Source organism: Phalacrocorax aristotelis, chromosome 2, assembly GCF_949628215.1.
Source record: "Phalacrocorax aristotelis chromosome 2, bGulAri2.1, whole genome shotgun sequence".
NCBI lineage: Eukaryota > Metazoa > Chordata > Aves > Suliformes > Phalacrocoracidae > Phalacrocorax > Phalacrocorax aristotelis.
Window position 1 is genome coordinate 105,007,805 of NC_134277.1, and position 144,179 is coordinate 105,151,983.

The window sequence follows — 144,179 nt, forward strand, 5'->3', positions numbered from 1 at the left end:
TAACTATTTTAAGGAATGGGATGATTGATCATTATTAACTAACCCTTTACATAGTGAAAAATATGAATCTTAGTATTTTTGCTGAGAACTCTTGTTATTCTTGAATAGTAAAGCAAGGATATTTATTGCATATAGCTATCTTGTTACTTGCTTTTGCTAAATTATACCTTTTCTTTTTTGTACTAGTATACTAAGATGTTTGAATTACAAGTGATGCTGTTTATGGTGTGAATACCAGCTCTTACATTCTTTAAAGCCTCAAGGCCACTGTAGGCCATTTGTTTTGCCTAACAAATAAAGTGTCCATTCTTCTTCCCTCTCTTCACTGCCTAATCCCTAGGTCCTACCAGAGTGCCCCTGAGAAGAAAGCAAGGACTGGCTTTTATATGGATCTTGCAAAAGGCACATTAAATCATGCACAGTCCTTATGTGTGACACTAGCAGTCAGAAGAAACAATTTAGCCATCGTGAAATTTTTTGAAATGTAACTAACATCTCTTCATCTTCTCTATAATTTCAGTCTCATTTGAAACATGTCTTGTTAATAGAAGCAAAGAGTATCCTTAAACCAATCTTAAATTGTTTTCAACTCTCACTGAACCAAGAATTCCCATGTCAATTCAGAGCATCTTTTTCTATTCTGCATGCTTTTTTTCCTTACTATTGTATAGTTGCAAGTACAGCCGTTCAGAAGTTGGCCATAGAGTTTGCATACGGAGAGACAATGCTAGACAATCACTTGCAGTTAAATAATTTTTCCTCTTGGCAACAGTCTGTCCACCTGTGTTTAAAAGCAGTTTCACTGTGCAAAAAACCCCCAGAATTTCTGATGCCAATGACAAATTCTGTGTATTTATGAACACACACACACACTAATATAAATTAACAGTAAATATAAATCTTAGATTGAAGGAAAAATTATGAATTTATCAACTATAAAAGAATATGATCTTTATGGCAAGTTAAACAATTTACCTTTAAAACATATTGTACGACGATTGGAAAGAAAGGTAGACAGCATAATCATGTTTTTCCTACTATTCCAGTATAATTTTTTAATCAAGCCATGCACTTTTATCATTTCATTTGTCACAGTATATGTATACAGCCATCCTCACTGTAGACAGAGGAGCTTCCAGGGATCTGCTGTGTAACATAACAGCAATTGTCTGAGGTTAAGATCTCTCTTGATCATTTGATCAAGATGATAGGAAATATTGCAAAGGCTGAAGAATTTTAGGATTCCAGAGGGTAGTAAGTAGTAACAGCAACCTGAGGGAATAAATCAAGAAGAACCCATTGTTAATAACAGCAATCTTAAAAAAGAAAATTATTGTATTTAACTTTTCTACTCACTTTTTATATTCATGTTTCCTTTTTCTAAAGCTTCTAGGTTTCTTTTTTGTCTGATTTAAAAAGGGCAAATCTCTCATACCCCATATATCTGCTGTAGCTCTAGCAAAGTGCTGTTGCAGCTCATCTAAGAGCAGGAAAATATTGAAAAGGAAAGCCTGTATTTAAAAAAGAGCACTTTGCTGCCTGATATTGTGGAGAACTTATACTGCATATCATGTGATTATACTACCAAAAAATCTTTCTTTACATGTGCAACAATCTGAAAAGATAATTATCAAAATGTTATTTGAAAAAAAAAAAGCAAATCTTTTTTGTAAATAAAAACCAGAGATATCTAAATTTTAGTTTGATTTTCCTGTAATAATCAAGGCACAGAAAATGTCATTGTAAGTTTACACTTGTTGCCAAAGAGCTGAAAAGAAACAAGATCAACAACAGCTGAAACAGTCTCTGCCAGTATGTCTCTTTGTTAGATTTAGATTTGATTGGTTTGGTAAATACCTTTCCTGAAATCAGATTATGGCAAGATGTGGTGAGATCTTTGTGGCAAAAGGCCACCACTTCACACCAAAATAGCTTAATGATCTAAAACCCAAAAGTCATAGAATCCTTGAGGCAAACTCCTCACTTACTATCAGTATGAACTGTGCCACTACTTTAGTCATGAAAGAGGAGGACATTTAGATGGCAAAACTACTATACAGTAGTTCATGAACAACAGAAGTTAAAGGAGTTCTGGTGTATTTCACCTCATCCTGTACAATATAATGAAATTATTTTTGCAGTTACTGCAATGCGGCTAGAAATGTGGTACTGAATTTTTACTGACTGAAAATCTGCTGAAATAAAATGCATTGAAAATGCAATGAAATAAAGCAATAAATTCAATGCATATTTGGGTAATTGAACTTTGAATGTGCATGGCAGATGATTTCTATAGACATTAGAAACCTGTGACACATAGCACCAAGACAAGTTTTCTCATTCCTCTTTCCAGTCAATAAGTTTCTGTCTGCCTACAATTTAAGGAATTGATTTGCCTGGTTTGTCTGTTTAATCAAGCTCTTTGGCAAATCTTAACATATGGTTTATTCTTTCTGTAATGTTTGATAGTTTGTGACTTATTTTTCAGGTGGCCAATCTACAGGATTTGTTAATGGGAAGATACTACTTCTGCTATTCTAAAACCATTCAGGGATATGTTGGTTATCCCTAACTGGGATACAGTAAGGTCACTAAATATTTGTAATTTTGAAGAAAATGTTAGGACGCTTACACTACATAAGCTGTAAAAATCAGGATAACAAGGTGAAGAAAAGACTTTTTTGTTAGTGCATTTTTGTATTTTTCTCATGTATTTTTTTTGCTCACGTAAGCACTTCATTGATTCATATCTTCTTACTTGTGCTGTTTAGACCTGTTGATAAGGTCAGAAATCTGCTTTATTTGTCACTGAAAAATTACTGGGCATTGTCCTGGCCCATTCATTCTTTCTGACTGTCATTAGACAGAGAAAGTAACATGGCACAGAAATTTCTATTAGTGCCTTAAAACAAGTACCTGCAGAACCTTGTACCCTTCTGAAACTGGCAAAACTGCCGTAAGATTTTAAACAATTTCCATTGATGCATTTCTTTAATAGGATAAACATCTTCATCTGCCTTGATTTAATGTTGATTTTCACTTAAGACTGCAATTATCCAGCTGGTAAACACAAAATGGTCTCTTTAGTTATTCTTCAGTTTAAATTTTATAGAGATTCATCCAAACTGAGTCTAGCAACTGAAAACATGAAGCTGCTTTGGAAGATCAGGGAGAAGATAACACTTCCACCTGTCTTTTCTCAATCTGTTTCAAAGTAGAACTGCATGCATGAGTACTAATTCACATATGAGTGAAATGCAAGTTATGGTGCATGTAGTAATGCAAGCTCTGTGTGTTGATATTGCTTGGTAGCTTGAGCTCCTGAGGAGAACTTTTGAGATCAAAGTTTTTGTGCCATCATCTGCACATGCAGGATACTTTCCTGGTCATAAGCGCATATGATCATAAATGTTTCCAAAAGTATTTGAAAACATTAGTAGAAGCAGATTATGTAGCTCTTTCCTAGTTACTAACAAATCTCATTTATGTACTTTCACAATTCAGTGTCTTGATTAACTAAAATTGAAATGAATGGAAGTATAATTCCCTACTGGCAGTAGATATGATCAGACTTGTTTCTCTCTGGACTGTTAAACCATATGATAGAGACGGCTTGCTTTACTGCATTCGAAAGAAAAAAGTTCTTGCCAGGAAACATGTACTGGTTGTAACTTTTAGAGGTCTTCTGAAAGTGTTTTGATAAAAAGAGATCAGAGTGGAGACTGAGACAAAAGTGTACTCAGAAAGAAGTAATCGTGACCTCAGGTTATGTCAGGAAATTTTTTGTTGTATTCCATTGTTTACCTATGTTGGTGAAGATATTATTTCAGGCCGATTGCTCAAGGTCCTGACCTGTAGATTTAAGATATTTGAGTGGGATGTATCAGTGTAGACCAAAAAGTGTTTTGAATCTTATCATCCAAGTGAATACCCTAACCTTTATATTTAAAAGGCACACACTTAAAACATTCAAAGGTTTCTATTTCATTTTGAATCAAAAAATGAAAATAAATCATAAGAAGAATGTAATTATTATCTTCTGCTGTGTTCTATTCACAGGTCTTGCAACTTAAGTCAATGAGCTGTATCAGCATTACAGAGGATTACAGCAGTCACTCGGTAGTTCGTAAGACACTGGAAATTCAAGTGGTCACTGATTTTCAACTTGTGACAAAAAAAAGGCCCAAGCACCTGCTATTAATATCACTTTATCATTCATGTCACCATTATTAGGCTGCCTTTAACAACATTCCAAGTGGTACTTACCTATGAACTGGTACTTGAACAGCTGGTATAATATGTGCCTTCCTCAAAAATAAATCACTATCAAAACTTCCATATCCCCAGACATGTGAATATACCATTAGCAACGTCTGCTTTGCTGCATGACCTTTGTCAATATATTCAGAACTGTCACATTATTCTTGACATCACCAGCATTTGACACCATGTGAAAGACTTCAAAATGAGAGTCTGCAGGTGTAATTGCTAAATGGAATCTTGTCTGACGTTTCATTACCTCCTGGAAGAGCTACATTCTCTTTTTGCAGTGGCTATCCTGGAGAAATTTCAGAATATACTGCTCAAGGGTATTTTTCAGGCAGAAAGGCATTTTCTGCACAGTGTTTTTACATGATGGAATACCCTGATGATTTTGAAACTCTAACATTATGATAATGTATCTGACAAGGTAAGACACTCTTGCGATGACATGAACATTAGTCGCAAACCTAGATACATCTTATCATCTCATTTTTCAAGCTACTAAAGAATGCAGAGATAAACTGCCACACATTGCTTGCCCCGAGGACAGTGAACTGTAGGTGTCAAAGCAGAGAAGACTAATTAGTCACCTTTCACTACCTCAAGGTCAGAGGAACAGTGTTTTTGTAGCTCACACAAAGTGATCGTCTATGCTGTCCTATGGTTAGAATGTCCCTCGCCATTTTTCCCCTCCCTGTACCATGAGTATGGGCAGCCATGAGGAAAAAACTGTGATGCTGAAGTCATATTTTTGCAAAGTGCTTTGGCCATCATCAAGTCTTTGTATAATAATTTCTTTTCTTCATGGAGTCAATTGATCACGCAGTCATCTTGGCTGCATTTTGGTAAGTGGGTAGTCTGCTACTGAAGTCTGTTTATCTTCACGTGCATTGTCATGTGTTTTGGATCTTTTTGATGTACGTCAGAATTCTGCAACTTTGAAGGCTAAAGCCATCTTGTACTTCTATGTGTTTAATGTGCATGTGTGGTAAATGATTGTCCATTCTCATTCAAGGTTTATTCTTATGATGTCTTTGAAATAGCTTAATGCTACATTAATGCTGAAAATAAGTTCATAGTTTCTAAAGCACTCTGTGCTGTCTGTTCATTCACAGCTGTTTAAAATTTCACCCAGTGTTAGTCTTTTCCCAGCCAAAATTATTTTCTTTAAAGCATCCTGTAACAGTAACATTTTGCACTATTCAGTATTTGTCTAGCCACAACTATTGTTCAAATAAATCTTTCACAATTTAATAATTAAAAAAAAATCACCATACTCCTGTAATTGATAACACACAACTACAATGCAGAGGCACATATTCTTTTTTAAATTCTTTTTAACTGTGAAGGTATGACAACTCTTCAAGCTTGGCCATGTGATTCCAATCTCATAGTCCACAATGATATTGTACTTTAAAAAGGGTGGATGGGATGGGTATGTCAGATTTTCAAGAGAGAATGGGCTTCCTCTTGTGCTGTAGGAGAAAACACACAGACTGGCAGACACTTTAGGAAAAATTCTGCTTATTATGGAATATGGCCAAACCTTATTAAGGCAGTTCTCAAAAATGTCATGTTTGCCATGAAGCAAACATTCTCTTTCATCTATGACATCTGCAAGGCACATAACAAAATAAATATACTAGCTGGCATCTTCATCATGCTTTTATTTTTGTTTTGATTCTGTTCTCTCTTAATTTTGTTAGTCATACAAATAGAACATTTGCTCACATCCAAACTGCAGCGTCCAAACCTAAATTAGTTTAAAAGAAGAATCCATTAATTCTGTAATTAAGCACAAAGGAAAATATGAATATCAGGTTTTGGTACATGCTAAATCAAGAAAAGAAAGGAAATTCAAGCTGTGGTTAAGGATGAGAGACTGGCTTTGAAACCAAGAATTTAAATAACTATTTTCCTAATATATAGTTAAGAGTATTGCATTGTATATTGTGGTTACAGCAAGATTATGGGAATATCATTCATTCAATGCATTCAAAACACACATAAATGCAGAGAACATTGTGGACTAAGTAACAACAAAACTTCTGAATGAATTGCGTTTCTTTCCTTTTGCACTTTGAGTTATACAATGAAAGTGAATTTCATTCTTTCTCTTGTAAATATGGCCTTTTAATGTGGCATTATGAAAAAAAGACAAAAATTAAACCAGCTCTATTTTACTCAGGATTGTGAAACAGAGAAAAGGTTTTACTCAAAACACAGCTTTTATTTAGCCAAACTTCTAAATTTTATGTCAATTTCTGTAAAATAATAGTTTATCTTTTGAGTTTGGGGTTTCTTGTTCTGTTGGGTAAGGTTTCTCTGCACACTTCATAGGAACCTGTAGCAGACCTGAGTTGTAGGATTAACAGTTGGATTCTTACATTGATTAAATATAAGATGAAGTTTTGCCTCTGAGAATGTTAGTGAATCAGGTCAAATAATCGAGTATATATTCCAAGCACTAAAGCTGTGTAATCAGCTACAGGTTTTGGCCCAAATTGCAGAATAAGCACAGGCTCTGAGACATTACTGGTGCACTGACAGTGAGCCTGCAAGCCAGGATCTCTGGACTCTGTAGCTTCTCAGTGGTAAATCAGGGACCCCAGAAAGCCCAGGAAGGATGTTTGGCCAAAAGAGAACCTTTCTCTGGAGTGGAAAGAACCTGAAAACTCCAGACTCTCAATCTCATTCAAGGACACTTAGGAAGACTAAGAGCCCTTGGGACTTCCAAGTACCTCAGGGAGCCTTGAATATTGCAAGAGCTCTGTGGTCACCAAGACAGAGGAAGATTAGTTGTCAGGACTCCCTTGGAGCTTGATAATCTGAATATCTTCAAGTCCTTGTGACCTGCTTGACAATACACAGGGGAAAAAGAAAAAATCTTTCAGGGCTTTTGTAGCAGTCAGTTTAACTAGATGCCTGCTGGGGAGCCAGCTAGCTTTGAAAGAACCAGTATCACCCAATGGAAGTCTGTACCAGCACGTACTAGTACTTGGTCAGCAATTCATGTGATATGACCAAGTCTAGGCAAAAATTTCCTTCTTTTTAGTTTTATTATACAGATTGCATGTAAATAATACTTTGACAAGCATTTTTTTTTAAACAGAGCCTGAAAAGCATGCTAATAAGAATAGTTTTTAAAATTATGCATTGCAACAAACCAAACTGTTGTTCAATGTCCTGTCCCTCACAATCAACAAAAACAGATTCTTAAAGGAAAAAAAGAAATAAAGTGTTTGTCCTCCAGATTTCCCAATTCACACACTTCATGTCACTAATAATTCTGTGGGGCTCCCACCATATCTGTTGTCAGTAGACTCTTTCCAAATCTATAGAAGCTACTCCATTTCTCTCAACACAATTCCTATCTTTCAATCCATATCTTTTTCATAATAATGGAAGTTTTTTGTGATGGGATGAACAGGACTGTAGGTAGCATGTAAGAATGTGCGTTCTAACGAAGTTTATTTTGTTCTTTTTTTCTATTCCTGATCATGGCTAACACTCATTTTGCCTTTTTGCCTGCTGAAAATTCTGATATTTTCAAAGAGCTATCCACAAAAACTTCAAGAGCTCTTTCATTCATCATAATAAAGCAGAGTCCGTTATTGCGAGTATGTCACTGGGTGACTTTTTTAAAAATTAATTACCTTGTATTGTCTCATTTGAGTTAATCTGCCACTTTATCATCCAGTTTCTTGAGGCTTCATCCAAATATTATAAGGTCCTTTTGTGATACTTCAAATTCAGCTTTGACTCTTCTGCATGATTTTGTATTCTTGTCTATATCACATTGTTGCCCTTAAAATTTTCATATTTATTTGTTAACATATTTAACAACAAAATCCCAAAAAGGTTCCTCTGAGAAGTCCCTGTAATTGTGAAAACTAACCACTTATTCCCATGTTTTGTTTCTTACCATGGGAAAATCTTACCTGGTATCTCTGACATCTTAGTTTATTTAGGAATCTTTGTGTAAAATATACTGAAAAGCCAAGAATGGTCAATTAACCAATTTGCCTTTTATTTTCTCACAAGTTTGTTGCTGTCTTGGAGAACTCTGGTGGATGTATCAGACGTCTTTCTTCTACATAAGCTGTGCTGATTCTTTGTAGCATGCAGTATCATCAGTTCACCTTTTCCTCTTGTTTCTGCCATTTAGCCCACTGTGGAGCTCAGGCTGATCTCTAGTTATCCAGACCATAATCCAGCTTCTTTCACAAGCTGGCATTGCTACTGTCACCTTGTATTCCTCTAACACCAGTTCCATTTTTAGCAGTACTTTAAATTCACCCATATAGAAGGGTTCCAGGGAGGGAACATCCTCATCTTCTCTGTGATGAAAACCAATACCTAGAATTTATCTACTTCTTTTTCTGATAAAGCTTTAGTTTCCTTGCATATTCTCTACATATTGTCTGTATCTGCTATGTAAATGCCTTATATATCTGCCCTGTATGGCAGGTGAGTTTCTAAATGTTTTGAAAGTGAACTGGTATGATTTATGAGGATTATTGTTTTATTATTTTCACAAATGCCATCATTTGACTGTTCCTGAGATTTATGAGAAAATTCAGGGATTATCTGGGAATTATTTCGATTCCAGCAAGCATGTTCTGATCACAGGCCCTTGTGCTAGACTGTGCTGTAATATTATATGCTGTGGATAAAGCATAAAGACTTTTGTGCTTACTTCATAATTTTTCTTTTTTCTTGCTTATTAAAGCTTTATGCAGAAGTGGGCTATGAGAACCAAACTCTGATTAGAAGCAACAATCAAAACAGGAAAGGTGATGAATAGTGAGGGGCATTGTCTCATGTGCTCTACTAGGCAGCCAGGAGGGAAATGACAAAGGAATACTTGGCACTGCAAATGTCTCAGGTATGTGGTATTATATTATATCCTATGCCACAAAAAGCATAAGTGATGTAACTGAACTAAAACTGCAATGCTTTCCATAAACCACTGAGTAATCACTTAAAGTATCACCTATATAAGCTTGCAGGGGCAGTAGTTTGGCAAAGAGTTCCTCTGCAGGTCGTTAGGAGGGAGGCACTCTGAATGTTAAGGTCACAGTTTATGTTTCAGGATATGTCTTTTTTGTACTCTTCTTTTGTGATCTCTGTTTGAGCCAAAGATTAGACTGATCATAATATTTAAGTGCAATATCTATTTCCCTTAATGGGGCAGTAAGCTTCAACTGAGCAGCACCACTGCACCCAGAGCAGTGGAAGCCCAGAGTGTTGTGATGCTTAAACATGCTCAGCTGGCCCATGGCTTTTTGTCAGTATATGGTGGATTTGCATCCAGAAAGATTCAGGTTGGATATTAGCATAACTGTTTGTAATAATAGGGTTGCTGAAGCATGGAAAGAAATTGCCCGTTGAGACTTTGTTATCTCCCTCACTCAAGATTTTTAAGGACTGGCTACACAAACGTGTCAGGAACGACAAAGATATAGTTCATCTTGCCTTGTGCCAGAGAATTCAGTGACCTGTTAAAGTCCCTTTCAGCTTTATTTTCCTATGATTCTATGAAGATTTGAAAATAAATATAATAAAAGCTTTGAGATGCTCACAAACTGCAGTAATGGAGCCATATAATGTTTTCAATAGATGACACCATTGCTGTCTTCCTGGGACTTTTGCCAGGTAAGTGATTTTGAACTACAGCTTCTGTGAACACTTATACTACTGAATCCCTCAATTTATTCCCAGTGTAATTATATGGATTTATTTTTAAATCCATATAAATAAATTAGGCAGAACAGGAGGGAACACATTCTGATTGTTAGGAATTTATTAGTATGCTATAAAAGCTAATGAATGTAAATACTTCTATAAAGAACCTTTCTCTGATTCAGCCCATTTCCTTTTTGACCTTTGGAGAACTCTTTCAATTCTGGTTGCTGTGCAGGTAACATGTACATGCAGATCTCAGAGGGCTGTATGAGTTTTTTCTGGCTTTCAAACCATTTAATATCATAAATGGGAAAAGGCAAGTTTTCTGTGGTCAAAGGCTCATTTTGGTATAAATTTTAAAGATGTATTCATTACTACAATGTAATTTAGTTACGGCACTATGTATAAAATTGAAAATTACCTTAAAAAGTACCTGAAAACATAAATATCATGTATATTCAGAAGTTAGGTATGCTATATGAGAGATTATTTAATAACCTAATAATAACCCTTGTTTTATAACAATAGTATAGACCTTAATTAATTTATCACAATCTATTTTTTTCTAAAAAGATTTTTTTTCCACAATAGCGAAGCAATAGCACCATCTAGAAGAAGTATACTTTCAGTTATGTGTTAGTCTTTTCACATCTATCTTTTTTCTCTTTCCCTCCTACAGGGCGGAAGATAGCCCTAATGTGCTTCTCAGTCTCCTAATCGGGTCAATTTGGATAGACTTTTATTACTTTTATGATTTGTATGAGGCATTAGAAATTTAACTTGAATTCATATCCCTCTATTTAAAATAAGGTCTCTATAAATTTTTTCAGTGAAATAATTGTTATAAAGACAAAGAATTAATTAACAGAAATTTTTTTACTTTACATCAGACTGTGAAAAGGCTGAACCATTCTTGGCATTTTTCTGAAGTATGAAGACAGAATCATTTACTTGGCAGAAAAAGCCTACACAAATGGATAAACCTTATAAAAGTATAAGAAACTAAGAATGGACCTTAAAATTGAAAATTCTGAAAATCTTGACACAAGCCTTGTTACACCATCCAGGATATGTGCTCGTATCGGTAACATTGGGCCAATATTAACATGCCATATGCCAATAGCGTAGCTTGCAAAAATGTTTGTCTCATATAGTACAACGATAATCCTGATAAAATTTTCTCCCATAAAAAAGATTATGACATAAAATTTTATGTGTAGGCAAAGAATAGTTAATCAAGTGTGCAGTACATCAAAAGCGAGTTTCGCTGATCCTGGATCAGTGAATGGCCGACTTACTGAATGGTAATCCCATTCTCTGAGCAGAGAATGGATGATTGAACATCCCTGTCTGGGTATCCCTGTTGGCAGTGTAAATTCAGGAGCCAAATTCATTAATGCTCTTGGTATGGATATTTATGCCTTACATTTGGAGTTTCAGTCTCTAATTCTGCAGTTGATCCTACCTGACACCTGAGCTGAAGAAGCTTCATGGACACAGTTTTTGTGTTGTGCCAATTAGTATGACTAACACCATTTTACTATTTAGTATCTCATTGTCTTGAGTATGCAGTAGAATGCTTTGATTTGGTTCTTCTAGCTTGCAAATATCTTCTATTCTGGACAGACTAGGATTTTTTCAGTGCAGCAGTCTGACAGAAGAGGGTTATTTGTGTTTTGTTTTTTTTTATATTAAAACACAATGACTTGTTGAAGTGAAACCTATTGTGGCAATGAGCTAATTTCAAGAACACGTATTTTGGGAAAAGTTTCTTCTGTCCAGCATTGGATTTTCCAAATAAATAAGTAAACCAAAAAGCCATGGTCAACATCTTGATAATTACTTAGGATGCAACACCCCTAGATTAAATCTGTAGTCTGAATCAGGAAAAAAAATACTTGAACAAAGATTTCTCAGATTCCAGGTGCAGGTTTCCTGTCCAGCTCTTTAAAAGTGTGTTAGAGAGTGCAAGGTCGAAGAGATAAACCTTGTAGCTGGGAAGAAAGGGGAGTATTTTTCTGTCCTTTGCTTCATAGTGATGACAGAACCTTGCATCAGTTTCTTAAAATTTATCTGATGCTCTTACAGGCTAGACCTATAATCTACAACAAACTTTTGATTTTTGTTTTGTTTTGTTTTGTTTTTACTGTTGTCTGTGTCTTCCTCCCCAAAATCTGAATTGATCTTTTAGTTTCCCTGAGCCCTGACCATAAAGTAGCAATTGAATTAAAAATTATAGGGAAAGTCAAGTATCATGGAGAGGGAAGGACAAGCGTAGTCTGACGTTCTTGTCAAAAATATATGCCTTTTAAATCTTGCACAAGCTGGAATTTTCTCCACATGGTAAGTTTTGTGGTGACACTTATTACATTACTGCAGTTCAAATACAAGGTGAGATAAGCATGTCAGGCATAAGTTAGTAAGGCATACGTTCTGCAAAGGAGCTTTATATATAGATACCTGTGCTAGCCCCAAGCAGTGCTGCTACAGTCAGGTGGCTCACAGAGTGTCCTGTTCAAGAAAATAAACCATGTTTCCCATGGGTGCATTGTAGCTCAAGTTTCTTCAGGTCATGGTGATTACCCTGTTGGAGATTCCTGTTTGGCAGTGAGTGGGATCAGTGTTAGTTTGGGAGCAGCCATGCTACACTCCATGGCATACTGCAGACATACCTGCTGAGACTTTCACGGCTCTATGGGGAGACAGAATCGCCAAATGGGAGACTGTAAAATTGTAGTAGAAACCAAACTGCCTAAAACTCGTATTTCTTCAAATGTAGAGTGCCCTCCTTGTGTATAACTTAAATTTTGGACAACATAGAGAAGTAGTAAATTTACGAAGCATAGAAAGCACTACTCCACAACTTCACATGAGAAATGTTTTGGACCTTACGTCTTCTGTGGACCTATAGGTGGCAACTGTAATAACTGCACACCTGAGGTCTGGCATCTTATGCAATATAAATATGGTGAAAAGACCAGTTGATTTTCCTACTCAGCATAACTTGAAAGAGAATCAATAAGAAAAATGGCACAGCATAACCAAGAAATATGGTATATGATCTCCCTAACTTTTGATTTTTTTTCTTTTGAGACAGTTTATAAATAGCAGGAACTGAACTTATGCTTTTAATATATTTCAACTTACATTGAAAATGTATGAAATGTAACTGATTTAGATTTTTTTATTTCATGTTCTAAGTACAAAGAAGCAGGACATTAGTATTTAATGCTCTTTTAATTAAAATAGCAGTTTACTCTAAGCCCTGGGATTAATTACTTTTTGAACTGCTTCTTCGTTTTACTAATAGTATTTGGCAGTTTTAAAATAGAATAGCTAAACTTGAGGCTATTCATTTTAGAAAGCTGATGCAGAATACACTAAGTTGAACTGTAATTTAAAAAACTGTCATGTGCAAGTGCATACTATTCGTTTAACTGTTAAGACCTCTGAGAAAATTTGCATATGTGTGCTGTGAAAGAAAGGCCATTCAAAAGATGGAAATCAGAGCTAATTTTAACATTATTTCCCTAATGATACTAAATTTTGCACTAGCTATGACTTTAAAGACAGGTCATTATTTTTCGATGAGGCCAGCCCTTGGAAAGATATATTTTGCATTTTACAGCAAATGTGTACTAAAAATGCTGTGTTTTAACACACTTTTTCTTAACTATGAAGAAGTGCTATAGGACTTAAATGAGAGGACACGCATTTTAAACTAGAAATTGAGAAAAGTTTTCACCTGGTAACAACTTCCTGATGTAAATAATAGTCAGGGAAGGACTCTGTAATTGTAGTTATCTCCTTGGGGAAATTACAACGTTACACCTACTCACACTTTGTCCTAAAGCCTGATACAATGATTTTGCTTCATTTAGAGTATTTTGATGCCAGTCTCGTAAAAGTAAAACCCCCCATGTATGCAGTACAAGAAAAGCCCTCCAGATAACTTCAGGCATTAGTAAAGTAGGCTCCTACATAAGGCAACTGACTTCTGGAAGCAGTAAAAAGACCTCAGTAAGGACAGACAAGGCATTAGTGTGTCCTGTGCCATTACAGACAGGGACTGGCTGTGTGAACCACAGGTGATACTGTACTGGTTTAACCCCAGAAGGCAACTCAGCCCCACACAGCAGCTCACTCACTCTCCCGGCAGTGAGATGAGGGAGACAACTGGAAAGGTAAAAGTGAGAAAACTCAGGGGCTGAGATAAAGACAGTTTAACAGGTAAAGCAAAAGCCAGACATGCAAGCAAAGTAAAACAAGGAATTAGTTCACTACTTCCCATGGGCAGGCAGGGGTTCAGCCATCTCCAGGAAAGCAGGGCTCCATCACTTTTAATGGTTACCTGGGAAGACAAATGCCATCACTCTGAACGTCCCCCTTTTCCTTCCTTCTTCTTCCCCACAGGTTTTATGGCTGAGCATGATGCCATATGGTATGAAATATCTCTCTGGTCAGTTGGGATCAGCTGTCCCAGCTGTGTCTCCTTCCAGCTTCTTTTGCACCCAGCCTGTTTGCTGGTGGAGTGGGGTGAGAAGTGGAAAAGGCTTTGATGCTGTGTAAGCCCTGCTCAGCAATAATGAAAACATCCCTGTGTTATTAACAGTTTTCAGCACAAATCCAAAACATAGCCTTATACACGCTATTTGAAGAAAATTAACTCTATTCCGCCCAAACCCAGTACAGATACCCAGACAACAATCTCTTCCAGACATCTGGGATGCTAACAAACACTCCCTGCAGCAGCAGTCGCCAGTCCCACTTGTGTAGGTGCTGCTGGGGCGGTGACTCTTTGGAGTGCTTTTCATGTTCTGCCGAGGTCAACTGTCCCTATTTTAGTGATGCTACCACCTGAATTTACTTGTGTTGTTGGGAACCTCAGTGTGAGTCTCTTCATTCATGGTCCATGTGTTTAAAATTCAAACACCTCCTGGAGGGTGTAAACTGGGTGGTATGATCCCGAATGAATCCTACCCTGGTGGAGGTTGTCTCCAAGTACTTCTGTCACATGAATTCAGGTCCTCAGAGTTACTTAGATTTCTACTGCCAGGTGTTGATCTGATATTTAACAGTGGAGTTTCCTGGATTTGTAAGTATTTATAGTGAAGCGGTTTTAACCGAAAACAGTCACGTCTGCAATGTTATCCATTAATATCCTAGTATCTCCATTAGGGGTATATCACACTTCCCTTCATGTATGTACTCTTTCCAAGCCCTGCCAGCCTCCTTCCTTTTCCTCCCCACCTCAAGATTAAGAACAGAACAATACAGTGAAATTCTAAACTATGTGTTAATCTCGAAGGTAGTAATTAAAATAGAACTTCATTTGGACTGATAAATGTGTATCCAACACCTTCAGTGAAATTTAGTTGATTTACACCTGCTGACCAAGCTAGGCTTCTGCTTTTAATTCAGTGTTCCCGTATAACTCTTCCTCTTTTACTGTCATCTCAATCTTATTTTCAGTACATCATTTATTTACTTGTAACTTTGCTGTATATACTACGTATATAACTCATGTGCTACATATAGCAAATATGCTGACTTGGCAGTTGGAAAATTGCATGCAGCGTTCAAATTCCTTTTCTCTAAGAGGTTATAAATAAGTGCCCTTTTTGAACAAGGTCTATAGTAATTAATATTTTCATGGTATCTAACAATAACTAATTTGCGTCCAAAATGTGTGACCTGCCACTGGCTCTGTTACTCTCTCACAAGGATGAAAAGTTTGGTAAGACAGTACGATTCATGCTCTTCTTTCTACGGCATGATATTACAAACATTCAATTTAAATAATAAAGATGACCTACCCTTCCTTCTTAGTGTAATAAAGAGTATTTATTTTAAAACGTAAATTGAGTCCTATTAACAATCCCCTGGAAAAATGCATTTAATCACTGTTCCAGTGTTCACTGGAACACTAATGAAATAAAAATAAGCTAAACTTTCCAACTAATCCTTTTAAGGTTCCATACTATTAGGTAGGAGAAACGGTGTTGTTTTGTCTTAATAAGGAGATCATTTCTTTTGTCAAAGCCAAAGAAAATATTTAATGAGCTTCAGGAAAACATGCAAGTATCTTTACAACTAAATTAAACTGTGCCTTAAAATGCAACGAAGAACAGGTACGTGCAGTCCCTACGTGTCACATTATTTTTAAATACAGTTTTTGAGTGGGACCCCCATTTGGTATTTGGATATATTTACCTTAAACACGGTAATAGGAAAAAGAGTGCAAGGAAAGTTGCAACGGGATGGCTCAGAGGTAAGCACAGATGAAACAGCTGATAGTTAATGTCACCAGAACATGGCTATAGTCAACTTTATCTGCACGTTGTGCTGAGGTCCCAATGGCATCAGTCATTAGGCTTTAATTTATTACAATAGTTATCTGCCTTATTTCCAGAAATTTTCTATTCACGCGTGGCAGACCAATAGGCAAATGAATACTCTGTTATTGTATTTGCATATAACTAGTTAACGATGATACAGGAAGAATTTTCTATTCCCCCCCTACTCAAAAGGGAAAGTTCCCCTTCAGAAGAGCAACAGGAGCAAGGCCCAGAACTGTCTTACATGTGTGAGTAGAAAGTTTCTGCAGTTCATCAGCAGCTTCTGTTGGCTATCTACAGGTACTGGGGTCCTCCTGTGGAGTATGCAGTCACTCAGTTTTATTGAAAAATCCAATTTACCTTTCACTCCACTTTGGAGCCTTGCAGTTTTATGAGATGCTTTCATTTTGGGTTAACATTTTCTACAGCTGGCATCTTATGGGGAGGATTCTTTTTTACACCTTTTTTAGGATTGAGCAAAATCTCTACAAGGACTCCTTTTAATTCCAGTAAATATGGAAATGAATGCTCTGACTTGTATGAATATTCATACTTGAATTGGCATAGTTCAAAAAAGGTGAAGTTAGGAACCTCAAAGTTGGCTTGTTTCTAGTCTTTATTGCACAAGATAAAGCAGTGCTATTATGAATACCTAATTCCAAAATTATGCATAAGCATCTTTATGCATATATAGCATTTGATTTTAGGAAGATTTAAAAATGTGGAATGTAGTGTAGGATATAAAAATGAAACATAGCCTAGATGTTTTGTGCATTTGAAAAACTGACAAATTTTTGTTTGTGTAAATATGAATCACGAGGAGCATATTTTCCCATTCAAGGGATTACTTTCAGGACTTAAAAAAAGATAGGTATATCAGCATTTTGAACTATCCTTAATAATTTTTTTAATCCTTTAATATCATGTTGTTCTTGAATCTAACATAGTCTTTCTTAGTATCCAATAGCAGGGTGGAAAATAAAGTAATTACAGAGGGACTCTTAAAATATTTACCGTTAATATATATTGATATATTTGTAATTTATTACTTCATAATAAATATCAGATAGTTTAAATTCTTTAATGCATTTGCCCAATATAACATTCTACTGAAAATAGTGTTGCATTTGATTTTGCAATAGATCTTAATTTGTTATACTAATTATTGATTTTATGGTGGTTATAAGGTTTAAGGATTGCCTTTAACTGTGATATAAAGATCCAAGTCTTCCATCTCAAACATCAGCTTAGTCAATGTTGTGTGGTATCCAAATTAAGTAACACTTTCTTGCTGTAATATCAGTGATTTGGATTAGACTGGTCTATGTAAAAGAGATTTTGACTTTCACAAAACATGCCTATTGTGCTGAAACTAGCTGGAAGTTATTCTTTAGAAAAAATACAAACAGCAATTTTTTAAAAAGTTTTAATTGAGTGGTAAGTTATAGAAGGTTTGCAAGGAGTAAGTTATCTTTTTTAAAATTAATTTTAGCTTCTTCCATTTCAGTTTTCAATTTTCCGTTAAGCATATTCCCATGGTTTATCTTCCACAGTTATCTTTAAATCCTTAGCCTGTGATTGATGATTCAGAATATAATCTTGGGAAAAGCTTACCATGAGATTCATGTACTTTTACAGTTGTTTCTTTGAAAACTGTTTTGTTTTGGTTTGGTTTAGCTATTATGGCCAGAGAAGACTAATCACAAAATTCCTACCAGATAAGTTGGAAAGGAGAAAATATTTTCATATATTCCTGTTTAACAGCTTTCTTCCAGACTTTGCCAATAATAAGCATGGAATTTCTTGAGCTCTATCACATAGCAATGTGTCTATGTTTACTTCATAAAGTAACTCACCAACATGTGAATTACAAAAAAAAAAATAAATCCCATATTCCGTAGTAAGAAATTCCATTAGGAATGACCGTTATTCTTGAAATGGTAAAATCAAAGGTTCTTGAAACACTTAATTTAAGCACCAAATATATCTCAGCCTGAAAATTGGAAACCTGGCTAACACTTTTGCAAGTATCACTTGATGCAGAGAAGACAGTTGGCAGTGGCTTTCTAGGTCAGTGGTCTCCAAACTTTTTTGATCGCAAACCCCCATCAGTAAAAGATTTATGAGCATGCACCCACAACACATGTACATGTCTTTATTTATTAATTATATTAATGTACTACTGTACTAATGTATTTTGTACATTATAAACCATGCAAAAATAGAAAAGAAAAAGGATGAGATAAAGATGAAATAAATGCTATTTAAAAATATTTTTATTTTGTTTATTAATGGTGTAAAAAATATTTTATTCCACACCCCAATGGCTTGTATTGTGCACCTTGTGAGTGCACAATCTCCCCCCATTTTGGAGACCACTGCTCTAGATAAAGCAAAGAAAACTGAGTACAGCAGGCAACCTTGCCAATTGCTGTATCGCACAACAAATAGTTTTTAATTAATTTCATTTCAGTGTGAGACTAATCAAAAGAGAAGGAAAAGTAAGCATCCTGTAGAAGAGAATTCTATTATCTCATTGAAATCATGGGGTATAATGTAAATCCAAATTGCACTTTGTAAATCCTAGGCAAATTATGGGTACCTCTGCAGATAAAAGTATCAGACTTTTCTTCTTTCCTGGTTTAAACTGCTTTCTTCTCATATTTAAGTACTGTCACCCACACTGGATTGTAGAAGGGAAACACTTCAATTTCCAAGAAAAGTTTGTGAGAAGAGGTATTCTACACCTATTGTGTTCAGGAAAGCCTTTGCTGCAAGAGTGCATACCCAGAGTCCTCCTGCACTTACAGGAGAGAGGTCTGTGAATGACCAGAAAATTAAAATAAGAGAATAAGCTTTATCTTAAGGGACCAAACGCTGCCATTATCCTGATATCAAACAGGAATATATTTATTATGCCTCTAGGTGGGTGTTTCATCACAAAAAATGATGGAATGGATTTCAGTTTTTCTTGTTTCAGCTTCTATCCCAGTTGAAAGCAATATTGGACAAGTCTACATTAATAAGTGACTCCATGCAAAAGGAGCTTATCTGAGAGGTGAAATGGCTGGTAGTGAGATCTCCACACCTTCTCTGTACCTGTTTTAAGAGGTATTTCTTTAGCATTAGTTTTACTCTACTCTTGTGGACTGCATGCCCTTTAGAAGTTGGAAAACAGACTGCTCCTGGAACACATCTCTCAGCTTAGTTTAATCCGTAAGTAAAACAGCTCACACAAAGACTGCTCCAATTTGCAATCCAAAATGCAGTAAGTGGGGGCAATTGGGAAATTCACTTCAAAACCACACTCCTAATCTGAACTAAAACACGAATGTAGATGTGCTGATCGGCTTGGTGATTCATTTTAGCTTTTCCAAATGTCACACTGTGTATAGCTGTATTATTCTGAGCCTGTAGTTTGGATTTGCTACATTCTGGCAACAAAAAACATACACAAAGAGATCGTTACAAAAAGTGCATCTGCGATTACATACGTCAGCACAGAATCCACACTGTTTTTAACGAAATTGTACAGAAGTGAAATATCACTCTCTCATTTGTCCTTTCCCACCCTCAGGTGGGTAGATTCCTCTCCATAAATCAGGAAACCAATGTCTCCTCCATATCATAACTTCATAGTTTCTTGCAGTTCAAGGAGTCTTTTGGTAAAAATGTGGGAGTAACTTGTGGTTACTTTGAATCCTTTAAGTCTTTTCTCTACACCAAAAGCAATTAATTCATTCAGTTATTAAGGGGCGTAATTGAAACAGCAGTTAATGGCAGAGCAGGGATAGGACAAGACTATCTGAAACGGCCAGGAAAAAGTACGAATGATGGACAGATTCTGGTTTCACAAGGAAGATTTTAATGGAGAAAGGTACAGGGGCGATCTGCCTAGGATGCCTCCATGTTAGGGAATTTTTAATTGAGGCTGAATAATTTTCCATTTTAACTGAGACTGAAAAGTCTCTAGTTCAAGGAGAAAATAATCCAGATATATTGACTAATTCTATTATATGTTACAAATGAATGCAAGCTAATTCAGTCCTGACTATTAAGGGTTTGTTTTTCTCACTAACCATAAAAATGAAACTGTTCACCTCCTTTATGCTCTGTTGTCCCCCATTGCTTAAGGGATCACAGAATCACATAATGGTTGAGGTGGGAAGGGACCTCTGGAGGTCGTCTGGTCCAACAGCCCTGCTCAGGCAGGGCCAGCTACAGCCAGTTGTCCAGGACTCATTTCTGCTATTTGTCATATAAACACATAGATTAACCACAGAAGGGGGAAAGCAAGGCAGAATTTTTTTTTCTTTTCTCAGGATTGAAATGCCAGCATAACACAGTTCAGAGGCAAAAGCTTTTCTTCTGTCCCTGAAAGAAAATTGTCCAGTCCTTCACTGAGCTCTCAACAGGAGACTGTACACTACTGTTATTGACAAAACTGTTAGAAATATTTTTATACTTGTCTTTTTTTCATTTTGTAACCTCAATCTAAAAATGTTCCATAGTGCTTAAACTGGTCTCCAAATGGTTGATCTCCTTTCTGCCATGCTACCTATCCTCAGGCTGGTTGGTGCCTTAGATTAGCCTAGAGATATTAGACCACAGGAAGGAAGTGCTTCATATCTTGCTGAATAAAATATTCTAGGTTCAAAAAAACTCCCATAAAAATCAATAGAAAAACTCAGCTGTGAAAGTGAGAGAATGACAGAAGGTGCTATATGAAGAGATTACCATGTAATGGATGGTTTAAAACTACAAAGAATAACATTGTATGTACTGAATCAAGAGGCATAATTGTGTTTGGTAGTCTTGCTTATTTTAAAAAATAAGACTTCAGCTGACATCCAATAAAGAACTAATAAAAGTACATTTCTAATTTAAAAGTGTAGCTGTCATTCCATGTAATAAAATAAGACAATGTTCTTACTGTAAGGAAAATGCAAACCTTCAAACTTTGAAAAAACTTAAACCCATTTAAAAATCAATAAGACTCTTGCCAAGTAAAATCCAAAGGATTCCAAACAATACTAAGATGTCATTAGAGACAATTGTTTATGGTTACTATTTTTTCCCATTTTTTTTTAACATTTCATGTTTTATTAAATGTGAATCCCTTTCTCCCTTTTTTAGTTTACTGCCTAGTAAAAGTGTAGCCAGTGGTTTTGGGGTAATGAAGGATGCAAAAAGTACATACTAAGTATATAAATATTTACCCATACAAAACCAGGATAGTGAAAGGTGCATGCTGGCTGGTGAGCTGCTACCTCTTTAGAAAGAGTATTTACCAAAACTCCCATAAGCAGGTTTTGCAACAAAATGAGACATGAAACAAAAAAGGCGGTGGTGAAGACCTCAGTAGCTGTATGAAATTCAAAATTTCAAGCTCTCTACACAAGGGAGATCTATTGAGGCAGAAAGTGATTTTGACCAGTCTGACTTAGAAACCCTGTGTGCTTGCTTATAAACGCATTTGAACAAGCTCTCAACATCCAGCTATGTAGGCCCTGAGTTATCCCCTGAAGATCTCATCAGCAAAACATGCAATGGCCACTGTGCAGATTCCTCAGCTATTTTGTGGATGGTCTCACTCCGTAACGATGGTGACTGATTACATTTTGGCATATTTTAAACATAACTGGGATATACCATAGGTTATTTGTCAATACTACTGCAATGGTGTCCTTACGAGTGCCAATCAAAAGAGATCGAAGATCTCTGAAGATGAAAACACCCAATTTCAGAAAAGGAAAAATGTTGAAGCTTGCTGTTATATGATGTGACACAGCACATTTTCCCAGAACAGCAAAATCAGCTGTTTTGTGCCTACTTGTTCTATAACCCTTTTTTTATTTTTTTTTTAAGTAACTATAACTTGAAACTTAGCCATATGGATGTCTGCATCATCCTGCAGAAGAAACATCTGACTGTCTATAAACACTCCTATGACTGTTTTCAACACTATCCTTTTTCAGTTACTCTACTGTTGCTTGACTAAGGCAGACTGCACATCTGTATTGTACAAGTTTATCCTATGGATAAATCGGGTGACTTTCAATTACTGCACAAATAAAGTTCTTTAACTTGAGGCGGGAGAGAATAGGGAAGGTCAGAGAAAGTGCTGAGAGGGTTAGAAAGCAGAGTAGGACATTTTATTAAGATTAACAGCTGCAGGCTGGATGTTGCTAATGGCAAGACAGATTACACAAAACATAAGTGAATCCTTTCATAAAGTCTTATATGTTCTATATTCCTTATAAGCAGCTTACTGCAGAGCCCTGTAGCTGAATCCTGTGCCATTCTCACCCAGCAGGATTTTTAAATGCTTGGTGTCAGGCTGGCTGGGGTGATGGCTGGCTGGGTGGTTGAACGGATGAATTCTGCTAGCCAAGATCACGTCAGACTTATCCTAATGTGCATGCCGCTATTGCTGACTGTCTGCATTTGTAAGCATCGATGGCCGATATATTCTTGATTTCAGAGTAGAGAGCACATATTCCACAGGCTGAAAAAAGTCCTGAGGTTCTTAAAACACAGCTATTTACTGGGGGGGGTGGGGGGAAATCGAGGCTTCCTCATCATTCACCTGCTGGAAGAGCAGTTGTGCTCTTCGCTGCTGTCCCGAAGGGAGTAAATGTACCTCCCTCGTTAAAAAGCTGCCTGAAAGAACACAGGTCGCCCGACCGCCTTATGTCCACCCACCAGGTAGACCACCGGGCAGACCTCGGGCTGGGGGCCCCGGCAGGCTCCGCGGGCGCGCACCGCCCCTCCGCGCCCTGCCGCGGAAAACCGCCGCCGTCTGACCTGCGCTCGCCTCCCCTTTGCCTTTCCTCATCCGCGCAAAGGCGGATCCCGGACTGTATTTCGTTTTCAGATGATTTACAGCCTCCTCCCCAGCATCCCCCCGCCCCCCGCCCCGGCCGCGCGCTTCCAGGCACACTTTTCTCCTTGCAAACGGTGTGAGCATCAGGTGCGGGCAAGGAGGAGCGGGGGCGCCCCTGCCTCCCAGGTGCTGGCTGCGGCGTGGCGACCCCGGGGAAGGGGCTGGGTGTGCCCCGGGGCCCCCGGGTCTGCCCCCCACCCCCTCTGCTCTCCCGCCGCGGCTCTGCCCCAGCCCAGCCTCGCCGCTGCAGCAGGGTGCGGAGCGGCCGGGGGATCCCATCCTGCTCCCCTCGCACTTCTGCGGCACAAATCTTCCCCTCACCTCGGCTTTCCCCGCCGCCTCAGCCGTCTGCCTCGCCCCCTGCCCACCCCCGTCGTCCTCCCCTTGTCCGGGCCGGGGGTGCCGGGGGTGCCACGGCCGCGGGGCTGCGGAGGGCAGCTGCCGACAGCCGCGGCTTTGCAGGGCCGACTCCCGGGGCCAGGAGGGGACACTGCCGTTTCGGTCCATCAACTCCTCCTCCTCCTCCTCTCTTGTTTTTCGCTGAGATCATTTCAGCTTCTCTCAGTACGCGTATTATTAATAATGTTTTCCCTACTCTACTCTCTCCCTCCCTTCCCGCCCTGGCCACGAGCCTTCCGCAACCTCGTCAAAGGGATGGATGTTTGGGGTGGGATGCAGTTCGGGAGGAAGATAAGCCTAAGAAAGGGCGGGGGGGGGGGAGGGGGGAGCGAAAGGGAGAGATTTTGCTGTCTTCTCTGGGCTGATTGGAAGAGGCAATCATTGTATCTGCGGCTGGAGGATTAGCAGCTAAACTTTTATTGCTCCCTTTTGTGAGTGCGTGTGCGTGTCCGTGTGCGTGTGCGTGGGGGTGTAAATGGAGACGTCGCCTCTCAAGAGCGAAAACATTTTCAATTTCCCTTTGGCAGGTGCAGGTCAAGGAGGCACTCATGAGCATTTTGTCTGATCCATGAACTGATTAGGGGAGGGGAAACGATCACTTTCCTCTTACTCTTCCTTTCCCAGTTTTGAAATCGTTCTTTCCCCACCACCGCCACCCTCCCGCCCTTTCCCTCCCCTTCCCCTTCCCCTGCACTGAATGAATGGAAGAGCCTCCAGGGTTTTCTTCTGCTTCTCGCCCTGGACTGGAGAAGTGAAGGGACATCTCTCTATGTTCATCCATCCCTATTTCGCTCCATCCATCCCCGAGAGGATTTCAGACGGTGCAATGTGTTTTCAGCCTCTTGCCGCTGCTACCACTTGATACTATGCTACGCGCAGGGAGAGGGCTTTGCAAAAATGGATTTGTTCGATTTTAAAGGATTTCTTCTCTAATAAGGATTGCATTGCACAGAAATATGACTAAATCCCCTATTTGGTAAATCTTTCTTCCCCCCACCCCTCCTCTTTGGGTTCCCTCCCGCCCGCCCCCACCCCTTCAGAGCAGCAAGCACAGGGAGCTGATGACGGACCCATTAATCCCTTCTTCAATGCATCAAAAGAAGCCGAAGGGCTGGAAGTCGCTGGGCTCGGAGTCCTGCAGGAAATGCTTCGATCTCCTTTTGGTTTTGTATGAAACTGGTGACTAGGGGCTCGGCTCGCCCCGCCGCCGCCGCCCGCCGGCACCTGGATGCGCGGGCCGCCGCCGCCGCCGCCTTGCCCGCCGCCGCCGCGATGCAGCGCCGATGGTGGTGCTGATGATAGCTCGGGTGTGATGGGATTGAGCCGGCGGTGATTATTTGAAGGCGGTGAGGGAGAGCGAGTGAGAGGAAGGGCTGCTCCGCTCTGCTGTGTGTGGGCTTCGGGATTTTTTTTTTTCCTTCTTCTTTTCCTACTTCCATCCTCTCCCCGCCACTGGAAGTCCTCCCGTATCTAAATGGAATTAGTGGAGACCGGAGCCCCTTGTGTAAGGATCAGACATGACCCATGGGCGCAGCTTCTTTCACAGTGAGTATCCCCCCTTCCCGCCTTCTCCCCCCCCCCCCCCCCCCCCCCGCGGCTGAGCTCCGCCACCGCGCACGGGCTCCTGCCCTCCGCCGCCTCCACAACTAGCGTAACGGGACACCCAGACCTCGGCGGCGTGGGTATAAACTCCCCCCACGCAGACACAGCACCCCCTTCCCCACCGCTCTGCGGTGCAGCGGAGGGGAGCGGGTGTCTGCCAGCGCTGTGGGGCGATGAGGGGCGGGGGGGCACGCTCCTGCAGGCTGGAGGTTTTCACCTGGGCGAGACGCGTCTGATGATGGCTTTCGGGGTGACGGGGGCGAAAGCGGGGAACGACCCCCACCGCCGGGGCTCGAACCGGCGGCCAAGGGGCGCGGGGCAGCGCCCAGCGCCGCGGCGGGGGCGGCCACAGCGGGCGCGGATGGCGGAGGGCCGCGGGGCGGGGGCGGCCCCCTCGGGCGAAATCCTCCAGGAGCGGCAGCGAGGCACCGAAATGTAACAGTTATTTGTGGAAGACCCTCGGGGTCTCAGGCTGCGTGGATGGGACCCCCTCTCCCGCCTCAGTTTGGCAAAGCAGGCGGCCGAACTACGGAGGGGGCTTGAGTGGCCACAGTTCCTTCCAGCACCTCTCTCTATGCCCACACCTGTAAAATAGCATGCTATGGCCAGGTATTGCTTGTCCAAGAACTCTTCGCTAGGCTAAGCCATGTCTAAGCCAAATCACAGCCTCCAAAATGCTGCCTGGCCAAGAGAGAAATCTGTTAATGCACAGCTCGTAATGGAAAAATGCACAGATCTAAAAGGGTGCAAAGATGTGTAATCGGAGTGGCACTAGAAAGCATGATTATAATTACACCTGTGATTACGAGGGAAAGAGGAGGGAGGAGGAAGACATGTAACAAGAAATTTTGCGGAAACTTCTTTAAAATAATTCCCAAACCTAGATAATCACAATATTGTTGCTGTACTGTCAAAGCTTCCCAAGCGACAGTTTTCAATGAGGGAAGATTGCATGATTCGTCTCTTTGGGTCTCTTTTTTTTTTTTTTTTCTCTGTAAGAAGCAGTGTTCTTTTCCTGTGGCTTGGGAAAGAAAAAGGCAAGTGGTCATAGAATAAAATGGACTGCCTTGATGGCTTAAGTAAAAAATATTGTGTTATTTTTTCTAGTAAAGTCTGTAATTTTAATTACTTTCTGGCAATATACAAATTTTGGTGATGGTGGTGTTAATGCCACTAAACCAAGAGGCTTTCTTTTTTTTTTTTTTTTAAAATATGGGTAGAGTATTTCATCAATCTGAATGTTAGATGTGATATGTCCAGAAAAAACTGAGTGTCTTAGACTGCTTCTGTCTATTACATATTATTACCAGGATTATTTTGACTCCTTATTAATAATCAATACTGACATAATGATATGTAGGTATAGCTCCCTGTTTTAGAATAACAGCTCTGTGACTTGGAAACATCCTTTTTAGTGATTACAGCTGGAATTGAAAAGACCTGTGTTTTTTCTGCCATCTTGTTAATAATATCGCTGTGACTTGGACCAACTCTCTTTACTTTTCTGAACTTCAATTTTTTCCATATAGAAAAGGAGGGGAGAGCTATTAGATAAAGGTGCTTGAAATGAACCTGTAAGAATCAGATATGAATTGTTATTAATCGCCTAAGAAGAAACATTTCTCACATGGTGTTTGTTTGGCTGTTGAGTCCTATTCTAGCTTCCATAAATTGGTGGGCAGAAGGAATGCCAGCAGCTGGCTCCATATTCTACCACCAATCCACCTTACACTACTGAGAAATTAGGTTTTGACTGGTGAGGATTACAGCCATAAATGCAGTATGTTCACTGCATGAAACACAGCTAAAGTAAATGAGCAACTCAGTAAATGGGCGAATCCTGCATTGCCTTCAGATTCTGACACAGCCGACAGGCAGAGTCCCAGCTAGCATGTATTTCCAGAATCTATCCCTGAGGAGTGTAAAGGCATGAATGGTTGGGTAGCGTTCAGATCTGAGCAGAAGATGTAATGTTCTCACTGAATGCCCACGACATGGAAGAGTTTTTAACTACCAGCTCTGCCAACGTTCGTCTCTGTTAGCTGAGGGATTCAAAAAAACACAGGGGCTCTGCGCCTGATCAAGAAACAGTGAATATGTTGCCAAGCCTTTATTTTCCCAGAACTTCAGCCTTTCCCTGCTTGATAAGGTAGGCATCATCCATGCCTCAAACCTTCTGTCCCACGGGAAGGGTCAAAGACATAGAAATAGTGATCCCAGTGTCATCAGAATACTGGAAATATGGGGACTGGCTTCCTTTGGGGTAAAAATTGCACACAATTTGCAGTATAAAGCTGAAAATTATGAAAACACTATCTTTGAAAGGATCATTTAAGAAGCTAATTACTAGCCCATGATGACTTCTGGTGTCTCTTGGGGATAAGAAAAGGAAAGTATGCCATTCAATTACATTTGTTAAAGACCACAGGTCCATCAATTACTCATCGTAGTCAACAGTACAAACGGCAGCTGATCGATCCAAAATACTCAGAGTAAACATCCAACTTCATCTCCACTTCAACTTCAGCACAGTCTGGGCATTGTGTCCAGGCTTAACGCCAAACTAGCTAGGGTCAAAACCCCGAGTACTCCAAGAACTTATGGATCTGTTGTTTTATGCTCTTGCTATCCCACTCTCTTCAATAGCCAAAGAGGATACGGGCGGTGACAAGAAAATGCTATCATCGGTGCATTATTTCTTCATCAGGTAGCTAGCTAGTCGCTTTGATATTCCAAAGCAGTCTCATTATGACTGGCCTAAGTGTTTGCGTCTTAGCCTTTTCTAGATAAAATGTTACATTCAGAAACACCCAGAAACTCAGGAATTATCTCCAGGTTGAAGTCCATCTCAGAAAGGTCACATTTGTTCCCAAGAGACATAGCTGTCCTGTCGTGGTTGGAGATACGAGACTTCTATTTGTAATATGGGCTGCAGATTCACTGCAGCACAAAGCAACACCCTCTCTACAAGTCAAACAAACTAGATTAATGAGACTGTTAAGCACACACAATAATTTACTTCACTGGGGGTTTGCAAATGCTTTGATGCATGTGAAGAACCCAACCCCTCACTTCTTTCATACTCCCAATACTCATTTTCAAATTTTATTATGTGATAGCGAGAGACAGTAGTGAGTCCACTGGCACTGCAACTTAACAGGCCTTTGCCTCCCTCTGTTAAAAGCAACCACTTTTCTATTACTGGCCCAAGCTATGATTATATAAATAAATATTGGTAAAATGTTTTCTTCTAATATTAAAAAAAATAAAAGGAAAAAAATAGGAGGGAAACATCAGTGCCTGGGGATTTTGTTTTAAACCCAAAAGTTCTCCTCTTTATTTGGATACATTTACAAAGATAAATACTTATAAGGGCAGATCACAAAGAAACTTGCTTATACAAAATGTGCAATTCAAAGACGCAAGCAAACATGAAACTTTTTTACAGTAATTCTATTTAATTTGTATTCTTCTAAGATAGATGTGTAGAATTTATTTGATTGCAGGCACTATCACACTGTGATGTCTAATGCATATTTCTCTTTCAGTTGTAGCAAGTCTAATCATCCTACATTTGTCTGGGGCAACCAAAAAAGGAACAGGTACGTTAACTTCAGACATTTTTTTCAGACATTATATTAGAGTCCAAAGTATGGATTTGAGTTGTTAGTTTAGTTCTTGAAAATTTTAGTAGTTCATCTACTTCTAGTGTCAGTCCTTTGTTAATTTGTTTTGAGTATTGTTGTGCCCACACAAACACAAAAATCCAGTGGTACTTTTTTTAACAGGTTGGTGACCTGATCCACAGCTAGATCTAACTAAAGACTCAGCCTGACTCTAAAGACTGCAAAGTGCCCCTACTTTCAAACTGGGAAGTCCAGTTTGGGCACTAAGCTATCTACACTTAAGACCTTTTTGCTTGTTGAAGTAGAATTTAAAATCTGAAATTGTGTATCATGGGTGCATTTGTGCAGGGTGGGGATAGAAATAGGTTCTTAGAAGCCCTGGACGCTAAGTGCTGTGACAGTGAAGCAAGGAGAGTTGCTAAGCACAGTGTGTGTCCGAACTTGCATCTGAATGCTCAGTCCCTGCAGGCCTGAATTAATTTCAGGAAATTAGGATCTGTGTCGTACTCGGCCTGGATACAGGTCAAGAAGAAAAAGAAATGCTTGCAGATCTCAGGTGGCTAAAATAATCCTTGGAATATGCCTGTCTCCGTTGATTATAGGAGGGAGCCTGAAACAACTCGGCTGTACACATCAGAGGCTTAAGTTAGATGTGACACTCATGAGATATAGATACCTCATTCAGAGAAAAACACAGGAGTCCTCTTCAGAACTGTAGGATAGAACCTACTACCCTTCCTTTTAATACCAGCCTAGGTATTTTTCTCTCCGAAGAATCCGTCTTATTTTAGCCTACTTGTTAAACTTGATGCCCAGGAAGTGATTCTTCATCTTCTTCAGCCTGAACAGCCTAAACCCTTTGTCTCCAGGCTTTCTGCCAATGTGCAGAAAGGAGTGCAAGAGTTTCAGGGCTAGGAAGAAAGCAAACAAGGTCTGACTCTGCTCCCTGATGATTCACATAAGCAGAGGAAAGTTCTGGGCTGTGATTCCTGGCCTCAGAGCTATTTATTAATTTTACAGCAAACAGCAAGATAAAAATAATCTATGAACCAGAATCCAGGAATTCCCCTGTCTATCTCTGTCTCGTGAACATAGAGTCAAGCTGCTATGAATTTAAAACAACTTGTATATTCTATCATCATTCTGTGGGGTTTTAATGTCTTGATTTTGTGACTGATGTATTCCTGTGTTACAGTACATGGCTTGCTGATACACCACATGCTTGAGCCTTTTGAAATATATGACTGGGAAACATGTGTCTCCCATTTCTTGAGCACATGCTTTCCCTACAAGGTTGTTATGTAAAAAGCAATATAAATATGTCTTCCCCTAGATACCCTGAGCCCTGAAGAACAGCCTCGTTTTCCCCCAGGTCAACGATCACACTCTTAGTCTCAATAGAAGAAAGCTGAGGTCACTGACAAAAGGGAATGTTTCATTCTGTAAGAGAGTTCTGAGTGTCATAGGGCCAGCATAACTTGTGAGCTTATATAATACTTAATGTGATTGTTTTACAGAAAAGCAAACTACTTCCGAAGGACAGAAACCAGTGCAGTGTGGAACTTGGACAAAATATGCAGAAGGAGGCATCTTCACTTCTCCCAATTACCCCAACAAGTATCCTCCTGACAGAGAGTGCATCTACATTATAGAAGGTGACAAGCCGAAGAATCTTATATTCTATCAACTGTATTAAAAAAAAAAGTCTTTTACTTGATTGTATGTGAAGAGTAGGTAAAGCCTATAAGATCATGATAAATCTTTTCAAGACACAAGATTTAGAGAAGCTCTGTCTCTGTACTTTTTTTTTTTTTTTAATTTAAAGAATTTGTAGATCATACCAAGAAATACTGGAAAATACTTGATTTATTTCCTGCCATCTCTCATTAATTAGTTCAGGTGGTAAGTATGCATGAGTCACTTGGTAATAAACACAGTATAATTTATTTCAGTATATTCAGAGAATGAAAAGAACCTAAAATGCTGTAACTTGACAGAAGAAATAATATTTTAAAAATAGTAAAGAAGTGAACACAGGAAGCAAAAATGCTTTTGACTTTCATGAAGGTATTTTAAATTTATCATAACTAAATCACGGGTGACAACCATAGCTAGGCAAAGTACAGTAAAGGAAGTCATACAGAAATTAGACACAGTGAGTGTAAAAATTATTTTCCATCCAATTGTTCATGAGAAATTAAAATAAATGAAAAAAACCCCAAACCAAACCAAAACCAGGAAAAAACAAACATTAACAACAAACAGCTGTAAGACAGTTTTTAAAAAGTAGACAGCTGCAGGCATGGAGGAGATGTAAGAAAGGCTAGAGATGTATTACAAGCAAGTTACATGGTTTCTTTTCATCAGTCTTAGCACAACGGTTGTTGAAGGGATTGTCGTAGAAATGAGTCTGTGGAAAGTAATAGAGTTTAGATACTGTCAGAGCTTAGTAGCAGAAAAGAAGAATCGGGTACAGAATGGTAAGTCTTTGGAACCAAGAAGATTCACTCGTGAGTTGTGAATACATGCAGAATACAACACTGATGCTTGTTCTATCCATGCTCGGTTGGACATATTTATTAACTACAAATGATGGAGCCAGGAAATATAGAAATATTTACTTTACTAAAGATGCCAGTAGCTCCAAGAGAGATTTCCAAATGTGTATAGCTGATTCAAATTGAATTAGCTGCTTTAGAACCTCCCACTAGGACCTTTTAGAAACCAGTCTGCCTTTCCAAATCTAGTGCTGAGTTACTAAAAGAAATATATTTCATAAAAACCTTCCAGGGAAATGATGGATAGTAAACGTTGTATGTATTGTTTAGGAAAAAAAATCACAGCAAAATGACCAAGATCTCTGAATTCCACTTTAGTGCTAGGTAACCTGACTGAAGTCAGAAGTAAAGAGGTGATTATAAATCATGGAGTCAAACAAGCCCTTTAGAGAAAATTTATGCTTGTCCAGGCTTCCCACTTGAGTCCGAAAATTAAGCAGATGTATGGTAAGCATTTAAGTTCTTTCATAGTTTAGTAATTGATTGAAAACAAAAATAAAATTTTAAAAAATATAAATTTATATGTTCAATATTTACTACTTAGCGTTATCTTTTTCATTACACTTATGTTGCTAGATCCAGGTCTTTTTGCGTATATTGATCAAATTATCTTTCTAACATTCCTGAGAGGCTGGGAAGAAGTAAGCCTATTTTATCTTTGAAATACATGTTTTATCATTAAACAGAAAGGGTGTGGAAAAAAACAAAGCATGACTATTTTTGTAAACCCTAGTCCAGTATTTCAGGCCATAAGGTGTTCCTCCTCTTAGTAAGCAGATACCTGAAAGCCCTTTGTTGTAAAGACCTTTGTCTTTGTTGTAGTAATTGAGTACTTATAAAAATATAGTTAATAATCTGAAAGATGGCAGCATATGCTGCTGCAGTAACCTGATTTAGAATAGCCAAATTGTAAATGTCCAAGAACAATTTAGGAAAGAAAGATTTAATCAACCAACTTCTATGATGAAGATGAAAGTCCGCAATGACAAGTTTGGAGTGATGTGTAGTAAAAAGAGTAATCTGAACTCAACAGACATATTGTTATATTTTACGAGAAAAGTCAATCTGGCAAAAACCAGTTACACATAATTTCTTATGACACTGATATTTTCTTCTTCCTGTCCAGCCATAATCAAAAGTTTGGATTGCAACTGGGTGTTTTAAAACCCATGATAGCAGCTCTATCAAGTATATAATTTGATGAGAACAATGCGTATTGGACAACATTTTCCCATGTCTATTTCTATCTTCCAAAAAGATTAAGAATAGTCATGTCTGAAAAATGTCACAAAAATAGAGACACATGTAGTAAGATATCTGAGCAATGATATTTTTAAAAGTGGCAGTTTTCAAAAAAGGCAAAAGGAGAAAAACTGAAGGACAACAAAAATTAGTCAAAAAAAAAACATTGACAACAGTCAATTATTTGTCTATATTTATTCTTTTTACAACACATAAAAATGGCAGAAAATTATAAAGAAGGCTAGCAAGTGAAAAGTTTTCCCCATATCTTTTATATTCTGTGGAACTCATTGGCATCAGATATTGAAATTAAAGGATTGCTAAAAAAGGATTAATTATTTCACTAATAACAATATCTTTGAGGTCAGATAACAATCTATGGAGTGGATAAGCCTTGCTAATCCAAGACATAAATGTCCATTCAGTTTTAGAGTAAGACAGAAACATCTCCATATACATCCTATTCCTATATTTATTATTGAGATTCCAATACGCTTCAGATAGCTTCTGGCTGCTGTTGAATACCAAGTATCAAACTAGGGGGACTGTCAATACAATCCATAATAGCATTCCCACGTTGCAACCTCCCCTTTGTATGTCTTAGAGAGTTCAGCATACCAGGACTGTATATACCATACTGACAGCAGTACAATGTCAGTTTAAATACATACATGAATCACCAGGTTCCTTCCTGCCTGCTTGCTTTCGTTCCTTCATTATTTGCTATCAAACATAATCGAGAGCAAATTCTGATGACATCACTCAGACACAATTCCTACTGACTAGTGGACTTGAGTGAGGACTCCAGCATGTAGTGTGTTATAATAAAATAGAATTTAATCTCATTATTTTCCCCAGATTGTAGCTCATCTTAAATGATTGTAAGCCTTTTATAACTTCAAAAATACTTTGGTGAAGTACAGGAGCTGGCAAAAATTGCCATGATCATAGACTGAGTTTCTGAAAGAGAAGAGGATTTCTATCCTAGCAGTCAAAGGCATAAGCAGATCAAACAGCTAAAAGTTTCTTTTTCTTTTTTTTTTTTTCTATTTTAGTAGTAGTGATAATTAACTGTTGGAACAACTAGGAATTTTAAAGTCCATATTGGATGCCTTTCTAAAAGAAATCCTTTAGGTCATCCAGAAGTCATGGACTCAGTACAAAAATTAAAGAATTATTTTGCTATAGAGGAACTTCTGGTGAATCCCATCTGCCTTTCAAAATCCATCGAGAATTTGTTCTTTCTTTTATTTTCAGTGTCATTGGGCATATAGAAAATGTAGGAAATAGCTGAGTGTACATGTTAAATTCCCTGTTTAGGCCCAATTTCACCCTTGTTTCGCATATTGAAGACTCTAACCTGGCAAAACTCACAGCTTCTGGGAACAACCGCAACAGTGGCAGCATTAGCCTTTGCCAGACTGCAGAAAATTTGGCATGTGTGCTCTAAAGGGAAATTTGCATAGGAGATTTTGCAGGAGCAAAGGCTTTTGTGTGTGTTAAAAATATTTGGGGAGTGGGGTAGTCATACTTTACACAACATATCTTACGAATTGTTTTAGAAACCCTGTAAGTGAAATACTTGTAAGATTTTAGCCATTCTTCAGTTTTTAATAATTAAATGCTTATTTATAAATATATATATACAGACTACAATTGCTTTACAGAGATATGAAATAAATCTTCCACTTTATATGTTTGTGGACATTTAGAGTTAGCTTTCTTGATGGTCTTCCATGTTTTCACTAAAGACCATTAAACTCTTTAATCCTAGGTATTTCACAGGTGTTAAAAAATGGTCACGTATCACTGTACAAAAAATCTCTGCTCAAAGTCCTTTTGTATTTCACAGTGATTTTTGTGTTCAAAAAGTTTCATCAAAACAAGGAAAGAATCCTCATTTAAAAGGAGGATATAGGTGGCTTTCTTATCAATAATAGCTGGACAACCAGAAAGACCAAGGAATATTGAAAACTATTAGTACTGTAGCAGCTCAGATAGGTGGGGGTAGGTGTTGAGTTCAATGTCTCATTTCCGTGCAGTCTGGTAAACTGAAACAGATTTTTTGCTTAACTTCAGCTGTCAGTTACACAGACTTAGAGGATGATCAGAATTAAAATCCTAATTTTGTGTTTTTGCTGCAACTGTTCTACACAAGTTGGAACCCAATGCTTTTATTTTTTCATTGAATGTAAAATCTCAAGTGTGAAAGCACTTGTGTAAGATAATTAGACAAAAAATATGACAAGACATGCAAGCATTAAGTAGTCTTTCCATGGTATTAAACATTTTTGAAGAAAGATAATTGGAAGCTAAATATGGAAGATTTTTAAGAATTGAACTAAAATAATTTTATGAGACAGCTTCAATATATTTCATTTGGACATGACTACATCTTTTCATAGAATCGTAGAATCGTAGAATCATAGAATGCCCTGAGTTGGAAGGCACCCACAAGTTTCATCAAGCCCATCTCCTGTCCCTGCATAGGACAACCCCAAATTCACACCATGTGGGTGAGGGCATTGTCCAAGTGCTTTCTGAATAGCATCAGGCTTGGTGCCATGACTGCCTCCCTGGGGAGCCTGTTCCAGTGCTCCACCACCCTCTGGGTGAAGAACTTTTTCCTAATATCCAGCCTACACCTCCCCTGGCACATCTTCCTGCCATTCCCTTGGGTCCTATTGCTGGTTACCAGAGAGGAGAGATCAGTGCCTGCCCCTCCTCATCCCTTTGTGAGGAAGCTGCAGACCACGATGAGGTCTCCCCTCAGTCTCATCTTCTCCAGGCTGAACAAACCAAGTGACTTTAGCCGCTCCTCGTATGGTTTCTCCTCTAAAGCCTTCAGCAACTTTGTGGCCCTCCTCTGGACGCTCTCTAGTAGCTTTATGTCCTTAATGTACTGTGGTGCCCAAAACTGCTCACGGTACTCGAGGTGAGGCTGCACCAGCGCAGGGTAGAGAGGGCAGAGTAGGGTGGGACACTGTAGCCACAGAGAAAGTTCTGAAGATGCGAATGGGCTTTACCTGTGAATAAGGATACCAGAAATGACCACTTTATCCCTCCTTTTCTGATAAGATGGCTAGATTCCAATCCAGTTTGGAAGAATTGCATATTCTGGGTTTTTTGTTTGGTTGGTTTGTTTTGGCTTTCTGTAGCTATACAGACATTATTACTAGTCATTATTCTGGACTTGTTCTCACTGTATTTCTGCAAGTTTTATGGTGACCATATTTGCACACACTTTGTTGCAAAAGCTATAACACAAGGTGTGTATTTATACAATAGCTGCTTGTTTTAGCTTGTGTTTGGCAAGGAAATCCTTTGCTGAAGCCAGAGTATAAGTCCAAAATGACACATTTTTCACTAAAAGGAAGTTAAAGTCGGGAGTTTGAATTATGTGTTTTCATCCCTTATAGTAATTTCCAGGAAGATTTGAATAATTGTGTTTCTTAGGTAGATTATTGAAAAAAAAAACACAATTTAACCTTTAGATATCATACAAGATGAAGCACAGAGGTGCATTTAAAAGCACATGATGAAAAGGTGCATGGATGTGTGTATAGCACCACTTCCTCCCTTTGCCCAATTTTTAGCGATCACCACAGTCCTCACAGTTACAGAAACACAAAGTGTTGCACAACCTGGGAGAGTTAGGAGAAAGGCTTTTATCCTGTTTGGACTGGCTTGCAGGGCAGGCTGGGAGACAGGCAATACCTATACTAATACCTACAATAGATATATTCCTCTCACCTTCCCAGTCAAGAGTAGGGATACAATGGTCCTTGACTAGTGCGACCTGCCACATCATGCCTAAGAACAGATTTTGGCAGTTCTGACTGGCATGGCCAAAATGATGCCAGGAGGTGATTTTAACATTTAAGGAGCATGAATGGTCAGTGGTCCAGCCCCCAAAATAATTCCCCAGCCTTGTTTTATTTAGCAGTGGAGAAATGGTGCTAATGAATAGCCAATGACCGATTCTTAAAGCAGAGCAGCCTCTACACATGGGAGCTTTCGGGGAAAGTAGAGGCTCTTGAGTGCTCCTTGAGCTGATGTGATTCTCTCTGATCCTCTAGCAAGATCTGAGCTTCACTAAGAAAAGCCTCGTCTTGACTTTGTTGAAAAATAAATAAAAGCAGGGAAAAGTAAACTATAGCAATATTCTGATTGTAGAACTAGTTTGCAATGTGAGATTCAGAGAACTACATGGAGGTTGTGGAAATTGTGCAGTGTTTTCTCAGGCCATGCTTTTACCGAGCCAATAGATCTCATGCGTAACACTGTAGGCCTGATTCCCTTTTACCCCCAGAGACTCCTGTTATATTTTACTGAGGCTATAATTGGCTTTAGGGCTCCTTTTCAACACCAAAAATCATCTAAAATGACTGACCTATAGCTCAGAAGGGGCCTTATGCCCATTTTTATTATATGTGTCTTGGATTCACAGAAGACCTGTTAAGGGCTTAACTATGGACCAGCCCTTGTAAGCCTCCTCTTGGTATGAAATAGAGTCGTGGAGGCCTAACACAGGAAGTTTTTAAAGGACAAATAGTGTAAGCCAAATTATGTTAATAGTGTAAGGCATTTCTGAAGCAGGAATCTGTTGCCGTGGAAAGCAGAGCAGCCATACACTGTGGTACAATGCTGTCCGACACTAACAGTACGAGCAGAATTAATCTTCATATCTAGTTTGCAACATTAAAATGTTATAATAAAGCTTTAGGTAAGTTAATAGCATATTTGAATAGTCAGTATATAAAGTTTTCAAGCCTTAATGAGCATTCTTAAGATTATCTAAAGCGTTGTCAGGATGGAGTTTCTGATACCTGACTCTATAGGCCCTAGGTGAATGATGAGTAGTTCTCAACAAATCTTCTTAAATGGAAAAAGAGCATACAAAATATAATCCCAGAGTGAAAGGTGCTGATTGCTCTCTTCTATCCTAGTATTGCTTAGTTAAATTTAAATCAATAGTTGTTATAAATGTGTGAAGTCAAGGGTAGAAACAGCTGATTAAAATTAATCAATGATGTCTTCCAGTTATTCAGTCTTTTACTATAATCTGAAAGCTCTACTTTTGTCTTCAAACCTTGCTAAGGTAGCATTAATGAGATTTTCTTTACAAGCTTTATTATCTGATTTTATATTTTTAAGGTTTTTTTTATACTTTCAAAGTAGATTCATTTCCATGGACTATGAATTTGATGCAACTATATGTAAAGTTATAGGTTTTGATTTTGCTATTGAACTTGTATCGGCACAAAAATCACAAATTTCCTGTAAATTGGTATGAATAACAAGCCAATAGTAAGTACTTCCCTAAATGAGAAATTATTCAAATAGAGAACAGTAGATAAGGTTTCTTTCTTATGTTGAATTAAATATTTCAATAAATAACAGTCACCCAATTATATTAACGTTGAAAGTAAAGCTATTAAAATAATCTTTCTTCTCAAATAATGTTTTATTAACTTACTTCTTCAATGCTTATAAAATGAGGCTGTGTTTATTCACATGACATAGTTGTAAATGGGGTCTGACTGTGTGCTCTTATGTAAAGATTATAAGATTTTTCTAATGTCTTCTTATTTAGTTCATTTTAAATAGTGTCCCTTCTTATACGAGTAATGAGCTCATCCCGAAATCTTCAATTTAAAACATTTCAAAATACATACAAGATCTAGGTTCTGGTCACACTGATAGTTTTCCTATTATTCCTGAGAAAAGAAATGGAAGGATACTGACTGCTGGAGTGGCAGCAGTTTCCATATTAAGCTTATGCACTTGGCTTGGGGTTTGATCTTGCATGTTTTCATGTGAAAAGAATGGTAACTCAGGCGAAGTTCATAACAATTTCAACCTCCTCTAATATGTGTAAAGTACAGGACATGATCCCATGAGAGGCATAGCAGGCAGTGACCTAGCAAAGCCTTGTCTTAGCAGAAGGCATTGTCAGCAAAAGGTTATGTCGCATCATGATCTAGACACTGAAGGCATACAGTTTTTACTATGGACAGGATTAAGTGTAGGAACAGCGCACCCCAGGGGTGCTGGATCTGTTAAAACTTGTAGACAAAACCATGATTTTTTTTTCTCCTTTTAAGAAAATACTATGGTTCAACCAGTATTTTGCTTTATAGAGCAGATGACAGGGAATATTTATTTTACATATCATTCTGACTGCTACTAGCCTTAGTATGTATGAATAAAGATGTCTTATTAAGTGACCATTATAAAGTTTCTTCAAGGTTTTCAGTAGAATATTGTTTTGTCTTTAGTTAGATGTTAATTTTGTCTCATCCTTGTCTAGTTTTACAAGTGAAAATTTGTCCTTATATTTCAAATGAGATGATAAGTAATTTTGAGTATAAGCAATTACACTCAAGCTTGTCATTGACTGCAATACATATAGGAACAGAATTTGTCCTTCTTACTGTAGCACAGTTCTGATCAGTTTTTTCTTTACCTTTGTGAGCATTAAGGAAAAAGGTGTTCTGATTAACATTCCCTCCACCCCAAAGATAAGAAACACTGTTTTTCCAGATGCATAAGTTTCTTAGAAAAATCTTGTATTTGAACCAATTGTTCCTAAACTGTATTTTGCGTTACATCATAGATATATCTCTTAGCTTTGCTAAGAGCTGCTGTCATGAGCACTTTTTTTAATAGACAGAAATAGACAAGTAAACTGATAGTGTAAAATCTATAAAAATATAGATGTATTAATTCTCAAACAAGTTTTTAGGCAAAATGTTAAGATGCATACAAAATGGATATATTTGATTTTCTTTAATCTTGTTTACGTTTGAAGGGTCTTGGTTTAAAAAATAATAAAATAATTTTCTTTTCATCCCTAGCTGCCCCTAGACAATGCATTGAACTACACTTTGATGAAAAATATTCCATAGAGCCTTCTTGGGAGTGTAAATTTGACCATATTGAAGTACGAGATGGACCTTTTGGCTTTTCCCCAATCATTGGACGTTTCTGTGGACAACAAAATCCACCTATGATAAAATCCAGTGGCAGATTTCTATGGATTAAATTTTTTGCTGATGGTGAGCTGGAATCTATCGGGTTTTCTGCTCGGTATAATTTTACACCTGGTAAGTACAAACCACACTTTTTGATAGAAAAAGCTTAGCATAGTAACTTTGCTAGTGATGTATAATTGTGCTGTTGAATAATCTCTTTAACTGGGGCTGTTTATTGTCAAGGAAAGTATTAGCAGATAGAAAAAGCATAGAAGGTATACATATCTTCTGCATACGAAGTAAGGCTTATTCAAGGAAGAAATTTTCAATACATTTTTGTCCAAGAGGCATACATCCAGCCTCTGCAGTTTTTAAAATATTGCTTTCAATCATATTCTATTATAGAAAATCATTCAAAATATTTCATGGGATGTTATGTGTTTTATGCTTTATTGTTACACTGTGCAGCTTTTCTTTCAAAATGATCATTGATAAAGTATTCTAATAAAAAAATGTAATTCTCTCAGAAAATTCCATCATTGCTTTTCCACTTCACCAATCATTTGCCCAACTGAGGAGTGGAATAGATCTCCATTTTCAATAAAGCAAACTATTAAAAGTATTGCCAGAGGAAATGTGAGGTTCAAATAGTAAAATGTAATAAATATTTTTCTAAAAAAGGTATAAATCTTAATTGTAATTGTACAATTATTTCTTGTCACTTTTTAAATTTATTTTATTAAATTCAAACAAAATTCATAGTCATACTTTCCATTAATTCCCCGCATCCCCCCAAGTATTAACAAAAGATTGCTGATTTAAAATTTCATTTTTTGGCTGCAACTACACTATACTGCACTGCACTGCTGGATTTGACGTAGTTCTGTACCTTCTTATGTATTGAGTGATGAGTCATATCTTAATATAGCTCACTCTAAAGCACTGTAATTATTATGTAATTTTGTCAATTATGTCAGTATTGTTTCAGCTAAATTGTTGTATTAGGTGGAACAATAGTCTTTAGAATATCTGCTAAAATTAAAAGGCCCCACATCCTACTTGCTTAATTATTCTAGTAGCATCATAGAATATAGCAGGACTAGTTAATGTTCCTCTATGCAGTTTTCTCTCCTTAATGCAAGAAAAATAGTTATAAAATTACCCAGCAAAGTTCCATTTTCTTTTAAGTCAAAGGCACTGTCTTCCAGAGGGCAAACATATTTAGAAGATTCAAACAGCAACAGAACACAAAATTTCTGTAGCCAATAACCTGACAGCCAGATATATGTATCTATTGTAAATGCAAAGACAAAGGATGAAATTTCACTATATCCAGACATACTTCTCTCTGAAAAGTGAGTTAAATTTTGATCTCTCATTTGCTATGGCTCTCTGGGCTTTTGCAATTTTCCTCCCCACCTCCACCAAATGTTCTTTGCTTTAGATTTCATGTCCTTCTTGTTTCAAAGGGTTTTTCATTACATATGAAAAGATGTTCATAGAACAATCTGCAGCTTAGCCTGTCTAAAAAACTCTCAAGTGAAAAACAATTTCATGAACCATGTTTTATCCTCGTTCCCTTTCTACTGATATAAGGTGGCTTTCTACACAGAGATCAATGCTGGTAAATTGCTATAGCAGCATAAATTATACCAGACTTCAGATGGAACAGCTTTTTTCTTTTTCTTTCCTTTTTTCTTTTTGTTTTTTTTTTTTTCCTCCATAGATTTCAGTAGGGAGCTCTGCAAATGATAGGAATGTTGGCCAAAATGAGAACGTGATTAATCTGACAAGTGCAAAATAACACTGCCTCCTTGATCACCAGTAACAGGAAGCAGCTCTCATTCCTCATGATTACTTGACCTGTCCTTTATTATATAGGCTTGGATAAGGCTTGACGTTTTGAGATTTGTTGTCCAAATGTTTGCAGTGGGAGGGGTTACTGTCAACTCATCAAAAAGACTGATGGATTTCAAAAGTGTATAAAAGAGTAGCATAGAGAGGAATTGCCTCCAGAATTTATCACCTAAACCATCTAGGTCCATCTAGGGTAGTGACAACTTATGAAATTAAACTACAAACAAAAGAGAGATCAGAAGAAAGTTTTCAGCTAACCTCTCTTTAAAGAACATCAAGAAAATGATTTCCAAATAAAATACTCATTTGGAAACTGTTGGTGTCCAGAGCAGCTAAACACTCAGGGGACATAGAGTTTGTTGCACCCATCTCACTGGGAGCAAGCAGCACACTCTGCCTAACTACAGCCTGCATAGGAGGCTTTCTCCAACCCAGTGACAAGTGCAACAGAGCTACTTCTTTAGTACCAGCAATCTTTGATGTTTCCCATCTGTGTGGTCCCCGCTCACCCTTGAAACGTTCCTTGGCTGCCACTTTTGCATTTGTTATCTTGATGGAGGCTCTAGTTTGCTGATAAAGACAAGAAACATGATGTTGACTGTGTGGCTGAGTGGCAAGATTTAAAATAATTAAGTAAATTTGACTAAATTGAAGCTGCAACGATTTATTATTACTAGAATGGTACCTGGAGAAGCAGGGAAAGAAATTATTTACTATGTCTCCAGGGTGTACAAAACCAGCTAACTGGATGAAGTTGAAAAAAAGATCAATTAAGGTATCAGGAAAAATGTTCCAATGAGGATCTATTAGTCAATGCAAATGGAAAGAGCCCTGTCACCTGAGGCATTTTAAAACTAGTTTGGAGTAAGTCCAAAAAAAAAAGGAAATTATATAAAGCAATCTTAAGGAATAAACTAATACTTCGCAATTACTCTAACTTCTCTTTTTAATAATTTATTTGGCTCCTTGGTATTGAAATGGTTGGAACTCCATCCACTGATGCAAAAGTCCAGTGGAGTTTCAACAGCCTCTCAACAGGCTGGGGTTTCAGGCATCTTGAAACAAACATAATTCTTTGCCATAAATTCTGTTCCATTTAAATAGATATTTTTTTTCAGAGCACTTTTCAGCACTCTTAAAAGTGACATCTAGCAGAAGAAACAACTTTAATGGCAAATCCAGAACTGCACACAAAACCAACAAAAACACACCTACATACCAGTAGGTAAAACTACTGAAAATTTTGCAAAGAAGTTCCTTATTAAGAGGATAATTTAGGTGTTCTTTTTTGATTTTATAAATTATAGGGTTAAGCAAGATGTGGTTGAATGAAGCCATATACATGGTATAAGGATCAACTATTAAATGTCAAAACTCTGGGTTAAGGGAAGAAGTTGTTGTTTTATATTATTACAGCTGAATACCAGTAAGAACCAGAAGCAATTGGGATGTAAATTAAATTTTCAACCATTTTGTATACATGAGAGTTTATAAGCAAAACAAAACATATTTACCCTTTATGTACTATTTTAATTTTAATTTTATTGTTAAATGCTGATTAACGGTAATAATTTCTAAACGGAACTATCTGAACCTATGAAACCTTCGTAAATGTATACAAGCATTTTGTTGTTTTTTTTTCTGCAAATCTCATGTATAAAAGAAATAGCATGTCAAACTAGAATATTTTCAGGTTGCTCTGGTTCATTTTGAATGCAAATATGATTGATTAGGAAAAGACACACAAGACAAGTCACATGATAATTCTTTCTATCTCTTGTTTTGTTATTTCTTGGGCCACTGAAAGCCCTACACCTGAAATTTCATTTTACATCTCTACATCCTTGGACTCAATCTGTTACCCTCATTTTTCCTAAAAAGTTTTGTCTCAAGAACATTTTCTGAAATGGTGTTCAATCAGTGTTTTGTGTAGCAAAATTCAAGTATTACTTCAAGGTGACTTATTCTTGACAACAGTTCTTTAAAATTGGTCATTTTTTTAGTGTAGACAAGGATTCATACAGAGACAGGATATGTTTATTTGAGCTTTCTTACTCATCTAGAATAATCAGATTTCTGTTTATCCTAGTCCCTGATTTTGCAGGACAGTGGCTTAAGATAGCACATCATTACTTTCAGTTCCTTCACTTAGTAGAAGCCATCTGTGTTTTTATTTAGCCTCATTAACATAAAGGTCAGTCAGTACCGTTTTCTGTTCAACTGCCTGATAATGGAAAAAAGAAAAAAAGCTTGGTACTTTTATGTCCCAAAAAGTGGAGTATAAAACACTGTCTAATGAGAATAACAGTAATTTTACATCCTCATTGCAGTGGTACAAGTAGCTGTAGAATGTCAGAGTAATAGAATAATGACATCATCTATCTTGAGGAAAAAAAAAACAACCCAAATTCTTTCTGATTGGGAAATTTCCATATTTTAGGACTGATGAAAACTTTAATGTGATTTTATTAAATTAAAACACAGTTCTAAAGAACTTAGATAAGATATTGTCGAATCATTTTGTCATTTAATGTCCTGCCTTGTGTGTATTTAAGGAAGGGGTATTTCCCAGGCATCTGGGATGGCTGAACACTTGTGGGAGCTTGCTTACTTGCTTTTATTTATTTGTTTATTTATTTTCTTCTTCACTTCTGAACTTCCGCTGGGTGCTTCTAGGTTAACATCAGCAGTGACAACAACTTTTAACCAACTTGTAATCCAGTTCAATTTTTAAAGAAACAATAAACAATGTCAGAACCAAGTGACTTTGAATGAGTCAATCTTTTTCCTTTGGGATCAGAGCTGGTTTGTAATTATGAGAAATTACTTATTATAACTCTTCATTTAACCTTTTGAGCCAGAACCTCATGATGTTTAAAAAAAAATAAAAAAAAGGAATCATGAATTTGTTTCATTTATTGAGCTTTCCAGCCCTCAGCACTCCTACCTGTTATAAGCAGCTTCCTTGAGTTACGAACTTTTAGTGTGTTCATACAAGTGCACGACAGTCAGGCACTTCATTGCTGTTTACAAGGTGTTAGGGTATCTGGTCTTGTGAACGATAAGGAATTTCACTGTAACATCTAGGATGATGCATTTGCATGTTACATTGAAAATCCTGATCAGCTATATAAATTTTATGTTTTCAAGGGAATTTGATTTGTGTTGTGTTGTTAACTTACAGGAACTGTAGGAATAGGCCCAGAGTATTTCAGTACTATAAATGTGAGATTGTAATGAGACAATATGTTTATTTTAAATTTCAAGTGAAAAATAAATCCTTATGTGGAGCAAATGAGTATCTAAAAGATCTCATGGGATTCTCAGGTCACATATTACCTCTTGTTATCACATACTTACAGTTTTCTTTCTACAGTACCCAAAAGGCAACTACAGAACTTCCTGATTTAGAAATCCCTGCATGCTTGGTGTATCTTAATACAGATAGAACGAAGTTGAACACTTAAGCTACTGCCCTGTTGAGCTTTGCTGTAAAAATAAGAGTAATAGAAATATAAGTTATAGTTTTAAGTATTCTAACATTGGAAGAATGAAAAAACCCAAAAGCTGCATTAACTAGGGATATTAGAGTTGCATTTGTATTGACTGCGTATGAATACCGGAGTGAAGGGGCTTTCCAAGTCATGTAGTATTGTCTCCCACAGGGGAACTGCAAGCAGTAAGTTTCCAGCTCATGTCATAAACATTTAAATTCATATCCCTCTATTGATAGATCTTTATAGACTTGTAGTGTTAATTTTATTTTGGTATTTTCTGCTTCAGACATTTTAATGGAAGACCTGTTCCAAGATCCAAATTATTAGGCATGTTCTTTTGATTTCTTGCTGAAAATTATTCATAGTCAGCTTATGTCTGTCTTCTTATACTGATGTTACTTGTTAGCTCTGAAACTTCTTTTCTCACTAGGACTATATGCCACTGCATCATGAGCTTAGAGATGGCAGTCATCTCTTTTTTAAGATGTTAGTCTGCTTGTCTACACAAGCCAAATCCTTGTACTGTCTTTTTATGCCATAGGCTCTTTGTTCCCTCTGCTATCAGTACCACCCCTCCTCTAACAAACTCTGCTCTGTATCCATTCCACAACAAGCTGAACACAGATTTCTAGAGGAGCTTTACTAGGATATAGTAATGCAATGCAGGTACAAATAATTATTTTCTACCTCCACAGGAAATACCTTTCTTGATACATAGGTGATCTCACCTATAAAGGTGATTATGGTGTTGCACTGCGAAACATTATTTACAGAGGAACCACATTTGTCTGACAAAGAGTCTGTCTTTTCAGAAGCATCTGGGAGAAACCTTTAGCAAGCTTAGATGTGCATTCAAAAATAATTCTAGAAAACCAACATTTTTAGATTAAACTGTATTTTTACAAAACCATTGTCATCATTCTTAGAATAGTTTATATTATTACTTGTTACAGAACAATTGAAACTAAATCTTAGAGGCAGGAGAGGATTCTCCTTAAATATGGTCCTCTTCTTGTGCTCTTTCCCCTAAGGATATGGTTTTGGCTTTATGGAAATACTATACTGAGTTAGCTTAACCTTAGGCCTGATATAGAGTGATTACCCTTTGCTTTAAATGCTTGAAAAATGTGGAAATAACCAGTAAGCCCTGGGTGTTACCTTTCCCTATTAACTCTTGATTTTGCTAATGTTTGTGAAGCACTTGGATCAGGGAAGATAATATGGAATTTGTACCGACCAGAAAACCTGGGTAGTCATCTTTCACAAGTGTTTAGAAACAGTTTGTTTACAATGAGAATTTTCACTGCTAATAAGCATATTCAGAATAGCACCTCCAAAACCTGTTGTTAGGTATCTTACTTAGTAGTTCTCATTCAAACATTTTAACGCCTATTTCTTCAGAGAAAAAATTAGAAACTTCATGCCTCATGTGTAATGAGTAAGGAATTTTTGAATACTCTTCAAAGTTGTTCCAGATCATCTGACTTCCTTATCTGGCAGATTTTCTAATAGCTCTTACTGGGATGCACTTCTGGCTGATTGTGTTGTGGCCTCATCCTGGCAACACTGTTGTCTGTAATAGTTTCTCTTAGTGACCTTGGCCGCTGTGGATGTCTGCAGGGATTCTGCTGACATTGAAGTTATTCTTTTTCTTTACTTATCCATTCCTTAAGCCGTTGAATTTTTATCTTTATGTATTGTATCTACAGGTTTCTGAGGTGTTACGGGTGTAGCTAATAAATCTTGACAATCACCTCAGTGCTTTTGTCTAATCAGCATGACTGTGGCCCTTCTGTTAGGCAGAGAGACTATTTTTTATTCTAGCCAGAGTTGCAAAGTGGTCTGATTCTTTAACTGTCTGTATAGAAAATAATGCTTTTATGTTAGATACAAAATCATATTTATATCGCTTGTTTTCAGTCATATTTGTTAATTTGGTATTTGCAAAAGTTCAGGTAACTCTGGTTATTGATTTTTTGTTATCGTCTGTTCATTTAATTAAGTATTTCTCAATTCTAACAGCAATAAGGAAGGATCTTTATTGTCATATTTAGCTTTCTTTAAAAGAGTTTGTACTCTTTGAATACTGCTTCTAGCTAATTCTCCTTAAAGTAATGCATGCAAACCCTTGTTAGAAAGCTCACAGTCCTCTGTAACTAATAAAAAGAGTTCTAGCCCAATAATTAGTAGCTCTGATCCCGCACACTGTAATCTTTGGAAAAGTCAGTCACGTTTCTGTTTCTAGAACTAAGTATTTTTGCAGTATGCAATGGTTAGTAAATTAGTAAATGTGTCAAATTCAAAATATATCCTCTCTCAGCCTTTGTTGTGTATACTGATCAGCTCTTTAGCATTGGTTCATTTCCTGAGCGTAATATTCATATTTTTTTGTGAAGAGGTCAGTCTAGAGAGTCTCTTTTGCTTACCAGTACTGAGGTGAATGTTAGTGAATATTGTTTTTTTTGTATATTTGTAGTTCTAGTAGGTGTATGTTGTCATCTTAATATATCTTTTGATATTGATGGCTATGACCAATGTTGACTTGATTACTGTCTGCTGAGAAATGCAGACTGTGTAATTCTTTAACCTCAGCTATCATATCTGAGCTTCTTTGCTGCTCAGGTCCAAAAGTAAGATCACATTTCCTTCAACTTTGATAGAAATTTTGTTCCAACTATTTTGTAAATAAACTTTTAGCTGGCCCATTACAGTATCCATGCCTTTGATCTGTCTTCTCTTTCTCTCTTATGTAATATCAAAGAGCCTGAAATCTTTAACATCATACTGCTCTCATGGAGTAGAGAAATACTATCATGCATAGTCCTTTCCATGTGAGGAGCAGAAATAAAAAGATTTCTGTGAGAGGTAGATGTCATCTCTATGCCTAATTCTAGCCAATATATGTATTGTTAGACACAAACCTGGCGGAAAAGCAAGAGCTTGAATCAAGCCTCTGAACACCCAGATTTACTCTTATCTGTTTTTTCCCTTTCTCTGTTTCACCCTCTCTCTGTACAATTATAACCTACCTCAAGCTACTGACAAGTTCTTTTTAACATATATACCTTTACCTTATATGTACACTAGGGAGTTATGAACGAACCTCATATCAGTAAGGTTAACAGATGTTATGTAAAGAATGAATGCGGGTATGTTATCCCAAAAATGATCATGACAAATTGAGGAAGTGAGAAGCTGAATGTTTTAAGTCCAATCTTAAAAGAATCCAAACTTTAAAATATGAAAATCTATAGTGAAGAGGTATATAAAGGTAATAATGGGTTCATGCAAGTGTCACCTGCTTATTGTGAGTGTTGTATAATGTTTGTGAACGCTGAGTAGATTGAAGGGTTTTTTTTCCTTATAATATTTATTCACAGTATGTGGAGATATACCTTTAAAATCTCATAAGCAGAACATTCTTCTGGTCAATGGGGTAAAGCTGACAAAATTTTCAGTCACCAAATACAGGATGCCACAGTGTCTAACATCCCTATTTAAAGATTCAGAATTTGCTAGCCTCCTGTGGTCTGCTTCTATAACGTCAAATAATGTAATTTACACTGTATCTTTAGGCATTTTATTAGTTAGCTTTGAAATATAAAAAAGTTGTCACATAATTTTAATTCCCATGAATCTTTGAAATCATCTTTTCATGCAGAATGCCACTAGCACAGCTAATGTTTTTCTTTTGTTTGGGAAAGCCAATAAATCATTTTTGTTCAGTTTATGTTCAATGTGTAGATATTTTCAATTTGCACACATCTTTTATTGTGGCAAGTCCAAATGCTAGGTGTCTTATTTTTTTCTCTGCAAAACCTGTTCATTTCACAAAAGCTTTCAGGCCAAATAAGAATAACAGCTACTATAATTTAACACTGTAATCCATCAAAAATCTCTGAAATTACTTTCTGATATGCCCAAGGATAATTCCAAAGAAGAGTTGCTTAAGCTTACTCTACTCAAATGTTGCACTGACTAGCCACTAAATTTAGTACCAAATTAGCAGAGAACTTCAGGAAGTCTACATTTAAGCATGTGCCTAGATCTGGGCAATCTCTAGGCTTAGGTACTTACTTAAAGGTAAGTACATTTAATTACTGTCCTCTACCTTTTCATCTATTGAACCAAGTCAAAATGAAATATTTGTTTATTTTGGGGGACTGAACTATTATTTCTTCATCTCTTCTCAGGAATTAAAAACTAGTTTTCTACCTTTACACAAATTATGTGTTAGATATATATCAGTTCAGTGTTTGTCTATTTGATCAATATCACACTAGTATAGCTTTAGGTAGGCTCAACTTGTTCAGTAACTCCCAGTTCTCACTTGTTTTCATATTCTGTTACAGTAGGTTGAGTTTTTGTTGGAGTTAGAACATCATGATTAGTGATGTCTTCCTGTGCTACTCTTCCAGTAGATAACCTTGTCCCTAAAAAAACTCCTTGGAATCATCTGAAAATAAATTATTTTCTGTATGCAAACACGCATCATTTTCTTCAGCCATGCTTAGAATTTAATTCATTCAGATAAGTTTTTAGGTCCAACTCAGTTTGTCAATCAGGTTTACAGTTTGTAAAATGAAGTGATATTAGTTCCGCAAACATTTGCAACGAGTACCTGTTCCACTCCTTGGATTTTGAACTTTAAACATAAAATAAAGTTTCCAGTAGACTTTTTACTACATTCTCACTACATAAACTTGTGGTAGTGCATCTGTTGCCAAATGAACTTTTTAAAATAAAAATTGAGCAGTACATAAGGATAATTTTTTTGAAAGAGAAAATTATTTATTGTTAGGAAGAGAGGCCTGTGATTTTTTGTGTTATCACGTGTTAATTTCTCTGAAATTGGAAGTTAAGCTCCTAGACAAAATCTCCACAAACAAGAGGTATCTAGGGAAAGCCAAGATGATCTTCAGTATCTTCCTCTTTCTGCAAAATCCCATCTCCTCACTCTAGCTGATTTTAGAACTTGGTAGAAGTCAGGACAGAGTAGTTGCCTTTATCACGTGCCTTTCCAATAATGAAGAAACTCAGATCTCTCGAGCCTGAGTTAGCTCAGCTGCAAATCTTCCAAAGACGGTGGTTGTCTTCCATCCTGTATGTTGTTGCCAGCTATGACTGTTTATCACTGGTTTATTTACTCTGCTCACACATTTGTTCAGCAATCTGCAGACATTTAAAAGTGCCTACATTCTCTGTTCATTTATTTTCTCAATTAATTTAGGAGCAAACATAAAGACATTTAGGTGTTGAGACATTTGCTGCAATAAACAATTGTTTAAGCAAAAGAACTGGATATAGGAAGATTCAAATTTAAGGAGTTTGTTTTCTTTGTGGACCTGCACTTTCATATCTTGCAGTTACGTTTTTTGAATTTGTATTGTCTGCCTTCTCTTTCCCCTTTAGCTAACAAAAAAACAACACAAAACCTCATTGTTTGCTATAAATTTAATTCTATTACTAAAAGTGTGATATTTTTATTTTATTACTGTAAGGACATATTTAAAACTAATTTCAAAACTTGCATTTATAATTACTGAATGAAGCTACAAGATTCCTTAACCCTTCTTGTCTTCCTAAGGTTTTAAATTTTTTTTCTCAAAGTGGTTTTGCTGCAGTCCAGTGTTTATTTAACTAGTATAATCTGATGCATAAAAGCATTATGTACAACTTTGTATAATACAGAAGAGATTTCAGTTAAACAGACAAAATCCTTTTCTGGTTTAAGAATGAGACTTCTATTCATACCAGTGAAGTTGGATGCATGGTCAGGCAGGTTGGGTTTAGTCTTGTATTCTCATCTTCCATGATATACCCAATCTAAGAGTACTTTGCAATTGTATGGACATACGGTCTAATTAAGAACCTTTCATTAAAAATATGCTAGCCATTTATAATTAAGTCAGGTAACATTACCGTTAGCAAAGTTACTTTTGCCCTTAGAGAGCAATTCTCAAGACAGATCTTTTCTGTTTCTTGTTAAAAATGCATGATATAATGAACACCACATATATTCAAGTACCCAAATATTTTTGAAAATGAGAAATCCAGTGCCCTCAAATTACTCTTGCTCTGAAGACTCCTCTCAGTTATGTCAAATGCACATTTTTTTACGTGATCACAGCATAGTCTACAATTCACTAGGTAAATGAGTGTCTGACATTAGTGTTTCCTCAAATACGTTTGTAGAGGAGAATTTAACTTCAGTGAAACAAAATTTTTGGTTTGTGCTACACAGTCTAAACTGGACTTTCGATTAAAATTTTTTTAATGTTTAGTGTGATGAAATCTACCAAACAGTTGAGAATGCTATTGAAAGGAATAAATTAATTGCAAAACTGTGAAAGTAAGTAAGCAAATGCTTTTGATCAACATCTTAAAATATTGCTTCAGAGATTATTACGCATTGGAGATACAGGAAGTTTATTTGAATACTTTGATGTCAAGACTACATCTAATATCCAGGAATTTGTGTTAAGAAAAATTGCTTGAGTCATGAATAAGATGATGAGAACAGAATTGTCAAATATTTTCTGAGAATTCAGATTCAAATAAACTGATGTCTGTGGCACATCCGTTATTAAAATTTGTACTAGAACGACAGAAGCAGGCAGTGTGAAGTGTGTTATTCTAGTCACATATCAGTCCCCTAGATGACACTGAGAAGCCAGAATATGTTGTGTAACAGGACTTACAAACATCATTTGCCAGATGTTATCTGATAGTTGAAGCTCAAGAGACAATGTTATCAAATCTGCTGGTTGCAATATGTGGGTTAATAAAAGATTGTATGATACCACTTGTTTTCTCTTGATTTTTTTTCCTTTCTTTTCTTTCCTGTAGCTCATTTCTCAACTGTATGTGAAAATTAATACTAAAAGAGAATGCAGAAATTTATTGTAAAAAATATTTTGTTTTTTAATGCTGATTTAATTATGTGGATTAGACAGTTGTTAACTGCTGCCGATTACAAAGTCCATACTGAAATTATATAAAATAAGCTTATAGGTTGGGTTTTTTAATAAAATGCATAACGACTTAGTAGTTTAAAAATCACATTTGGATAATTTGAATCTGTGTAATTGTATGAGTTCTCCCCACAAGGATAATTTGTAGCATTAATATAGTTGTTTGTATTCCAGAATATTACATACCAGTGATATTCCAATATACACATAGATCAATGATTTACCAAGTACTTTTTAATGAAATGCTTTATTTATATTTGAATTTTTTTATCACTAGAGCTTTAAATGGCTCTTTCAAATCAAGCTAGGAAAAATCCTGCTGTTTGGCAGTCAAAAACTTGATCTGGTCAAATGAAATTTAATTATTGCCTGCTTGTTGGATAAGCGGCTGACCCATACTTAAAAATCCTGAGTGCTGTGACTGACCATCATGTTTGACCTGCTGCTGCTGAAGGTGAAAACTGTCCTGATACCTCATTTCTTCTAAATATTAACACATCAACAGAAGAACTATACAATCTCTAATCACTACCCACTTTGCTGATCTTTTCCCAGTCTCTTCAGCCAGTTAATTGCAATATTGGATATTTTATAAAGTAGACATGAGGCTGAGCCAATCAGTGTAGCACTCAGTAAATCAACTGCTAAATTCAGCTCAGATTGTGGTTCCAAACCTGCTTCAGTTAGAAGTAATATTAAAACTGTGAGTAAATTAAGTGGAAATCATATTGTTGCTTCAGACTGGTACCTTTTGAATAGAGGAGAAAAACTGCAAATCTGTTAAATTCCATGGAAACTATGATTTTTTAATCTAAATTCCCAAGTTATAAGAATAGAATGAAAAATTTACTAATCTATACGGAACATAATCACTTTTTAGGGATACCTGGATCTGGAGTTTCTGGGGTATGGAAAAGTCAGTGGTAACTGAGTTCTTTTAGGCACAAATCTAACTCTATTCAAAATTTAGATTACAGATCTCCAGTTATCCACAAACCTATTTGCTTGCTGATGTTCATGACAAACTAGTTTGACAATTGGTTAGTGAACACAGTGTGTGGCATAAATGATACTCAAAGAGGACTGAGGCTCCATTAGAAGGAACTTGTTGTTTAAAGAACAAGGTAAAAAGGTTGAAGACAATACCCTTTTATTTAGAATTTACCATCCTGTTGATTTTATTATGTGAGCTTATAACAAAACATGTTTTACTGTTACTGATGAGAAACAATCTTTATTCATTAATTTAAGTGGAAACCATTTGGGGCTAGGGTTGGTATGAATTATGTTTGTTTCAGTCAAATACATAGTAAAGCTTACAACAGGGCTTTCCTCATCAAAATAATAAAAGTCCCAGCTGACCTAGTGTCTTGTTTCTAACAGATTATGTTTATGCTAGGTCAGCATTAGCAATTAATTGTGGTTTGGACTGTTCTCTCACACTTTTAATTGCATGAAATTGGAGAAAAATTATCTATTTGAACAAAAGGGGATGTCACTCATGAAGCTGTAACCAACAGGAAGCAGATGAACTGTAAGGCCAAAAACCTAGCTGCAAAACCTTACTTAACCAAAAATTTATCAAAATGTTTTCCTCTTGTTATCGCAGGAGAAGTTGAATTTCATAATACTGGAAAGAGTGGAAGGGTTATTACTCCCTTCCCATATATCATTTATATACTTTAAATATCTTAAGCTTATCTTGTATAATGAAATGTAAAATTCATAAATTTGTAGGTAATTTAAGTAGGAATTCACAGTTTATCATACAGAGTTATTTTCTTTCTAACAACTGGACTATACTGAAACTCTTCCTCAGAGAAACCTGCTACCCTATGCTGTTAAAAAGATGAAGAAAAAAAAGAAAGTGCAAGAATATCTCCAGGGAATCTCTACAGTATAATCTTTAGCTAAAGCTGATGAAAACCCATCTTCTTGTTCTGTAAAGAGGGCTTTGTACATTTGGGAAAACTGCTGGGGTCAACAGCTCAGTGCTACCCGAAAGGACAATTTCTAGGCAGGAAACCTCCTAAAAGTAGTGGGAGAAGAAGGAAAGCTCTGGTATCACTAAAAGCTATACTGCTATGGATGCTAAAAAGACAGGACAAAAGGCACGTTTTTCCCACAGTTGCTTCTGGGACTTCGTGTTGATATGCCTTTCTCAGCAATTCATTGAGCTATGTGGCTTTTAGACTTCCCCTTGTTCTCTGAAAGTGCCTGTGGTGGGCACATATAATTACAATTAGAGTTGATAATTTGGTTTAACAAATGAATTTCACTCTTCTTTTGATATGTTCTAGTTTTTTTTATTTTTCCTTTTGAAAAGAGCATTCAGGCTCCAATGGGATGAAAACCTAGAATTCTCCCTCTGATCCTAAACACCAACAGATTTCTCCTCTGGATATAGAATACATTTTAAAAACATCCTGTGATATTGACTTTTGGAATCATATGAAGACTTTGTTATAGGAGAGCACTACAACGCTATTCATCCAATAACTTTCAAAACTCTAGCAGTTGCACAGTAAACCAATGAATGGCTTTATGTTTATGGCTATTTCACTTGTTTCCACCCTAAGGATCATATTTTCTGCAGTATTGTGTCTAGTCCATCTCTTTCTGGTATCTTATAATGGCCAGATTACTAATCAGTTGTTTTTACATACACAGCTCGGTTCCCTTCCAGTGCTCTCTGACATGGTTATTCACTTTAGCTAAAGTCCACCTGGTGCTTTTCTAGGCTGTAAGGGAAAAATATTTGGGGACAGTGCAAGAAATCTCTTGTAAAAGTGGATGATGAACTATTCACATGTGGAAAGTAGAGGAGATATTTGAGTTTCTCATGTGAGATGCAGTTGTCTTCAGAAAGATGCCAATAGCATACATGCCATAGCTGGCACGACCAGCTACAGCAGGGGACTGATAGTAGGTATAAACACTATGCTGATGTTTCTGTTTGCATTGGAAATGTGTCTTAATGTGCAGTCAACTACAGGTTATTCAGTACTATTGGAAGTAGCACAAGTAATACATTCTGTTGACTATAATAGCTGAAAAAGCTGTTAGCTCTTCAAAAGAATTGGGAACATTGCAGTGAATGTATTAATTCTGTTGAATGTTCTGAGGTAAAACTAGAAGAAAGAATTTCTCCTATGATAAAATAACAAAGGTTACTTGAAATAAGCAAGCTAATCCCAAAAGTTCCCTCTGTCCTGGGAAATCTACTCTATGGACTGATACAGCATGATTGGTCTCTCTGAAAAGGATATGCAGATTTAGCACTCAATGGTAGAAAGCAATAACCATGCATACATTTATTCAGTCTGAAAAAATAATGCCTACCAACTAGTTGTGGCTAAACCCTCTGGATCATTTTTCCCTATGCTTCTGTCATGAATTTAAAGTGTTATTTCCTTGGGCTGGGCTAGGAGTCACCCATAACCAGTGAGACAAATCCCAGGCCTTAGTAGTATTGTGCTGAAATTGCATGACTAGGCCATACTTAATATTCAACATAATTCAGAAAAAGCTTCATAGCACTTTTACATTGCATATCTTTCTTCCTAATCAAGTTCAGAGACCATTAGTCAATCACAGGAGGCTACTGTGGTATTATCTTGGGGAGACGCATACAAGGTGCTGCCCTTAACTGATAGCCAGTCCTGCCAGTCACGTCAGCTGCACTGTTGCAGCAAGGCTGCATTGCTCAGATAAAGTGGGCTCCTGAGCTCATTCAGACTTGTTTCACACATTTCTGGGCAACTGGCAGATAAAGGTATATGCAGCCCCTGCAATATTTGTCATAGATCATTTTTCCCCATGTTTCCACACAAAGTGTGCTGCATAAGGGGAATATGATACCTAACTGCAGCACTGAGCTGCTAGTGTAAATATTTAACATAATAAAAATGACCGCCAAATAATCCCACACATATCATCAAGGCTCCCAGACTTCCCCTTTCCACTCACCAGCCTGAGTATGACATTGTTGCCCATTCTTGCTCTCCTTCTTCACTAGGTCAGTTCCAAGAAGTACTTCTCACTTCTGGGATTTAGGTGCACATACCAAATAGTCCAAGCACCATTTGAGGTTCTCATGAGTGTTCTTACCTTCTAATACGGTTCCCATTCATACAAAATTTATACTGGAGAAAGAACCTACTCTAAACAGCTTACAGAGTAGACGAAGGAGGCAAGCAGGCTAAGATCTCAAAACCTGCCATTATGTGCATGAAAAGGGAAATCTAGGTGCAACCTCTGTAACCAGGTGGTCTGTTCCAGTGGAGTTCATTCAGGCACTTGTCTGCTCAGTTTGACCAGTCTTAGCAAGAAGTTATGCAAAGACATGTTAAAGAAACAAATATTAATTTTTTGTATACAAATGTCTGGCTATTGCTAACACTTGCAGTGTGTGTCGTCTTAATGAGCTCACCATATCTGTGCAGTTTTTAAATCAGTATAATATATTAATTGCTCTATAAAGTTACTTTTATTGTGAGTATGAGCTGCGATTAGTAAATGTGACAAAAGACTAAAAAAAGATTTTAGAAATCAGACTTCTGGGCAGCACTTTGTGTTATTACAACAATATATGGCATCTGGTTAAAGTAACTAGAGCAGGTTGACTGTATTTTTCTAAATGTGATTTTACTTCACCTACTGCTTGCAACATTCATTTATAACATTTCTTCCTAAGACAAATGGTAGCTTTAGTGCGCCTTACTGTGGGTCAGATCACCAAAAGCAAGACAAAGTAGTGTCTCCTTGTGGACCTACAACCTCAAAAACAGTGTTTCTCAAACTTCTCCAGAATACAAAACTTTTTTGGCTTATTTGGCTTCATATGACTTCTTGCTGATCTAATAGCAGATAGAACTTCAAGGTGAATTGCAAGAGTCACATTCACTTCTATATTTGCACTTACAACCTTTAAGTTCTTTCATGACTGTGCTAAGGAGTGAAAAATTTGAGAAGCATTGTTTTAGCTTACAAATATGCAGCCTCCTAAATAGATGCCCTTGCTCACAATATTGTCCTAAAAGAAAGAACACAGAAAACAAAGACCAAATACAGCACATCCTATTGCCAGCTATAATTATTATAAAATTATTTTTCAGGGTGTCTAGCAAATTATAGACTTTCTTTCAAGATTCTTTGGTATCTTTAATACAGATGTAGACATCTATATGGAAGATGCAACAAGACTACAGAGTTGAAAAGATTCATCAAAACAAATTTCATTTTTGGCAAACAGGAAGATAATTTGTGTATTTTTGCACATCTATTTTACTTAGTACTTTTTTCTACTTGATACTTTTCCTTTACTTTCTCCAGCAGAATAGCTAAGTCGCCTTTGTTTGTACACCTCACAAAAAAATGTTTACTTATAAAAATGTTATCCTACTTTAGAACTACTTTAGTGATTATTTGAGAAGATTTATATGCTTTTAAAATCTTCTGGTCATCACCTTCCAGTATTTTTACTGTCTCATTGAATACTAGGAGGCAACCACATAAAATACCTTAGAATAATCCTGCAGTTCTGTACTGAGGCCTGCAAGCTCTGCTTTTACAGAGAATTATATTTCACCCCTCAAGAGGGCAGGACTGGTTTAGGCATTTAGCCTAATTAGGCAATTAGGAAATCATTGCAAAAGAACCCAGCTTCATAGACTTGAAAATAAATAACTGGTGGCTTGCTGAATAGCACAATTATCTTTACTTTTCTATGAGCAGTTACATGTGAAATCAGGTATCTAATTAGTTCTATGACAGAGGACCACATGCATGTGGTAAAATTTATTAAATATTGATAGGTCAATGCTGAATGCCTATTTAGTCATTCAAAGATAGGAAAATTAAAAGATGTATTTACAGCAGTCTGTTTAATGAGTGAAAATGGACAGTTTTCCTATTTATCATTAGGAAATATGGTTTCTACATATTGTGACTACTTTGTGTGTACACCCACTAAAAAGGAGTGTTTTGTATTCACAGAGAGCAAAAACTCATTTATGTTTCAAACATCAACCCTTTGTATTTGATCAAATAATTCCTTCATTTCTCATTTATAGAAGAACAGAAAAAAAAAACCAACTCAAAAATTAATCACAATTAGGTGTCATATCTGCACCAGGATTTTGTGGTAGACATTTCCTTCATCTTGACTTCTGACCATACAGTAATTGCTCACATTCTTCACTGTATACACTGTACTTCAGATATAAAAAAGTCTGTGTTATTAAGTATATTCTAGTCCACATATGCTAAGGAACATACTAATTCAATCTTCCATTATTGTTAAAAGAGAGATTGAAGCATCTGTGAACTTAAATCATTTGACTTCCAAGAGTGAGATATCTATTGTTCCTACAAGTAACAAGTTTGATGTTGACAATATAAGAAGATGCCAAAATGAACTTTATATGAAAAGCTAAGGAAACTGATGAATAAAATGTGAGACGTTTACTCACGAATTTGTGTATTTGTAAGAAGGAAAATACTACAATTTTTCTGTATGAATTAAAATTACTTTTAAAAGCCTTGTGGCATCTGTCTTTGAAGACAATTTGACCAGTTTTGATTACTGTGGATTTTTTATTCAAAATTTGAACTTTTAAAACAGATTTGTAATAATACTTAACAGCACAGTATCTTGTTGCTAGAAATTAGTTTGAACTTTATGCATTTCCCGTTTCTGTTAGATACTATCTACCTGTCACAGAAATCACTCAAGTAATAGAATTTTAAACAACTTCACTTTCTGTACAAATGACTTAGAGTGTGTGCATGCATACATGTGTGCACAGGTGGGCAAATATGTTTCTATGTGGATATGCCACAGCTGAGCAACCATATAAGATGCTGCAGTTTACTTTTAAACAAAATCATTTACCTACTTTTTGAAGAGTTAATCCAGTTAACCTACAATCCTTTTTCAATTTACCATTCTCTTTATTTCATAAAATTTTTGAGCAATCAGGTGCCGTACCTCATTACAACTGTCCTCTTGTTTTTGCAGTTAAATTCCATGCCTCCCTGCTGCCTAGAAAAGCCAGACTTTGTGCATATTAACAGTGAAACTAAAAAGAAAGAAACATAGCATGGTTTCCATGGTCAGGATAGAATAGATCCCAGAGCCAGCATCCACAGCCTTTAGAGGCTCCCATTAAGACCTAGTGGATTCATCTGAAACCAGTCCTAAATATTACAGACTTCTCTAGGTTGGATATATATGTTGCCCTGACTTAAAGCAAGCTCCACCAAAACAAGTATGCATTGAGGCAGAGATTTGTCTAATCCCTGTTATTACTTTAGATTTGTCTTTCAAATAGTTATTTCAATATTAGCCCATTCCAGTGTTTAGTCGTGACAGAATCACAGGATCACAAAATTGCTGGAGTTAGAGGGGACCTCTGGAGGTCATCTTGTCCACTCCCTTGTCAACTCCCTTTTCAAGCAGGGTCACCTAAAGCTGCTTGCCCAGAACCATGTCTAGACAGCTTTTGAATAGGTCCAAAGATGGAGACTCCACAACCTCTCTGGGCAACATGTACCAGTGCTCAGTCACCCTTACAGTGGAAGACAGTTTCCTGATGTTCAGACAGAACATTTTGTGTTTCAGTGTGTGCCCATTGCATCTTGTTCTGTCACTGGATACCACTGACAAAAAGCCTGGCTCCATCCTCTTTGCACCTTTCATTCAGGTATTTATACACATTGGTAGGATCACCTCTGATCCTTCTCTTCTCCAGGCTGAACAGTCTCAGCTCTCTCAGCCTTTCTTCCTATGAGAGATGCTTCAGTACCTTCATCAATTTCATGACCCTTTGCTAGGTTGTCTCCAGTAGCTCCATGTCAGTTTTGCACTGGCAAGCTCAGAACTGGACCCAGCACTCCAGGTGTAGCCTTAGCGGTGCTGGGTAGAGGGGAAGGATCATCTCCCTCAACCTGTTGGCAGCACTCCTACTAATGCGCCCCACTCCCAGGATACTGGTGACATTATTTGCTGCAACGGTACGTTATTGGTCCATGTTCGACTTGGAGTCCACCAGGACCTCCAGGTCCTTATCTTCCAAGCTACCTTCCAGATGGGTGGATCCAGCATATAGTGGTGCAGGGGGTTATTCCTCCCCAGGTGCAGGACTTTGCACTTCCCCTTGTTGAACTTCTTGAGGTTCCTGTGAGGCCATTCCTTCAGCCTGTTGAGGTCCCTCTGGAAGGCAGCACGACTCTTTGGTGTATGAGCCACTCCTCCCAGTTTTGTGTCATCAGCAAATTTGCTGAGGTTACACTCTGCATTATCATCCAGATAATTAATAAAGATGTTAAACAGGATCGACCCGGTATTGACCCCTTGGGTACACCACTGGCCTCCAGTTAGACTTTGTGCTGCTGATCACCACCATCATGGGCCTGGTTGTTCAGCCTAGTCACCATCATGGGCCTGGTTTCCCCTCCACCTCACTGCCTGCTTATCCACTGGATTTTTTCACTGGTTGAGGATATTGAAGATTATCACCATTTTCTCCTTTTCTCCTTGGGCCACTCCAAAGTTTCTCATTCTGCTTGTTTGCCAGTGCCTCTAAATAACCTGGCACAGATTTTTGCATCTTATAAGGAGTTTCAAATGTAATTATGTGCTTCACGGAGACTTTACAGAAAAGGTTATAGTAACTAAACATTGCAGGAATCTATTATTTGAGGAATAGGTTGTAATATATCACCAAAGGGAATTTCTGGATAACCTTTATTTTGTTGGTTTTAATCGGTTTAAAAGGGACATTCAATGATTCAGGAAAGAGCCACAGACCTTCTTTTGGATGTAAGATCTTGCATTTATATCTTTTACACATTTTCACATTTCTTATTAAAATTCCTGTTTTTCTCTTTACACACTTCATTTCCCCATTAAGGAGATCCCCATAAAAAAGTTTATATGTACTGCATTCCCCTCAAGACCTATTGACTCCTGTTTTTCTCTCACATAATAGGTGATCAATCTTATTTTTCACAGCAAAATTTTCCTGTCTTGGGAGGTTTTCCTAATGGAAATGTGATTTTCATCAGGACTATCTGTCTATTGGAAGATCTAGCCAGTCAGTGTTTAGATATCATTAAAAGGGTTCTGACTCAGCCAGACTGACAATAACAATTTGATTGAATTACATACAGAAGAGCTGCTAAAGTATAATCTATTTAATGGTAGACTATTTAAAAAACAGACTTTTGCTGGGTAAATATGTTTAAACATGGTTGAATTTTCAGCATCTCTGATAATACCTTATTTACAGATGGTTGTTTTTACTATAATAATATTGGTATACTATTAATGTTTAATGAAGTGTATCACCTCAAGTGTCATAGATTTTATTTCTGTATCACTCTTGAGATGTAGAAAGGTGGGTAAAATATTATTTTTCAAAACTGAGAAGGATCTACCATATTTCTAGAATTTTAACAGATTATGCACATCTATTTGCGTTGTTACTAATGTTACTGTATTGTTAAAAAATAAGAACATACCTTCAAAATTGTTTTGTGGGGCAAATTGCATGGTCTAGATTACACTTCAGCCTGGATTCTTGCTACTAGCACTCCGTTATATGAAAACTCCTTCATATGGGAGAAATCTTGTCAAGGTCCTTTTTTCCTTTCCTCCTCTGTACTTTGCTAATGTGGTGGAGTGTTTTCAGTAAACCAGAGTTATCCCTGCAAACTCAGCAAAAGGAAAAAATTTAGTGGTTACCCTAGACATAGTTTTGATGTTACTTTGAACCAGTAGACAAAGTAGGTTTCCTATAAGTATCTTGCTTTCAGCACTAGTTATCAACATCTGAGTATACTGACTGAAATGTTTCAATTAAATGTAATTCATTTAGTGTTGCTGGTTTTCATATCTATCTGCTGAACTATAGAACTGCTTAACAATTAATATTAAGTGCCTACTCAGTTTTATTTGAAATCCCATAAGTTCATGAGTATTTACTCACATTTTATATTGTGTAACTGTAAAAGATAACTGGGAAGAACAGGAGCAGCCTGATTATAGAGGGACAGTTTTAAAAAGTGATTTTACAACTCCAGTTTTTGAAGTCATCGCATTTTGACTCTTCAGGTCAAAATGGCTGATCTTGTTTATAGAACAATAGACTTTTTCAGGATATTATTTGATTATGATTTTTACTGTCCTGGCTTGACTAAGGTTAGTGGGGAAAACCAGTTTTGGTGGTGGGTTGGGATTTTTTTCATTTGATACATTTCCTGCTTCAAAAATGTCTCTTAATTTTTTTATTTATAACTTTTTCTACATTGACCCAATCCTGAAATAATAAGATCAGTTCCATTAGTAGACTACATGGCTCAAACTCTACCTCAGTTTTCCTTTTGTGCAATACTTTTGAGGCCTGGGCCCTATGTATATGGCTCAGGAGAATCTTAATGCAGAGTGCTTGTATGTAAGTGTTTAAGTGTAGTTATGTAAGGGGTTGTATGTAGTTATGTAAGTTGAAGTGTTAGAAGACCAGATCCTATCAACTTTCCAGAAGAAAAGTAAAGGCCAGTGGATTTCTTTCTGGCTTTGTTTTTTTTTTCTCCTGAAAATGAGGAAAACAATGCAGAACATTAATTTTAGGTAGAAAAGCAGTGCAAGACATAAAAATCTCCCAGACATGACTAGACTATTATGAAGAAGTCATCTTCTCTTGAAATACATTAGCTTTTTTCATATTTCTGGTTTTGGACAGTATCTTCAAACTGGACCAAATTTTATGAAATGATGATTTGCCTATAGGTAGTTGTCTGTTGAAGCATAAGTTTAAGATGCTCATTTCATTTCATCTATATGTTATACCTGGCTATAAAAGCATGATACAAAATATCTCAGACAGTAACTATAATCATGTTTATCTGATTGAAAATAGCACATATCTTAGACTTATTACCTTGTTAGCACAATGTATTCCATGGTAAATCCTTATGGTATTTATTCCAGGAAGACCAGATGGATGCTTCTTACAAAGAAAGTGTCTCCTCTCTGTCAGTAGGGATGGCAGAGTATTCATAAGCACAGAACAAACTTTAGATTTCTCTAGTTAAGTGGGGTGTTACACTGCAAAATGCAAAATAGGCAAAAAGATTCTGAATGGATCTGTAAATATATCCTCCTTCATTAGACTGATGCATTAAAATATCTTGTGGTTAGCTGTGTGATGATATTGCTTGCCATTCTATGCAGAAATATTTTTGATCTCATTCTTGTGAAAGAGAGAGACAGGGAAAAGCAGGGCTTCATAACAGAAAAGAAAAGAACTTGTTATGATAGTATCAATAATTTCTGCATTAATAATTAGTGTGTTGCCATAGTTTCGAAACATTTCTTATTTCCAATAAATATTTGTATCATTATAACACTGAAGAGCATTGTCAAATTTTAGCACATTGATATAGCCAAGATATTGAACAAAACTAATTTTCTCTTTCTCAATTTTTAAGATCCAGATTTTAAGGACCTTGGCGTTTTGAAACCATTGCCAGGTTGGTATGTTGGTTTGGTTTGTTTGGTTTTTTTTATCTTGGAGGCCTTTGCACTCTGCTGCAGAAAATATTTTTGTTTGCTGTTCAGGTTTCATTTTTTCTGGTATTTTGTTATTCAGTTTGTGAGTTTGAGATGGGAGGACCTGAAGGAATTGTGGAATCTGTACAAATTGTCAAAGAAGGAAAAGCTTCTGAAACTGAAGCAGTAGACTGTAAATGGTACATCCGAGCACCACCCCGATCCAAGGTCAGTACTTCATCCACTTGCTGATTTGCCATTTAATTTAAGAAATTGACTTTTCTAATATGCCGTACATTTCTTAGTACGGTCAGATCTTGTTTAATAACTTTACAGCTTGAATTTGTAAACTGTTTTTTTCCTTCTGCTGTGGAAAGGTAATTTGTCACCTCAGCCAAAATAACCTTCTTTGTCTATTAATAATTATGTGGGCAACGTTAATGTGTTTTTTGTGCCATAAGTAATTTTCTTAAATTCATCTTTAATTTTGCTCATATTTTTAAAGAATCAATGTGTTTTCTTAAGTGGAAGGTAATCTTATCACTTTAATTTTCAATATATTTCAAATACCTAATAGAGAGACTACTAAGGGAACACTGCTGGCTCCCTCAGGTCATCATTGTTTCTCATCTGGGAACTGTGAAAATGGAGCTAAGGTAAATTCATGTTCCTCTATATGAGACCTTTAGTTCCTTTGGTTTAGAGCCACAGACAAAAAGAGATACTGTTCTCATTTCTCTCCCACCACAGTCAGCAAGCCATACCTTTGTAACAAGCAGGAGAGGCCTGCAAGGAATTTAACAAATCTTTTCCTGGATTCTGTTTGAGTTCCTCTCTTATCCATGGTTTATCAGTTATTTTATGGATTAATTGTTGCTGGCTACAATACCGTTTCTCCTCTCTTTGCAATAACAGCTTTGTGCCTCCCACCTACTTTCATTCACTGTGTTAAAGATAGCTGCACGTTGTATTTTTTCTAGCTGTCTTTTAATGGACAGGAAAGGTTTTACAAGGTAGAATTTATATTTCCACTAATCTCTGCCATCTTTAAACAGATAAGGGGTGGTTTTTTTATAATCTCAGAGCAGACTGTACTGAATATGTCTAACTGTTCCAGCATTTGGTATTGAATAAGCAGGAGGAAGGGTTTCCAGAAGAGGAAAAGTCATTAGTATCAGCATTTTTCTACTGTGAATGTTTAGGAGATGAGTTGAACAGTTGGCTCATAAGGACTACAGATAAATTATTTCCAGAATATACTTTAATCTCATATTGTTTTTTTTACTTTTGGATAAATACAATATTCATAGAGGTTTCCAATTAAGTAGATGAGCTTCCCACTTTGCTACAGTAAGTAGCAAATAACTGGACTGATGAATGATTATTGCATATGTTATATACTTAGGTATTAGTAGAAAGGAAACAGGTAAACACAAAATTAGAATTGTGCTTATTAGAATCAGCACAACTGAACCAATAAAGTTGTCCCATAGTATTAACTTCAATTTATGCTTGGTTGTCTTCCTAGAAATTCCATATTTACTTACCTGTAGGACTTACGCACACTTCAGTCCTGATGTAAAAATACAACATGTGTAGCTACATAACAATAAACACAGTGTGTAACAGAAGAACGCCACACTACCACTGTTAATAGAAGATTAAAGATTGTTTAGCTCTTCATGAACTTCTACACTTGCATTTAGTTGTGTTGCTGAAGAGAATTTAGAAGGGAGAGTGATGAAAGAGTTCTAGAAAACACTGAAAGTTATTTAATGTCATCTAGAAGGTCTTGTGAAGGAGCATGATACCAGATAATAATAGGGTTTTACAACAAGGAAGGAATGCTCTGATGTCCATGTATATAGAATAAGTCATGGTCCTGCAATCCAAAATAAAGATTCAGGTTAGATACTAGGGAAGAAAATTTCAAACAGCAGGGAAGGGATTAGGAATGATTGGTTAAGGAAGTTTGTTCAGCCAGCATTGCTAATGGTTTTAAAGTGCAGGTTAGGTAACAATGTATGAAAAATGAAAGGAACTTTACTAATCTTACCTTTATGCAGAGGGGTGGGCTGGGTCATCTTTTGATGAATCTTGCTGCTTCCATGTTACAGAATTATCTGGGTAGAAAGATAGGGTGATATGAAAGGATATACATCAGTGTTTCCTAACATGGAGTTGAAAGATTTTTCAGCAAGCTAGGAAAAAAACACCAGTTTTCAAGCCTAGATTCATCTTCGAGGGGTAAATCTAATTTAGCACTTGAACCTTCATAATGTGGTTTTCATATATATATATACACACACACACAAATATATACATGTATGTATACACACATATGGTTATGGTATCACCATACTGGCACTGGTTGAAAAAAATTTTAAATATTAAGGAATTAGTAGATAACTTTTTTAAAAAAATGTATGAAGTAAGATTTATGGTAAGATTGTTTATGGGCCTGATTCAATTGAACTGGATTCTATTGTTCATATTCTACTGTCAGCTTCCTTTGTGCTTATCTAACCTTGAACTAATGACATATTCAGTACAATAATTCAGTGACATCATTCTAATTTATGGCAGCTTGCACCTATGAAAACAGGCTCTCCTGCTAAGAACAATAAGAACTCAGCAGATGTCTTAAAATCCACATGTTCCTGTACTCCAGGCTGCACAGTTTGTTACTGGGATCTATGCCTAAAAGGCCAGAGTTTCTCAGACAGAGTTTCAGTTGGATCTTTACATCTTTAGTTTCTTAATTAAACTGTGCCAGAATGAGGTCTGCTTGCAATTTCATTTGGCTTAAGCTCATCCACTCTAAACTGTCTGCAGAAGCAAGACGCAAGTCCCTTCCTTGGTTTGCAATTCCAGATTCAAGCCAAGTCTGAGCTCAACGTATAAGCAATGAGATCAGTCAGGGAGTATGAACTTGAGATCTCTAAGCCTAAGCTTCAAACCGACAGTCTGGGTGTAACATTGCTTCTGTACTCAGCAATGTGGAACGGGCAGAGAACAGCAAATTTCTTGCACACACTTAAAATACAGCACAAAAAAAATGCTGAAAATGCATGCAGAACTGACTTTTGGAAGTGCAGAAGACAGCAGAAGGTAGTTTAAATGTGACTTCAGTCTATGTGCAGACCTGGAGCCTTGTATTTGACAGTGACTGGTTGCAAAGTGTGTGAATCTTGTAATCATTTGAAGTCAGCTCCTGCTGGGTAAGATAGCTGTGAATCCGGAGTTCAGAAATACTGGGGGTTCTGCACTTCATGTAGAAGCTGACTTCAATCAGTAATCAGGGCAAGAACGGAAAACGAAGAAAAGAGCTGCTGACCAAATGTGCCAACCCATGCAGAACAGTAAAGAGCAGGAGGAACCTCCCCATCCCAAAATTCTTCACTGTAGAACAAAGACCAAAGGAGGAGGTGGAAAAGCCTATTGCACTGGGATTAGAAAAACTTCTGAGATATCATTGGCTACAGCAGTGGATAAGCAAAGAATTTCTATTTATGAATAGAAAACAAGAAAATTAAAAGAATGATAGTATTTTCTCCCTTTCTGTTAAGGGTGAAATGTTGGAGGATAATATCAACAACAAATATTTTTCTATATTGGATGTGTCAGCAGAGTTTGACAAGGCCCCCCCAGGAGGACAGAATGCATGTTTGTGCTCAGGCAGTGCTCCCTTTGGTGGGGACCTTTCCTAGCATGGTACTGTTGTGTTGTGCTTGTTCCTTGAGAGGTTTTGTAGAAAAAAGAAAGGACAGCAGATTTGACAGTAAAAGTAATAAAACATTTACAAAGGTGATGTTCTGATGCTGGGAAAAACCAGTAAGCAGTGCTTATAATCAGAATCTCTGGGCAGCTTGGAAAAGAGCATCCAAACTACAGATGGACAAGCATTAATCTGAATCTGGTCCAGTGGAAATCATCCATTCAGGAGGAATAAGCAAGAGGAACATTTAAACTGAGCAAATAGTGAGGCTACCCTCTGTATGTACACCACAAGAAATAAAATGAACTTGTAAACCAGTTAGGTAAAGTGATGCCTAATTCTCCTGCCCCACCTGAGCATGCTACTGGGCAAATAAATCTTTACAGGTTATAGGATGCAAGACTTAACAAAAAGCTTAAGAAACTGTAAGCATTAATTAATGAGTATCTAGTTTTGACATATTATTGCATTATCCTTAAACCTGAGCTGCCTATGAGCAGTGATGTTTGTTTCAAGCAAAGCTGTTGGGGAGGAGAGGAAGGAGGATGTGCAGCACACAGGAGGGGGCCAGGGTGAGGATGGCCACAGGGCCAGGACATGGTCGATGAGGAGAGCTGGGCAGGCCCAGCCACGGTGGACAGGGTGTGGTCGTAGCTGGGCTTGCCCGTGACAATGGGGCCAGTCCCAGCTCAAGCTGGGCAGCAGCTTAGTGATGCATGAGGCTGGGGCAGTGAGGCACAAGGCCAAACATAGGCCGAAAGCCCAAGTGGGACCAAGACACTTGTATATTTACAAAGGATAGGTATTGCTACTGGGTAGAGGCTCTAAATCACTTGTCACTGTTTTCATGGTGGGCCTTGCATCCACTTATCTGGCCTAATAGAGAGATGATGCTTTCGGTTTCAGGTGCCTGACTTCAGATTGACTGTAGTCTGGAGAGAGACTGGGTTGTTGTGCACGCATTTCCTAGAGAGTTAGGAGGAAATACATGGTGAAGCAAACTGCAGAGCTACAAAACTGTATAAAACAATCTGACTAAACCAAACATTTTCTGTTCTCACATGTGAAGTGAAAACTTTTGCTCTTGGATGAGACATGCAATAAAACCAGTTTAAGCTGTCAGCACTGGCAGACTAATTTTTGGAGGCTTCTTAAACAGGTGTAGAAGAGAAGCTTTAAGAAGTACACTCAAATTTAATAGGAGCCATTTGAGTGGTGATTCCTGGAATGTTACAGAAAAATGAAATTTAGACACTGGAAAAACCTAATAGCCAGAGACACTTTTACAGGCTTCATATGAGCTCCTTCTCTGAAGAAGCTCTGAAGCTTGCTAACATACAGATAATGCAAATAATGTTATGAATGAAAAAACCACAACACATTTATATGGCATCCCTGGAACAAGGTGAACAAATTATGTTTAAACAAGTAGAAAATATTGTTTACCTATGTCAAGCTATTAAAATCACTTCTTTGAAAGAGTTTTGTTAGATGAAGATGCAAGGCAAACATGTCTGTAGAATCATGCATGTAGAATCTCTTCTAGCAGGCATGGTAATACACATGCCAGAATAGCACTGGCAAAAAAATACTTTTAGGTTAGCACGATTCTGTTTCGTTCAGGTATAGGAATATAACCAACCTCAGCATCCTCAACCCAAATAATTGTTAGTAAATGTGATTTAAAAAAGCTACTGATGAAAGTAATAAAACATCTGCCAAAGAAAACAGTAGGATCAGGATGTGATCTACAGTTTTCAGTGTTAAAAAGCAGAACAGCACCAAAGAGCTGTAAATGTCGTCACTTGCAAGCATTTTGCTGCTGTATGAGAGAAAAATGAGGGTGACTTGACAGTTATAATAAATGTCAGTTATTGGGGACTCACTGTCTGAGCCTGGCTGTGAATCACAGGGTGTTAGAAGTGGTACCATATAAGGTTGTCACCTTTGACAGACAATATTCTCCAAGCCCCAGCAGAGAGAAAAATATGAGGTATGTAGTTCTCTGTTTGCACAGCATGGTCCCAGACTAGTAACAGCAAGCCCAAAAATGTCAAAAAAATGCCAAACAAACAAAAAAACCCAAACCCCAAACAGAACATGTACGGTTAACCCTTTTGGGCTGAAGTAATGCTGATTTATTTTTAAAAAAGAAGTTTAGGATCCAAACAACAGGACAGGCTACTTTAGAAGACAAATTCAAGTGTTTTTAGTAATATGCTTTTTGGGCTGGTATACTTTTCTTCTCTTCAAGGAGATTAATTAGTGTTGCACAATCTACTTTAAAAAACTGGGCTTCCCAGGCCTAAATACTGGAGGTATCATCTTGAAAGTCCTTTGTTAATCACATAGAGCTGAACAAGATGCAGAATAAAGCAGGCACTGTAACTGATCACTGAGCAATGGGGAAAGACATAGGACTGTTTAACCCAGTCCTGTGCTTACAAGAGAACTGACTGAACCTAGGAGCTGAATATGAAAATCTGGATGTTAGGCCCTGACGAAAAGGTGGTTTTTGTCTTACATCTAAATTACTTCTGGCTGTTGAACAATGGTTTTTTGTTTATTTGGTTTAGTTTTAAGGGACTGAATGTCTGTGCACATATATTAAGTCTGATATGCTGGGATATGGTTTGAAGCTTTTCCTGACTGGCCTGATCAATCATGTTGTCATCCCTAACCTTCAGTGATTGATTAAAAAGCAGAACTCATCAAAAGTGATTCATTATGAAGAGATTATAATCTGACCATTTTACTTAGGTGATATATTATTCATACCTTATAATCCTTCTTTTTTTTTCTAATATATGCAGTCAGAGATTTGTGTTGTTTTCAAATTTAAATAAAAAATAGTAAAACTTTTCCAGCATTTCCTTTTTCATTATTATGATGACAATACAAACCTTAAAGGTGACAAGACAATTATTTAAAATATAATGTGTCTGAGTGTAAATTATATATGCCACAGATGCAGTGAGGCTTTATCAGTTTTGTTGCTAATGGCATTGACATTTGCAGTGACATCTCAATACTCCGTAAAAGCTAATACTTGTGCACTAGCAGCCTGTTCTTCTAAGTAATGTGGAATTGATGATTTGAGGAAAGTGTCTTATTAAAACTTTACAACAAAAATGTGAAAGAAGATATGGCAGTTATGCTGCTTCTTTCAAATAAGATGTTCTCTTCAAAAAGAATGTCCTGATTATGTTAATATAATGTGTCAGTATCTACAGAAATGTTAACATTTCAAAAGCTTTCACTGGCATCAATGCAAAAATGCTGAATGAAGGCAGATGGTGGCATTTGAGTTTGTGACCTCTTTTTTGTTCATTTGTTTTCTTTTCGGGGAGCAGAGTTTCTTATTCACTACTGGTAGAAGTAATGACTAAGATATCAGTAAATGAAATAACCAGAAATATTGATAATTTTTCTCTTACTTTCTGCTTAATTTCTTTTAATGAGGTCCACATACCAGTGAAAGTAATGAGAATATTGCCACTGATTTCAGAAAACTATGTATCAGGAACATTTTGCATTAGATAACAGTTTGTCATATAATCAGTTTTATTCTTTCCCCGAGGAACTCAATTTATTAGTCATTTTCTTCTACCAGTGCAGGTCTTAGAGACAGTGACAGGAACAATCACAAATATATAGTAATAAACTAATAAAAATTGGCAAAGGTGTGCATATGTAATTATATTAATCCAGATTTTTAAAATAAAATCTGATCCAATATCAAGTTGTCAGTTTATGTAATCAGTTTCCAGTTTTTAAAAATGCACTGCAGTCTTAATCCATAGGTCTGATCCAAATAAGTAAATGGAAAGATACTCACCGATTTCAGTGAGCTTTGTATCAAGTCCTCATCACTTCATATAAAGTTGTGGGAATAGTCATCTCCAAAGAAGACTATGAGAATGAAACTCCAACCCACCTCAGAGTATCAGGAATTTCTTTTCTCTAATTTATGAAACTCCATGCCATTGGAGAAAGTGTCATCTTTCTTCTGAAGGATGGGCATAGATTTTTTAATTCAAATATTTATTTTCAGTCATTCCAGCACCTATCAAGTCTATATATGTTATGATCTTAGCTGAATTTATCACACACAGGAATGAACTGGTATGCCTGGCAGCAGAATTCAGGTTTGGGAAGAAGCAAAAGTGTTGGCCTCTTCACTGGAAACTCAAAATGAAATGCTAAGTTAACGTTCTCTTTATTCCTTCTCAGTATTTATAACTGCTACTCTAAGAAATATTTTATTATTTTATAAGGCTAGCATGCCACCAGACACTAGAGAATGTCAAGAGATAAGCCCTTAGAGGTAAGACTTTGGCTGTACTGTTATGTGAACAATCTGTTTGAACGCATCAGGAATAATTGATGAATGTTGGAAATTGCTGTGAGAGCTGGTATTTTATAACCACAGTGAGGATAAGAACATTTCTTCTAAGAATGAAAACTGATATAAATTACATCTCAATACTGATATGAGATACCCAGTGCAAGATATATGTGTGCTTATATATATGCATACACACATACAAATGTACATCTAAGTGTATATATATAAGACAGCAGGGTAGAAATAGAGAAAAAGTGAGCAAATATAAGAGCAAGTGTTCCCTAATTAGGTAAAGTATGGTTTTACTATTGTTCTGCAGTCGGAGTAAGTTGCTTTTTTGGTTTTTTTTCTAGAGTAGGTAGGAGCTTTCCTGAAAGTGGAATAAGATAAAACTGTGTTACATATATATTGCATTCTATCTGTATGGTCTATCATATCTATGTATGGTATATTGTAAAATATAGATGGCGTACATATGATAAGCATATATGGCATAAAAATAATGACTCATGACAATAATTTGTTGGAGGCCTTCTGCACTTTACTATGAGACGTTTATCTGACATGCTTTGTTTTCTGGAAAACAGTCAGGCGTATACAATATTGCATATAATCAGCTGCAGAAGGTTTTTATTGCATTACCTGTGACAAAGCTGGTAAGCACCAAAGCACCCATCTGAAGCAGGCTGCTTCTGAGAACAGAGGAAAGAAAATTAAGGCGTGCATTTAACCCTCTGTTCTAAATGAAATGTTATGTAGAGGTGGACTATGGACTATCTCAGCAGCTTCACAGGACAGACTGGGTGCCAGGGTTTCACAATGCCTGTTATGCTCTTGTTTGAGCAGGAACGACTGGTCTCTAGGACACAGAACCAGCTCTCTGGTGTGTCCTAGCTGTTGCCGGTTGCTGGGTGTGTGTATCATGGTTCTGTCTCTTCCCATAACTCCTCCCTCATGCATAATCTTGCTCCAGCAGGACAAAAACATGCCTGTGTCAGCTGGGCCCCAGGAGCCACTAATACAAGTGGGTCCTATCAAACCATGAGAGTGAGGAGTAAAAGCTCACTCCAGTTCTGCATGGCTGTGTTCCCAAAATTCTTGTCTGCAGTTCCCTCACTGGCCTTCTGCTTCTCATTTTTGCTTGGTTCTTGTTAATTTCTTCATGTTTTCATACACTTCCTATTAGAGGTATAACAGTTTCTAGGAATTAGCGGGCAGTGAAGGTCAGCCATCTGCCTGGTGGCCATGGAAGTGGCTGATGCTATATAAACAGAAAAAAGCAGGAGCCACACTGAAGATGAGGTTTACCGAAGGGGCCAAAGTAGTCAGGTATCAGCAAGGCAGAGATACTCTAAATAGCTGAAGGACACCAAGAACAAGGATTTGGAGCACGAGTGCCTGAGTACCTGGGGAAGGGAGGAAGAGGGTAGAGAATAAGAGATTTGTAAAGGGATGTAGCCAGTGAAAAGGAACTTCAGAAATGCATTTTCTGCACTCAACAAGTCTTCAGAATTCAAAGCAAGACTTTAAGTATGACTTCACCGAGGAAGTAGCTGACCTGTGAACAGGAATGAACAGGAACGGAAACTGCACGTCCTCCAGTAGGAGAGGAAATGGCAAGACATTTCAAAAGAACAGATCTATAAAAAGTGGTGGACACTGAGAAAATTTCATCAATGCCAGGTGACCAAACTCCAGTAATTTTTCATTCCAATGCAGAGGTGGAGCAACCAGTAAATGAAAATTAAAACACTACAAAAGTATTTTTTTATATAAGATATTGCCCTCTGGATATTACTTTGTATATTGCTGTTAACTGTTCCATTTTTGTAGAGATCAGTACAAGCAGCTTCCTTAATTTACAGTATTTAAAAACCAGGATACCTGGTGAAAGTAGAATTCACTTAACTGTGACTTAACTGAAATATATTCCTCTGAGTTCTTCTGGGAACATTGGAACTTAAGTAAGGATTACTGTAAGAAATAACATGCTAGAAAAAGGTGAGGCAAACAAAATGAAACTCAGTATACCAAATTTCATATGCTAGTAAAAATTGTTTTACAAATATTCTTTTCAGAGAGGCCAGTTGCAAAGCATAACAAAGAATGTAAATGTACCATAATACACTACCTGAAAAGGCTCATTTAAAAAACTGAGCTATTATTAAACAGTGGCAGGCTGCTTAGTAGCACATAATTCTCAAACCATAAGAGCTTTAATATATTAATGAGGTGAAGTGGTGAGTCCTGTTGCTACTAGGATATGCTATGTTTGTGTACTTTATGCAAATCCAGAGAAGCTTTTTAAGCAATTGTTCTGTGCATGTAAAGAACTACCTGAAGTTAATAAGATTATTTGTAAATAAGTATAGCTGATGTCTAATACAGTGGAGGGGTTTCTTTTGTTATTTTTTCAAGTGAAGATACATGTACCTGGATGCTGTGTATGCTTACAGACTTTTTATGCTATTTCTGCCCTGCTTCACCCTTCTGTGTTATTCTCCTGAAGTCTCCTGGGTACGCTTGGTAGTTTGATTATGTGTCTATTGAAAATATTATTTGCCTTCTCTGTTACTGGAATATTTTATGTTGCTTGTATTATCAATTGCTTTTAAAATGAGTGGTTTTCCCTACTAAAGTTCATATAGAGTTGAATATTAAATAATGACATTTTCTCCTCACCCCTACTTCTTTTTGGGTAGATTTAAAGAGTTCTTTGCAAAGGGAAATACATCTATTACATTTATGAGAGGGCTTAGCTTGTATGCAAGAGACTTTTCCTAAGAAATTTCTAGGTTTCTAGCAGTTTCCATGAAACATGCTGGATTTCAGCCCTGTTATATTATGAAGATATATACCATAAGGCTTTGTTTAGAAAAGCTGAGATGGTGGCCAAATTGCTCCAGGAAACAGAAAACGATTAATGATTGAGTTCTGCCTGGCTCCCAGATTCTCAGTTCCTGAATCACTGTAGCTGAGACTATCAAAAAGATGACACATATTGACTCTGGGGAGGGAGCAGCAATTATTTGCCTTATTATTTTCCATGTCAGGCAAGTAATACAGCAATATTGTGCCAGCCAGCGAAAAAAGAAATTTCTAGCTTGTCTGTCCTTCAGCTTGAAGGACTGTTGTACATACTTCTCAAAGACAGGTATATATTTGGAAATTAGGACCTTACCGCAAAGAAGAAAAAAATATCTAGATCTTCCACTAGATTCTACTTTGAAGCAAGACAAAATACCAGCAAGTATAAATAATGCACAGTTTATGTATTAATGCTCTTCAAGGGAAGTGGCCTATGCATCACCAGAAAAATTATTTTGATGGTGGTGTTGTGTAGTCTTTGTCCAACGAGGTAGAGCAAAGGTGTTTAATATTTGTTTAGTCATCCTCAAATGTCTGTACACATGGCATTTGTTGTTTGTTTCATAGATCTATTTGCGATTCTTGGACTATGAGATGCAGAATTCCAATGAATGCAAAAGAAATTTTGTAGCTGTCTATGACGGAAGCAGCTCTGTGGAGGATTTAAAAGCGAAGTTTTGCAGCACTGTTGCGAATGATGTAATGCTGCGGACAGGCCTCGGTGTAATCCGCATGTGGGCAGATGAAGGCAGTCGAAGCAGTCGATTCCAGATGCTCTTCACATCTTTCCAAGAACGTAAGACCTTAATCAATGTGTCCACCTTTCAGTTTCTTAAATGATACCAGTCCCAAAAGCTGTTAATGTTTTCTTCATGCAGAGTAGTCACTGAAGAACGTTCCCAAACAAGCTATGTAAAATGTTCAGAAAGAGTTTTCATTCCAAGCATTTATAGTGTGCAATAATTTGTAACACAGAAGATGGAGCACAGGATTCAGAGACAGGTAGACAGGTACAAGCGGTCATGACCTGTGCAGTTGTATGACCATGACTTTTATCAGATCCCAAAGTTACCGGGCCACTGTGTCTCAGTTTTCCCTTATACAACTTGAAAAATAATACAGCTCTGAAGGTTTTTATCAAGCATGATCCTTTTCTATGAATTGGATTTTGTTAGATCTCATTATGATGGGCATTGAAAAATGCCTTATGATTATTTTATCACAGATGGTGGGTGTGTTTGTGCGTATTCCAAAATGCATATATCAATAAACATGTATGTCAGATGTTGTTAGGCAAAGAATGTATTTAATTTTTGGTAGCACAGAAGTTTTCTAAAAGCCTTACTTGACATTTTGGTTAATATTCTCTCTATTCACTTTGCCTGCATTCATATGTTTATAAGATTTCTGGTCTTATTAAGCAAAACAGTCCTTGAAAGAAGCAAAAGATAGTTCTGGCCAGTTTAAACAAACAAAGAAACCAAAAAAAAATCCTCAACAAACCCAATAATCTCATTCACTGAAAATGATTGACTCAGGTAATCACCTGTGAAAGATATTGATTTGTTTTCTTTGATGGAAATAATGCATATTTAGTTCCTTGAGGAAGGACTATATGCATTTTTTTTCACATGCTGATTCATGTTCATTTTTAATGTATTTTTTGGTTTATGCATCACATGTCTGACAGGAAGATTTCCGTGCGGTTGTCAGTGGTTGGAATGAAGGCACAATCCTACCAAACACATTCTTCATCTGTATTCTGTGTGTGTGTACTCTGCAATGAGGCAATGAGACTCTGTTGAGAACAGCCTCCGTAATTCCTTAATTATGGCTCTGATTAAAAATTTCTGACAGTCTAGATGCCTGAAACTGCATACACCACTGTAGTCTCACACTGCAGCCTTAAGGTGGATTACATTTTTCTTGTCTGTAAATCAGGACAGAGTCTAAAAGATACTGAGAACCCTCAACTGAAATGATACTGCCCTTTTCTGTTTCTGCAACTGGAGATGTCTTGAATATTCAAGATCTGATTCATTTTTTTCACAAGGCATCCTGATCTGTTACCTTAGAAACAACTGCATAGACACTGGAGGTTCACAGCATATAAAGAACTGGAGAGTGAAGCACTGTGATGACTAACATGAAATGAAGGTTTGAATAAGTGTGTATTTGCAAGGCTTTCATATTTTATAGGAAAATAAGGAAAAATGTGGGTTTTTCTCATATAGTATTCCTAATATGTTTACCTGACACGTTACATCTTATGAGCTACTCCATTCTTGTAAACAGACGATAGTTTATACTGCATGGTATTCTGACAGGGAAGTTGAAAACATTAACATGACGTGTTTTCTGTAAATTTATTCTGAAAATTCATTGTGTGCTAAAAGCTGAATATTTATTAATGGCTAAATTGTGCTTTGAAATGTGTATACAGAGCTTGCTCATAAATAGTAGAAGAAACTGCATCTGTGTTTTTAATGCTGGAAATTTACTTGAAAGATTTAAAGGTGATGCAGATTGTACTTTCTGTGCCATGTCAGTTGCCTGTAAGTGTTGTCCTGTGCCGCAGACTGGTGCTGGCTGTCAGGAATCAGCTAGAGCAGGCGTCCGGTGTGCCCACTGCAAGACACAGCCCGTAGCACGTAAACTGCAAAATTATTCATGAGCACGTGGGAATAATTAGAGCATCTGCATGGAAGAGAAGGAATGACAGACTTCTTTCAGGGAGATGTGCATCAGGGAACAGACACCTGTGTCTCTACTTGGGGACAAAGAGAAAGGAAAATAGCTATTTTGTTCACATAGAGCTGAGAAAGCAATAAAATAGAAAATGACATTTTTGTTGTGGTTATGTGCATGGGAGAGAATGACAAAGTAAAATTCCTGTATTTACTGTTCCTGTGGGAAGGACCAGGAGGTGGTGTCTTCTGTAGCTCCCCAAGTTCCTCTCCTTAGTGTGGAGTTAAGTTGTTGAGATTGTGAGTCTTCCCTTGCACAAGGCTCTGTGAAGTGGAAGTGGGTTTTTTTTGAAACAGGTTATGTAGCCTGAGGAATGTTTTCTTTCTGTGTAAGTCTGTTCAGGGTTAATTCTTGTTATAGAGCTGTTTCCTGGGGACTTGACATTTGTGTAGAACAGAGAGATCTTAAAGAGATTTCTTATATGGTTAGTTTCATATGGTTTGATCAGTGTGCCCCGAATACATTTGAAATATACATGTCTCTTAGTCGGTGTCTAAAAAGTGGTCTTACAAGTTTCCAAACCTCCAGCAGTGATGAACTGCAAAGCAACGGTGCTGTAAATATGTCTGAAGGTAAGGCATACAATGCACGGAGTTGTTAATTTTCCTATGCCAGAAAATCAGTAATGTTTCTCACATCATCAAAATAGTAGCAGGGCTCTAAGTAACACTTAATAACCAATTACTTCTTAATAGCTGATAATTTAGAGTGATGATCTGATATTTTGTGATTAGCATTGTTATCTATTCCAACTACCATTATGGGTTTTGTCTGCTTATGTCCTTACCTTTTTAATCTTTAATATGTCTTCTAAACATATATACCTAATCATATTTTTGTGTATGGTAGTCACTGTCTACAATAGATTTCAAATATCCAATAAATGAATTTAAGAATCAGAAAAGGGAAAACAAGAAAGCTGGTTTCATCAAAAATGTCTGTTCATCTGGTAAGAAGACTTGAAAAATGAGTCTTTGTTTTTCACCCACTGACTAACTGTTCATTTCATTTTCCATGACTGTGAGAGTGATCTCCAGCCTGATTAATGACAGACATGCTACACCTACAGCTTCTTCAAAGAGCTGCTCCTGGGCAGACTCACCTACACTTTAACCTAAAAGCAGATTTGTAGAACCAGGGCATGTGGGATAAGAAAAAATACCTCTGTATGCACAGCAGGCAAGACATTTGTTCCCTCACCTCTGACTAATATTTGGTAGCACTGCTTCCTTCTCTGTCCATAACCCTGCCTCAGAAACTCCAGACTAGAAAAATTCCATTCCTTCTCTTATTTTGATGCCCCTTTGAGCTCTAAGCCTGTTTTTAAAGCCCTGTCACATGTGGCTTTCCTAAAGGAGCACAAGTTTTATCATTCTTATTTTCTTTTTATTAAAAAAACCCATATGTGGATAGAAATCTGGGGCCATGTTTAGAGGAGTAGTGTACAGCTTTATCGAGTAACAGCACTCAAGTCCTTGTTTACAGTCAGAATCTCTGAAGGTGATCACCCCAGCATGGGCAGTTCTCTAATGGGGAAAAGGCACTGCGGGCATGCAGTATTAATGACTGTGTTTATTGTGGTAATGCAAAGGGAACTACTGAGAAAAGGAACAACAAAGCAATAAGTGCAACACATGTGAAGAGGTGGTTTCCCTTTGCAAGGACTTTGGAGTGTAAATAGGTTGCAGCTTTGCTGGTTTTTCTCCCTGCATCCCCAGTAATATGTGAAAAAGAAAACATTGGTATCGCCTCCTTACTGGTGAGCACTCATCTGTGATTTTCTTCCCCTCTGTGCTGTTTGCAGCTATCTCTAGTGAAAAACCCTCATTGGCTAAGCACCCCAATGACTCTTTGACCTTGAACAAGGTAGCTGTTTGTGGTGCCTAGAGTATAAACTGAGCACACACTGGCACTCTGAGCACATGCTCCTGAGCTGCCATTCTCTGTTGAGTCTGTATGTCAAACCCCCCCATGAAACCATGTATACGTGTATTTTAAAGACTAGATTATCAATGTATATCTCATACTAACTATCCATAAAAGTTACATTGATCTTGAACAGAGCTCTTTCTGAAGGTGGCTGAGAAAGAATATTCAGTATCAAGCACATTTCATTTTCAAGATTCTAGTAGCTGTATTTTAATAAGCAGGTTTTTTTCATTAGTGGAAAATGAAAAGATAAGTAGTTTTACTTTAGGTAATATAATTGTAGTGTACAGTACTAAAACCATCCTAATAATTTTATAATTTTAATAAAGTAAGTGAAACAGTCTCTCAGCATCACTGATGAACTGTTCCTCGGAGAGGCTGAGAGAAAACTTCTTCCTCTGTTTCAAGGATGATTCAAGGAACACCTGAAGAATTTCATTTTTCTTTCTCTTGTGAAGGAAAAAAAGCTCTATTTTTTAGTAAAGAACAATGGGAGAATCAAATGATCTATACTTAAAGAATTCATGTGCAGGGCATGATGCAATGAGCTATCTTGAGTACATGAGGAGTAGGTGTGAAATGTCTAACCAGTTCAGTGTAAAATATTTCTCACCTCTAACTGTTGTTAAGATTTCAGAATTTTCCCATTCACCCTCAGGAGAAAGCAAGCCCTCTCACAAATGTTATGACAAGAAGTGAAGGGAGGGTGAGAGAGAAACCTAAAAATAGCAAATAGGGTAGGGCATTCAACTAAAATTAGGGAGTCCCAGACTGAAATCCCTGTCTTGAAACAGGCTCAAAGGGTAGATCCACACAGTTCCATGAAGTATGACATAGACACCCAGGGTAGCTTGCTCAGAGCTAGTTTACACCCTAGAAGCAAAGGAGTTGCACTAACTCTGCATGGTGCTGAGAAACAGTGTGGATACACTGGGGAAAGCACTGCACTGAAGTGGAAGAGCCAGGCCCCACCACCAGGTCCGTAACAAGTCAGCTTCTGACTTCATCTTGTAAAAATGTTTTGACCTGGCCATATTTACATTTTATACACAAAGTGTCCTGTAATGCCCAACAAAATGATGAATAACACACAGAGGTAATATATTTTATTATTAATGTCATACCATCACAATAGTATAATAATTATTAATACAGAGAATATTTAATTGCTATAGTGCTTGATAAATATTGTTATAGTATAAATGTGCATGTACTACTTGTGATTATTTATTTTATTGTCTCAGTGAAAGCAGTATTTTTTTTTAAAATACCAAATATTACTCCTTTTTTTTCATGTTACTTTGTAAACATGGCATATGGAAGAACTGTTAATGCTCATCATATTTCTATGCCTTAGGGCTATTCAGGATTAAAAAAATTTATGATCATTTTGCACTAATAAATGGAAAAGTATAAATTATTTCCCCTACGTGCATTCCCAAAACCTTTCAATAATAAGAAAATATAGACAACACCATTGGCTCAAGCTTTATAAATTTTGAAAGCAGTAGCCTTCAAATACAAGACTCAGGCTCTTTTGAATACTGTGATGGTAGCCTTCTGGAAATACGATCACTATAATGATCTCCTAACTTGTACTAGAAGCAAAATACATTTACATGCCAGATAAGAGAAATAAGGTTAGTATTATAGGATTTTTAAAGTATAGGTTTCCTAAACCTGAAAAAGGCTCTGGGGTATCATGTCTATTCCTGTTAACACACTTGCTTATATATCTTCCAGGGTAAGTGCACCATCTTGTGTTCAGTATAAATACTTGTTACAAAGGAGATGATGTTACATTATAATTAATTCAATAACTATAAAATCTGTTTGCATAGTAAGATAAAAGGTATCCCTACATATACCACACAAGTTTTTAAAAGAAAATATTATCATTAAAAATAATGTAGAATTGAAGTGTTTGAACTTTTTCATTGGGTATATATTATTTTCTATAAACTGTAATTTTAAATTAAAATAATTAATTGTTCAAATCCAAACTGGAAAAAGAACCTTTATTAATAACTTTTTTCTTTAACTGGGGATTTAATTTAAATTACAGTATCTTCGTGCTGTAAAAATCTAACAATTTATCAAAGACTTAAACTTATTAAAGTGCATCAGGTTGAATTATATGCATAGTTCTAATATGCTCACTTGTGTTATAACCATTATGAAATGTTCATTTTCCTGAATACGCTATCTCACTTATTTCTAAGCCAGTAACTTGGCAGAGCTTGACTCAAGGCAGCTTTGGGACATGGGAGAAATAACAAAACTGTGTGTTCCCAGCTGATACTTTTAATCTAATTATGAAGCCGTCTTTTTAGAGAGTCACAGAAGAGTTGAGGTTGGAAGGGACTCCGGGATATGGTCCAATCCAATCCTCCTCCTCAAAGGAGGGTCTGCTATAGCAAGTTGCTCAGGGCTGTGTCCACTTTGCTTTTAAATATCTTCAACGATGGAGACTCCACAACCTTTCTGGGAAACCAGCTCCTGCACAGTGTTTGACCAGCCTCAAAGTAATAGTTTGTTCTTGCATTTAAGGGGAACTTCCTGTATCTCATTTAGTGCTCATTGCTTCTTGTCATGTCACTGGGCACTGCTGAGAAGAGCCTGGCTCTGTCTTCTATACTCCCTCCCATCAGGTATTTGTACACATTGATAACAGCCACCCCAAGCCTTCTCTTCTCCAGGCTGAACAGTCCCAGGTCTCTCTGCCGCTCCTCATATGTCAAATGATCAAAGCATTTAATGGTCTTTGCGGCCTCTTTTGCAGGACTCACTCCAGTACATCCATGTCTCTCTTGTGCTGAGGAGCCCAGAACTGGACACAGCACTGCAGATGTGGCCTCACCAGTGCTGAGTAGATGGGAAGGATCATGTCTATCAAGCTGCCGACAATGCTCTTTCTAATGCAGTCCAGGATACTGGTGGTCTTTGCCACAAGGGCACATTGCTGGCTCATGGTCAGCTTACTGTGCACCAGTACCTCTTCTGCAAACCTGTTTTCCAGATGGTCAGTCCCTAGCACATACTGGTGCATGAAGTTATTCCTCCACACACATGACTTTGCATTTCCTTCTGCTGATATGTTTACGTTCCTGTTTCTCCAGCCTGTTGAGGCCTATCTGTACAGCCACCCAACCACTTGGTCTATGAACCAGTCCTCCCAGTTTTGCACTGCCTGTGAACTTGTTGAGGATACACTCTGACCCATCATCTAGGATACTAATGAAGAATACTTGAAGGGTATTGGTCTCAGTACTGACCCCTGGGGTATATCACTACTGACTGGGCTCCAGATGGACTTCATGCTACTGATCACAACTTTTTGAGCTTAGCAGTTCAGCCAGTTTTAGTCCAACTCACTGTCTATTTGTCTAGCCCATATTCGTAAATTTGTCTATGAGGATGTTAGGGGAAACAGGGTTGAAAGCTCTTCTTATGTAGAGAAACACAACATCCACTGCTCTTCCCTAACTTACCAAACCACTCTTTCAATCACAGAAGGCTGTCATGTTGGTCAGCCATGATTTCCCTGTCATAAGTCCATGCAGACAACAGTCTTCTTGTCCTTTGTGTGTTTGGAAATGGTTTACAGGATTATTTGCTCTGTCACTTTCCCAGGGACTGAGATGAGGTTAACTGACCTGTAACTCTCAGGATTCTCCTTCTCAACTTTCTCAAAGACTGGGAGGGCATGTGCTTTCCTTCAGTCCTTGGAAACTTCCCCCAATCACCATAACCTTTCAGAGATAATCAGGAGTGTCCTTGCAATGACATTAGCCAACTACTGGGTGCATTGCATCAGGGCCCACGGGCTCATGTCTGTCCAGTTTGTTTAAATATTCCCTAACCTGGTCCTCTTCCACTGAGGGTTAGTATTCCTTGTTCCAGGCTTTCTCCCTCATATCAAGTGCTTGCAAATCAAAGGCAAATCCCACCAAAAGAAGATAGAGGGGAAGGCATTCAGTACCTCAGCCTTTTCCATGTCCTTTGTCACCAAGTCCCCTGCCCCATTCAGCATTACACTTACATTTTCCCCCACCTTGCTTTGCTAGATGACATATCTGTAAAAGTAATTTTTGTTTCCTTTTACAGCCTTCACCAGATTTAACTCCAGGTGGGCTTCAGCTTTCCTAACTGTATCACTGCATCTTTGGTCAGTGTCCCTCTATTTCTGCTGGGGTCATCTGACCCCGCTGCCACCTCCTGTACGTGTCCTTTTTATGTCTGGGTTTAGTCAGGAGCTCATTGTTCATCCATGCAGGCTAACTGCCACCTTCACTTGATTTTCTGCTTGTTCAGATAAACAACTATTGAGCTTGGAGGAGGTGATCTTACAGGATCAACCAACTCTCCTGGAACCCTTATCTTTCCAGGACGACCTCCTATGGCATTCTTCCAAGCAGACCCCTCAACAGGGAAATTTTCTCTCCTGAGGCCCAGAGTTGTGATCGTGCTTTTTTGCTCTTTGCCTCTTTGCAGCATCTTGAACTCCACCATCTCATGGCCACCACAGCCAGGGCTGCACCTGACATTCACACCCTCAACTGGTTCTTCATGGTTTACAAAAGTGCAAAGCCCAGCATCAGCTCCTTGATTGCCTTTATCAGAAAGTTATTATCAATGTACCCTAGAAACCTCCTGGACTGCTTGTCCCCTGCTGTGTTGCCCTCCACAGATATCAGGTGGTTAAAATTCCCCATAAGGACCAGGATCTGTGAATGTGAGTCTTCTTCTAGCTGCCTGAAGAAGGTTTCATCTACTTCTTGTCCCTGATCAGGTAGTCCATAGCAGACAGACACTCACTACAATATTGGTAGCTGTGGGCCACAACTGGGCTGCCCACTAATCCTGACCCAAAAACTCACACTTGGCTCCAACCTCAACCCAAGGCAGAGCTCTGTGCATTCCCACTGCTCTCTCCTATAAAGACCATTTACATAGTCATGGGGAAGACCATTGCTTGATTGAGTAGGGCTTCTGCTGAGTGGAGAAGTTTGTGCTGCTTTATCTAGTTGAAGCTAATGATAGCAATAGCTTCCTTTCGTGGAATCATCCACAACTTTTCCTCATGTGTAAAGGTTTACTTATTTAAACGTTTATATAATTTACATATTTACAGAAACATTTAAACGTTTACCTATTTACATCTATGGCATTGCCATAGATGATGTTCAAGAGTTAGATTAAGCTATCAAGTATTGCTGCCACATACCTTGCCTGCTTGATTCCAGTCCTATCCTGGGCTCTGTAACAGCTTCAGAAAAGCATCAGGACGAGGTCCATCTTGTTGTAAAAGAATCCTGTTTACTACCAGTTCATTTATATTGTTGCTATTACTAGAAAGTCCTTGACGCAGCATCCCAAAACTCCTTTGCTGTGCCTCTTCAAGGGCAAAAAACCTAATTCCTCCAATGTACAATGGGACTGACAAGTTTTCAGCTTCCCTTGCTGAAAATCGTTCCAACAAAAAGCCTTCATTAGAGCGGGGAAAATATATTGATTTCTTGTCCAGCTTAATCACTCCAGGTTCAAGGGACCACCGAGAGGACTTGACTATACTAATTTTATAAACATGAACAAGAGGGAGCTGTTTGTCATTAGGTTTAGGAATCTTACATTTGGGTTTCTTTCATGCTAAGTCTGCTGTACTTACTCTGAAATTGCTCTGCCTCGCTATTCATCCAGTTTTGACATTTATTCACATACCATCTGTTTCCTCCATAGTTCAACAACACAATTTAGAGAAACTGAAATTTTCTATCTTTTTACTTCCTTTCTCTTGCCTTTCATTTCCCGATCTCCCTGCCATCACTTTCCATAATTATCCGTTCTTCTTAAATCTGCAAAAAAAGTCTTTTGTACTGCTTTTTTCTCTCTTATTTTTGAAACATTTCCTAATATTTTTCATTTGATACCAAATCTCTTGTCATTCCTTTCAGTGCAGAATACCTTAAGTGTCATCTATTTCTGCTGTGCAGTTCTCACTTTCTTCCTCTTCCTTTCAGTTCCTTTACTACCCTCCTCTAGTTCTCTGTTTCTACTTACCACCACTATACTTCTGAATTCCTTAATTTCTGCCTCGCACAACTGTCCTTCCTTCCCTTAAATTGTTCTCTGTTCTTTTGGGGGTTGTTTTTCCACTATTAATCCTTTCTTTGCTGTTGCATTCAGGCAAATTCATTGCATTGCATTCATTGCAAATCAGACTGGTTTTAAAGTGGCAAGAGCAAGTCATAGACATCTAGGAGGTTCTGCCTGCTTAGACTCAACAATCCATCCTCACCATTTCACTTCTAAGGCCTTTCATGCCACTCTGCATATTTTTGGTGTTTTGGTGGGTTTTTTTTTAACTATTTCTGGCATTATTAATAAACTTTCCTAATCCTGCATTTCTTTTTTTTTCCCTTGTTTCCCTTTCACTCCTTCTGCTTTCTCCATTTGTCATTTAGATCTCCTTTTGTTGTGCACTTCCTTCTTATTACCATGTATTTTGAATGGGTGGCTACATAGGTCTTCTTAGTTTTCCCTTTCATACGTTCTCTCCATCTCTGTTTCACTTTCTTGCTTAGAGCAGGCAGTGAAACTCTTTCCATGTGTTGGAAAGAAACGGTCCCAGAAGATTCTCACCTTGCCCACGAGCAGGGCTTGCAGCTAGAGTGAGAAAGGATGACAGTACCTCTGGTGGGTTCCCTAAGTGATGTGTCACACCATGATGTGACATAGTATCCTCACTGTCCCCAAATGACAGCAACAGATAGATAAGGACTGTCCCAAAGCACCCTTCCTTGCTAAGGTGCATATGTGCTGTTCTGCTCTTTCTATTCAGTTTAAAGTAAAATCTTTCCTGTAACAAACTTAACACCTGGCCAGGGTCACTGCAGGTTACAAGGTGGTATACCAGACTTCTTCCAAATATTGAACAGTGGGCAGAACCAGTCTGACTGATCAGTCTTCTGCATTGGCTTAGACATACAGTATGCGTATACTGTTATACCTAAATGGACAATTAAGTTTCTGGGTATGTGTACAAGTTTTGATAGCATTTACTATTTGTTTAAAAGACCATAGCTGCTCTGAAGAAGTCATTATAGTCAGTTATGGATATCAGAACTTGAGCACTTATTGAAAAGTGGATTTCTTGACATGATATATGGAGTCATTAAGTTCTACAATATAAATCCTTTGTACTGTCTTAGTAAGCAAACCACTGAAGCAGTCATCCACTTTCATCCAGTTTCTGTGCTATGCATATATGTTCTCATAGGAATTGCTTTTAAAGATGCAGAGAAGAAAATTTGCCATGAAGCATCAAATTCTAAGTATCAATAATATGAACATCATAACTCTTTTATGATTAGTTAAGGGTCTTAGGATATTTTTTAACTTTCCCTTAAAAATAATAAAGCTTTTGTGTTATTTGAACTAAAAAAATACATAAGCAGTTCATTTTTACTGATTTAACTGATAATTGATAAAATTTGCAGCTCTTTTCTAAATGTAGGAACAGGTTCTGGTTTGGTTTTAATAAAAGAAACATGAACAGTAATTTATCGTTATTGTGTTATATAATTTTGAAGTAGTATCTTTATAACCCCAACACCTAAGGGTCTCCCAACACTTGAGTATGTACTACAGTTTATCTGTGTGTACAGTTCCTTCTGATGGCTTCCAGGATGCTTCTTCACAGTAACAGTACATGTCCTTCAGTAAAGCCTTCATCCTGCATCTTTAATTTGCATGATTCTTCTAGGCCATGAGCTTCAGAGTCACTGAAGTCTTGCTTTTATTAATCTTTACACTTGTGAAGCCTTTCTTATGACCAAAAGCTTTTAAAAATAATTTTATTTTATCTAGGTATAAACGTACAGGCACCATTGATATGAGCACTAAAGTAGATATTTTCTCTGAGTCACACAGGTTTTCCTGTAAAACTGGAGTTTCAGAAACACGCTTTAAAACAAATTATTTCCCATACACTGGATCTGGCTGGGACAGAGTTAACTTTTTCATAGCAGCCCATAACGTGCTGTGTTTTGGATCTGTGGTTGAAACTGTTGATAGCACATCAGTGGCCCCCCACCAATGTATGGGATGCCAATCCTCTGCAGCTGTAAGAGTCAGACTACAGGAAAGTCCATCCATCTTAGACAGAACTGAAAATCTCCTGCCACAGAATAATAAACAATGTGACTTGAGTGTTCTCAACGCTGCATGTTGAATATTAAATATGCTCAAGGAACTTGTGTTGTATAGCTTTCTCCTATTACAGATTACATGATCACTCCTAGATGTGTTTGTTGTGGAAAGCTGAAACAGTTACTACTTAATATCAGCTTTTTCTCTCTTGTTTTTAGCCCCTTGTGAAGCCAACACATTCTTTTGCCACAGTAATATGTGTATTAATAATACATTGGTCTGCAACGGACTCCAGAATTGTGTGTATCCTTGGGATGAAAACCACTGCAAAGGTAATGTGTAGAATTGGAAACGTCAAGTCATTTAAACTGCGTGGGATACAAGATTTTATCCTTAGTTTCTTGTTAAGTACGTATCAGATGGGTCAAAGCTCAGGATGAGTAATTCAGGGAAAGCATACATCAAGCAATAGAGAAAATGAAGAGAGGTAAAAATACTGATGAATTTTACTTTCAGTGTTTGCATTTGTATTACTTGGTGTTGATTTGTGTTGGTTATGTCCTTCTGGAAGACTTCCTGATCACTTGGTATCTGTTTCCCATACAGTCTAAAATGTACTTTAAAGACATATTTTGGTTGCTTTGTCATAGTTGCCTTTGTAATGGAGCAGCATATGGATAGCAGGCATCTTTTAGCTGCATGTCGTGCCCATAATAGCCCATGTGGGCTAAAAAGCCAAGGTGAAGTGGAATTAACACTGTAAGAAAGCAACCAAAGCTGCCTATGATCAAGTTAAATTGAAGAGCAAGGAACAAGCACAGGAAATCAGGCATAATGTCTATTTCATAGGTAGGGACTGGTGTTCCTAACCAGATGCTGACAATAGTTTCTAAATATTACTTTTTGTTTCTGGGAAAAAAAATCAGCATCTGTGTTGCCTTCAGGGAAAAGAGTTTAACTAACTTATATTGTAGGCTAGGGAGACAGTTCACTTCCCTCCTGCCCCTCCCTGCTACTGTAGAGTTTTTCCTGGAAACATGGGACATGCCAAATTTAGGAATCAATCAAGAAAAAATTCTGAATGAGGTGGATTAACAGTCAGCCCATAAGTCTGCTGAAGCCTGTAAAATCCTGACAAGCAGTGCAATAGGGTAAAACACAAATGAAAACATACTTCAAAAGAACACAGCAAAACTGTGGCATGGAATAATATTCTCCAAAGAAACTAAACATACGATTGGGAAATAATTATCTGTTCTCTACTTCTTCAGCACAGAGGAAAACAAAAAACCTGCCCTACTCTTTAATTTCCAGAACGATTTTCATCTTTCATTTGCCAAGTATCTTTTTATTGGGTCTTGTCCATTTTGCCTCTCTTGTTTTTCTGACTAGAAAAGGAGCTTTGGTGACTCCAGAAAAAAGGTTGTTCGCTGCTGTGTTGCTTTTTGAAAGTCTGCTACTTCCCCAGAGTTTGTTGGTCAGTTAGAGAAACCCCAGGTGGCTTTGCAAGAGTTGGCAATGGGGAATACTGAAAAGTTCATTTTTGGTATCTAGGAGATTATGAAGAAGTGGATGTTATTGCTTTGGTGCCAATAACTTTCCTTTAAAAATTTTTTTATTGAGTGCTTTCTTATGTTTTATGTCTTATGTTTTATGTTGCCAGGAAAAATTACAAAAAATTACACTAAACTGGGTATTGAAACTTAATCACAGTTGTCAAGTCTTGGTATGCCTGTGAGAGACTGATGCAAACGCTTTCAGCTTGGAATTCTACAAGGCTCAGTCAGTGTCTCATGTGTCTGCAGCCATTTGAAAGAAAATCACAGAAAAATATACACAACAGTAGGGTGAAACTGGTTTTCTTTTTATTATTTTACTGCATATTTTCTGTTTTTCTTCATTCAAAATGCTGAATTGGGTGCCTAACTTCCTAGAGGATCCTGAGTAAAGGATAGTAGGTACGATCAGCTTTTGGACTTTTATGGGTGTTTAGAAAAGTTGTGGTAATTAGTAGGCCAGGAACAAAAGAAATAACTTTCACATATTTTTTTTCCTTTCTGAAACCTAAATTTGAATAAGTTTTCTATTTTCTCCTGATTTAGCTTTTTCATTTAGTACTGTGTACAGTCCCAGTCAGGTCATAAATACTAGGACTTCACCGAAGTTCCCAATGCAAAAAATTATTTCTTTTTAAATCTTGTAAAGTCTTGCTCTTTCTTTGGTCCTAATGTCCTAGTTGCACATATTTACTGGAAGAAACAGAAAATAATGAAGAGAACATCTGTAACAGTCACGGGGGCTTTAGCAGGCAAATGGAGTTCAGACACTAAAGCCATCTGCTTGTTAAGGTGGTTGCTTCTTATTAAAAATGTAAATAATCCTTCATCTAATTAAGCTTGTAATATACCCTGAATAAATCACTTTCCAAGTGAATAAGCACACGGAGGACCTCTGTGTTGTTTGTTTGGCTTTCACGAATATCTGATTTCTTTCTTTCTTTTTTGTCAATGAGATTGATGAAGTGAACTCAGACATAGACTAGGCTTGGCTTTGCAGTAAACTGTGAACCCATCATGATAGTTTTTATTCTTGGACTGCAATTAACGCTGTGCTTTTTTTTTCCTCCTGTCACACAGAAAAAAGAAAAGCTAACCTTTTGGACCAACTTACCAATACCAGTGGGACTATAATTGGGGTGACTTCTTGCATTGTGATCATCCTCATTGTTATCTCTGTTATAGTACAGATCAAGCAGCCTCGTAAAAAATTCGTCCAAAGGAAAACAGACTTTGATCAAACAGTGTTCCAGGAGGTGTTTGAGCCTCCTCATTACGAGTTATGCACCCTCAGAGGGACAGGGCCTACAGCTGACCTTGCTGATGTTGCAGATGACTTTGAAAATTATCATAAACTGAGGAGATCATCTTCAAAATGCATTCATGACCATCACTGTGGATCACAAGTGTCTAGCATTAAGGGCAGCCGTAGTAACCTCAGCACAAGAGATGCTTCTGTCTTGACAGAAATACAACCCCAGCCTGTAAAACCACTTATTCAGCCCATGAACAGGAGAAATATCCTTGTCATGAAGCATAGCTACTCACAAGATGCTGCAGATGCGTGTGAGATAGACGAAATTGAAGAGGTACCAACCACCAGTCACAGGCTGTCCAGACATGATAAAGCTGTTCAGCGGTCAGTATCAATAGATTTTTGATGAAGACTATTGTGTAAGGACTTGATTGCCCAAACATATTCACTCTTTATTCAGTAAAGACGTATTTTCTTTCTTTCTTTCTGGTTTAAATTTCTGTTTCCTGATAGCACATACCATAATATTATCTCTCTCTTCCTGTCTCTCTCATCTCTGCTCCTGTTTCCTGAAGGATCCTGTATCTTAGTTTTACCTTTTGACTTTATATCTTTCTTTTTCTTTTACTATTTTACACATACCTGCATGCATACACACACAGGTCAACAGAGAACAGGTACAATTTTTAAAAACCAAAGAAGATATTGCGTGAATCTAGTTTTTGAAAAAGCCACATACATGTGGTTTCCTTGTAACTGAGGTGGCCTTGAGTATCATCCACAGTTGGTCTGACGTCTCTAAATCGATACATGAATAAATAAAAAATACATGTATCCATTCTGATGCATGGCACAATAATAAGAAACACAATCCTGGGGTAAGGAAGCCCTTTTTCTCATGAATCACTATCCTTTATATAATGAATGACACTATATGCAAAACTTTACTGTATCTGTTCCATTATTAATCACAGTATCTTGGCTTGTCATAGTAACATATATGTATCGATTACAACATGAGACAGTGTAGTGAGTAGAGAATACTCATATATTTACATATAAGAATGTAGTTAAAAGAAATCTTCCTAATCAATAAAAAGTAGTCAAGCATGATATTTTTAATAAAAGAGCTATTCCTACTGTATATTGCACTTTGAATGACTGTAAATATGAACGATTAAAAGTTTACAAGTAAAAGAAAAAGAAAAGCAGAAACATTTATGAATCATTTATTTGAAAAAGAACACAGAAACTTTTTATATATATTTGTGTTTTCTCTTGCATGCATTATTTATGCACTACTTCTGACTGTTTACATGCCCTCCATAATTTCCTTGCACATTAAGGCATTTCTCTCACTTAAAAAAAAAAAAAAAAGTTATTTGATTATTTTAATCTAATTGCATGCCAATGTAAATCAGTTCATGAATATTGATCAGTTTATTGAGATGTACTCTTTATTAAGTATCTATATGCATATATTTCTTTTTTTCTATGCAAACATTATTATTTTGAATGAAATAGCCATAACATTCCAGGTTCTGCCTCATTGGGTCTCTAAGCAAACATGAGTCTGAGTACAACACAACTAGGGTCTAAGAGACAAACTTGAGGTAAGTAAACATACCTATACAACAATTGAACCATCTGTTGCTTTCCATTTGATTTGTTATATTGCTAAAATGCATGCTAGCTCTCAAGTTATATATCCTCTTGTATGGAGAGAGCCAGGTTTGAATACCGAGAAAACTGAAAGACAGATGACAACTTTAGCATTGTAAACTAAGCAAAATCTATTAATTCCTTATTCTTGACAGCACTATAATCATTTCCTAGCTAAAAATAATCTTAATTTCAAACATATTATAAAGACAGACGCTTTGCATGGCTCTGGTGTTTCATTTACTTTTTCATTTACAGAAATAAAATTTAGAGTCCCAGCATGTGAAATAATATGTAAAACTTGGCAATCTAACCCAATCCAGGAGCATGTGGAACTATCTGTTTTCAGTTCTTTTTATTCATTTAACCTTGTGGAGTGTCAGGGGAAGGGTATGTGTTAGTACTGGTAAATTTAGAGATTCTGTAGCACTAATGTTCATGTTTGCAAATTAAACTTCCTTTTCTGAGATTTTCCTAGGCTTTTCATTTTGTATCATTTGTTATCAACACTTAATTTCAATAAGCATAATATCAGATGTTTATAATGAAGTTATAGATAGCTGCTAGCCTGTCAATTTATATATGTATACATATATATACAAACATAGATATGTGTATATACATGTTTACATGTGTATATATGTATACAGCATTTTTACTGGGAAAGAATCCATTAATGCTTTTATTGCTTCCAGATAGCCTAGGTAAATATTTTTCTGTATTTTTCCTCATAAAAAGAACATATTTTAACTTTGTTTTGCTTTCAGACAACTATTCTTGCAGTCATGCAAACTCTGAGTGGAAAAATCTGTAGTGAATTATTTCAGCTGTCTGAAAGAGAGAGTGGACATGTTTCTCATTTCATTTCATTGCCTTTATCAAAACCTAAGAAGTACAGACATGTCTCACTTCCTTAGCAAGGTATTCCCATTACAGAATAATATGTTTGTTTTGTAATTTGGTTGCTGGCCACCAAGTGCTCCTTAGTTTTAAAATATATTTGGAGATTTGCGGCAAACTTGAAGAAATTAGCTCCTAACAGAGACTGTCTTTTTTTTTTTTAATCTTAGTTTTATTTCAGTTGATATGTTTTGTGTCTGTTATTTACTTGTATGTTGTGTGATATGTGGAAGAAGATTTACATTGAACTTTTGTTATATGTACATTGTTTTCATTATATAGACTGCTTGAGAATAGTGCGCTCCTGGGTGATTTTGAACATGCTACAATGAAATGTGAAACTATCGTCCTTGGAAACACCAGCTAGAGGTTTTATGGACTCTCTGACCAGCTATTCTCATATCATGACAAAATTCAGCAAACAGTGTTGAGTAAAATTACTAGAAGGCAATAAGACTTTGGTTATTATGCTTATCGGTCATTTCTCTTTTTCTTTTTCTCTCTCCTTTTTGTTGCAAGTTAAATTCCCAATTTCAGGAACAATTTATTGAAATCAGGTATTTAGCCATTCATAATCACTTCAGTGGAAATGTTTGTTGGATAAGCATCTAGCAATATGACTGAATTTGACATTGAGAAAATAACCTGCATGTATGTTACTGAATATTTGAGTTGGCAAAAATCCCTTTATTAGATACACTGTAAAAAGCATGCATTCACAATTATTGCTGTTACTGTTCCATTTCTGTGTCATATGCTTGCTACTTGTAACTTTTTATATAAAGATACATAAAACAATGTATAATAATTTCTTACCTTGAGTTTAATGGCAATGTTTTCTTTTACCAAATTTACAAATCTTGCATAATTTGGAAGATTATGCTCAAAATGTAGCTTCTAGGAACTTGAAACCCAGATAAATCAGAGAATCAGCTGTATCTCATCTCTCACTTACTGAAAAGCAAAATACATTAATTTTTTAAGACTTAAATGAATTCATAATACATAAAGTGGATCACCTAATTTCAGTTAAAAGGTTTGTGATAACCTTTGTCTTCAATTCTGTACTCTTAACTAATTTACTTCCATGGCAATTATTAGGAAGTTTGCTTCAGTAGCAGAGTAGCAGATTTTTATCAGTTATACAAATGTTATGGCTGGGATCCAATTTTAGAGATACAGATATAAACCACTTCTTTATGCAAGATAAAATGATATTCATAATTCAAGAGATAAACTTCAGTAACTGACACCAAAATCAAACCTGAGAGGTTATTAAGGAAACATCATAGGTTGAAAAGCCACAATTATGTAAATTGGAAAACCCCCTCATTTAAGATCTTGATAACCATGCATTAAATCATAGGTTTATTATTTATTTAAAGTATTATCTTCCAAATTCTGTTTCAAAACCAATCCCAGTTCCTCCTTAAACATATTGTGTCATTCATGGCTGTTAGGTTTTCCTATATAAAAATTTTGATAGGTTTATTGAAAAAGTGGGAAGAATTCCATGGATCTTTCCGAAGCATAAATAGACGAGAAAAGAGAAAACCTGAAAGACTGGCATAAAATATAAAGTGATCTATATCAGCTGTTTAAACATATAGTACCTAATTTACATGATTAAAAATACAGGAAATCTGATTTCTACAAAGCAATTCCTACAAATGTGAGTTAGGAATGACATGAGAAGAAGAAGGGTTTCAGGTATTTGCCTCCTTTTTTGTACACTATATTTGCAATGTATTTTACATAACTGGATTTTAGCTTGATGAATTTGTTTATTATCACATATTAGCTGCAAAAAACATCCTCTGTCCACTGCAGGAGTTGAGAATCATTGAGTCATCTCTTGGTTGCATGGTTTTTTAGCATGCACTAGTAGTTCATTCCCAGTTCAGTATCTCTTTTCAAGTTCATATACTTTATCACTGGTTTTTTTTCTTTGATATTTCCAAGTCCTATCTCATGATCCGTTCTTAACTATATTATGTTATTTGCTGCATCCATACTTAAATTGGATGCGTCCATGCATCCATTATAAAATCAAGGAAGAATGAAAGTCTTGCTGAAAGAAATGCATATACATGCACACACATTTATGTATATTTAGAAATATTTGCTAACGGAGATAGTGTATAAATAAATATATAAGGAGAAATCTAAATATGTGAATTTAGCTTTGAATTAATTATATTGGTCACCTAGAAAAATGTTGAAGCCTTGGATTTTAAGTTTGCTATATCTTTAAGTGCCTAAATCCCACTGAAACATCAAGTTGGTCTAGTCCCTCCTAGACAAGCACACAATGAAATCCATTTTATGATTTTCCCAGTGAAGCATTGACTGAAAGAACTTAACTAGAGAAGACATGGGTATTAATAATTAAGTTACATGCACATCCTTGCTTTCTTAAAAAACCCTAATCGTGTCAGGGAAAATGAGTGAGAAACATAAAGACCTGTGTAAACGGAGCAGGGCAAACAAAATGAGAATGGTAATGCTTACTTGATCTTGGAAACTCCTGTAGAAACCTGTTTTCTAATAGCTAGATATACCCTTAAACAAAAACACCATATTATGTGACAAAATATGTGTATACTGGGGGAACAGGGTCAAATTTTAAAATAATATTTAAAAAAATAAACAACAAGAAATTAAAACTCAATTAAAATATTATAACTGAAGTATTTAATTTTAAGTAATTACATTCTGTATATAGTCAGTGTAAATAATAGCTGGGTCCACTATACTGAAAACAGTAAAGAAAACTTTTGGTTGGTATCACAGAATAGTAGGATATCTTAATGTGATCTATAAAACTCAAAATATTAAAATAAAAGGGGTTATTGCTGAAAGTAAACAGTTTGCCTTTCTTATGAGTATTTTTTTACTATCATGAAGCCACTTTTTTTAAAAAGAGAAAGGAGTTCAAGCAAACTAGTTCAAACAGACTATCTAGTTCAAGCAACTTCAAGTTCACAAAAATTCAATTAGCTGTAAAGAGAATACTGAAAACTGGTATTTGGCTACATACTATAAGTGAAATTTAACTTATTCTAATACACCTTTTCCACTTTATGGAATGAAAGCTTGGCTTGTTAAATTAACACAGCTACATGTATTCTGTAGAACATCTTAGTAAACTGCTGTGGATTAGCTGAGCTGGTAGTGTTAGCTTCATGCATTTTACCTCACGTTTGCCTTCAGCTAAAACTAAGAATGGTAGTTACTAGACCATTTTGGTTTGACTGGTGTAATGTGTGTGATGTATAGCCATGTTGACGGTAGAATTATTTCTTCTATATTTTTAAAAGGTGATGTTTTGTTATCACAGTGCATTGCCATATTGTTCATAGTTTTGCTTTCTTTTTTTTTCCTTTTTCCCATGGGTGTAGTGTTATCTATATTTTTATAGATGATAGTGTGAAAAACCACTCCCAACTGTTTTTCTCCACTCCAGGAAATATGGCCTTTTCAGTTTGTAAAGTCTTCTCCGAAGCATCATTTAAAAATCTCAGGAAGTCCATTTTGTAAACCATCTCATTGTAAACCTTTTCTATCTTCCCAATTATAGAAGCAGCTTAAAGAAAAACAAACAAACAAAAAAAAGGCTCTAAGAAGTGTTAGTACCTTGTCCTTCTATTTTTCTCCATTTTTATGCTGGAGATGTTCTCTTGAACCTAGCAATGATGTAACCAATGGGAGGGAATAAGAGAAAGTAGAAAGGTTTCCTACTCAAAAGAAATTGCTAGCACCAGAAAAAAAAAAGGCAGACAAAGGAAAGAAACAGAGAAAGGTATGTTAATTAGAAGAAGAATATGAAGGATTGTTGCTCATACCCATTCACAAATTTACAGACATATTTAGGACAGATTAATTCCTTAGCCACCAAATAAAAATGTACTGTCCATGTCCAGCTCCAAAAGATATCTGTAATATCCATGCTTTCTAGAACTGTTCTGCAAACAAGAAATTGGCCTTTTGTGCTTTCTTGTCTTTTCTCTAAGTCCAGTCTCCCTGCTACCACAAAGATTTTCCAGCTGAGGGAGCACAGTTGAAGAGATAAGTGATACAAAGGCTGAAAACTGCACCATTCAAAACTCCTGTTAACATAGAATTCTGTACCCGATCTGGAAGTCTCTTATTTCCTCACTCCTGATTCAACATTTGATGCGAAGTCCTGGACTCATGGCTCCGCTGCTCTTCCTCATCATTACCCTAGCATCATCTCTCTTTATTCTTTGATGATCATTTTACATCTTTATCACTGCTGCCTTTCGTTTTTGTCCACAGTGTATTTCGTCCCTTCTTTCCTCTAAATTCCCTGAAAATGCTGAAATCCTACCAGCTCGTTGACCTTGTGTTACCCTCGCATCCACCTGGCTCTTTCCCATCTGTCACTTCAGAGCCATCTTAGCTTTACCTTGCTTATAAGCAGCAAAATGAAAACATGTGATTGCAGCGTATCTTAATTACCTTTAATTTATGCAGCACAACAAAAGCTATGAAGACACATTGGAATGGACTGGAGTATGGGCTTATTAGGGATACTGGATTTGTAGTTTAATGGCTGTGCATCAGTGTTGTCTCTGGGCCATCTAACTCTGGGTTGGCATGCCTGCTCCTGCTATAGCCGTACCTCAATGTGCAGCAAAGAGAAACTCACTTCCACCCCTTTTCTTCTCCCAGTGACACCTGCACCTTTGTCAAACCAAGTTTTGTTTCAAGTGCTTCTGTGTTTTCTCCTATGCTGTATTTATATTAGTATGTCCCTCCACACAACAAAAATTCCTGTCATAGCCTCCTTCTCACATGCCTATTAAAACACATTTGGGCTGTGTAGCATCGCAAACATCTGCCAGTGGTGTGGCAGAGCTATCATCAGCAAGGTAAGAACATCAGTTACCAGGAGGAGCAGACGTTGCTGCTTCCCTCCATTTTCTTTCCCAGGAAAGAGTCGTGCTGATCCACAGTCTGCCAACAAGGTGACTATGGGAAAAAAGAGAAGCTTCCATCTTCTTCAAGCAACAAATTGTAATTAGGACTAGAGAGACAATCTAAGCACCCCATGATAAAAAATGGAAAGAACAAGATTGCTCAGATTTTGTTCCCAAAGTAACAGGCCTGACCAACACCACACAGCAGCACTGCATCTCTTCATTCTCAGATAAGGGAAGACTGAAGTGCAATCCTTCTTTATCCCAGGGAGCAGGATACCAAAACTGTGAGTACTGATTCTGTTTAGGGCTCTGGAAGGACTTAACATCCTTTTGCATAAATGTAGGCAGGCGAGGACTTACTGGGCCTATAGGGGCAGTCTTGTGCTGCCAAATGGAGTGAACAGCTCTGCAGTATCTAGTTACTTAGGCCATTTAAGTTCGTAATTCCAGTTTGTCTGTCCTTCTCAGCTCCAGAGAGACCCATAGTAAATACATTCAACTATTTTTAAAATGGTGGTTTCATTGGAAATTGATTACTTGGCATTTAGTTTAGTGGGATGTGAAAGGCATCCATGGCATTTGCTGAAGCTATTGTAAGAAAGAAATAATTGGGTTTTTTTGCACAGATCCTAGATACATGTGTCTGGTTAAATGAACCATTTAGCTGCATCAACTACATCAGTAAATGAAGACATCTTCCATCTGAGGTTTTGCTAATAAAAGTGCAGGGCCTGATTTATGCTCTATTCACATAATCCCTCTAGATCCTGCTTTCTTCTGAGTTCATTGAAAATTTTAAGTAGGAAAAATCAGTTTGTTGAAAGTGAATGCCTTTCACCATCTCTAGTGAGCTCTAGGAGAGCTTCATTCATTATTTCTTGCTTAGTGCTAGAGGAGTTTTGATCATCACCTATATTTATAGGTGAGCTGCTCTTTCCTTTTGTTTCACAAATCAGTGCTTCAAAGGAAACTTAACGTTCTATACCTAACTGACCTATGAAAGTTAGAAAAGGAAGTAAAAAAATGAGAGAGAATGCCAGAAATCTAAAATAATATTTTCCCAATTATCAATGCAGCAATAATATTTTTAAGAGTTATAAGACTAACAGCTGAACACCTGGTTACTATACAAACCCAATCCTAACCCACATTTTTGTAACAAATTTCATATTATCATAAAATGGAGTTCAGCTGAGGAGAACAAACAATTTTATTTTTGTATACCTGTTTCAATTTATAATTTGAACGTTTAAAAATCTGTAACAAGGAGCAGATGTCCTTTATTTTGGGTCAGAAAGAATTATTTTCTTCTTTTTTCCAGAGCCAAGTCTCTGCATTTTGAGTTTTCCTTGCCAAATGTAAGAAAATTTTAATTCCTTTCCAACTTTTTCACTGTCATTCTACTGACTGTTCTGGTGTAGAAAACATCCATGGGGTGGTTTTGTTTGATATTCTGAGTGTATCTGGCGCCTCTTTAGTAATGAAACGGCACATTACAGCTTTGCCTGCAGGAGGAATTTCTTCAACTGTAATCTACATTGCATGGCAAAGATCCAGGCCCAGAGACTTGTGCCATCATTTGAGAGTAACTTCAGTGACATAAAGGATCTTGTTAACTTTTACTGTGGTGGTGGAAAATGTACATCAATCTAGGTAAATATAGAGCATTAGCTAGTATAACTTAAATCTTAAATTATTAGAAATAATATGAATATGGCATTTCCATTTTTTCATATCACCATCATACTGCTGATTGAAAAAGAGAGTGATATTAACATGGAAAACTTTCAGTTCATAGCAGAAGGGAGCAAAGATAATGTGACATTGTTATTATATATGCTAGGGTTTTCAGATCTGTGATTCTTCTAAAATTCAGCTACAATTCTTAGTTTTACTCCTCCTCCCCCTTTTGTAATGCAAACTTTATACGCTGTATATGTCTATTGGATGGACATCTCTCTTGAAATTCTGCAGCTTATCTCAAAAGGGAAAAATAGCTGCTGTGGTAACATAAAATAGGCAGCTTTTTAAAAAAAAGTCTATCAGATGTCATTAGAGTTTAGCTGAATCACTTAATGTGCTGCTGGAAAATTATTAGATCCAAGGAGCATAAAAATAAAAATAGGAAAGTAGTGTGGAAGCTCTGCATGATTTTAGTTCTCTAAGAATTTATTATTCAACTGGCTTTGATCAAAAGACAAAAACCTCAACAAGGGCATAAACTATATATAGCATTAAGTTTTAAACACACACCTGTTTGGAGTATATGGAGAAAAGAAAGGGAACATTTAAGAACATTTTAATGGTTTGAGAAAATGAGTGGTGGTTCTATCTCAATCACGCAGACTTTGCACAGTCTCCTTTCTGTAGAATCTGTGCATCATGATGAACAAAACTTTTAAATAAGAGGTATAAAATGCAATTTTAAGAACCAACAGAAGTAGATCATGGTAGTGAAAATGTTTAGAAGTATGGTGTGTGATTCAGAACCTAGTAAATATTGCCCTAAAATACTCAAAACTTAGCATCTCCCTTTGATTACCTTGTTATAAGGCATATGTTTTCAAGCTGCTACTTACCAAGGGGTTAATATCCAGTGAAGTCACTAGGAAACTTTTCTTACTGAGCCTCTTGTCCAGTTTCTGAATTAGGATCTTGTCATCCGGCCTCTGAGGGTGGGCTCACCAACCTTTCTTGCTGATGACACTAAATGGGCTGATTATTCAGAGGTGATGGTCTTCGTGAAAGACCTGTTGTCATTTTTGTTAGCACTTCAAAACCCACCTCCAGCTACAATGGTAATAACAGAAGTTAGCGGGTAATGGAGAACTTGGTCTAGTTAAGCCCTACCTATAGATCTCTATCATCTTTATCTGTCTTGATATTTTAACAGTCAAGTAGAAATAACAGGGTAGCTAATTTACGTTAAAATACAATCTATCATTCTGTTTGGATTTTCTTTAGCATTCTTGAGACATGTTCCTTGATAAACACCTATCTGGAGTATCTCTTGTTGAATGCCATGGCTTAAATGACGTTTAGCTTGAGCATGAAGCTCTGAAGATCTAAAATTTTTTGTATCCTCCCCCCCCCCCCCAACATTTATTAATATTTTAAAGCTCTCCAAGCCTCTCAGAAACTGTTATCCAGTTTGGAGCTGACATTGGTCAGTGATGAATACCAGCTGGGTCAGAAGAAAGACGAAAATCTTTGCATCTGAAGACTGCTAGTATATTTTCTCAATGTGAAGAACAATCTGAGTACTATAGCCACATGGATCCTCCTGCTGTTAAAAGAGAAGCAAAACCTAAAGTTCCAACTAGCTAGGTTTATGCCATGGTTGTATTTTCACCATTATCCTCAGTTTCAAAGTACATACAAGAGAAAGTGGAAAGCAAAGGAGGCTGCTAAGAAAAAAAACATCCAAAACCCCAACAGTGGTAAGTAAATATATCATTGTACTATTACACTTGTGCAGAAAATTAATGTACAGCATACCATGGAGTGGAGCCACTTCTGTTCCTTTTGGACAATTTGCAAATCCTCTAATGAGTTTATGGGGTTTGTTTTTAGACGTGGATTAGGCTAACATTTTAGTTATGGTTTTTTCATCTAGGTCTAAGAATTATGAACTCTCTATATTCCTAAATACTTTTGAAAGCTGTTAGCCAGACAGTTCCAACACCTTCCTCTCCTCTATGTATTTTATAGATCATTTAGAAATGGGAACTAGGCTATGGAGCTCCTGTTGAGCCTAGCAAAACATTGCATAGGTATGGCATCTAGCCAGTACTGTAACCATAGTGCATTGTTTGAAAAATGGGGAAAAATGCAATGATGTAATATAAGGTCACATTTGAGGACCCAATTCACAGAACCCTGGAAAAGGACCTTTTAGTGAAAAGGCCAGAGTTATTTCTGAGGAGCTCAAATCTGTCCTTTTTCGTATGCTGATGTCTAAAATGATAACAAGCATTGTGAAGGAGCAAGGGAGAACAAAGCATAATCCAGACTCTTTTCTTTCAGGATAATAGTAGTGCTTATCTCTACATCTACTGCTTGGGTGATGTATTATTTAGGGAGAATTCTGTGCTGATACAGGCTTTTGATCATAACATGTAATGCTGATGCTTATGCAAGCCTCCCTCAAGCTTGTTATTGAAGCTTCATAAAATTCATAAATCCAGTAAACATGATATGAGAATATTACAGCACTTTGCCTTTGCTGTTTGCAACAGGAAATACATTCTAGATTAAAAATTTGCAGGATGCTGAAGTTTGAACAGAAGTCATGAATCTCTCCCCTCCTCCCAGTCATATAGTGGAGTTTAACACAGACTAATTTGTAAAAATATGGTGTATATGCTGACATATGCAATCAATTTTTTAATATGGCATGCTTTGCATCACTTAGTATGCATATCTCCCAGGTACGTGGATACTCCATTAGGAACACAAGAGCTTATATGTCCCCAGACAGCAATAAGCAGTCATCAGATTGCTGAAAACTGCAAATGTGCCCAAGCTAACGTTGCAAGTATTTGGACTGATATCACACAAAGAAGCTGGACAGAGAAATACAAACAAATGCTTTCATCTATTTCCAGAATATTTCATGCTTGGCGTTACAAAATGTATTTCAATTGCTATGATGATGAACATAAATTAAAAAGATTTACCCATTCACTTTCTGAAGATGCTGGTAGCATTGTATGCTGGGGGAAAAAAAGATGCAGCTAAAATGTCATGATGCTTAGAAAACATCTGTTTTACCAGATCATGACTAAAGAAACTCCACATTTACTTTATTTGTTATTTTGTTACTGGTTTTTATGTCTTTCAACCACTCTTAATGAATGTTAAAAACTGCTGGTCAAAGGTACATAACGTCTCAAAGCCAGATCTTGCTTCAAGAAGGTCTTGTATGGGTTGGACCCTTATTGGGATAAATACTGCAGGAGCCAAAGGGAATGATGGGTATTTGGCATTTCCCCAAGCCTGTGCCATTGCAAGGAGAGTAGGGAAAGAAACAGCCTTGTCTGAAAAACTTCTAGAGGTTTGTTGGATTCCTTAACCTTATTGTACATCAGAAACCAAAGCACTGTAAATAAAGTCCCTCCTCTGTAAAAGTATTTATTTTTCTGCCATCAAAAATATATGAGAGGCAGACTCAAGCTGTCTGACATTCTTGTAATTTGTTACTAGTTGATTGTTCATCTGTGTTAGTTTTCATGAAATAAAATTTGTCTCTCCTCCTGAAACTGATCTGGGAGGTTTCAAGCTTAGTCTCCCACATGAAAGAAAATGGCTTCTAACCACTGGGCCAAGGAGTTGGATTCTTCCTTAGTCCTCTCCCTTCAGTTTCTCTTTTGTTCCAATGAAGGGTTTTCTGTCTTTAAACGGAAAAGGAATGGTTCTCACAAGAGTAATTTAACACAAAACTACGCAAGAATAGCCAGTGTTGCACTTGCAGGAGATGAGTTTTAGAATTATTTCCATTAAGTGACTTGAATTCACAGCTTTAGGCAACACTCTCTGAAACCTTCCAGTTGAAGGGAGGCTCTGATATTGTGCCTGTCTTTCCATGTTTCTGTTCTGTTATTCCAGCAGAATTTGGAAGCTTCTGCTTCTGACAGCTGGAAGAAAATCCCTGCAGAAGAAGTGCTGCTCCCCAACATATGCCTCAGGCAGCTGAGTCTCCCATTCTCTCAGCTCAGTCACTCTCCCAGATGACCAAAGTCAAAGAGGTGGCAGCAACCAGTAGCAGTTGGAGGAATGAGAGCCTAAGGTGTTGCTATTGGAGAAGGGAAATGAAGGTCTTTTCCTGGTCTAATTTTACTTCTCTTTCACCAGTAAAAACTGATAAGTTGTCTTGCATCCAGTAAAAGGGAATGAAGGTTTCTTTGGGTGGATCCTCCTCATGTGAATTTACACCTTATGTGAACTTAGAGCAAGTGCTGACTGGCAAAAGGGACCATAAGCACAAAGGGATGTGCCTTTTTCCCTCAACTAATTCTGCACATTTTTTTCAGAGAAGGGTTAAATATTTATTGTGTTTAAATAGAGCTACTTTATCACCAGGATGTTTAGACACCTCAGGTTATAGTGCAGGACAGGTTGTAGACACTTCAGCAGGGCAGTCAGTTACTGTTGGAAAGCTCAGCGTTCAGCATTGTTATTTCAATGAATTAATAGTCAAAGTTACTTTCCTCATGAGTACTTATTTCTTTTGATCTAGGTCGAAACAAACTCAATCACCTGCCTCTGTGACAGATTTCAGTACATCTTGGTATTCCTTTGTGCTAAAATGGGGAGATAAAGGGAAGTATGTAACATATTTTATACCAAGTCAGTTCCTAATTCAATTAAAGCTTCATCTTGGCCCCATTGAACTTACCGGGCTTTTTGCCACTGACGTTAACAAAGTTAGAATCAGGCTCATAACATGCAGTTTCTTATTTCTTCCAGATAACCAATTAAAATATTAAATATCTCAGGGTGAATGTTTCCTTCTCATCTACCTGCCCTTTATTATTGTGTTATTGCTTTTTCTTCCGTCCTTCATCAAGTTTTAATTAAGCATTCTTTTGTGTGTAGGTAAAGGGTGCTGTTTTATTTTAAAACTTTTCAGGGTATGCTTCAGTTTTGATGGCTTCTGAAGAAAGAAAAATCTGAACATATTTTTTTTTCTAGTGGAGGCCTAATCTACCAAATATGCTTGCCTGAGGATGAATTGGGAAATGAGATGATGAATAAGGGATATGAGAACAAGCATGAACTCTCTTTTCTCTTTTAATTAAAAAAAAAAAAAGAATGAATTTGATTAATAAGAATCCTGGTTCTCATCAAGGCTTTCCAGACAACATAAACCTCCTTTCTATTTCACAGAACGTCCATTGTGAAAACAAGATTAATATTAGTGATAGTTGGTTTCATTTCTGAAGCTTTATTACATTCATATCCACTCATTCTTCATTTTAAACCTGTCAGATTAGTGCTTATTATTTTACATCAGTGACAACTACAAGTAATGCTTTTTGATCCAGTTAGTGGCATCGGTTGCTATGCCTGACAATACAGGTGAAAAGAATGTTATACCAGGGACTACAGAGTCAGATAAGAGACGTGGGCAAAGCAACACCTCTAAAACCATACTTGAATGCTGGTGTGCGCTTCTATAAAGAAGGAAGATATTTACTTGAGTGTTGGAGAGAAGAAGGGGAAGAGAAAGGGAATGATCTGGCTGATTTTCGTTCAGATTTGTTCTAGTGACCGTGTACTTGTTGGGTTGCAATGTATGTACCAGTAGTACTGCCTGGCTAATACTTGCATGAATGTATAATGCCCTCTTTTCAGGTAAGTATTTGAAAATCATAACTTCGGTCTAAGCAAAGATTTTGCACTACGGTTAGTGACTGGCCTTATATCCAAAAACTACTAGTTATCTCTCTTCTGTGCAGGTACACACAGCATATTGGGTCATGCAAGATGATAGTTGAAGAACTTTGTAGGGCATCTGAAACTAATGAAGAATTAATGTTTTACTTGGTTGTAATCACTGTAGGGGGATAGAAGGGAAGAAAGTAAAATCCCACCCAATCTACTGACTTGCTAAGTCAGTAAGAAGTTATTTCTAATGGCGTGCAATGTGATTAAGTCTAATAACTTTTTTTAATTCTAAAAGCCTAAATTACACAGTCTAGGGTGTTAGATGCATGATAGCAGTTCCCACTTCTTGTAAGAATTAAACTGTTGGCTGCTTACAAGGTTTTCTAACAACAAAATTGTCTTGTGAATTCATTATGACCTCGTTTATCGATTTCCCTAGGTCTCTAGGGAACATTACCAGCTGATCTGAAATTTCTGCCTCAGATGTATATTGAAATACTTAGAACTGCTGAAAACAATCTATTTAATGTACAAATACCTTTGTCTAATTGTTGACCTTAAAACTAGCTTAAACAATGTGTTGGATGTCATCATGGCATTAGCTTTTAGCTCTGTTTAAGGTATTTGAGCATCCTCCTGCACACTTTAAGTTTCTTTCTGTAGCTGTAGTAAGGGCAAGAAAGATATTTTCTCAATACAGTATTGTGCTGTGAAATCCCCTGCAGCAAAGGATTTTATCTTGACTAATGCTTTTTCCTTCTGCCTGAAAATCAATGGGGAATGTTTTCTATGCACTGTACGTCCTGGACAACTTCCAGGGTTTGAATTTTGGCCAGTGTCACTGTGAAACTCTAGAGGCAGGAATTTAACATTTGCTTAGTTAAATGAAATGGGAGACATAGATCAAGATGATATTTATAATCGGATGACCCCGGCTAATTTTAGTAGCCAAGCTATACATGACTTGAGCAAGCAGTTGCTAAACCTTGCTTAAAGAGCTTTGATGTCTATTGATCTTGCTGATTATAGCCATACCTTTCATGTCCATAAATGGACATCCTTGGATAAATTGAAAACCATATCAAAGCAAATGAATGCCTTTTATTTAAACAAATAGATGTGAAACTTTGTCTATTTGGGCTCCAGCCAACATCATATAAACTGCATGAATTTTCTTCTTTTTTCACCTCATCCAGGTGGTGGGAGGCTTCATGTTCTCCGTCAAGTTTAAGAGACTATGGTTTGAATGAAACTGTACTGACTAGATATCAATTTAAACATGAATAAAGGGATAGAAAAAGATATTGAGTCAAGCTAAAACCAGGCCTTGTACTTAATTTGTTCAAAAGGCTTGCAGCTGGGTTAGCTTTTGTGTTATTAAAGACTAGATTCTAAGCTGAAGTATCGTATCTGGCCAGAACTTGTTAGATGGAGAAGAATAAGAAAGAAATGTCACAGACAGCTATCTCAAATTAGGTGTTCCTTGATGTGACTCATGACTATGTGAGTTTTAGATGTGATTAAAGTTATGCTGTACAGCATATCTTTCTTTTCCAGAAACTGGCAATATTTGTAAAATACGTAAGTTTATTTTACAGCAAAATAATAATGTGATACTTTTTTTTTAATTCAACAAGGAAAAGAAAGAGATCCAAACCACACTATTTTATTATAATATTCAGGTGTTTTGGAGAGAAGTACATGAGTCTGAGGTGATTCATACCGTGGATCCAAACCTGAGGTTTTTCATATTTTGAGAGAGTCCATGGATGAGCAAGTTTGTACTTACTCATATGAAAAATAAATCTATTCCTCTGGAAACCCAGCATATTTTGATGTATTGATTTAAGATATGCTTCCTCTATCTCTAAAATTAATTGTATAATTATCAGTAGGTTTTTTAGTTGCTTAAAACTAAATCTGAGTCATCAAACTATTGTAGAAATGGCTCTGGTAAAATATCTGAAGTAAAAGTAAAGGCAAAACTAGTTCTTCCTCAGCTCAAAACTTAGCTTAAACTGATCAATTTCACTGGCTTAGTGTGAGGATGGTGGCACATCTGCAAGCATTTATAGGTCAGTAAATGTGCTGATGTGTTAATAGTAAATCCTATTGAAACTATGTTTAATTTACATTGAATTTTTTTAAAGTGCTAGAATATAACTTTAGAAACGTCTTTATTATAAAGTTCATGGCAGCCTGGATGGTATTTTTTAGTGGAACAATTAGTAGTTGATTACAAAAAGAAGAAACTCCAACTTTTGAGCCGTTCTTGACAGTATAAATAACCCAAGTAATAAGTACTGCTAATGGCAATTTAATGAAATGCCAGCAATGGCTAGCCCTAGAGATTTTTTGGAATGGTTGATCTGTTCAGTGGTTTATCAGAAATATGAATTTTAAACAGTAAAAGCACAAACTATGTTTGTTTCAGATTTTTATTTTGTATAAAACTGATCATAATACCGATATATTTTTATATCTGATTTAATAACACTATAGTAATTCTACCCATTTACTGTCTGTCTGTCAAAGCTTGTACTAATATAATATTCACAATTCACATCTGCAAGTTCCAAGAACTTAAGGGTGTTTTTATTATTTGTAATGTTAATATTTTTCTGCCACTTTTCATTATTTATGGACTGATTGTGCTTTGTTGTGCAAACTGGGAAAACGCTTTGAGAAACCCTGTATCTCACCTTGCCTGTTTAAAAAGAAATACAACTAAACCCCTATATAGTTAACTGTGCTATGATCTTTTAATTTGTCCTGTGTAGTGAGGCTCTACACTGATCTCTCCAAAAGCATCAATATGCATGTGTTCATTGATCGAATCAGAGCCTACACTGTGTTTCTGAAGCGTGCACTGAACAACATATATTTCTTTGGCTTCTCTTGTCCTGGCTGTTTTCTCAGTAGGATGCCTAAGGATTTTGACTGAATTGGTGGGATTGAATATAACTAGGAACTGAAAATTCCCCCAGTTAAGGTTTTCTTGTCACTGAAAAAGACCTCGGCTTCACCTTTCGAATTCCACAGGATGGCAATCCCAAGTGAAATTGTTCAGCCAAAATTGCTGGCATCTTAGGTACTCCAGGCTACTGGAAATACATCTTATTATTAATCCTGCATTAATGAAGAGATTGGACTTAGGGCATGATCCAGAGCCCATTGTAGTCAATGGGAGTCTTTTTCCATTGACTTCAGCGGGGTTTGGATCAGGCCTTTACTTCCTAAAATGAATAGACTCCCAGAGAAAGTCTGCTGTAAGCAAGTGGCATCCTTTTCTGAGATCTTAGAAGATGCTGAAGACAATAGTATACTCATACTTCGCTCATGAGTATGGCTATATGTATGGCTCACTGCTCATGGGGAACACCCAGTGTACCTGAAAAGTAAAGAAAACCCTTAAAGTCTAAGTGTTGCTGGTTGCAGTCAGAATACTTGATCTAGAAAGCAGGGATTTATGTTCATATAATAAATCATGAAATTATGAGAAACAATGCAAATACATTTCTGGGTATTATTTAGTTCCAAAGGGAAAGGGGAGAATTTAAGTTTAAGAATTTAACTCCCAGACTTCTAGTATGTGAATCCTTGACATTCAGAAATAAAAAGCAATTATATCACTAGAGACTTCACTTTCTGTCCCAAAGATTGTAATGAAAACTAATAGCACCAAGACAAAAATCATCGATTTTTCTATGGAGTGACCATTTTAAAAATATCAATTTCTATTAAAAAGATCTAAATATGTTACAAAATTGAAGGAAATGAAAGGATTTCTTAAAAAAAAACTAGTAGCATGGGGTTACAAAGATCCTGTTTTGTTGTTGTTTTTGTTGTTGTTGTTTTCCTGAATAAGTTTAAAGAATTTTCTTAAATTGAAGACTAAGTAGAAGAAATTTAAATCCTCCCCTACCTCTTGAACCCACGTACCTTCCAAGGAAAAAGTTCTGTTTCAAGTCATGTAAATGTTTGAAATACAGAATGCCTGAGAGCAGGCTGACCAATGGCTTCAAGGCTTTTGGCTTCCTAGTTTTGATTAGTTACGTGATGATCTGCAGGACTGTCTCTATATCTGAGCTGGTTGTTCAAGGTTTCCCTTACAGATAGTATTTTTGTAGCAGAAATCTTACCATGCTCATGCAGTTGTTTTAAGTCCATCTGACAAACTATGCCCCAAAACTACCTCTATCTCTCCACTGATTATAAAAGGAATAAACACAACAACTCAAAAATAGATGTGTACATTTGAGCACAAGATTTGCTTCTGCTTTTCTCCTCAGTTGATAAAAACTGAGAAACTTAAAACCTTGTGATCAGGACCAACAAAACTGTAATCAAGGCTAGAAGTTCAAGAGTGAAGTGGCTGAGAAAACATTTGGATTTCCAGCAATCCTTATTGTAGCAGCAAGAGGACTTAGACACTGCCAGTTGCTATTTCCACAGCTCTAAAACAAGTGTTTTGCAAAGGGAAGAAAAGGCAGTCTTAAAGATTTCTGCCAGATGTTCAGAGACATCTCAAGTCCAGACACTCCTGATACCTTCTTCTCCTTTTCCTTCTTCCATGTGAGGGTGCCCATGTCATCCATTTCTGGCCAACAGACTGAAGCAATTACTTTCTGCTACTTTGTAGAAAATTCAGGCAAAAGTCATTTTTTAACAGACAGTTCTGTCCTCCTTTCAAGGCATAATGAGATGCATAGAGAGAAATAAAATGTCTCTGAAATTTTTGCCCTATCTGGCACCTCTGAAGAGAGTTCTCTCTAGCGTCTAATTATCACAATCTTTGACAGAACTAGTCATTTCTTCTGAACAAATAGTATGGGGCAGTTTGTTTGTACTTCTGAGGTGGTTCCATCCTCTACAATAATTCCATAATGGTAGAGTCTCCTGGCTGACTGCAACGGGACTTAAATGGAAGCGGAGCCGTAGTTTATAATGCAACCAAACTGTAAATCTGTATATGTAAATTGTAAATACAGACTTGAGGTTGACTTTGGGCTACTGGTTTTTGAAGGTTGCTCTTATATTGTATAGTTTCCTAATAAATGTTACTCTCACTTGTTCTGTTATTTTTTATAGTCTCTTCAGTTTATCATTTTCTTATTGCTAGTTCTTAGACTTCATACAAGAACACTAATTAAAACTGTTAATATATTGCCTGCTGTAATGAACCTCTTTTCCTAATTTGCAAGACAATGTTGGTAGTATGACTCTCTATTTTCCTGAAAAAATACTAAGATAACACTGCCAAAAATTTTGGAATTGTTTTCTTTTATACTGGGTAAATTCTTTCTGTCATCTATGTTATTAGATTTTAATTCAGTAAAGCTGAGCTAATAAACTATGAAGGGCACAGACTGTAAACTTTCAACAGCTTTGGCAAGAAAAGTCATATAAGGAAAATATGTGTGCAGGTATGAATGGGGATTTGGAGGATCAGCTGAGTGAGTGAGTGATGTTATAAAAGAAGGGCTGTGTTTAGTATTACAGATGATGATTTATATCTTCAGCTTGAAAAAGAATCTGCATATGTTTTACAGAGTGTGATAATTAAAAGTAACCAAATTACAAAGATGTCAATAAACTTCCTTTACCGGTGTCTACCTAAAACAAATAACTTTTTTTTTCTTTTATCCTATTGTCCCGGCTCAGACAGAGTGTTCTGCATAAACTTTACATGTTATCTCTAGAACTTGATGTTATCTACAGACCTCCTGAGAGTTGCTACAAGTCTTATTTTTAAGAATCTTTTAAGTGGTGTTAGCTATGTACCTATCTATGAAACTGTCACTGTTTCAAATAGATCAGTAATATCTTATTGCCACTTTCTCATATCAAATCAATGTGTATGCATTAGCTGAGAATAGAGGTGAAATGGCTGCACAATAGAAAGCCATTCTGATGGGCAAGTTGGTAAAGAAAATTAACAAAAAATTATGGGGAATTGAATGTCTATATAGGTTTGTTTTCTCATTGATTAAGGTTTGTTTAGGACAATAAGTCAAAAGCATGCAGAAAAATAGTTCATCCTCTCACATACAAAAAGAGAGCAAATGTGTGCTGATATGAAAATTAATTACTAAAATAGCTATTACAGAGATATTGAAAGAAGCGTTGTTGGCAAACAGTATTAGTTGCTTTATACTGCATGTAATGATTGAAATAAGGCTATAAAACAATCCATTAATGTGGAGAGACACCTTTTATGAGTACTAGAGGGTAATAACATTGATTTTGTACAGAAGTTATACACGTTAGAAGAGGAAGTATATCAAAGCCTCTTAACCTGAGAGTTTACACCCAGAAAGCAGAATAACCATTTTGATTCACAGTTCATAGTCTCAAATAAATTTCTCATTGGAAATTACATTAATTTTTCTGAGTCAGTATATCCCAATGTACTAGTATATCCCAACGTACTAGTATGTAGGGAATCGAGAGTTTTGAAAGCTTGAAAGTCTCAATTGCCATAATCACCTATGCAAGGAAAAATTACTGTTCCTTAACTGAGCTGTGGAAACATACTACACACAGACACAAAGACACCCTCTTCACACACAGCTGATATATTTGCTGTTCACTATTTTGATGACTCAGTTTCAGTACTTCTGGTGTATTTTATTTTTGAGGGAAGCTTTCTGAAAGAAAATCTTCCATGAATTATATGAAAAGCAAATAGGGATATGATTTTGGCACATGTAAGAATAAGGTGTAGGAATAGCTTCAGTTTCTATAGTATGTAGTTCAAGAAACAAAACTGTGTGGTGGTACAGGCTCTAAAATGATCTGCAGAAGATGTTTATTCAGCTTGGTAGCCTGCATTGTTGGCTTTGTTAAATCATTCCCATATAAGCTGATCAGAACTACTGTGGATCAATCACCACCACCTTATTTCGATAGACACACAGACCTGGATGGTTCAACAGTTTCACTGTGAATAAAAACTGCATCAATTGTGTGACTACAGTGGGCCTCTCCTATTCCTCCTCTAACTAATGAAATTCTCAAAATGAAATATCCTCGTATTACTTTCTTCCATATCCTTTATAAATGGTTGTCACTAATATATTCTGGAGCTGAAGTTCTGTATTGTAGGTCAACTGTTACAAACTGCCAAATGAAGTTGAAAATTGTAAATGTCATATGAATGTGATGTTGAAGAAGACAATTACTGCAACTATTAATTTAAATTTCAAATTATCTGTTGTCAGTATTCAGCTATCACTTAATCTCCCAGACTAGCACTGAAGGTGTGATGATTTTTTTTTTATAGACCTGCCCATATATTCTTTAGGTTATATTAGCTTGGAAACAAAGTTGAGAAAGGGCAGTTTAGGTTTAGACTGACAGACTAGAATATTCTCACTTCAGTCTCTGCAACGTTAAAATCCTAAACCCTGAGCTTCTAAGGGCCAGAGAAGAGAGAGGTTTTACACAAATTATTTTGAATCAGATTCTACATACCACACACTGAAAATATAGAAAATAGTCTTGTAAGGAGATCTGAGAGGTGAGCTATCAAACTTACCTTCTGCTTCGTGTCTTTCATAAACTTACCAGGTAAAAGGAAGTAAAGGTTACAACAAGGTTCCTTCATTTTGTCAGGTATTCATCTGTTTGTGTGTGGTGTTCTTAAATTTCCTTTTTGTAGTTTATGGCACTCTCTCTTCAAGACTTCTCATTTATTTATTTTCTAGGAGTGACCCAGAGGGAAAATAGCAAGATGGATCTGATTTTGCATATTAGTTGTCAGACCTCTAACATATAAACATAGGTGTTTCTATTGTAGGAGATAAAATGCACCCTTTTGGCCTGTGGAAATATTGAAATTATTGTATGCTTTCATGATACCAGATGGTTTCTAATTACTAAGGCCATTGCCTGGAAGACTGTTTTTAGTCACTGACAAACTCACATCCTATTTGCATTTAAATGGCTCTCAGTTGTGCCTAATAGCTTCACAATACCTGTCGGTAGGGACAAAATTGTACACTCCAATTCTATACAGTAGCTTCACTGAAGTAGCTACTAGCCTGCTGCCTGTCTAGAAAATTAACATTTTGGATTGGGGTAGATATGTGTGGCTCTAGTGTGATGACTTTTATTTCATTCTTTGGAACAGGGCTCCTCTCATTAAACAAACCTCTGTCTTTAACATGACAACCTGTTACGTCCCTTTCATTGTAATTGTCCCAGGGCTAATACGGTCTTCCTTAATGAAGTGGATTACTTCCCAATACTACGGTACTGTGCCTAAAATTCGCCGTTCTACTTTGAACAAAGAAAAAAAATTTATATTTCTTTATGTAAAGCTTTCATCGTAACACTGCCAATGCAGAGTCATTACTGAGTTTCATCTAAAGTTGATTGAACTTTGGTTCAAAAATAAATCCTGTTCAGTGCAGATTAACCTCTTAGAATAGATTATACAATACTGCCCTTTGCTTCAAAGGCAACAACTTTGCTGTGTTGCTTTTGAATCCTGTGTTGGCAAAAATTTGTTTGGAGAATGTGTGTCACATAAAAACATAGATATTTAAAAGTTTAGGCAACAACTGTGTTTTCCCCAAACTTGTATACTGCTGGTCACTGACATACAGAAACTTTTCTTTGAATATTGTTTCAAAGATTATGCTTCTGAATTTGACTATTCTAGGATCAAATTATCAGAGGGAATTGGGTTTTGATTTCTATAATCTAATGAAGGTGATAGGGTGTCTATTAAGTGATTATGTGATTCTATCTCCATGATATTCATTCAAAGGCAATCTTTAGAACTTTTCCATATAGAGCAGTTTCATTTGTTTACATATTTACCATAAGATTTTTTAAAGTATTTAATTTTGTCATTAGAATTCATAAAGATGGGAAAAACACTAACTCCTTATAGTTCCGTTATATCATCTAATGGTACGTACTATTACTTTCTGCAAGCTCTTTCTTTTTAATTTCTGTCTCAGTGATAGACAAATGTACCTATCTATATTGCTATAGCAGGTTTACATATCATTGCTGTTGAACAATTGCAATGTCAGCAAACTGCAGCATCATACTATCATCGTCTTGAACTTAATGGAAAGCCATGTATTATGAACAATTTTTGTGAACTGTCAGATAAGGTGAGCGTGTACTGATGTTAAAGGAACTGTAAGATGGGCAGTTAATTGTCTGCACATAATACATTGTTACTTTATGTACTTTTTGTAGTTTAGGTGTTTAGCCCACAAAAAGAGGAGTTTTCTAGGACAAAACCTCTGTCCTGCTGAAATCAATGTTAAAAGACTCACTGAGCTCAACAGGCCACATTTCACCTCTGGTATTTACATGCACTGCGGACCAAGGTAAAAGTTAGTGACAGCTTTTATGTATTTCTCTGTTTGTTTGTTTTGGGGTTGGGGGTGGGAAATTAGCCAAATAGGACAGAATAGTTTTTATGAGTGAATGAGCATGAATCATATTCTGGATCAGGAAAACCAGCTGCTAGAGTTTCCACCACCCAGATCTTTAAGAGAATACATACTTTGCTGAGGGACGTTGTTATTGTACAACTGGTCGCTGTAGTCCTACACCTGGCAGTTCACACAACAAAGTAAGGAGGCCTGATAACAGCTGACAGCTGATAACAGTGATAGAATTTTTTTCTCTGACTTCAGTATGATTCTGGAATAAAATGCTGGCCCTATCTATAGTTTATCTACATCTTGTTTTGCTCGGATCCCCTTACAATCAGAGGGAAGGCATAGGTGTCTCAAGAGAGTGATTCATTCCTTCCTAAGCCAAGTGTGAAGAAGTATGTGGAGGGTGATTCACGTGAATTATTTCCTTTCATCCACTTGGAGGGAATTGAAATATATGACTAAATAATATCCAAATATCTAATGAATCCTCTAAATGTGATCTTCAAAATATCATGTTGAAATCTTGACATGTCTAAATATAACAGACAAAAATAAATTTAAATTTAGTTTCAAGATCCACAGTCAAATTGTGCTCAAGTTTTCTAGCTCAGCAGGAGAGAAGGATGAAAACAGTTTTCCTTGTTAAGACTTGTCTCCTATATAAGATGCTTCCTACAGTGCGGGCTGCTTTCTTTTCCAGTAGCATTTTTAAAGCCATCTGCATAAACAGGAACTGTCAAGGGCAAAACTCCATTGGTGTCTGCCAGCCAAACTGGGCAGGCATATGCTCCATGTTGCTGGAGGGTTATAAAAGCAGGCATGATCCCTCCCTGCTGTCTGGGAGACAAACAGACCTAAGTATATACATGAAAACATTGTTTACCCAACATGTTGGTATGACTTGCTTGGTTCTAACAGAAAACTAATTTTCAGATCAGTAGTGTATGGCTCCCTTTAGGAAGATATACTTCTGTAGCAATGCTGTGGTAGAAAATATTTGAAATTCATCCTGACTTGAATAAATAATGTCAGAATCTGTAAAGGCTACATTTAGTTTCTGGTGCTACTGCTGTTGCAAAATCACCTGCCCAGGGAAAAAAGAAGATATTCTGGCAGGTACTGAATATGTGATGGTGAGCAAATAGAGAAAAGGAAGGGAACTGTAGACCCCAGATCCAAGTCCCACACTAGGAAAGTATCTCTGTCCAGCAATGCAAACTTAGTGTATGCCTGTCATCTGCATGCACCCTTGGCAGGGCTGCATGATTAGGAGGCATTCAGAGGAGCAGAGCAGCTCATCTCTTGGGAACCTGCAGCAAAGAGCATTCACTGGGCTTGTTCTGCTGAGAAAGAACCAGAATGAAACAATCATTTCCACTCATTAGACTTGCTTCCTGCTGAGGGAAATGGAGACATCAGAAAATTTGTAGGGGAATATATGCCTCTATATTTTTGGCCATATAATACCTATTAGTTTGTTCTAGATTATTATTAGTGGCCACATCAAACCAAATAGCAGTTATATGAATTCAACAGAGTCCTAAGAAGACACCCTAATTAGGCATGTATGTTTCAAATTTTAAAACTGTAAAGCATACTTGGGGAAAAAAACCCCAAATTTCTCCTGAAAAATCTTTACCAAAACTAAGTCTTGAATGACTTAAGCCTGAGTTGCATAGACAAGAACAGAAAATTACCATTTGAGGGGGTTGTTTCTTTGGTTTGGTTGGGGTTCTTGAGGGGTTTGTTTGTTTGTTTTTCCCCAGATTAGTTCATTCCACACTACCTGAGCCACTGGTTTAATATTTGTAAATTTTGAGAGTTAACTGGTCAGGAACAGCAACACACTAAATGTTAACAGAATTCCCATGTAATCATTAACTTAAGCAAGGAGTTTAAAAAGTAATTTTGTCTTTAAAAGTTAAAAGAAAACCTGGTCTACTAGGGGCTGATGGTGTCCATCTGTCAGAGATGGGGAAGAACATCTTCAGTCTTAGGCTTGCCAAGTTGGTGAAAAGGCATTTAAACTAAAGTTGCTGGGGAAGGGGAACCTCAGTCCATCCCACTCCTACCAGTTTGATGTCAGTGCCAGCAGTAGATGCCCAGAACATGGAGAAGGTTGATGGGACAGCAGGAGAGCACCTGAAGAGCAGCAGAGAGGAATTCCAGACACCCCAGCCAGTAAATCAGCCTCATCAGAGGCCCACCTTAAACCGAAATAGCATGGGCAATAAACGAGAGAAGTAGAGACGTGTGCATGCCTGCAGGGATTAATTTTAATGGCATAATGGAGACGTGGTGGGATGGCTTCTGTTACTGGAGTGTTGGAATGGAAGGATACAGACTCTTTAGGAAGGACAGTCGGGGAGATGAGGAGGAGCTTTTGCCCTCTATGTCAATGAGCAGCTGGAATGCATGGAGCTCCACCTGGGGACACATGAGGACCTCACAGAGAGTTTATGGGTCAGGAATAAAGGGAGGGCACAACAGGTAACATTATAGTGGTAGTCTGCTACAGGCCACCTGACCAGGAAGACTGAGCAGATGAGGCCCTGTATAAACAGACAGGAGCAGCCTCATGTTCACAAGCCCTGGTCCTCATGGAGGACTTCAGCCACCCCAGTATCTGTTGGGGGACAACATATGTGCTGGTATTGGGTGGGCTAGAGTTAATTTTCTTCACAGTTGCTAGTATGGGGCAATGTTTTGGATTTGTGCTGGAAATTCTTGCTAATTCAGGGATTTTTTTAGTTACTGCTGAGCAGTGCTTGCACAGCATGTTTTCTGCTTCTAACCCCACCCCACCAGCAAGCAGGCTGGGGGTGCACAAGAAGCTGGGAGGGGACACAGCCAGGACAGCTGACCCAAACAGACTAATGGGATATTCCATACCATATGATGTCATGCCCAGAGTATAAATCTGGGGGAACAATAAGGAACGGGGGGATGTTTAGTTTGATGGTGTTTGACATCTCAAGTAACCTTTATGTGTGATGGAGCCCTGCTTTCCTGGAGATGGCTGAACACCTGCCTGCCCATGGGAAGTAGTGAACGAATTCCTTGTTTAGCTTTGTGTGCATATGTGGCTATTGCTTTGCTTATTAAACTCTCTTTATCTCAACCCATGGGTTTTCTCACCTTTACTCTTCTGATTCTCTCCCCCATCCTACTGGGGGGGGAGTGATCAAGCAGCTGTGGGGTGTTTAGTTGTTGGCTGGGGTTAATCCACAACACAGCAGGGCAGACACAACCTAGGAGGTTCCTGGAATGCATTGATGACAACTTCCTTCTCCAAGTGATGGAGAAGCCAACGAGGAGAGGTGTTATGCTGGACCTTGTTCTCACCAAGGATGAGGTGGTGGGGAATGTGAAGCTCAAGGGCAGCCTTGGCTGCAGTGACTATGAATCAGTGGAGATCAAGATCAGCAAACTTACTACTCTGGACTTCAGGAAAGCAGATTTGGGCCTCTTCAAGGGATCTGCTTAGTAGAGTACCGTGGGACAAAGTCCTGGAGGAAAGAGGGGCCCAAAAAAGCTGGTTAATATTGAAGGATAACCTCCTCCAAGCTCAGGATCGATGCATCCCAACAAAGAGGAAGCCAGGCAAAATCACCGGGAGCCCTGCATGGATGAACAAGGAGCTCCTGGCAAACTCAGACACAAAAGGAAACCTACAGAAGGTGAAAGCATGGACAGGTAGCCTGGGAAGAATACACAGAAATTGTTGAAGCAGCCAGGGATCATGGTAGGAAAGCTAAAGCTCTGATAGAATTAAACCTGGCCAGGGACATCAAGAGCAACAGGAAAAGCTTCTATAGGTACATCAGTGATAGCAGGAAGAATAGGGAAAATGTGGATCCTCTCTGGAAGGAGGGAGACCTGGCTACCTCGGATATGGAGAAGACTGAGGTACTCAATGACTTTTTTGCCTCAGTCTTCACCAACAAGTGCTCAAGCCACACCATGCAGTCACAGAAAGCAAAGGCAAGGACTGGGAGAATGAAGAACTGCCCACTGTAGGAGAAGATCAGGTTCAAGACCATCAAAGAAGCTGAAGGTGCACCAGTCCAAGGGACCTAATGAGATGCATTGGTGAGTCCTGAGGGAACAGGCGGATGAAGTTGCTAGGCCACTATCCATCCTATTTGGGAAGTCATGGCAGTCCAGTGAAGTTGCCGCTGACTGGAAATGGGGAAACATAATCCCCATTTTTAAAAAAGGGAAACAGGAAGACCCTGGGAACTCCCCAGTCTCACCTCTGTACCTGGCAAGACTATGGAGCAGATCCTCCTGGTAACTATGCTAAGACACATGGAAAATAAGGAGGTGACTGGTGACAGGCAATATGGCTTCACTAAGGGCAAATCGTGCCTGACAAATCTGGTGGCCTTCTAGGACGCGGTTACAGTGTTAGTGGATAAGGGAAGAGCAACTGATGTTGTATACCTGGAGTTGTGCAAAGCATTTGACACTGTCCCACAAAACAGCCTTGTCTCTAAACTGGAGACACATGGGTTTGACAGATGGACCACTCGGTGGATAAGGAATTGGCTGGATGGCCACCCTCAAAGAGTCATGGTCAACAGCTCGATGCCCAAGTGGAGACTGTTGATGAGTGGCTTTCCTCAGGGGTTGGTATTGCGACCAGTGCTGTTTAACATTTTTGCTGGCAACATGGACAGTGCAAATGAGGGCACCCTCAGCAAGTTTTCTGATGACACCAAGATGTGTGGCATGGTCAACATGCTCGAGGGAAGTGATGCCATCCAGAGGGACCTTGACAGGCTTGAGCAGTGGGCCCATCTGAACCTCATGAAATTCAACAAGGTCAAGTGCAAGGTCCTGCACATGGTCTGGGGCAATCACAAGCACAAATACAGGCTGGGCAGAGAATGGATTGAGAGCAGCCCTGCAGAGAAGGACTTGGGGGTGTTGGTTGATGAGAAGCTCAACATTTCCCAGCAACGTATGCTTGCAGCCCAGAAACGTGACCAGCAGGTCGAGGGAGGTGATTCTCACCCTCTGATCTTGTGAGACCCCACCTGGAGTGCTGTGTCCAGCTCTAGGGTCCCCAGCATAAGAAGGACATGGACCTGTTGGACCAGAGGAGGGCCACAAAGATGATCAGAGGGTAGGAGCACCTCTCCTATGAAGACAGGCTGAGAGAGTTGGGGTTGTTCAGCCTGGAGAAGAGAAGGCTCTGAGGACACCTTATAGCAGCTTTTCAGTACCTAAAGGGGTCTACAAGAAAGCTGGACAGGGACTCTTTAAAGTGCATATTGTGATAAAGGTAATAGCTTTAAATTGAAAGAGGGTAGATTTAGATTAGATATAAGATATTAAATATTCTTCACCATGAGGGTGGTGAGGCAGGGGAACAGGTTGCCTAGAGAAGTTGTGGATGCCCCATCCCTGGTTGTGTTTAAGGCCAGGTTGGATGGGGCTTTGAGCAACCTGGTCTAGTGGAAGGTGGCCCTGCCCATGGCAGGGGGGTTGGAACTAGATGATCTTTAAGGTCCCTTCCAACTCAAACCATTCTATGATTCTATGAGTCACAAATTAATGGAATAGAATGGTTGTTATCTCAGCTTTAATTACAACCTTTATTTTAGACAGACAAAATAAAAGCTAAGGGTTGTATCTTCTTCAATATGGTCTACAAAAGCCTACTTCTGATATCTTTATATAGATTTATCTCTCATACAGCAAAAATATTACAGAATAATAGTGTAGATTGTGATGAAAGGAACCAATACATACCAAAGAATTTTGAGATATCAAATATTTTTTGAATAATGTGACTGTAACGACCACATATTTATAGATCCCTAAGACAGTTTTTGGTAATGTTTAGTCTCTGATCCACAGCAGAAAATGTAAGGATTGGAAAATCCTGATAAAATAAATGAGTAGAGAGCTGTTTTACTTGCAGTTTAAAACCAGTAAAAAAGGCATCCTGAGCACTACTTGGCACTGATATTAAATTAAATGAAGGAAATGCAGTACACTCAGTATTCCTGACTATGACTGTGGAACAAATGGCACAATCACTGTGAAAATTCTCAAACTGGACTAAATTTAAGGTGTTTGAAAAATGTTTTTGGCTAAGCTTATGTTTTAGTTAGTATACACAGAAGGGATCTTGAAAACAAAGAGTCAAGAGTTTGTCTGCCAGAAGGATAAGAGTAATATACTTGAAGAATGAAATGTAACAAATTTTCTGATACTCTGGGCAAAGTGTGATAACAGAGAAAGCTATTTCCCAGGTAGGGAAGACCTATGAATGACATGAGTTACAATCAAGGAGGGAAAAAATAAGTCCTTGGTATGAGACTGTAGCTGTGAGTGAAACAACTGATTACTGGGGCTGTGACCCTGCCACCTGGGTCATACCACCGTGCAGCAAAGCAACTACTTTGTTGAAGAAGAGAGAAATAGCAGGAGCTGGGCAGTTACTGCTAGGGTTGAGAGCAGCAGCAGTAGCTCCTGGCTCTTGTCCTATACCCTTTTGAGCAGCAAGCTTAAATATACAGGGCCTTTACTTCTCTTTTCTTGAGCCCCTTTCTTGCTCAGCCTCCCACTTTTAGGGCAGGAAAATTCAGTTCTGATTTTATAATCTTAATTGCCACCTTCTTTCCTAGAAATAGGCAGGGGTAATTTGTGAGAGCAACCAAGGAAATTTGGGAGATCTAGATCCATAAAGCACTTGCAAAAATTTACTAAATGGCAAGTTTTCTACCATGTCTGCTTCATATAAATCAGGGTGTTTTTTTTAAATGCATGATATGCCATTCTTCTGCATTTCTTTACTAATAAAATGGCTGACATTTTAAAATCCTTTAATCTCAAGCAGTCTGGCTTGAAAAATTGTATCTTGCTATTTTAAATCAAGCTAGTAGAGCAGTGTTATCAGCTGAATCTATTAATTTCATTTTTGTTATGTCAGCTTACACAAACCTTTTTTATTATCATTTTTTCCTATTCATCAGTCAATCTTTTCTAAATTTTGGCAATTTCTGCTAACCAGTGGAACAATGTCACATTTTTTCTATAATTAAGAAAGAACCATGTCTCTCTAAGAAGTACAGAAGGATATGGCTGGTGTGTAAATTAACCAACAGGCAGACCACAAGCTAATCCATTTATTCATTCAAATACCATTTACTTCTGCAGTTGTTTTGCATAAAAAGCAATTGCTACTGTCTTACATAATGAAAAGAGTAAATCATTTTACTTTATGGCATTGTTCACTAAATCCAAAACCTCTTTGGAAGCTGAAGGACAATTTCACTTGCTTTAAGGACTCACTTCCAAGCAGAATTTAGTACATATGTGTGTGCATGCATATTTAAGCTAGCCTAGTTACAGAATTTCTCTGTTGCCTTTGTCATAGTTACTGCTTTACTGAGACACATATCTGGATACAGCACTGTGGCCTGGAAAGAAGACCAAGAAAACTTTGTGCATATCTGGTAACTGTGAATTTTAAATTAGCCCTTGCTATCTGAAAAGAAACAATCTTTTTTTTATTATTTTTTTTTTTGTGGCAGAAATGCCAAGGGCATTACAGGGCTCCCTGGAATTCTTTCAAGGAAAAGTCATTTTGATCAATACCTAGGGAGCTCAGAGCTCTATGAAAATAAGGCAAAGCAGGACAAAGCACATTTATCACATGAAAAAGACAAAACTGAAGTTTCAAGAACAGTCCTCATTGATCTTCATATGTGTAAATTTACAATTTAGATTCAGCAGGCCAAATGCAGGGGGTGTGTAAGGTAGACGAAATTAGATAATTTTATGTGCACTTAGACTCTCATAAACCTTCTAATACCCTACTCCCAGATGAGTAAATTCAAGTGCCACACGTAAATCTACTACTACCACCATTGACCTAATCTATTAATTTACACCCACAGTTTCAAACAAGCTTAAAAACCCAACAAAAGACAAACCAAGGTAAATATTATAAAAGGACTACATGTCAGACTACACACATTCTGGATGACTAAAATTCTGTGAGATGATCTCACCATTTGTTTCTGACAATATTGATAGTAATTTTGATCTAAAATGACTTGAAAGGGTAGTTTACACCTATTGTTGACCAACGTTCAGGGTAGGTGCTGAGAAGTAACTGTGCTGGGACTTAGTATAGCTTTAGTTAACTAGAACATAATTCATCATTGGTGAGAAATACAACAGGGCACTGAATTAAAGCCTGTGATGCTTCATAACTTACATGTTTTCAATGAAATCTGAAGAGTCTTTGACAAATAATTGCTCAGTAAGTGTTCTTTTCTATGTTTTATTATTTCAAATTAGTGCAGGAAAAAAGCATCTAACTTTTGCTCTAGATAGATCAACAAAACTAGCAAATGTCTCTCATCCAAAAGGCCAAACATTACCAGACAATACTGAAAAAATTTCAGCAACTTGTTCTCTGTCCAGAAACACTTTTGTCTGTTTTCTTAAGCCATTCAGGATAAGAAAGAACATTTCACAGAAAATAAAAGCAAAGAAACACCATCTGGCAGAAGGGAAACAAGAAAATTATTAATGACAAAAGGTTAAACAAGCTTCCTAAATCATAGTCTTGATCATCTAAAGATTTGAAAATACATATTATACAGAGGGTGTATGTTACATTTTAAAACAAGGGAGAAGTAATAAAGATCCACTCCTTTGTAATTCAATATTGAGCTTGTCAAAGGGAGCTGTAATATAGATTGGCTGGGCTGTTATCCATATGCTATGTCCCAGTACATGAGCATTTACAGGACCAAGACCTATGTTATAACTAATCTCATTGCAGCATCGTACGTCAAGCAAAAAATGAAGTGCTAGTTGGAATTTTCTGGACACCTCTGTAAAAAAATCCTCCATTTGTCACAAAAGTCTTTTCTAACTATATATATATACACTCATGGTGACATTTTCATACCACCTGTCATGTTGTGAGAATGTGACAGTTCTGTGCAAGACATAATTATTTCCCCTAAGATTGGAAGTTTTTAATGGAATGAATCTGTCACCCTATATGTGCTTTAGACAGGAAATGCATCTCCCATCATCCTGTGGATGAGTGAAGAGAGTTTGCATTTACCTGGCACAGGGTTTGTTAAAACTCTGGTGTTGCCTTATCTTTTGAGAACAGCTGGCTGGTAAAAGTTGCATATTGAATTGCTTGAGCTCATTCATATTTCAAAACATGTTCATATCTGTCAGTGAGCAGTTTTATAACATCCCTCTTATATTTAACATCAACCGTATTAACTACAACTCATGTTGTTAATTTGCTATTAAAAGTAACAGATGGTACACTAAGCTGTTATTTTCTTCAACATAAAGCATGCACTCAGCTGACATTAAAATGTGTTACTGCTCTGAAAAGTGGTTTTCGTAAAATATACTTTGTGGATTCCACATTTATTGTTCTCCTTGATTCTTGGATGAAATCACCTCTTCTTTATAAGTTATAAATTGGGTTTTCCAACTGCTTGCAAGCTTCAGTGGTTTGTGAAGATAAAGTTGTTTTTAATGGTACCAGAAACCACAAAGGAAAAAGGTTTTGCAGTGAGGATTTAGGTACTAATTTTGTTCATGTCATACACTCAGGCATACTTTCTAACTCAGTTCCCATATCTGTACTAGTCTTACAAAAAGGAGGACCAAAATAAAAATATGTAAAACAGAATATGACTAACCCTCCTCTTAGACCAACCAGCTAAACTCTTGAAGTATTTCTGTCAGCTTAATGGAGTTCACACCAACCCGCAGCTGGAATCGCTGTCACACTGTTATCCCTCAGAAAGTACTGTGGGCTGCTGGTGTTTGCTTAGGAGGTGTCTAATACTTAGGCAGATCATGTGTCTTTGGCTAATCTGGCAGATGAAGATTCCCTGCTGCCCAGATAATACAGATTATTATGAAAAACTCTACCTACTGGAGTCAGGGCTATTTTCTAGTTTCTGATTTGATTGTGTAACTTTGACTAATCTCTTCTTGTAAAGTAACAGTAGTTACTGAGAGGTGTTGTCTTACACCTCTCTTGGTTTTTAATTTATTTTCCTAACTCTTTCTCTGATAGCATGGTGGTATGGAGAAATATAGCATAAAGTTAGCTGAATGGTTTGCATTCTAGAAAAACTTGGAAACTTTGGAAAGTTGTAATATAGAGAAAATAAAAAGTTGGTGCCTTTTGATTAGAAGACCAGTAGATAATTAAATGACAGTGAGGGCACAGAGATTCAAGAGATAATGGGTACCTCATTGTTGTAAGACCGTATCTCCCTGTTTTGTTCCACTTGAGAAAGAGGTATGCTGAGGGAACACAAGTAGAAAATTGCTGGAAAAATACTTTTTCATATGCTTTTTTACTGATGCTTTTTAATTTTATTTGTACTCTGACAAACCAGTACTACAAAATTCCTTTCTCTGTGTTGGGATGCAACACCACAACATTTTTCCTACTTAATTGTCCTGCGAAAACTGTAAAGATGTAGGGAGAGATGCATTCTATCATCTCTAAAACAACTGATATACATGTTCTCCCTTCTAAATAAAAGCATAAGAGAGACAGATAAAGAGAATCCTCTAAGCACAATTCAGGAAACACTAAAAAAGTCATGAAACTTTTGGTGTTTTACAAAGGATAATAGAGACATCTAATGGTGAAGCAAGGGAACTTGTTTAATATTAATCCTGAACAAAGCATTCCTTTCAGGGAAATTCGAGGTAACAGGAGATGTGTACCAAAGGAATTTTTCCTTTTGATATTCTAGTATGGTTGTAATATAGATGGATGCAGAAAGGATATGAATTTATGCACATGAACAATAGTTGATGATAGTTGTTACCTGATCATTTCTTTGGTTCAAAGTTCTCACCTCCAAATAATTTATTCTAATTTTAAAACGCCTTTCTTATCTTCTGTAAAAATACCACTGCAAAAATGCTTCGTTAGTGGTGAGAGAAATATACTTTTGATTTATTTCAAAAGACCATTCAATCAAAATATAGTGCTTTACCAAACTTCAGCTTCATTGAATAGCATTTTTGATACAAGCCCAAACAGTTAGGGAGATATGAAGGAACTTGTTCTCAGGATTTTCATCAAAAAAAAAAAAAAAGCAAACAGTTGAAAAGGAACCACCCCTCTCCTCTGCCTTCTTCCTAAAAATGTAGTAGAAGTGGAAATCAAGTGACAACTGAAAATCAGGCTCCACCTGGTCATTAGCAGGCAAAAATCAAATTCAAACACACACACCAGATTCACATATAAACCAGTTACAGGCAGTACCTGAAACTCAGCGCATTTGCAATAGTTGCCTTGCGAAGCAAATGCAACGCTGGTGGCATCAACAGAGAGCTCACCAAAATCACAGTGATACATGGAGGTGAAATGTTGAAATAATGCGGTTCCTGGGTACAGTTGAAAGAATGGAAATGGGCAAAGACTAGCAGTCTACAACATTTATAAAAATCCCATGGAACTATAGAATTGCATAAAACATGCTGAACACTCACATTATAAGAGAAAGAAGTTCATGGACAGTCTTCAATATGTTTAAGATATTAGGGTGCACAAGAGAAGAAAAACACACAGCTGGCTGCTGCTGCTTCTCCTATTAATCAATAAAGGAACAAGGGTGAGTGTGAGGTGTCCTTCTCCATGCTCAAGCATCAACAAGAGCAAAGGGTCAGCAATTAGCAAACAGATTATTACAAAGTACTCACGCCAGCAGCAAGAGAAAAGTGGGACTCCTGGTCACCTTTTTGCCCCTCAGAATGTCTGGCTGTTCCTTTTTTAGGCTGGACTGTGGTGTTATGATACAGCGTGAAGTGAAAGTGCCAACCTCAGGTACAAAATATTCAAAGACATCCATAAAACTGCATAGTTATGCTATAGTTCTCTTTTGATTTCTTTGCTCTTATGCTACTGACTTCATGCCTACTAGACTTGCTTGAAAAATGAATGGGTTTTGTGGCTCATTTAAGGAAGTGTTTAAAAGATTGCTCATTCCAAAAGGCTTCAGAATCTTTTTTTTTTTAAATCACCTTTCTATAGAAAATCTTTTACTTAAAAAATATTCAGTGTTATATGGCTATGTTTTCCTCCTCTATCCCAGCCACATAAAAAGAGAGAGAAGGAAGTCTGAGGAAAAACAAATGATCCCATTTCCCTTTTCCTCTCTCAGTAGTAAAAGTCAAAAAGGTCTCACTGCCACAACATATCAAAAACATGTTGAAATTAAAAATTGGTGTTCTTCCTCATTGAACAACCCTTGTTCAAAAATGGTATTTCTAAACTTTTCATAGGTTTTCTCAGCCATACTAATCCTTGTATTAAAATTTCATATAAACGCTCTATAAGTGTTGGGTAAGTGCTTTTTCACCTCCTTTTTAATTTCATATCAGCAAATATAAACCTCAGGAAATAATTTTGTCTAACATAGAGAAAGGTGAGCTCTTCACCCAACATCTATTTATAAGTACAGAAAGGCTTAACATAGAGATTATGTTTCCATTTTTAAATTACATAGTCCTTTAAAGATAATTTTCTTTATAATGAAATTTACTAGTGAAAAATATATTCAGACAGCCAATAGATAAACTTGTGGGTGGTTGTGCTTTTTACACCTCTCTCCTTAGAAAATATGCATCAATAGACAAATCTATCCCAGTCTAAAGCTCTGTGCTTGCTCTGACCAGGAGTTTTCCCTACCCTTACAATGCCTCCTCACAATGAACTTCAAGACTCCAGTTTGCCAAGATAAACTTTAAATCTAATTCATACAAACCAGCACCAAGTCCTATGGTGTCATCATGTGGAAACACTTGTGCCAAAAGGCAACAAGAGTTTCAAATAAAAATTTGAACAGGGAACATTGCCTGCACAAATCTTAAAAATTACTTGCTTTCAGACTCAGTGTTCTGTGTGCATTAAACCCACCTGAGGCCAAAGGTGTCTACTGACTTAATCCTAACCTCACCCTTAGCTTTAATCACAGCCATGAAGCCCCTGACAGACCAACACAAAGCTTGCTGGCCACGTAGGTGCTTGTGTTAAATTTATACTAGTTCCCACCCTACAAACGGCTACAGGTCTAAATTATCAGATCTCTGGAACAGTCTTTCTGTACCCAGTGCCAATTCCAGAAAAACAAAACAAACCAAAACAAAACCAGGTTTTCCCAATAGCCTGTTTTATTTCTCTTGGAGGCAGCAAACAAAGCTGTGGCTCACCAGGCTATCAGTCTGAGCAACCAAGCTATCCTTGGCAGAATCAGGACAAACTGAGAAAAGTGCCAACTGTGGGAGTCTACTCAAAGCTGGCCACTCTGGGTAGCCCCAGACACAACCGTTGGACCAGGCTTTCCAACCCTTGCTGGTTGTAGTGCAAATTCTGTACTAGCCAGTCTCTCTAGATGCAGCCCTTAACTTAGTTTGCAGTCCTTTGCTAGCCTGAACAATGCTTCCAACACTAATCTTAGCTTTAATTACACCCAGGAGTCATTAGCATTTCCAGAGCAACACAAAGCAAGCAGATCTCTGCTGATATATACATTAGCACTATAATGGTGACCTTTAAAAAATGCAAACATACCCTTATGTAATCTGAACCAAAATAATCTCTGATAGTCTCTGCTGAACACAGACCTAATTTTAGGCTTTTCCTTGTAAGTACTAGTCTCAAAATAAACAAAGCAAAACAGCCCTTTCTGACCACATACTGCATAAAGACATGAAAACTAATTTTCTGAGACAATTTCAGACCACTTCTATGGAAAGCAGCAGCACAGAACATGTGAAAACTTCTCAGACTACAGAATGTTGGTGGAAATATAAAATGAATGTTGCAACACTATTTTATGCTGCCAGACATAAAGTTATGTCATAGATACTTAAATGAATACAAATTAGTTTTTTAGAAATAGTTTTAATTAGAATTAGGTCTTTTTAGAATTGTGGTGCAAGTCTGACCTTCCTTAAACTGTTGCAATCAATAGCTGAATTATTACCTTGCTAAACAAAAAAGCTGTTTTCCAGCTTCTCCTTCTCCTGAAGTGGAAGGCAACAAGATGAAACCTATCTCAGTCTGAAATTCTGTACATCTAACCACCACGGCGGCTGACATAATCTTTGTAAATAAAATTTGGAGAGCTTAGCTTACGACAGATATGGTTTAGTGAAAAAGAGGATAATCATACCTACCATCAAGTAAAGAAGAGAACATTCTTTCTTCCCTGCCATTAAAAATTCTTCATGAAACATGTATTGAATGTATCTGGTCCATATGGAAGTAGTGCTGTCATCTCATCAGACTTCACTAGGACTCGTGGTTCTATGCAACCTTGTAGCTGCCCCTTTGGAACGTCCAATTGCAGCCCATTTTGTGTCTGATTGGGTGTCACCACTGGACGAGAGGAAGAAGAAGAAACTGAGGAATTCCCTTGGCCCAAAAAAGTGGTAAATGATGATTAAATATAACTTATTTTCAGATATGAGTCTCCCAAAACACTGTCCAAAGGGAAGAGTTTTAATTATGAGGAAGGAGGATATTTTTCTGTGAGTCATCTATGAATCACAAATATGTTGCAATATATTGCTGAATTGGAAGAACCTTGATCAACCAGAGGCCCCAAACACCTTTGAAGTTAGCTCTGCTTTGAATAGGAAATTAGCCTAGGCAACTTTCAAAGACACTTTCTGAACTATATTTTTTCTATGATATGGGGTTTAAGAAAACCAGGTGGAAAATATTACCCTTAGTGTTTTTGTCTAAGTCCTTTAGTTGCCAAAATAGGTTCTGGAACATAGTGGAAGATGATTGTGTTGGTAGGACAATAGATTAGCAGTAGGAGCTTGATGCAGACAGGCTATGTGACATTGTACAAGTGACCTTGTAAATCTTTATTTCATTTTTGTTATTTGAGAGACCTCTTCATCTCCTATTCATAATGGTGACAAGCATCTGCAAAGAAGAGTAATGAAGCTGGTGAAGGGTCTGGAGCACAAGTCTTATGAGGAGCGGCTGAGGGAACTGGGGTTGTTAGGCCTGGAGAAGAGGAGGCTGAGGGGAGACCTCATCTCTCTCTACAACTACCTTCTTTGGACTCATTGTCCTTCTTGTACTGAGGGGCCCAAAACCGAACACAACATTCAAGGTGCGGCCTCACCAGTGCCAAGTACAGGGGCACGATCACATCCCTGCTCCTGCTGGCCACACTATTGCTCATACAAGCCAGGATGCCATTGGCCTTCTTGGCCGCCTGAGCACACTGCTGGCTCATGTTCAAGTGGCTGTTGACCAACACTCCAGGTCCTTTTCTGCCAGGCAGCTCTCCAGCCACTCCTCCCGAAGCCTGTAGCATTGCTTGTGGTTGTTGTGACCGAAGTGCACGACCCAGCACTTTGCCTTTTTGTATCTCATACTGTTGGCTCCAGCCCAACGATCCAGCCTGTCCAGGTCCCTCTGTAGGGCCTTCCTGCCCTCCAGCAGATCGACAATTCCACCCAGCTTGGTGTCACCTGCAAACTTTCTGAGGGTGCACTTGATCCCCTCATCAAGATCATTAGTGAAGATATTGAACAGGACCGGCCCCAACACTGAGCCCTGGGGAACCCCACTCGTGACCGGCCACCAACTGGATTTGACTCCATTCACCACTACTCTCTGGGCTTGGCCGTCCAGCCAGTTTTTAACCCAATGCAGAGTGCGCTTGTCCAAGCCATGAGCAGCCAGCTTCTCCAGGAGAATGCTGTGGGAGACAGTGAACATATGGTGGATCTCCCTGACACCGGATCTCTCCAGTTGCTCCCATTCTTTAGAGGAAAATCAAAGCACAGTTTAATGCATATCCATGAAAACAGTGACAAGACTGGGTTGGTACTAGGGGAAATACTTTTTTTCATGAGGAAAAGGTAATTAAGACAATTCCATTGAACATGGCCTCTAAACTATCTAGTATACAGGGAAATTACTTTGTGGGGTTTTTGTATGGAGTTTCTGTTTGGTTGGTTGGTTGGTTGGTTTTTTTTAGCAAACTGCTCAATACATCACCACAATTATTACCAGGCAGCTGAGATGGCTGTTGGGGCAGCATTAAATAAACTGCAGCTCCCATCTGTACTTTACAAATGTGAAGTGCTGTTTGAAAATGACATGATTTTGCAAAATCAGTCATCTCTACTCCGCTAGTTCATGTGCTGTCAGAGTAATGGCCATGACATTCTCAATATTGTCAGCAATAATGCTCCATTGACAAAAAGAAAAGAATGAGGGCACACACAGCCCCAGGTCTGATAACATTTGCCTTTTTGCTCTTCATAACATGACATGCGATGTGTATGGTTCTGCATGTTGCCCTTTCTATGAACAAGTGCTTTGGGGGAGCTTACATAATCTTCTGCATGACTGCATAGGCACCAGTAAAGCCAGCTTCCTTGTTCCTCCATGTCAATCAAACCAATTTGAAATTTTAATTAGATTAGCTCTGTCACTGAAATTCTACTTTGCTATTGTAAAACCAAAAAAAAAAAAAAAACCACAACCAACACCCCACAAACTTAATTCTACCATAACATTTTCTGTAGGAGGAGACACTTGGGTAAGAAAGAAACTACAGTGCAAATTTCATAGTTCTGTTGTCTTCCTGCTTGACTTCATTTTAATTGCCTATGGTGTTTTTTAAACTCTCAGCATCTGAAACCCAAAGCAAATGTAAAACTTTAGACTGGGTTGATTTTGGCTTGGTGGTTTTTGTGGGATATTTTTCCCCCAATGTCTAATTCTGAGAAGAGGAATGGCTTTTTCATAACAGTTTTTGACTCTGGAGAGCATGGTGAGATGAAATCTAAGCTGTTTTACGTAACAGAGCCTGCTTACAGATTTGAGCATCTCTGGCATTTTTCCAGGGCTTGTAAGTGATTTTGTCATCATGTCAGAAACTGGTACCATACTTCTGGCACAGCATGTCAGTTCGGGAGCTCTTAAGCAGTAAGAGTCACACACCACCAGAGGGTGCCAATTACTTTCGTAATCAGGACCGCTGAAATAATCTTGTCAGAAAAATGCTACATTATTTAGTGCGTGGGCATGCTCAGAAGGTTGTGCTGGGCATTGTACAGACCACCAAAAGCCTCTGAGTGACACTTCTCATGAGCATAAAGTCATGTGAGCCAAAGTATGCAGCACACAGCCCTGGGCCGATGTGGCAAATGCCTCTGGGCCCAATTGCAGAGATAGGATCAGGTGTATCACAGAATCACAGGTTGGAAGGGACCTCAGGCTATGTTTTGAGTGACTGCCTGCAAGAGCCATTTTAGGGCATATGATGTTCTACAGCTGAGAAACCTGCAGGCAAATGGGTGAGGTGTGAGGACAGAGGGATGTGTTAGGAGTGGTCTCCTTGCAGAAGGGGCAGCAAATTCTGAGTGTAGCATTTCAACTGTGATACGTGTAGGGCATTTGGTCACCTTTACATGTGCTGCCCTCTGCACAGGTGAAATTTAAAAGAGTGTGATGGCACCAGAGGATTCCTTGTTACAGAGCAATGAAACTGATAAGGATCTTCCCTTGCCCTTTCCTCTCTGCTACTGCAGCTGCTCCTTTCTGCAAATGCTCCCATTATAAACAGCCTTAGTGCTTCTCTGAGCCTCCAAAGAAGCCATTAATAGCAAACATAGAGAAAGTAAGACATGTTTACGGGTAATTGTGCTGAAGAAACAACTTACAAGTTACGAGCATTTCAAAGTGATAATAATCTCTTAGAGTTCTACAGTTATAGAGTATTAAAGCAGTCTGCACTCCAATGATTTGGATTTTTGCTTGTTTTGTTTGCATAGACATACTCTGGGCTGAAAGAATATGTAATACTCTAGCAGAGAGAAAAATACAGTGGTAGTCTTATTTTGTTTAAGAATATGGTGGGTTGACCTTGGCTGGCTGCCAGATGCCTGCCTAGCTGCTCTCTTGCTCCACCTACTCCACAGGAGTAGTAGAAAATAGAACGGAAAAGCTCATGGGTTGACATAGAGACAGGGAGATTGCTTACCAATTACTGACACAGACAAAACAGATTTGCCTTGGGGAAGATTAATTTAATTTATCATCAATTAATATTAGAATAGGACAATGAGAAACAAAGAAAAAAACCTAAAACATCTTCCTCTTACCCTCCCTTCTTCCCAGGCTCAACTTTACTCCTTCACTCTGGGCTCCTCAACCTCCTCTTCCTCCCACTCCCCTCCCCAGTGGTGAAGGGCAATGGGGAATGCAGGTTGTGGTCAGTCCATAGCAGCTCCTATCTGCTGCTCCTTCTTCCTCATGTTGTTCCCTTGCTCCACCATGGGGTCCTTCCCGCAGGCTGCAGCTTCCTTCAGGGCATCCACACCTGCTCCAGTGTGGGGTCCTCCCCAGTGTGGATATCTGCTTCACCATGATCCTGTCTAGGGGTTACAGGGGAGTCTCTGGCACCTGAAGCACCCTCTCTTCCTCCTTATTTCTTCACCTTCATGTCTGCAGGACTGTTTGAACTGCTGTGCAGCATAATTTACCCTTTCTTAAATACATGTTCTCAGAGGCACCCCACTCACGGCTGAGGGGCTCAATTGTGCCCTGGGGTGGGTCAGCTGGAACCAGCTGTGTCTGATGCAAAGCAGCCCCAGTCTCTCCTCACAGAGGTCAGCCCTGCAGACCTCTTCCCCTCCCTCCTTTCCTCCCTCTATTCCTCTTCCCCCTCCCCGCCTCCTCCTCCCACCACCACACACCGCCCCTCCTCCTCCTCCTCCCCACCCCCCCACCACACCCCCCCTCCCCCCACACACACCGCCCCTCCCCCCCACCCACACCGCCCCTCCCCCCCACCCTCCCCCTCCCCCCCCACCTCCCCCCACCTTCCCCCCCTTTCCCCTTCTCCCACCCCCCAGTGCCTGGGCACCTGCACAAGGGATTAGGATAAAACTACAGCATTTAAATAGCAAGATGAAAGGAGAAAAGACAGTAGGGGCATCTTTTGAGGTAACCAAGAGGCTGAGGCTTCCTGGTTGAAAGAGGTTGCTGCAGGCTGTACAGCAGGGCACCTGAGTCCTGCAGGACACTAGCCAGGTCATATTATAGTTCTGGAAGAGTTTTCTTATGTAAAGGCATGATCAACAAAAGAAAATACTTTACAGGCAGAATGATTAATAATAAACTTAATATTTCATTTTCTCTGAGAGATTATTTTCCCAAAAGAAATAACAAAATCCATTTAAGAGGAAGATGGGGCAAGAAGAAAGTGGATGTGAATTAAACTCAGGACTTCTCCAGGCCCTGTGGCATCCTGTTAGCCACACTAGTTAGCTTTACTACTTAGCTTTACAGTTTTGCCATGAGACACTTTTGTGTACCTGTAAGCATGTGAATTAATTTGTGTGGCCACTCACATCCCATGCCAAGCCACTGTCTGACCCAAGGTAATGTTATTGACATCTTCTCCACTTTCCAGTAATTAAGTTTCTCCCCGGACAGCAATGATAAATCAATTAATTGTCTGGCAGTTTAGTTTTGGAAAGGTTAAGAGCTGCAGGTAACCAAATGTGTCTGTGATAAGTAGGAAATCTCATTCTTGGCTATTGGGACTGTTGGTGAATAGTTTTGACCATAACCAAAACATGGCAGCAAAGGATGCTCACAGTTGCCTGCTGCAGTAAAGCATGTAAGATATCACTATTTTAACTGTGAAATTTGTTCTATTTTGAATGTGGTGGGATTTCTTACAGGCTTAAAGTTAAGCCATAGTCCTCTGCTGAATTTAGGTCAAAATGATGATAGGAAGGAGATTGCATAACTGCTGTGTTTGTACCACATTCCCCTCTGCCTCCAGCTTCAGAAAAGGTGTCAGGTGTTTCCATGAAGCTGCCTCTGCTCAGAGCTGACCAAGCAGATGGAGGAAATATATTAGAAAAGAATTGTCTGTATGTGGGGAAATGTTAACTCTTATGTCTCTTTAAAGCATTGTAAGTGCCCATTAGTGAGGAAGTCAAGGAGTCAGTTATTCCCAGGAGGAATATATCAGCATTCACTGCAGTGTATGTATTGCAGACCCTGACCTTGTAATGCGACCCATCCCTTAATTGCTTATGAACCCCTATCAGATCTGGAGTTCATGTGATTGGGAATGTCATCAGGAAACTTACAGGGGATCAGATCTGCAAAGGCAGTGAGACACCTGCCTGTTCGGGGTCTTCATGTTAAGTAGGTACAAGATTCCCTCCACAAAAATCTGCATTTTTGGCAACTAAAACGGTGACTATTTTTTATCAGGTTTCAGGCTGCTTCTGCTGCACACAGAAATGACTCGCTTTTCTTTATTGTCGTTGGTATGTTGTAAATTTGTTTAGACTGCTAGGAATCTGACAGAATGGATCAGAGAGATTTTGGCAGGAAATTGCCTGTCTGGGTTTGCATGGCGTTCCCAAGGCATGGACTGAAGGTTCGTTCACATCACACAAAGCCGTGACTTTGTTTTCAGAGTCTTGGAGACAAGGGGACCATCTGAGGAACCCGAGGGAAACTCCAGAAATGATCCTTGATGTCAGTGGGATATACAGGAGTTCTTGAACATCTCTGGGGAACGGAAAGTGATTTTAAGTAGATCACCTATGATTTCTGGCCTGACAAACGTGTTTGAAATGTATGGAGGGGTTGCAGGTTGATTTCAAGGGATTGACAGTTCAGTCATGGGTGGGGTTACAAATGGAAAAGCATGCCATCCTCCAGTGTTAATGAAAATCCTTTGGTGTTCATGGAAAATGTGGTTACTGGTTAATGGTAGTATCTGACCATAATTTGTTATCTCATTTATTATTTCTGATGCCTTTTTGCTATAAATAGTACAACTTAGGAGGAAGATGGCCATCAGGAGAGTTGATACTCAGACTTTTCCTTCTTTGTACATAATTACATTAGGCTCATTCCTTAGAGACTGGGTCAGGTAGAGCCACTGGAAACAGAGGTTGTTCCTTGCCTTCAGTGACTACGATCCTTGTCAAATACAGGAGATAGAAGAAACTGCAAGGGGTATTGGGAAGAGCTAGAGGCAAGGCTGTCAGCAGTTCAAACAGCAAGACTGCTGAAAGGAGCAGGGGAGTTTTAAGGGAGAAGGAAGGGCTTCTCTTAGCTCCTTTTCTAAGCTGTACAGTTTGGTGCGGCTCAGAAAGAGAAACTCAAATGAAGGCTAGAATCAAGACTCATTTGCAAAGACATATGAGGCAACGGGTGAGTTGGGTAAGAACCCTTTTATCCATGTTATGCTTGCCCAAGTCACTTTGAATTTGCTTTGTTGAAGCTTGCTATCTTGGTTTATAGCATAATAAAACTGTGCTTTCAGAACTTAAAAATCTTGGCCCCTATGGAGAGCTCTCTATAGAAGAAGGTCAGAAGCTCTGAACACCTGAACATCTCAGAGCTCTCACCAGCTCAGGAATCCATCACAGGTTCTTAGGACAATTGCTGTTTATGACCTTTCTCTCTGTGTATGTGAACTTGCTGTTTATGACCTTTCTCTCTGTGTATGTGAACTCTAACTATGTTTTGCCTATGTGGTATTCATTCCCTCTTCCTTCTTTTCATTAAAATAGCCAAAAAATTGTTCATGTTGATGTTACAGAACAACTGTTAATTATATTGTCAGCATACATTAGTTGATACCAATGGGCTAGTGAGATGTTTGCCTCTTTCCTTCTTTTTTTAATGTTCATCTGTGCTTGAAACTTAATAACTGAAATTTATGGCAAGTTGCAAAAAAGAAGTCTAGTGGAATCTTATTTGTGTGTCTGAATTATCTGTTGACTTGCCTGAAAACTCAAGAAGACAATGTACTCTATACAGTTACATTTACTTCTTTGTACTTAAGATCTTTTATCAAAAATATATATTAAATGCAAAGTTTGAAGAGCAACAGTGATCCTGCTGTGCAAGCCAGGCATAATTTTCAAAGAACCTGAATGACAAGAAATTTCAACTCCATTTTCAAATCCGTATGATGTCAGCCACAAGTGACAAGTGGATAGTTACTATCATATTTTACTTATATTCCTCTCCAAGTATTTAGGCAGTTCTGAATGAAACATATTCATTTTCATTTACAGAATTATGTCTATATGAAGGTACTTAATCAAAAGTTTGCATACAGAAAAAGTAGGTATAAAGATTGAATGTTATTTTTTGACAAATAATTTTATCATAATTTCAAAATAAAGCAGTAAAATAAAACCATAAAAATTAAAGTTAAATCTAGAAATTAGTTAGGTTGCAGAGTTCATATTCATTTTATGTAAAAGTAACTTTAATTATCTAAAGGCCTTGATTTCAAGAAAGGATAATTTCAAGTGTCAAACTCCAGTGTTGCATTTTAGGCCAAATGCAAAAAATGTAGCACAAAATGTAAATATATTTATGTAATGTGCTCATAAATGATTCAGTGTTTAGACACCAATCTAATTTTGTTTAAACTGTATCACTTTATTGTAGGCTACAAGATTTTGAAGTTTGAATTAATTTAATAGGCAATGTAGATTTAGCTTGTGGGTGGGTTTTTGTTTACTTGTTTTTCTCTGTTATTTTTCATTGTGGGGAAAAAGTTAGCTTTTGGGGGAGAACAAAATAAAAAGGAATAGAGAAAGTTCTGCCTGAGTAAATAGCTATTCCTGAATTTCTTTCCATTTGACAGTCCAAAGCTATGATATTAAGTCCCCACTTAGAGCAGATGTTCTAGCTTTCTCTTTGATCTCTCTCTTATAGTTTTGTTTTGTTTGGGGTGGGTTTGGTTTTTTTTTGGGGGGGGAAGTAGCCTTTAGCAAATTAAACTAAGCTTCTCAAAGTACTTTCCAAGTAGAAGTGATAATAACAAAAATAAATTCTGTGAAAACATGGTGTATGAATTAGTTTAACTGGTCCAGTGAATCTGTGTAGGTGAGTATGATCTGCTGTTGGATTGTCTGTATACCAGCATCAGGGCTGCCCAAGATTTTGAAGGACACATATTTTGCAAATTTCCTCTGTTGTACAGATATGAAGGGCCAGATTCTCCCAGAGAGAAAATAGCTCCAAAACAGAGGAAACCAAATGCCTGGATGCTTATCTTGTCTTGTATAAAAGAAAATTTTCCCTTTTGGAAAGAGGACATTTCTCATTCCTTAATTCAAAAATATGTTTCAATGAAAAGATATAAAAAATTTTCCTATCCCTAGAAAGAGATGGACTTCAAGAAACAGAAAGCACTTCTGGGGACCAAAACCTCAATTAGCAAGAAAAAAATTAAATGCAAAACCCCCAACCAATTCTAAATAGGTGGTATGTCTTGTTTGTTTTGTTTTGGTTTGGTTTGGCTTGGTTTGGTTTGGGAGAGAAGGGGTTTCTTGTTGATGGTGGTGGGTTTGGGGTCTTTTTTTGCTATAGAATAAAAGCCTCTAAGTTATTAAGCTGGACTAGAGATGTGAGCAAAAAGCAAGTGACCAACACATTATCAGAAGAAAAACATCACTGAGATGCAGTGCAAGTTACTAGGTGTCACTGACTTTTTTTTACACTTAAGGAAAAAAGAAAAAGAATCAAAAAATAAACTGATATAATGTGTGAGCCAGGACAAACAGCCAGGGGGATGGCCAACAGAAAGATCATAACATATGGTACAGTGGGGAATGACACAATCTTGTCCATGTGTGAGCTACCCTGAATGGCCACCTGGGTTAAAAGCTCCAGTGCAGAGCTTTCTTTTGACCTGTTCTCTTCAGCATGGTAGAAAAATTCCTGAAAACTGTACAGGCTTCAAGGAGAAGCCAGTTATAGTAAGTTCCCAAAACTGGGCTCTCAGAGTACAGACAATAAATTCTGAGGTGGGTAAAAACTTGGTAGTGGGAAGGGGCCTTGGATATCTACTTCTTCAGTCATGTACAACAGGAGAGTGAGGGTCAGGGTTACTGGGGATAGTTCTCTTAGCTACTTGTATTTGAGTTTTTTGGCTTGATGTGGTGTTTTTCTTTTATCCCTTTGCACAGTTTCTGTTCAATTTAGCTTACTTGTCATTGGGAAGAAAGAACTGCTAATTTCTGAGCGTCCAGACTAAGAGATACAGGTGTGTTTCAATGCTAAATCACAACAAATTATTTTGTGAATGCATTTTCCAGCTATCAGTGAAAACTAAGAGAGCTGAGCTATAATGTCCTTCATGCCTTACAGAGTTTATTGATATAGATATCTGGAGAGAATTTACTTGTTCTGGAAAAATGCATGGTGCAGACTGGAGGAACCATGCTTGACAGTCTTGTTTTCAACTAAGGAATAATGTTGGCATGAGAGCAAATAAATATTGTAGGCCTCAGGAACCACTGCAGTAATGAGGTGGTAGATCAGTCTCCAGTAAAAGTTATGCAAGATATGGTGATTTCTAGCTAGATTTTAGTTGAAAGAGTTTATTTATAAAAGTGGGGGCATAGTGCTATTAGGTCCCTTTTATCATCAGAAAACACAAACACCTGAAATGTCTCCTAGTCTTACATGTTGAAGCTTGTTTTATTAACATTTTAAATTTTGTATTGGTGGTTTTCTATTTAGTACTTGAGTTCTCAGGAGATGTCTCTTGTTAATTTGTTTTCACTCTTTTCCAGTTTTTCTTAGCAAAATTATGATATTTTCTTCAGTAAATCATTATCATTCTCTTCTAAAATATATGACGCAGTGTGCCACAAGAAAAAGGAATTTAACACTGGGTGATCCATCGGATATGCTTGTTACTGTTTTCTTCTATGTAATGAAATGCTTATTCTTGTCTCTTAATCCCGATAATGTTCATTTTTCTACTCTCAGGGTGCATATTTTCTATGTTTTGGAATATGACCTTTTTTCCTCAGTAAAATGGCATCACTTTTGAATTTGCAATAAAATGTTGTGTTACAGTGTGAAATAGACTTCCTATTCACTGTAGCCCTATCTCATTGCTCAGAAGTGGGTCTCCAATCTTTCTGAACCATGGGATCAGCTGTGATCTGAACTCAGGGAAGTACTGTAAAGCTTCTTTTGCTTTCAAAAACACTTGTGTTCTTATTTGCTTTTTTAAAAAAGTGTAAAGTGCAATTTCTTTAGTTCACTATGTAAACTTGGTTTAATTAATTTTAAGAGTCTGTCTGTTTCTCAAAATTATCTAAGGGAAAGGCTATACAGCTCAATACTAATATTTTTGCTTAATGTGTGTGTTGGAGAGGGCCTTTAAAATACATTTAATGGTCAAGTTGCTACCATCATGTGAAGGTTTCCTTCTACTCAGTATTCTCAATGTGTTGTTTCCACTGAGCAAAACAGGACGCTGTCTATGTGTAATTGTGCTGAAGAAAATGCTCTGCTACAGCCCTTACTAGAGTCATGTTTTCTGTGTAATAAAATAGTAGACTAGAATTTACTTTATGTATGAGAAATTTTAGCTAAAATACAAGAAGTACCATGCAGAACAGGTCTCATTTTTTTAAAAATTAGCCATCCAAATAAAGGTGTGTTATTTAGAATTGTTAATATTTTGTATTTGTATTGAAATACTGTAAATGTTTCTGAAGGGAAAGAGAAAATCTCAGCAGGGCTTATCATCTCACCTGCAGGTTCCATCCATTTAGATAGAGATGAAACCTCCTCTTGTAAATTAGGTTGCCTGTGGTGGCTTCCCTCCCCAACTCCTGTCCCAGTTTGAACTCCATGAGTACTCAGAACCATACAGAGCATTTCACTGGCAGTTCCATGAGTGCCTTGTGTAACGGCTGTACTTCTTCCCTTTTCCTACTCTGAATATTGTGTTTGTTTTCATTCCTTTTTCTCTCTCTCTAAGCTAACCAAAGGAAACTTTCCTTGTGATTTTAGTCATTTGGAACCAAATGACAATAGCTTTGTAGGTCTCTTTTGTAGATCTGTTTTCCGGAATTCAGCCTTGAAGTCTTTGAAGACCACCTCTGACAGTATGAAACTTTTCATAAGGGGAACGTTCTGTCCTTTTATTTTGCTGGGGGTTTTTTTGTGCTCCCAGCATTTTAATTGCAGTCTGGTTATTACCGCTTTTCCTGTTGTTCCCCAAAATGAAATCTGTGGGAGCCAAAAATAATTGGAAGCATGATAAACCTGCAAAGAAAATGAAACTGAGGCTATGATCTTTTGTTTGTTACTTTTTGTAGACTCTTAAATCTGATAGACAGTGCCTTCAGACATTAGCATCTGACTAGTCTCAATAATCTTGTCATTTGAAGACATCATAAATAACCAGTTAATAATAATAGACCTTAGAGATTTGAACAATTCCTGAATAAAATTGTATATGTGTCAAAAATGAATGTGGTGGTTTCACTTGTTTGCTCAGGCTTATTCTAAAATATAATTTCAGTTTCAACCTCAGAATTAGAGGCAGGTATTATTTATTAGGAAAAAATGTTAAAGAATTTTTTTGAGGAGGAAAGAAGTCTGCCACTGAAGTAAGAGTGGAATGAGTTGAACTTTGTCATCCTATATAAGGTCTGATACTCCAGAAAGAGTTGGGATATCTGGAAAGCTTGTGCTCTGGCAGCCTTTATCAATTGTGCTAGTCTGTTTTTCTTTAATTCCTTGTATCACACAGTTAACATTCTTTTTTTTTGGTTAGTAGTATGTTAACATTTGTATCTTACAGGTTTAATGAGCTTTTTCATATAGCTGCCTATAGTCCCACATTACACTTGTGCCTTTATTAAAAACATCTTGAGCATGTGCCAGCAGTGTGCTGTGGCAGCCAAGAGGGCTGACCTTGTCCTGGGGTGCACCAAGCCCTGCCTTGCAGCCGGTTGAAGGAGGGGATTGTCCCGCTTTATGCTGGTGCGGCCTCACCTTGAGTGCTGTGAGCAGTTTTGGGCACCACAGTACATGAAGGATATAAAGCTACTAGAGAGTGTCCAGAGGAGGGCCACAAAGTTGCTGAAGGCTTTAGAGCGGAAACCATACAAGGAGTGGCTAAAATCACTTGGTTTGTTCAGCCTGGAGAAGTTGAGACTGAGGGGAGACCTCATCGTGGTCTGCAGCTTCCTCACCAGGGGAGGAGGAGGGGCAGGCGCTGATCTCTCCTCTCTGGTGACCAGTGATAGAACCCGAGGGAATGGCAGGAAGATGTGCCAGGGGAGGTTTAGGTTGGATATCAGGAAAAGGTTCTTCATCCAGAGGGTGGTGGAGCACTGGAACAGCCTCCCCAGGGACGCAGTCACCGCACCAAGCCTGACAATATTCAAGAAGCACTTGGACAACACCCTCAGAGACAGGGTGTAAATTTGGGGTTGCCCTGTGCAGGAAGAGGAGTTGGACTTGATGATCCTTGTGGGTCCCTTCCAACTCGGGACATTCTATGATTCTATGATCTCCTCTCATGATCAAAACAATTGTCTCTGAAAGAGCTATAAAAAGAGGATACATTGCACATTAACAATTTCAGTTTGGGAAAGATATGTTTTAATACCATATATGCCAAAAGAAAGACATTATGCACAGAGTCTTTAATTAATACAAATGCTTTTAGGTGTTGATAGTTAGGATTAATGAAGTTGGTTACAAAGCACCATTTTTTCTGCCACAAATATAATACGAGATTTAGAAACCGAGCACTGGGGTGCCGACCTTAATTTTCCCCAGAGCAAAATAAAGTGTTATGTGGACTCAGACTCCTTCCATCTTCATTACAGAAATACATAGACATTAATTTATAAATTTTCTTGTTGTCTTTACCTAACTTAGTGTGTAAATTGACATTATTTGAGGTTTGTGCTGCTTTCAGCTTAGTGTAAAATTTATAGCCATTGTTGAATTTTAGTGCTTTGGGTTAGAGGACAAGAAATAGAAGAGAAAAAAAAGGAAAAATATTGTCCATATAACTCGTGGTAATTAGGGGTTTTATTGAATTACATTCCAGTGAGCCCTTAGTACTTTCTGAAGGCAAAAGGGGAAAGCATATGGAAGAGCCTTCTTCAAACCACTCTAATGATGCCAGTTCCTAATGTGCTTCTTATGTTCACATTTCCATTAAGCACCATAATATTCAGCCTATAAACTCTCACTGAAGACAGAGCGAAAGGCATTACAAGCTAAAAGTCCTGCTTTCTTGCTTTCCACACCTTTAAAGATGGTATCCAAAAAGATAATGGAAGCAAACACATGCCAACCTTTTCTAATGCACAGCTTTACCCCATGTTATGGCTATTCTGTGAAAACACCACTGACAGGTTCAGTCATGGAAGATGCAAGCTACCACCTACTTCATAATATCTGCTCTGAAGATATCAAGTCAAGTCTTGTTGTTAGCCACAAAATGTGAGGGCTAACCTGACAAACTGTGATATTGTTACAACGTCTGTTGGAGATATTAGTGGATATTGGTCTTTTTAGTTTTCTCAGTAGCTTAATCTTGACATGAAGGATAGCTGTGTTGTCCATTGTCTTTGTGTTGCTCCTCTAAGCTATACAATGGTGATTTATAATTCATAAGTTATTCATAAAGGAATATGAACTCTTTGCCCTAGTTATTTATAGAACTGACTATTTTTATAAGTATTTTAAATTAATAATGTAAAAATCTATTGATTTTATTTATGTGTTTCATTTAATATAAAAGAATACTTGTTGGAGCATTTATGGAATAGTAAAAATAACTCAAGGGATAGATGAGGGCTTATATTTAAAGTCTGCACTGGAGAGGAGTTTGGATTGTTGTCATTTTAGATTATTACTGCAACTTTTGATCCTCAAGGCAGGGCTACATACACACACTTAGAAGTGCTTTAAATAAAGCATTGCACCAATTTAACAAACTCCTTTTAAGTTGGTGAGTTAGCATTCCCCAATGAAATTAGACCTTGCATTATGAGATACAGCAACAGAACACAATGGATGCTGTTGTCAGTTCTTACAAATTCACAAGCCCTATGATTGTTAGTCTCTTGTTTTCTTTACATACTGATTGTAGGAACCAAGTGCTCCTTGATGAAGACCAGCACCAGATTTATTCTAAGACAAAGAGCAGCTAGGCAGTGCTCCGTATTCTGAAAAACACCTGTTTCAGGTGTTTATATGCAGCGATGTTGTTCTGACCTTATTGGTCCTCTGCTCTGTAAGAGCATCTGTTAGCCAAAATTATTTGTCAGCTTTCTCAGCATGTTGTGATACATACCCATCCACTGACCCACTTTCCATTGAACATTGTGGGGTGGTATTTTGTAAGTTAGTAGAGCATTCTGAATATTGTGAATGGAGTAAATCTTAAGTTGTGTTGCTATTGCAATCATGTTTTGAAAATATGCCAGCTAGATGATGAGTCTTTATTTTGCAAGAAATTACTGAAAGCAAATAAATTAGCTCTAAAATGAGTTTAAGAATTAAGATGGTGCATTTCTCTTATTTCTGAATTATTTGTATTGCCTTGTGACCTGCCTTACGCTCCTTGACAAGCCAATCAGTTTGAGTACAAACAATATCAAAATGCAGTTTCTAGTTCTTTTGTGGACAAAACTCAAATTAGGGGAAAAATCATGTGTTAAACTCAGAAGAAGCCTGCAGAGAAATGAAACCCAAATGTAGGTCAAACAATAGTTTATTTGCTCCAGTACATACTTACTATCTACTGTGACATTAATTTGCAGACACTAATAATGACTACTAATTGTCCATAATGGTGTTCCGTCCAAACACAAGCACAACAGCTACCTTAAGCTAGTCACATGTTTTATTTTCTGCACTTCACAGAAAATGCTTTTGCTCCTTTATTCAACATAAATGCAACTGTTAAAGTACAGAAGAAGATACTAAAA

General features: G+C 37.6%; 1 protein-coding gene across 1 annotated transcript; it reads left to right on the forward strand.

The window, feature by feature from the left end:
* The first annotated feature begins 24,612 nt into the window (after window positions 1–24,612).
* Window positions 24,613–93,409, forward strand: NETO1 (neuropilin and tolloid like 1). The gene is made up of 11 exons (XM_075084585.1): window positions 24,613–25,119; window positions 28,725–28,778; window positions 30,320–30,457; window positions 39,463–39,711; window positions 63,401–63,442; window positions 63,562–63,689; window positions 74,963–75,191; window positions 87,442–87,555; window positions 89,860–90,418; window positions 91,573–91,647; window positions 92,879–93,409. Exons 1-10 carry the CDS (start codon window positions 25,092–25,094, stop codon window positions 91,631–91,633), a joined length of 1,602 nt encoding a protein of 533 aa, XP_074940686.1. The 5' UTR covers window positions 24,613–25,091; the 3' UTR covers window positions 91,634–91,647; window positions 92,879–93,409.
* Window positions 93,410–144,179: the final 50,770 nt, after the last annotated feature.

What these genes read in the sequence shown, in the direction of transcription:
- NETO1 (XM_075084585.1), top strand. Translation starts at nt 25,092, where the DNA reads ATGACCCATGGGCGCAGCTTCTTTCACA. An exon ending in GGCAACCAAAAAAGGAACAG is followed by an intron (nt 28,779 to 30,319) that starts GTACGTTAACTT and finishes ATTGTTTTACAG; the next exon opens with AAAAGCAAACTACTTCCGAA. An exon ending in CGTTTTGAAACCATTGCCAG is followed by an intron (nt 63,443 to 63,561) that starts GTTGGTATGTTG and finishes TTTGTTATTCAG; the next exon opens with TTTGTGAGTTTGAGATGGGA.